This window comes from Nomascus leucogenys, chromosome 14 (assembly GCF_006542625.1).
Source record: "Nomascus leucogenys isolate Asia chromosome 14, Asia_NLE_v1, whole genome shotgun sequence".
Lineage (NCBI taxonomy): Eukaryota > Metazoa > Chordata > Mammalia > Primates > Hylobatidae > Nomascus > Nomascus leucogenys.
The window spans coordinates 43,328,302-43,472,480 of NC_044394.1; the positions used below are offsets into that span (position 1 = coordinate 43,328,302).

General features: G+C 47.1%; 1 protein-coding gene, 1 long non-coding RNA gene and 1 pseudogene across 3 annotated transcripts; 2 read left to right on the forward strand and 1 right to left on the reverse strand.

The window, feature by feature from the left end:
* Window positions 1-18,199: 18,199 nt before the first annotated feature.
* Window positions 18,200-48,103, forward strand: LOC115838287. Its single transcript, XR_004033287.1, has 3 exons — window positions 18,200-18,276; window positions 19,870-19,970; window positions 47,453-48,103. It is a non-coding gene; the product is annotated as an uncharacterized LOC115838287 (long non-coding RNA).
* LOC100580932 lies at window positions 35,301-36,366 on the forward strand (annotated as a pseudogene). The gene has a single exon (XR_123457.4). The product of XR_123457.4 is annotated as a translocon-associated protein subunit beta pseudogene (transcript).
* Window positions 48,104-56,343: 8,240 nt separating the features above from the next.
* On the reverse strand, window positions 56,344-98,883 carry USP22 (ubiquitin specific peptidase 22). Its single transcript, XM_030827417.1, has 13 exons — window positions 98,448-98,883; window positions 84,719-84,851; window positions 78,395-78,508; window positions 76,406-76,507; window positions 75,262-75,431; window positions 73,093-73,240; window positions 69,972-70,077; window positions 68,246-68,404; window positions 64,926-65,052; window positions 63,959-64,050; window positions 61,998-62,060; window positions 61,295-61,444; window positions 56,344-59,895 (listed from the first exon to the last, which is right to left on the reverse strand). The coding sequence occupies exons 1-13, from the start codon at window positions 98,616-98,618 to the stop codon at window positions 59,853-59,855; spliced, it is 1,578 nt and encodes a 525-aa protein (XP_030683277.1). The 5' UTR covers window positions 98,619-98,883; the 3' UTR covers window positions 56,344-59,852.
* Between the last annotated feature and the right edge of the window lie 45,296 nt (window positions 98,884-144,179).

Consider the following 144,179-nt stretch of genomic DNA (forward strand, 5'->3'; position numbering starts at 1 on the left):
AAGGCAGAGTCCGGCCTTCCTGCTGCTGGCACTGTCACCTCCCTGGGGTCCTGCCTTCTGGGTCTGGCACTGGAAATAAGCTAGCGAAGCAAAATTTCGTGAATATTGGCCTTTGCATCTTTTTCTTCATTTTCAATGCTGGTTTTTCTGTTGGGTCATTTATGTTCTTACATTGATTTGGATAATTTTAAAATGTATTTTATAAATTAATTCTTCATGGACTCATTTCTAGTGTAGATAGTTGTTTCCTAGTCTGGTCATTGTTCCTTAATTTTATTTTGCATTTCTTTCTTGCTGATACATAGGAATCTAATTGATTTTATGTATTCATCTTGCATCCTGTAGCCTGGCTTAATTCACATATTCATAGGCATTATTTTTGGATTGTGGTGTATTTTTCATGTACATAATAGTGTCAGCCACATACAATAACAGCTGTATTGCTTAAATGTTGGTTCTTATGCCTTTATTTTTGTTTTATTGTCGCAGTTACACCTCCAGCACTGTGTGAAATAGAGGGGATGTGTCCAGGAAGTCTTGCTTGGTTCTGATTACAGTGGAAAAGCTTCAGTGGTCCTGTATTGTAATTTCATTTTAGACAAGCTTAGTCAGATTAAGGAAGCTGCCTTCCTTTACATTTGCTAAGAGTTATGACTAATTGTTGAATTTGAATAAATGCTTTTTTTACATATATTGTGAATAATAATGTTTTTCTCCTATTTTTCTGCAAATAGGATATTTTACATGATCTATTTTTTAATGTTAACCAATCCTGCATTTTTTTAGTATATCCCACTTGGTATCCATGTGTTATGTTTTCATATGTGGTTTAATTCATATGATACAATTTTTCTTAGAATATTTGTATCTCTGGCCAGATGCGGTGGCTCACGCCTGTAATCCCAGCACTTTGGGAGGCCGAGGCGGGTGGATCACCTGAGGTCAGGAGTTCGAGACCAGCCTGACCAACATGGCAAAACCCTGTTCCTACTAAAAATACAAAAATTAGCTGGATGTGGTGGCGGGCGCCTGTAATCCCAGGTACTTGGGAGGCTGAAGTAGGAGACTTGCTTGAACCCAGGAGGCAGAGGTTGCATTGAGCTGAGATTGTGTCACTGCACTCTAGCCTGGGAGACAGAGCGAGACTGCATCTCAAAAAAAGAATATTTGTGTTTCTGTTAATGAAAGAGTGGGTCTATAATTTTCTTTTTTTCTAATGTCCTGTTCAGATTGTGGTATCAACGTGATGCTAGCCTCACAAAACAAAATTGAAAAATAGTCCCTATATTTCTTCTCTTTGGAAGGGTCTGAGAAATTTAGGTGTTTACTTCCTTAAATATTTGGAATATTTCTTTAGTCTGGGCATGGAATTTTACTTGTGGAACATTATTTGTTAGCTGTTGTTTTTTTTTTTTTAACAATTCAAATCCTTCAGTATATATGGTAGTTTTCTTGTTTTACGTTATTTCTGTGTCCAGTTTTGTAAGTTTATTTTTCAATGTGATGTAATTTCATCTCTGTTGTCAAGCTTGCGGTCCTAAGTATTTCTCAAAATTTTCGTAGTATCTTGATACACTGCTCTGTAGAGCAGGCCTCTGTTTTCATTCCTGATATTGGTCTTTTGCGTCTTTTCTCTTTGCCTTAATCAGTTTCGCTAGTGGTGTATTTAGTATATTAATGTTTATAAACCAATTTTTTTTTTTTTTTTTTTGAGACGGAGCCTTCCTCTGTCACCCAGGCTGGAGTGTAGTGGTGTGATCTGAGCTCACTGCAAGTTCCGCCTCCTGGGTTCATGCCATTCTCTGGCCTCAGCCTCCCGAGTACCTGGTACTACAGGCACCCGCCACCACGCCTGGCTGTATAAACCAATTTTTATCCTTGATTTGTCTCCATTACATTTTTTTTTCCTATTTCATTGATGTCTGCTCTTTATTATTACTTTCATTCTGCATTCTTTCATTCTAATCTTTTTTAGTTCTTGAAAGGTTTATGTGATTGATTTTCAATATTTTTTCTATTCTAGCACATTCCCTTAATGTGTGTCCTGTTTCTATCTAAGTGGGGATTTATCAGGCAGCCCACATTTTCCCATAGGTGTTTCCAGACCCTGTGTCTGCAGCCGCGTTGGCCTCCCAGTGTCTCCACCCTGTATGCTTGCAGCCATGTCAGGCTTTGTGTGTCTCCATCCTTGTGCCTGAAGCCTGTATCTTCTCCAGTATCACCATCCCATAATGACTGAAGCCTATGTCTGCCCTTGTGTATTGTCACCTGGTCTGTCCTCTGCCTGCAGTTTATGCCAGCTGTCAAATCTCCATTTCTTGCACTTGCAGCCCATGCCAGGCGTGTGAGTCTCCATTCTGTGTGCTTCCAACACATTACTTGCTTTGAGTGTTGCCATCTCCTTAGCCTTCAGGCAGTAGCAGTCCTCCAGTGTCTCAATCCCTGTGCTTGCAGCCCATTCCGATATTTTCGTCTGTCTGTCCCCTGAGCTTCTGCCCATGCCAGTCCGTGTTTGCTGCATTCTCTGTCGCTCTAATCCATGTCCACAGTCAGTGTTTTCATTCATGCTTTTCAGTCGTGTCTCCACTCGTGTGTCTCCTTCTGTGCCTTTAGCCCATTTTTGTCCTTTTTCTGGATCATTTCTCCCAGGAGACTATGCCCAAAACTCCTATCCCCAGTGTTTGTACCTGCAGCCAGTCTCTTTCGTTGGGTATCTCTGTCTGTTGTTACTGCAGCAGAGGCCTGTCATTGAGTGTGCCTGCTTTCCAGCCCTGTCTTCCTGTGTCTCCAGCCTTTGTCCATGCAGCCCACGGCAGGACTCTTGTGACTCCACCCTTCAGCCTACAGCCACATCTACCTTCAGGTGTCTTTATCTCTGTGCTTCCTGCCCATGCCAGCCTTCACCTACTCCTCTGTCCTGCCTCTGTACCGATGTCTGTCCGTGCTGTGCCTCTCTGCCATGCATCTGCAGTCAGTGAGCTCCCTTTGTATCTGGATGCCTTATGACTCTAGCCCAGGTCTTCCCTCCTGTGCCTGCAACTCATGTCTGCCCTTGAATGTCCCCATCCTCTGTGCTTGTTGCCCATCAGCAGGGCCTAGCGTGTTTCCACTCTCAGTGCCTGCACCAATGTCTGCCTCTAGGGTCTCCGCTCATGGTGCCACAGTTTGATTTCCCATCTCTACTCTCCTGGGGTGGATTCTGGCATTGTGACTGAGGAGAGAGAGGTGACCCATAAAAGGGAAGGCTGGAATGATGTAATGGGCAAGGAGCTGCCATTGGCGGGGGGACGCACAGTGTTGGAGAAGATATGAGTAGTCAGAATCCTCCCTGCATTGGGGCGCTCACATGGGACTGTGCCTGGTGTGGGGAGTAAGGGGAAGCTGGAGCAGGAGGTCTGGAGCCACCTGGCCCTCTTGGGCCTGACACCCTCTCCACTGCAGGGGCTCCATCACCTCCCCCGGTGGTCCTGCCTCCTGGGATTCTGCCCTGCAGTGTTTCTGCAGGGATCTTCTCACCTGGAACTTGCTGTGGCCGGTTTCATGTGAGGTAGAGTTTAGCAAATGTTGATTGGCCTCTGTGCCTTACTTATCTTCATATGCTTTGCTCATTCTGTGCATGTTTCTGTAGGGTTCTTTTTTGGTTCCTATATTGATTTGAAGGATTTATCTTAAATCTGTAAATTAATCCTTGATTGCCTCATTTTTGTCATAGATACTTGTTCTCTAGTTTGATCATTATTTAGTTACTTTCTGTTGATTTCATTCTAGTATACAGTAATCTGGTTGATAACAATCATGTATCCGGGATGTTTTTGTAACAGTTTTGGGGTTATGGATTGTCTAAGCATGTAATAGTGTCACACACACATAATGGCAATTTTTTTTGTTAAAAAATTAATCCTAATGCCTTTTGTTTCTTTGTTCTTGCTGTATTGTTTCTCCAGTACAATGCTGATTAGAGAGTGATAGCAGGCATCCTCGTCTTGTCCTGCACTGGGGGAAAAAGCTTCCCATAATTCTCCATTAATTATATTGTTTGTTACAGGCTCATATTAGACAAACCATCAAATTAAAGAAGTTGCCATCTTTTGTATTTTACTCAGACTTGTTTTTATGGTTCAGTTTTAAGTGTTATTGAATGTTTTTTTAAAAACTTAACCTAAATGATCTTATTATTTTTGCCTGTATTTTTCTGCTAATGGGATGACTTACATGATTTATTTTGAATGTTAAGGACCCTTGCATTTTGGGGTATATTCCAGTTGGTATTGATCTGTGTTTTTTTGTTTGTTTGTTTGTTTGTTTTTTGTTTTGTTTTTTTGGGTTTTTTTTTTTTTTTTGAGACAGAGTCTCGCTCTGTCGCCCAGGCTGGAGTGCAGTGGTGCAATCTCAGCTCACTGCAAGCTCCACCTCCTGGGTTCACGCCATTCTCCTGCCTCGGCCTCCCGAGTAGCTGGGACTACAGGCACCCGCCACCATGCCCAGCTAATTTTTTGTATTTTTTAGTAGAGACAGGGTTTCACCATGTTAGCCAGGATGGTCTCGATCTCCTGACCTTGTGATCCGCCAACCTCAGCCTCCCAAAGTGCTGGGATTACAGGCGTGAGCCACCACACCCGGCCTAATCTGTGTTTTCATAGGTGGTTTCATTCATGTAATATTTTGCTTAGAATATTTGTAGCTTTGTTTATGAAAGAGGAGATACATACTGTTTATGAAAGAGGTGACCTAATTTTCTTCTTTTTTGTTCCATAGTGCGTCCTGGTCCGATTGTGTTCTCAATCTAATACTGGCTCCACACAAAACTTTAAAAATACTATCTTTATTTCCCAGCAGTTTGGGAAATTTTGGTGTTTTTCTGCCTTGAATGTATGGAGTATCCTATAATTATGAGCTTGGAGTTTTACTTGTGAAACATTTTTGTTTGTTGGGTTTTTTTTTCAAGAATTTATTCAATTTGTTTAGTAGGCAGGAGTTTTTCTATTTCATGTTATGTTTGGATTAGTTTGGGTAAGGTGGTTTTTAAAATGTGGTGCATTTTGTTCTCTGTTGAATTTTTAGACCTACATACTTCTTCAAATCCTCTTAGTTCTTATTAAGGTCTACAGGCTCTGTAAAGAATGTGTCTGTGTTGATTGCTGTCTTGTGTTTGTGTTAACCTCTCTTTTCTCTCTTTATCCTGAGCTGCCTGGAGTTGGGGGAGGGATGATGCAAGCACCCCTCTGGCTACCACCAATGGGACTGCGCTGGGTCAGACGTGATGCCACCGTAATACTGAATCTTGCTAGAGGCCCGTGGCTAGTACTCATGGCTACCACTGATGTTTATTCAAGATCCAAGCAAGGGCTCTTTCATCAGCAAGTAATGAACCCTGCCAGGACTGGGTCCTTCCTCCCTTCAGGGAAGTGGGCTCCCTGCTGGTCCAGGGTGTGTCTTGAAATGTCATCTGAGAGCTAGGCCCTGAATGGCCGCTTCAGGACTCTACTTGGTGCTCTGTTTTACTGTGGCTGAGCTGGTATCCAAGTTGCAAGGCAAAGTGCTTTTTACTCTTCCCTCTCCTCCTGGAGCTGTGAGCTGGGCTGCATTCAGCTGGAGGAAGTGTGATGCTAACACTCCCTTGGCTACACCAGCAGGTGTCTCACTGGGTCACCTGCATCCCAAGTTCACTGGCTCTGAGCCCAGTACAGCACCAGCCCTTGCCCAGCAAATGGCAATCTTTGTGGCCTAGACTGGCTTTCACGTTTGTCTAAGACCCCAAAGCATTTTGGCCTGCAGTGGTGATGGTGGGGTTAACGGAACTCGGATTTGATTACTGTGGTGGAAGATTCCCCTCTGGCTAGGGCTGGTCTAAATGCTGCCTCCATGGGTGCTGGCTGAATTCTGCCTTGTGTTGCTCTCCACTGTGACAGGGCAGCGCTGAGCTCCAAGGTAAAGTCCCACAATCACTGAGCTCTCCCGGACCTGGGTGCACAGATTCTGTCTCTGCACCACGTGTGGCTGCTGCCAGGGGATGAGGGAAAGGTGGTGTAGGAGATTTGAGACTGTCTTTCCCCCTTTCTCCAGTTCCTCTTTCCTTAATACGATGTGAAAACCAGGCGCTGTGAACGCTCACCCGATTTTTGGTTCTCATGAAGATGCTTTTTTGTGTGGATAGTTGTTCCATTTGGTGTTACTTCAGGGAGGAATAGAATAGCTGGAGAATTCTATTTGGCCATCTTGCTCTGTCTCCAGGTCTCCCCTCCCTGTCTTATTCTTTATCACAACTTCCCAATGAATGACCCTGCAGTGCTGCCTTCCAGTGTTCATTCATTCATTCATCAGATATTCATTAAGTGCCTCCTGTATGTCTGACGCTATGTAGACACTGGGGATGCAGTGGTGAATAAAGCAGAGAAGGTCCCTGTCCCCTTAGAGCTTACAGTCAGGTTTTGCATGTGAAATGTAACTTTAAAATATTTTCTTATATGAAGACACCCTCTGCCCCAATCTAGAAAGAAATCTGTTAGGCATCAAGCTTAGATTACCTGGTAAATATACAGCTATTTAGTAATGTTAATTAATGGATTATAGAAAAGGGACAATGATATTTATTACAGTGTTTTGTTTTTTCTTTTATTTATTTGTTTAACTTTTATTTTAGGTTCAGGGGTACATGTGCAAGTTTGTTACATGGATAAATTGCATGTCATGGGGGTTTGGTGTACAGATAATTTCGTCACCCAGGTAATAAGCATGGTACCCGCTAGGTAGCCTTTTGATCCTCACCCTCCTCCCACTCTCCACCCTCAAGTAGGCCCCGGTGACTGTTGTTCCCTTCATTGCATCCATGTGTACTTGATGTTTAGCTCCCACTTACAAGTGAGACTATGTGGTATTTGGTTTTCTGTTTCTGTGTTAGTTTGCTAACTATAATGGCCTTATAGCTCCATCCAAGTTTCTACAAAGGACACGATCTCTTTCTTTTTCATGTCTGTGTACGTAGTAGTCCATGGTGTATATATACTACATTTTCTTTTTTCAGTCTACCTTTGATGGACCTTTAGGTTGATTCCCTGTCTTTCCCACTGTGAATAGTGCCGTGATGAACATATGAATGCATGTGTCTTTATGGTAAAATGTTTTATATTCCTTTTGTGTATACCCAATAATGTAATTCCTGGGTCAAATGGTAGTTTTAAGTTCTTTCAGAAATCGCCAACCTGCTTTCCACAGTGGCTAAACTCATCTGCATTCCCACCAGCAGTGTGTAAGTGTTCCCTTTTCTCTGCAAACTCACAAGCATCTGTTATTTTTTGGCTTTTTAGTAATAGCCTTTCTGACTGGTGCGAAATGGTATCTCACGGTGGTTTTGATTTATTTCCATTTCTCTAATGTTTAGTGATGTTCAGCATTTTTTCATATGCCTGTTGGCCAGGTGTATGTCCTCTTTCGAAAAGTGTCTTTTCACGTCCTTTGGCCACTTTTTAATGGCATTGTTTTGTTTTTGCTAATGAATTTATTTAAGTTCCTTATGGATTTCTGGGTATTATTACACCTGTATTGGATGCATAGTTTGCAAATATTTTCTCTCATTCTGTAGGTTATCTGTTTACTCTATTGATAGTTTCTTTTGCAGACAGTGGAATACTATGCAGCAACTAAAGTAACCACCTAGCATGATGTGTATCATTATGGATACATTGCAAAAACAAAGCTAAAAACAAGCTACCAAGCATATTAAGCACAGGATGGTAGAGGACAAACTATACTACAAGGCTATAGTAACCAAAACGTGATATACAAAAAACAGGCACATAGACCAATGGATTAGAGTAGAGAACTGAGAAGTCCGCACATCTACAACTATCTGATCTTCGACAAACCTGACAAAAAGAAGCAACGGGGAAAGGATTCCCTGTATAATAAGTGCCTCTGGGAGAGCTGGCTAGCCAAATGCAGAAAATTGAAACTGGGCCCCTTCCTTACACCTTATACAAAAATTAAGATGGAGTGAAGCCTTAAATGTAAAACTCAAAACTATAAAACCCTAGAAGAAAATCTAGGCAATACCATTCAGGACATAGACATGAGCAAAGATTGTATGATGAAATCACCAAAAGAAACTGCAACAAAAGCAAAAATTGACAAGTGGGATCTAATTAAAGAGCTTCTGCACAGCAAAAGAAACTATCATCAGAGCGAACAGACAACCTACAGAATGGGAGAAACCTTTTGCAATCTATCCATCTGACAAAGGTCTAATATCCACAGTCTACAAGGAACTTAAGCAAATTTACAAGAAAAAACATTAAAAAGTGGACAAAGTTCATGAACAGACACTTCTCAAAAGAAGACATCCATGTAGCCAACAAACATATGATGAAAAGCTCAACATCACTGATCATCAGAGAAATGCAAATCAAAATCACAATGACATACCATCTCACGCCAGTCAGAATGGCGATTTTTTTTTTTTTTTTTTTGAGACAGAGTTTCTCTCTTGTTGCCCAGGCTGGAGTGCAATGGCACAATCTCAGCTCACTGCAACCTCTGCCTCCCAGGTTCAAGCAATTCTCCTGCCTCAGCCTCCCGAGTAGCTGGGATTACAGGCATGCACCACCACGCCCGGCTAATTTTGTATTTTTTAGTAGAGACGGGGTTTCTCCATGTTGGTCAGGCTGGTCTCGAACTCCTGACCTCAGGTGATCTGCCCACCTCTCAGATTCCCAGAGTGCTGGGATTACAGGCATGAGCCACCGGGCCCTGCCTAGAACCATGATTATTAAAAAGTCAAGAAATAGTTCCTGGCAAGGTTGTGGAGAAACAGGAACACTTTTACACTATTGGAGGGAATGTAAATTAGTTCAACCATTGTGGAACACAGTGTGGCAATTCCTCAAAGATTTAGAACTGGGAATACCATTTGACCCAGCAATCCCATTACTGGGTATATACCCAAAGGAATATAAACCATTCTATTATAAAGATACATGCACATGTACGTTCATTGCAGCACTATTCACAATAGCAAAGACATGGAATCAACCCAGTTGCCCGTCAGCGATAGACTGGATAAAGGAAATATGGTACATATATGCCATGGAATACTATGCAGACATGCAAAGGAACAAGATCATGTCTTTTGCAGGGACATAGATGAAGCTGGAAGCCATTATCCTCAGCAAACTAACACAGGAACAGAAAACCAAATAACACATGTTCTCACTTACAAGTGGGAGCTGAACAGTGAGAATACATGGACACAGGGAGGGGAACAACACACACTGGGGCCTCTTAGCACAGGGTGAGGAGTGCGGGGAGAGCCTCAGGAGAAATAGCTAATGCAAGCCAGGCTTAATACCTAGGTGATGGGTTGATAGGTGCGGCAAACCACCATAACACACGTTTACCTGCATGACCTGCACATTCTGCACATGTATCCTGGAACTTATAAAATAAAATTTAAAAATGTTTAAAAATAAAACCATCAAAATCAAGATCATTATTTTATCTAGCCATTTATTTTTAGAGATAGGGTGGCCTCACTATGTTGCCCAGGCTGGACTCAAGCTACTGAACCCAAGTGATCCTCCTGCCTCAGCCTCCTGAGTAGCTGGGCCTACACATGTACCCAGCAAGATCATTATAATCACACCTGTACCCTCTGGTCACCAAAGGATGTGAATTTTAAGTGGAGGTAGAGGGAGAATAGGAAAACTAGATTTCACAGTGTTCCCTACTGAAACAGTAGTGAGGCCATTCTGGGTGGCCTCTGTGTCTACTTTTGTTTGTTTGCCTCTGTCTTGATTCCCTGTTGTCTGTTATTGGAAGAAAATCCAAGTCAGGACTTGTGTTGCTTCACATGGACATTATTTTAATGATAAATGGTAAAATACAAGTCCTGAGTTTCCATGGTGGCCCTGAATAGGTTCTTGTATGAGATGCCACGTTTCTTAAGTATATTCTGAGACTCCCCACCCTGTGCTAAGAGGCCCCAGTGTGTGTTGTTCCCCTCCCTGTGTCCATGTATTCTCACTGTTCAGCTCCCACTTGTGAGAAATCCTACCTTGACATGGTTTATTTCATCTACATTCAGGGACCTGCCCTAGATACGCCCCTATTTCTTTTTCTTTTGAGCTCTGCTTTAAAATGTCTCAAGGGTTATTAGATTGCTTATATTATTTTTAATTATCTTTTTATTTTAAATTGTCATTCTCCATTTATGTTTCCTTATTTTATTTATTTATTTATCTATTTATTTCCTTTTTTTGAGACATACTGTCTCTCTCTGTCACCCAGGCTGGAGTGAAGCGGCGTGACCTTGGCTCAGCGCAATCTCCACCCACAGGTTCTTGTATGAGATGCCGTGTTTCTTAGGTATATTCTGAGACACAGGCCAGACCATGCAGCATGAACCTGATATTGTAGGAAATCTCTGCATGTGTCCTGGCGGTTTAGGACTCCCTACGCTACATCCTGCATCTTCAATCTTAATGTCACCTTTTTTTTTTTTTTAACACAGAATGTTTCTTTTTTGATATTACAGTGATTTACAAACCTACCTTCTCAATCTAGCAGTTTAATCCCTTACCACAAAACATTTCAAAATTTTAGAACTAACACCGGTGAGAACATGTCATGGTACTGAAATTAGGCTTTGGAACATTTTTGTCTGTCATTACATTTGGCAGGAAGTCAGACAAGTGCTGGTGATGCCGTTTTCTTGTCTGATTTTTGCACTTCTCTGGCAAGCTGCCCCCTCTGAAGAGTTACTCACTGATGGTTCAGCCACTTCCAGAACCTACCCCAAGAGCAAGACTTGAAACCAACTCACACCCTCAAAGCTCCGGAAGCCATTCAGTGTTTCCATCTTGGCTGAGTGAGTTCTTCGTTGAAACCCAATTTGACTTTGACAGTCATCTAATGAGAACTCAAAAGTCATTCTTGGTTCAGCCACAGTCAAAGAACTTGCAGAGCATTCTCTGACGAGGTCCTCAAGGACAGCTGAGAGAAGGTAAGATCCAAAAAGCACCTGGATCCTGACACAGGATTGCCTGGTTCTTAAGTTCTGTTTGCGTCCATGGGCATTCACGGGGTTGATTGCAGCCAGGCCGATGGGCAGGAGATGAAGTGCCCAAGCCAGAATGCAAGTCAGCATTTATTAGAGGAACTCAGTAACTACACAGGTGGAATAGGTCTAACTCATCGATGATCTTCGGTCCTGTTACACTTTCACAGATACTTTATTTCAGAGTCAGAATAACTGATGTTACGGTACATGGAGAAGGAAGGCAGTAGCCTCATCTTTGTAGCCAACCAGCAATATCTCATTCCCAGCCCTGCCTCCTGCCTCTGTTAAAAGAGATGGGAAGAGTTGGTAGTTTTCAAGGTTCCTTAAGCTCTGCGGTTCTCTGGACTAGCCGGCTGACCTTTCCTTGGTGGGAGAGTCAGAAACTCCAGTGTCAGCTTTAACACTTGAATTTTCTCTTCTAGAATTGGTAGTTTAGCACTTTTGCCTATATTTTCACTGAGCTGATTGTTTTTTTCTCATCAGTGTGTAAGTCAGTATTTTATTAAGGGATGTGGGTTTTTTTTTTCTCATCGTTTTATAAGTCAGTATTTTATTAGGGATGTGAATTCTTTTGTTATGTGGAGGATGGTTTTTGTTTTTTTTTCTGAAACGGTGTCTCACCCTGTCACCCAGGCTGGAGTGCAATGTTGCGATCACGGCTTACTGCAGCCTCAACCTCCCAAGCTCAAGCAATCCTCCCAGCTCAGCCTCCCAAGTAATTGGGACTACAGGCATGCACAATCATGTCTGGCTAATCCTTTCTAATTTTTGTAGAGATGGGGCGTCACTTTATTGCCCAGTCTGGTCTTCAGCTCCTGAGCTCAAGTGATCCTCTCGCCTTGTCTCCCAAATCACTAGGATTACAATTGTGAGCCACCATGCCTAGCCAAGGATGTGTTTTTGTCCTCAGTATGTTATGGGCCTTTTGGCCTTAACATCTTTGTCATAGACAATTTTATGTCGTTATATAAACTGCCAGTGTCATCTTGTTTCTGGTTTTTTAAAGATTTACCCTCCCCAATCTTATGCAAATATGCTATTAAATGTGTTCATCTATTTTATGTACACACATGCAGGTGTTTGATCCGCCTCTCTTTATTTAATCTGATGTGAAGTGTGGGTCGTTCTCTCCCAGGTAGATAACCGATCATGCCAGCACTATTTATTACCAGAACCGTTCTTTGCCCACTGAATTGAAATCCTACCTTGACATGGTTTATTTCATCTACATTCAGGGACCTGCCCTAGATACGCCCCTATTTCTTTTTCTTTTGAGCTCTGCTTTAAAATGTCTCAAGGGTTATTAGATTGCTTATATTATTTTTAATTATCTTTTTATTTTAAATTGTCATTCTCCATTTATGTTTCCTTATTTTATTTATTTATCTATTTATTTCCTTTTTTTGAGACATACTGTCTCTCTCTGTCACCCAGGCTGGAGTGAAGCGGCGTGACCTTGGCTCAGCGCAATCTCCACCCACTGGGTTCAAGCAATTCTCCTGCCTCAGCCTTCCAAATAGCTGGGACTACAAGAGTGCACCACCACGCCTGGCTAATTTTTTGTAGAGATGGGGTTTCACCATGTTGGCCAGGCTGGTCTTGAACTCCTGACCTTAGATGATCCGCCTACCTCAGCCTCCCAAAGTGCTGGGATTACAGCATGAGCCACTGCAACCTGCCTTCTTATTTTATTGAATTTTAAGCTAGATGCTGTCAGTGTCAAACTCTGTTTCCAGTCATGAATTTACAAATGTTGGTTCTCTTGGGTGCAGTTTCCCCTTCGCTTTGTATTATAAAATACTTGCATCGAGCAGGGCATGATTTTGCCTGTCACCTTCTCTTGCTGAAGCAGATCCAGGTGTGGCAGGGCCTGACGTTTGCCCAAGGTCAGTGTCTGGATTCTGCTCAGATCCACTGCTTTTGCCTGACAATGCTTCAGATCTTCTCATGACTTAAATGCGATGGAAGGCTCTTGAAGGTGCATTTATATTACATATTGGGAGGTATAGAAGCTCAGGTAGAGTAGAGAAGGGCGAGTACCTAGTGGGAAATTCACCTGTGCCCAGTTTCTTCTCTGCTTGGTGAGCTGGAACGCAGAGCCAGCTCTCTGAGTCTATGTTTGTGTGCCCCTCCTGCCTTTTAGATGCACACTTGTGGCTCTTCCTGCCCTCCCCCGTGTCATTACTGTCCTTTGTGCCTGGGGCCCATGGCCTCCTCTGATGTCAAATCTTCTTGTTCCTGATCCTTTGCCAGAACGCCCTTGATCTTCTCGTGCTCCTCTGCAGCCCTGGCCCTCTAGGGTGGGGGTCGTTAGTGGAGGATTTCCCATATCTCCATTTTCTCTGGAAGGGAATTGCAGGAAAGTCCTGCATTTTCTTTCCATTTTCTCTCACTCTCTCAGTAGAAATTCTTCAAAGTCTAAGCTTGTAGCTGATACCCAACTACAAGATTTTTACTGTGTCTTTGATTATTTTTGTTGGGATTTGTAGATTAAGATGCTGGTGGTCAAACTGCTGGCTTATCCTGTTTGATTTTATTGTTACATATGCTTATATAGAAATTTGAAAGTGAAATTCAGAAGATAATTTTTTGACACCTGAGAGACAGAGTACTTCATAATTTATGTCTCATGATAGAGTGACAGATTTCTCTTAGATTTGTTTTGTCTAAAACAGTAAGTATTTAGAGAAAATTGCATTCCAGGCAAGGGCATGGAATGAGCAAAGGCACAGAGGCAGGACATAAAAAAATAAATAAATAAAAATAAAAAAAGTCAGGTGGCTGGGTGAATAGTCCAAAAACTAGACAGGCAGAAGGGAGTCTTGGGAGATCAACCAAAAGGCCTGGGCTGGGCTTCATCCGGGTGTTCAGGAAAGAGCCCAGCAGGCATGAGCGTGTGGTTGACATGACCCCCCCATTTCACAAATATTAATCTGCCTGTTGTGAAGGTAGCAGTGGTGCCATGCAATGCTTCCCAGAGTTAACTGTGAATACTTTAAAAATCATCATATACCAGCAGCTCACCTGTGCCTGGATCAGAATAAATGACAACATAAAGTGGTGTCTTGAGGAAGGATAGGTTGGTGCAAAATTAATTTTTGCCATTACTTTTGCAGCAACAGCCTATATTTACAATAAATGCTGCAGACAGTCACAGACATTTGAAGACTCTATTCTCTAACATAACAAGGAAAGCAACAAATTAGAGATGTTAAATAAAAGTTTTAAAGGAAAACAATTACAGACATATACAGACATATATGTGTATGTGCTTAAATGAGAAGACACAGAAGGCAGACTGGCGTTCAGTGAGGAGGGCCGTGCACCTTGCTGTGCTCCCTGGAGACACTGCCTACCTGTGGGGTGTATATCACCTGCAGTGTGTGACAGCATTGGGTGGTCTAGCCTCCAACTGTCATTCTCAGGCATGGGTTGCCAGCTCATAAGAGCAGATTACTGTATAAAAATAACACTGGAATATCGGGAGTATTTTTTCTTAAATACGCTTAAAATAATTTTTTTTTTTTGAGACAGAATCTCGCTCTGTCACCCAGGCTGGAGTGCAGTGGCATGATCTTGGCTCACTGCAAGCTCCGCCTCCGGGGTTCATGCCATTCTCCTGCCTCAGCCTCCCGAGTAGCTGGGATCACAGGTGCCCGCCACCACACCTGGCTAAGTTTTTTGTATTTTTAGTAGAGACGGGGTTTCACCATGTTAGCCAGGATGGTCTTGACCTCGTGATCCGCCTGCCTCGGCCTCCCAAAGTGCTAGGATTACAGGCGTGAGCCACTGCACCCGGCTAAAATAAATTTTAAGAAGAAATACTGTCAGTATTATTTTTAGAACCTTGTATACTTCTCACAGAACACTTGCACACTACAGAAAATTTGAGAAAGCATAGCCAAATAGAGCTGGATTTGCATCCCAGATTCACCATTTATGAACCACATGACTCTTGTCAAATTTTCATCTAAAATAAAGGCTAATATGTGGGAGTTTTTTGGAAAAATTAGATAGCTTTAGACACATGGTACCATGCCTGGCATATACAGTGGAGTCATATCAGACACATATTTATTTGTTTCAGTAAAATTATCTATTATTATTATAATTTTATATGGTGGGAGCAGGTAGAACACATGCTTCATTTTTGTTTTAAATGCAGCCCCTAAACACAAAGGAGCTATTTCATCTGGGATGTAACTAAAGAAGGAGCCAGGCCAGGTGTGGTGGCTCACGCCTGTAATCCCAGCATTTGGGGAGGCCGAGGCGGGCGGATCACAAGGTCAGGAGATCGAGACCATCCTGGCTAACATGGTGAAACCCTGTCTCTACTAAAAATACAAAAAATTAGCTGGGTGTGGTGGCGGGCACCTGTAGTCCCAGCTACTCAGGGGGCTGAGGCAGGAGAATGGCGTGAACCCGGGAGGCAGAACTTGCAGTGAGCTGTGGTTCCGAGGTTGTGCCACTGCACTCCAGCCTGGGCGACAGAGCAAGACTCCGTCTAAAAAAACAGAAGGAGCCAACTCTGAAATGCTGGAGGGAAAGTGAATGTGTGAGACTTACTGAGAGATAATGGGTTTATAAACAGTCGTGTTTATAAAAGCACATATTTCTGAGTGACTGGAGGGATTTTCAAGGCTTATTTGACCACATGTGTGATTGTTACTTTATAGGTTGAGTTTAGAACCTAACCTCAGCCTTACAGGCAGTAGCTAGCCTTGAACAAATGTTTAGCCAGTAGTGGTATCTTGCAGTTTTTCCTTTATTTAATGAATTTGCTAAGATATATCTGGCTATATGCTTAAAGATTTTGCAAAATATTTTTTTAATTATTTTGAAATTCTTTAAAAAGATTTATTAATATTCTTTATAGAATACAGAGTTTTCTTCATTAGAAGAGAGGAAATGTAATAACTTCATTTATTGCTAGGGCTGTTATTGATTCTAAACAATTTTATGATAGGCTTCTACAAGGAATTTCAATCTTATTTATGATTAAAGTACATACTAATGAACCCAATAGCATTATTAATAACCGTTTTCTTTGTTTATTCAATTCAGGCTTTGTTTTGTGAATCCACCTACACACACACACACACACACACACACACACACATCGCTGTTGTATAAGACGGTGGGTATGTAGTGGGCATTTCTCTAATGTGCTTAAATAAGACAGGGTTTTCTCATACTGACTCTTACTGTTCTAGCCAAGGAGACTGTGTTTGAAATGTCATCTTTGGATGCAAGAAGGCAGGGGTACTGGAAATTGATTTCTTGTGTCCTTGCTTTTTCTTATGAAGAGTCTAAATTAGTCTATTTATCATTTAATATTTTGAATTCCAGAGAAACTTAGATAACTGAAGGGAATACCTCAGCAGAGTGTAGGCTTCTCTATTTTGTTCTTATTAAATTGTCAAAGAAGGAAATGAAAAATGAATTGTTTAAAATAATCATCCTTGGAGGTCTTGGGTACTGAGTCATTTAAATGGACTGGTAAGGAGGTGGCCCATTTTGTTTGTTGATTACCTTCCTGAGAGTGGCTGGCACAGACAGAGGAGATATTTTTCTGCTCAGACCTAACCCTATTTCATTATCTTTCTGCATTCACCACCTGATTTTATTCTGTAAAGTATGAACACCGGTCTGACTTCTCTATGTCTTACCTTGTCATTTAAGCATATGAATTTTATTATGTAACATAAAGGGGAAAATATGAAAACCGGTTCCTCTCAGTAAACCTTTTAAAACATTATTTAAAAGCCCAGACTCCTACAATTTCCAAAGTTCCTGGTAATTTTTTCCAGTGGAGTTTTCAGTTTACTGATTTTTTTTTTTCACTCAGAAGGGGCTGTGAAGTCAACAATGTTAAGGCAGTGTGGTTTAAGTGTTTTAAGTTCTGTTTCTGTTAAATGTATTCTATTCATGTTTACAAAGCAACAGAAGAAAGCTTAGAGAATTAAGTACACATAAATTTAATCACACAAGCTTGAGTATCTAGATTAACTTCAAAACGATCAGTAAATAATATTTTAAACTTCCACTGACCTTATTAAAATACACTTCCAGAAACATTCTGTTTGAACTATTCTTGTAAATTGGTCATCTTGCAAAACAGCTGTGGCAATACGATATAATGAAGAGAGCAGTGATTTAGCAATGAGAAGGCTGGGAGTCCTTGTCTTGGCTCATTCACGGGGAGATCACATGACATGCCAAAGTCCCCTAGATGAGGAAGCCATGCATGAGAGGATTCAGGATTGGGTCAATGATCTATCATAGAATACTTTCTATGAGTCTGTGCTTAAACTCAGAAACCTCACAAAGAACACACCAGGGAATTTGGTGAGAGCAGGAGCTTCACCTCATGCAGAATTGCAGTGTGATTTTAGAGTGCTGTTACCATTCTTATGCTTAGAAGGCAGAGTGTCTTCAGTTAGGATTCTGTCGTGTTTAATGGATCCCACTCTTGTTGGCTTAGACAGAAAGGTGTTAAATGGTTTGCAGAATTGTTGGGAAGGCTAAGCTTCCAGGAGCAGCTCCCAAAGTCTCCACACACAACTGGACCACCAGGGAACCTGCTGTCTCCACCAGGACAGGACTTGGAAACCTGCCACCACAATTACCAACACCAGAAGGATCTTGTCTCTGCTAAGTCTCTGTCCACATAGTGAATGCCCTGAGCCCTGCCTCTCTCTCCCTGACTCAGGTCCCACTCCAGGTCTTGCCCAAGTCTTTCTGATTGGTGGAACTTAAATCACACCCAAAATCCCAGCTGCAGGAGAGCTCTGAGATTTCATCTTTCCAACCTCTGTGTGCCACATAGGGGTTGGAGCACTTGCTGACAAGCCTTGCAACCACCACTGACAGTGAGATATTTATGATCAATAACATTTGCATTTTTCACAATTTACAGCATAGCTGTACATTTTATTTAAAGCTATTATCAAGTCACTCTACAGATAACAACATTATTTCTGATCATTTTGGAAGAAAACAGCTTTTTTAAAATTGAGAGCAATACCTACATTATTTCCTAAAGAGCCAAAGCTGATAGAGAAAACAGGATGTTGAATTTTGAATTTTCCTTTCAGCTTTATCTTCTCCATGTCAGTTCTGTTTTCCTCTGTGTCTTTTTATCCCATGGGGATGTCCTCCACCTTTTCAATCTGATTTGCTCTTTGCCATGCAGACCTGTGGATGAAGAGCCAGAGTCCTCCAAGGTAAATGCTCCTGGCCAGTGGCCTGGTGTCTGTGTTAACTGAACATCTCCAATGCCCTCAGTCTGCAACCACCATTAAGTCACTTGCCAAGTCATTTGACTTGGGACGCCCAGGTGTTTGATCACTTTTTTTCTATAAGCAAAGCTCCAAATTCAAACTTTGGCCCGACATTTGATATGTCAACTGTCTCTACTCCACCCTGGCTCCACTTTGGCTGTTACAATCACAAGGGTGCTTTCCAGGTCCTACTAGGTGCAGCCACTGCCTGCAGGAGCCTGGCTGAGGCTCCAGGGAGGCACTGATGGAGAGCCTGGTGCATGAATAACACAAATGCAGCCTCTTCCTCTCTACCTCTTCCTTCCATCCGGTTCCTGCCTTGTCACCTTTCTTTTCTGCCTCTCATAGCCATTAAATTCAGATCACTACTATTTGCCTTTTTGTCATCTCATGAGAATTACAAGGGTCATCTGGAGACTTCATCTCCTAGGAAACAAGGCATCAAGTCTGTGCACCTGGCCCTCTTGTAGGCGCCCCTGGCCATCCTCATCTTGCAACCTGCTAGATGTTGTTCTACCTGGTCTTGTACCTGAGCACCTGTGCTAATCTGTCACTCCTGATCTTGGTACATTCTCAGCTTTTCCTGGAATTGTCTGATGGACTCACAATTCCACTGTAGTCATGCTTATCTTTATATATGAGAAAGATATGTAGCTATACTTCATACATCTACTGTACACATAAACATAGCAAATAGAAGAAACAGAATGTGCATCTCTCTACGGTAACAATATATTTCTTCCCTGGACTTCAACAAATATGCCACTGTATTGGAAGACTGTTGTAAAAGTTAATCTTAGGACGTACCTGGTTGTCTCTGCTAAAATAGTTTGCAGCTAAATTAGATGATTAGACTATGCATATTGAAAGACATGGAAGGGCTGGGTGCGGTGGCTCATGCCTGTAATCCCAGCACTTGGGGAGGTCGAGGCTGGTGGATCACCTGAGGTCAAGACCAGCCTGGTCAACATGGTAAAACCCTGTCTCTACTAAAAATACAAAAAAAATTACGTGGGTGTGGTGGTGCACACCTGTAATCCCAGCTACTCAGGAGGCTGAGACAGGAGAATTGCTGGAACCCCAGAGGTGGAGGTTGCAATGAGCCGAGATTGTGCCATTGCACTCCAGCCTGGGCAACAAGAGTGAGACTCCATCTCAAAAAAGGAAAAAAGGAAAGATATGAAAGCCGAAAGCCCAGTGACTGAGTCTGTGAAGGTGGGAAATGAATTAACAGTAACAGTTTGTGCAAGAACTTTCCTGTTCCTTCCTCCCCGAGGCACCTCATTATTTAAACATTTTCATTTTACTGAGTTACCCTACATCTAAGACTGACCTCCACTCAGCTAACTCCTCCTTCCCTCTCATTTCTCCAATTCAGCTTTAGTCCAGAGGAGAAAAGGAAAATAGAGTAAATGTTACACTAAACATCATGGGATACTTCTTAAGTCACCAAAAAAGTGATAACAAATTAATAAGTATTATTCGCTGTTTTGAACTGGATCAACATATAAATGTTCCCATCTCTTTTCTTGGCAGGTGAAGCTGGACTGAATATTTCTGTCCATAAGACTATTAGAATCCCCCAAAGTGGTATACTGGTGAGGACCTCACCAGCAGCTGCTGTCTCTCCAATGCAGGTAGATGAGCCTCAGAAATAACCACTGCTTGTGGTTTGCTGTGTATTCCTCTAGATGTTTTTCTTTACACATATTAGTGAGTGTGGAGAGAGAGAGTGTGTGTTTTGTAAATTCGATTACACTGTGCACTTATTCCGAAATCCATTTCACTTTATCGTTGGAATGTAAGCTCTGTGAGGGCAGAGATTTTTGTTTATTGCACTTGCTGTTATAGCTCTTGTCTGTAACAGTGGCTGGCACATGGTCACATCACAGTAGAAGCTCAATAAATATTTGTTGAATGAATGAAAAAATACGTCCAAGACATCTTCAGATTTCAATATTTGGAGAAATGATTCATTTTTTAAAGAAGGTTACGTAATATATGGTGATTTATTTAGCCACTATTCTACTAATAGACATTTAGGTTGTTTTGGGTTTAACTTATTACAGAAACAATACAGGGAAGATCCTTGTACAAATTTTTGACCATTAAAGGGGCTATTTCTGTATAAGGGTATGTATCAGGACTCATTTGCAAATATCAGAGATCACTATAATTAAGCAGAAAGGAATTTAACCCAGGGCATTTGGTACTAGAAGGGCTGGAGAAGGCAGTAGGCTCCACTGAGCTTCCAGGAAGGGTTCCCAGAGCATCTCAATGCTGACCCATTAAAAGACCTTCTGTTTCTGCCAGAATCAGGAAGTCTTTCTGTAGGTGCTTGCTCAGGACCACCACTGCTGCCAAGATGTAGGATAAGCCTCGGGATCACACAGCCACAGGTGCAGTCCGTACCAGCAAAACAGGCTCTGTGCCTGCCTCACACTGCCTGGATGATGATGAAACAGATCCCAGAACCTCTGCTCCCCTGCCACAGAACAGCAAATGCCTTTCCAGCCATGCTTGCCAGGAGAAGCTGCAGGCAGGCAGCCTTACACTCCCTTGGACCTTCCAGATCCTCTAAGAGGGCGCCTCTTCGACAGAAACTAGGCCACTTGATGAGCCAAGCTTTTAAGACTTTGGCAAATACACCCTTCAGGCAAATATGTCCTAGTTTCTTATGATTCAGTAAGTCACCCTACAAAGAGATGAGGATGGAGTTGAGTGAGCCTGTGCTGAGATCTTCCACACATTGATTCCTAGAAAAGGAAAATGGAGTCCTAGAAAAGGAAGTAGATTGACCTGTCCCGGCATGTTGAAAAACTTGATAGACACATTGCCCTTCAGTTTGCCCTGCTACTCACAGCATGCAAGGTACTGTTTTCTCAGAATTTGCACACTCTATAAATAATTTTAAAGATTAAGTAAATGAACAATGATAACTTGCTTTGCTTTGTTCATCAGTAAGGTTGAGCACTTCATACATTTAGAGGCCATTTATCTTTTGTATGTGTCTGTGGAAACTCATGTACTTGGCTTGTATTTCTTTTGAGGTGTTAGTCTTTTTCCTGGGTTTTTTTAAATTATTTTATTTTTTTGAGACGGAGTCTCGCTCTGTCCCCCAGGCTGGAGTGCTGTGGCTCGATTTCGGCTCACTTCAAGCTCTGCCTCCCAGATTCATGCCATTCTCCTGCCTCAGCCTCCTGAGCAGCTGGGACTACAGGCGCCCGCCACCATGCCCGGCTAATTTTTTGTATTTTTAGTAGAGACGGGGTTTCACCGTGTTAGCCAGGATGGTCGGGATCTCCTGACCTCATGATCTGCCCACCTCGGCTTCCCAAAGTGCTGGGATTACAGGCGTGAGCCACCGCGCCCGGCCATCTTTTTTGTGTTTATAAGAAATCTTGATGTATTATGTTTTTTAACTTTTTTTCATATGTAGTGCTATTATTTCTTAGTCATCTTTTAACTTTGTTTATAGTTATATTTTACTGAAGAGAAATGTTGCCTTTTTGTGTTTTCTTTGATTTTAAGTGTTTTGTTTCCTTCCTTAAAATGTCTTTCTAGCTATTAGTTTATTAAAATATTCTTCCTTAGCATCTTTAAAAAGCCTTTTATTTGTTCAGTCTTAAAACCCATGGAAACATGGGCTTTGGATTTTGATGATCTTCTCCTATCTTGACTGTGTTCTGGAATCAGAAATTAATTCTCTGGAGGAATATTACATCATCTAGAACTTCAAATTATAGCCATGTTTTATTTTATTTTTATTACTATACACAAAATAGAATGAGTTTCTGTATTCATCTTCTTTCTTCCCTTTTTAAAAACTTTTCAGTTCAGGGGTACGTGTGCAGGTTTGTCATATAGGTACATTCGTGTCATGGAGGTTTGTTGTACAGATTATTTCATCACCCTGGTATTAAGCCTAGTACCGATTAGTTATTTTTCCTGGTTCTCTCCCTCCTCCCACCCTCCACCCTCAGGTAGGCCCCAGTGTCTGTTATTCCCCTCTATGTGTCCATGTGTTCTTATCATTTAGCTCCAAGTAAGAACATGCGTAGGGACTTTTTTATTAGGCAAAATGCAGGAATTGATACCAAGGTAGGGAATGTGGGCTGGGCTGTTTAGAGCACGTAGAGGGTTGGGGGGACTGTGGGTCACCATATCTGCTGGCAATGGCTGTCTTGTGTCATGGGCCACCTGGTGCTCTGACCAGTGGCAACAAGGCTGTATGAACCCGTTGTTCAGTTTTCCTTCCTGAAGTGGGACACTCACAACCTTGGTTGGATATTTTGGCTCACCTAAAGCCATTTCCTGGAATTCTTTAAGTAAAAGGCAAGGTTAAACATTATGAGAGCACCGAAGAGCAAGTTTTTTTTTTTTTTTTCTATAAAGGTCAGATAAGGAATCGATACCTGATACGTAAGCCTTTTTGTGAAATACCACACACAAAGATAAAAGCAAACAAAATGTAAATGATAGTTTCTTGAATGATTAGAATGTGAAAAGTCATGCAGTCACCACTCCCATCCAGAAGAGGAGCAGCGCCAGCTCCCAAGACCTCTCCTATGATTTTCCCATCATAACCCTCGCTACTCCCAAAGATAACCGTTATCCTCACAATTCTTCTCCTTAACAGATCTTTACAAAACTATGCAGCCCTAAACATTATGTTACTTTTCCTTACATCTGAGTTTTATTACAAATGGAATTTTAAAACTCTGTAATATTTACATCTAGCTTTTTTTACACATTAAGTTAGTGAGATGTATCCATGTTTTTCTGTAATTTGTAACAGAAATTGTTCATTTCTGTTCAGATTCCGTTCATGTAACCGTAATTTGTTCATTTTCTTCACCTAAAAGCCATTGTATGAGTATACCTTTATTTATCCATTCTGTCATTAATGGACAGTTGAGTCGTGTACAGTTTGGGGCTATTATGAATACAGCTGTTATGTCCTCATGGATGTCTCTTGAAACACGTATGTGCTCGTTCCTGTTGGTTACATACTTAGGAATGGAATTCCTGGGCCTTAGGGTATGCATACGTTCTAGGATAGTGCCAAACAGATGACTGAAGTATTTGTGTAACTCATGTCTTTTCAGCAATTTATGAGAGGTCTGTTTCTCTGCGTTCTCATCAATACTTGGTAGTGTGTTAGTCTTTTTACTGGAGGTCATGTGGGTAATGCGTAGTAGTGTCTCACTGTGGTTTTGATTTGCGTTTTTCTTTTGGCTGAGGAGGCTGAACACCTTTTCTTTTTTTCTTTTTTCTTTTTTTTTTTTTGAGACGGAGTGTCACTCTGTTGCCTGGGCTGGAGTGCAGAGGTGCAATCTCAGCTCACTGCAACTTCTGCCTCCTGGGCTCAAGCGATTCTTCTGCCTCAGCCTCCTGAGTAGCTGGGATTACAGGCGCCCGCCACTATGCCCCACTGATTTATTGTATTTTTAGTAGAGATGGGGGTTTTACCATGTTGGCCAGGCTGGTCTTGAACTCCCTGACCTCGTGATTTGCCCGCCTCGAACTCCCAAAGTGCTGGGATTATAGGTGTGAGCCACCATCCCCCACCGGATGAACACCTTTTCATATGCAAATTGACATGTGGATAGTGCCTTTTGGGATGCACCTGTTCAGGTTTTTTGCCCGTTTTGTTTGTTTGGCGAGTGGGATTTATTGGCTCTGTAAGCAGGATATGAACTTTTGCCCATTTATAAAATCAGATTCTTGTTGTTTTCCTCGTTGCTTTAAAGAGTTCTTTATGTAGTCTCCATATAAGTCCCTTGTCAAATAGATATGTGGCAAATACCTTCTCCCAGTGTGCCTTAAATTATCTTCTTTTGATGAAAAAAGTTCTTACTTTAATTAAGTCTAATTCATCAATCTTTTCTCTAATGATTAGTGCTTTTTGTATTCTGTGTAAGACATTGTTTATTCCAAGATCATGAAGATATTGTCCTATGTTTTCCTGTAAAAGCTTTATTGTTGTGTCTTTCACACTAAATAGATACGCTCTTTAAAATTGCCAACTCCTACTGCATTCTTACATTTTGCTAAAACTTCTGACGATTCCAGCACCACAACACTCCCTTCCCAGGCTGAAGCTTTTTGGGAGGTGGGGATGGAAAATGAAAGAAGCTGGCGAGAAAAACCCAGGCTTGGCTGGGCTCAGTGGCGCACACCTGTAATCCCAGCACTTTGGGAAGCTGAGGTGGGCAGATCATGAGGTCAAGAGATTGAGACCATCCTGGCTAGCATGGTGAAACCCCGTCTCTACTGAAAATGCAAAAGTTAGCTGGATGTGGTGGTGCATGCCTGTGATCCCAACCATTCAGGAGGCTGAGGCAGGAGAATCGCTTGAACGCAAGAGGTGGAGGTTGCAATGAGCCGAGACCGTGCCACTGCACTCCACACTGGGTGGCTGAGCGAGACTCCATCTCAGAGAAAAAAAAAAAAAAGGAAAGAGAAGAAAAGTAAAGTAAAGGAAAGAAAAAAGAAAAACCCCGCCTCAGACAGGACCCAGCCCAGAGAGTAAATTAGCAGGACTGGGAGTCTCTGCCATATCAGCAGTCAGATGTCTTAAAAGTAGAATCTACCCAGAGTATATGTATCTTGTATCTTTGCCATAACTTTCTTTTCACTTTATGTTAAAGAAGAAAAAGAATCCCAGCACTTTGGGAGGCTGAGGCGGGAGGATTGCTTGAGCCCAGGAGTTTGAGGCTGCAGTGAGCTGTGATAGCACCACTGCACTCTGGTCTGGGTGATAGAGGGAGACCCTGTCTCCAAAAAAATTAAAAAAAAAAACAAAACCTTTCATGCTACTGACCAACAATAGAGGCTTTCAAGGTATAAACTCACCTCAGATCCCTGTTTGTTCTTCCTGCTACCCTGTCCACTCTGCCTCCACCCTGTTTCAAAGCTGGACCATGCCATGAAGGAAGGCTCCTCGGTTACAGCCTCTCCCACCCCATCAACCACGCTGCTGAGGACATAGGAAAGAGTAGGGAGCGAGAGGGAGGCGGCTGCCTGCAGGAGGTTTAGCATAAAGGAAATAGGAATGGTAATGGGAAATTGAAGAAAACATTTAAAAAGAGCTGTCATTCGAGTATGACACCCCTGATGCCGCCTGTGCTGTCCCCCACCTGACAGAAATGGACCGAGGCGGCTGCCAGAGTGGATATGAAAAAGCAATTAACATTTTCAGAAGGACTGGCCTTCTATGATGCAACCTTGATGTACTGAGATTGCAGGGAAGAGACACAAAGTTTCCAGTCATGATCACAAGAACAGTATTTCCTGCTGGAGTGATTTTTTGGTTTGTTTTTATGACCATCCTGGATTAGTTTGCAAAACATTTTACGTTTGAGGAAACCCAAAACTCATTTTGCCTGAAGAGATATATTCTTTCATCGTTAAATCTGTAAAATTACAAATATAAGTATGTGTCTGCTGTATTTTATGTGTCTAGATCTGATTGTCATAGGCTTGTTCTCTCAGAATTAGAAAGCCAAAAGGAAAAAAAGAAGAAAAAAACTGGTGAAAGTCAGATGGTTGTCTTTTTGAAAACCAGTAGCCATGTGCATTTTACTTAAAATAACTTTATTTCTACCTCACCAAAATACACCATGGTAGGTTATGTCTTTCCCTCTCTGTCTCTCTCCTCCCTGTACACACCACACACACACACACACACACACACACACACATAACTTTTAGATTCAAGGGGTACATGTGCAGGTTTATTACGGTGGTATATTTTGTGATGCTGAGGTTTGGGATACAGTTGATCCCATTACCCAGGTAGTGAGCATAGTACCCAATGGTTAGCTTTTCAGGCCCTGCCCTCCACCCTTCCTCACCCCTTTTGGAGTCCCCAGTGTCTGTTGTTCCTATCTTTGTGTCTCTGTGTACTCAATATTAAGCTCCCATTTATAAGTGAGAAAGTGTGGTAAGGTTTTCTGTTCCTGCATTGGTCACTTAGAATAATGGCCTCCAGCAGTGTCCATCCTGCTGCAGAGGACATGGTTTCCCTTTTTATGGGTGCATAGCATTCCATGGTGTATATGTACCATATTTTCTTTATCCATTCCACCATCGATGGGCATCTAGGCTGATTCTATGTTTTTGCTATTGTGAATAATGTGATGAATATACAAGTACACGTGTTTTTTGGTAGAATTTTCCTTTGAGTACATACCCAGTAATAAGATGGCTAGGTTGAATGGTAACTCTGAGGTTCTTTGAGAAATCTCAAAACCGCTTTCCACAGTGGCTGAAAGAATTTACACTCCCAGTAGTGTATAAGTGTTCCCTTTTCTCCACAGCCTCACCAGCAGCTGTTATTTTTTGACTTTTTAATAGTAGCCATTCTGACTGGTGTGAGATGGTATGGTATCTCAACGAAGTTTTTATTTGCATTTCTCTGATGATTAGTGATGATCAGAATTGTTTGTATGTTTGTTGGCCACTTGTATGTCCTCTTTTGAGAAGTGTCTGTACATGTCCTTTGCCAATTTGTTAATGGGGTTGTTTTTTGCTTGTTGATTTTCTTTATCAATTCTGGATATTAGATACATAGTTTGCAAATACTTTCTCCCATTCTGAAAGTTGTCTGTTTACTCCATTGATAGTTTCTTTTGCTGTGCAGAAGCTCTTTAGTTTAATAAGATCCCACTTGTCAATTTTTGGTTTCGTTGCAGTTGCTTTTAGGGACTTAGCCAAAAATTATTCGCCAAGGTCAATGTCAATGGTATTTCCTGGGTTTTCTTCTAGGATTTTTATATTTTGAGGTATTCCATTTAAATCTTCAGTTAATTTTTGTATGTGGTAAAAGGTAGGCCTCTAGTTTCATTCTACTGTATATGGCTAGCTAGGTATCTCAGCATCATTTACAGAACAGGGAGTTCTTTCCCCATTGTTTGTTTTTGTTGAAGATCAGATAATAGTAGGTATGCAGCTTTATCTTCTCTTCCATTGATCTGTGTGTTTGCTTTTATTTCAGTACCATGCTGTTTTCATTACTGTAGAGTTGTAGCATAATTTGAATGCCAGTAATGTGATGCCTTCAGCTTTGTTCTTCTTGCTTAGGACTGCTTTGGCTATTCAGGGTCTTTGCTAATTCTATATGAATTTCAGAATAGTTTCTTCTAAATCTTTGAAAAGTGCGGTTGGTAGTTTGATGGGAATAACATTGAATCTGTAAATTGCATTGGGCAGTATGGCCATTTTAATGATACTGATGCTTCCAATCCATGACCATAAAATGTTTTTTCATTTATTTGTGTCATCTCTGGTTTCTTTCAGCCTCCTTCCATATGTTAACTCAGTAATGAGCTTGTTTTCAGGGACCTGTTCAGCTCCAGGTAATATTGTAGGTGCTGGGGATTCCATGGTGAATGAAACAGGCAATAGTCCCTGCTCTCATGGAACTTACATCCTCATGGGGTCTGGCAGTTAACTGAAATAAAAGGTAACATACGTACCGTATTTGAAGGTTGTATTGCTGTGGAGAGAAATAAAGCAGGGAAGGAGGATTGGGAATGTTGGGTGAGTGGTACAGTTTATACACAGTGGTCAGAGAGGTGACATTCGAGCACTTGCTCCCCTCCCCTGAAGGGCTTTGGTGTCTGTGTGTAGGTTTATTTCCCACCAAGGACTATGTGTGGAGGGTCAAAATAAGGAGGTCATCACTGCCGTGACGGTGCCGATAGGACCTAAAGTGACACACCGTGGGCACCCCAGGTCAGCAGCACTGGGAAGTGAGCACCACAGCCAGACCCACCTGCCGAGCCCCAGGCCAGCTGCGTGACGTCTTGAGTGGCCCAGGATTGAGACCCAGTGAAAGGATGTGAGTCTGCCCTTTCGATGAAGTGAGGCCCTCACTGAGCTCAAAATGGCGCTCCTAGGAGACCCTTCCACACATTCTGCTCAACTCAGCCATTTTCCAAGCCAAGTGGGCAGCCCTGACCCAGGGAACTCATACATCTCCTTTTCTTTCACCTAAAAGTCTACTCTGGGCTCCTAGTTCTGTGTTCTGATGGGGAAGTTTCCATCTCTAATGTAATTTCCAGTAAGAATTCTGAAGGGGCAGAAAGCTGAGATGGGAATATGTCAGGAAGAATTCTAAAGATAACCCCCATGATGCTCCCTGGTAGAATGTCCTCCCCTTTATATGACACAGGGAGATGGTCTGGATGTGCCTCACTTAATCACAGAGCCCTGTAGAAGCCAAGTGATGTCTCTGGCTTGTGGCAGAAGTCGGAGAAATTCAAAGCATGAGAAGGACTCTGATTGTTCTTGGTGGCTTGAAGAGGGAGGGGCAAGTGAGAAGGAGCCGAGAGGGGCCCCTGGCTGACAGCCAGCAGGAAACAGGGACTTTCTGTCTCTAAAACATTAGTGCTGAGGTCCTAGCAATGCCCAGAAATTGCCATGTCAGTGCTCTGGAGTTTTGAGGTTGACAACTCCAAGTGTGGTGCCACCGGGTCCTTTGTCTCCTCCTCTGTCCTGATGCCCTCATACCTCAGCCAAGCCAAGGATGCTCAGTTTGCTTTGCCTTCTGCTTTCCCTCAGCTGGGGGATCTTGGGCTGGAAGTCACTCTGATGAATTTGTGGAATTCACCTCTAAGTCTGTCCTAAGTCCTCTGTCACCTCCCAAGAAGCATGATGAGGCACAGCCACCCTACACCTCCATGGGTGGCACTTTGGCTGCATTCCTTGGTCCCTGCCATACCACTGGACCCTTGGACACTGGTGAATCAGGCAAGGGCATGGATTGAGTCCCTACATCTCACCTGCATCTCCAAAGCTGGAGTCCGTAACCCTTAGCAAGTTGTAATGGGATGTTTAAGAGTTTTAAAGGCTGCTGGTTTCCTGAGTGGAATTAGAATATTAGAGCACTACTGTAGCATTAGAGCCAGCTACTCCGTGAGGTGGTGAGAGTTCTGACCCTGGGGGTGTGAAAACAGGAGGTAAGGAGGGACACAATGAGGGCATCCCGTAGTGACTTTAGGCTTGCTCGTTTCCGCAGACAGAAAATTCCTAGCAGTGGGATCTCTTTATTATATCGCTCTTAGAAACCCACCTGCCAGATCCCAGCTGTGGTTTTGTTACTATTCATTGACATGAGTAATAAAATTTAAATGTTACAAATACAGCTAAATGCTTTTTGATGCAGTCCTTGTTCCCTCTTGCCTCACTTGGTGAGAGCTGGTGACGTCATGCAAGTTCTTGCAGGCTTCTTATGCTTCACGCTCGTGTGTGTTCACAGACAACACAGCACTGTACTGTGTGTGTGTGTGTGATCTGTTTGGTTTTGTCTTGTTTTACTAAAAGCGATCATACTATAAGGCTCATGCTATAAACTACTTTTATTCACTTAGCATCTGTCCTAAGAGCTTCCAGATCTGTCTCGTTAACTGTGGCATAGACTCCTGACTCTGGCCTGGGCACCCTGCTGATTCAGGCGTCCTCTATTGCATGGACATTTACATTGCTTCCAGTTTCTGGCTGTCATTAGGGGGCTCACTGAGGAGGAGAATTTCTTGGCGGGTGGGTTAGGTCTGTGGTCTACATTTAACTGACCCTGGCCAGTTGCCCTCCAGAATGCTGCTGCCAGCTCCCTCCCTCCAGCGGGGTGTGAGTTTATGTTTCTGTAGATCACCCCCCTGCCCCTGATGTTACCAAACGTTAAAACTTTGCAACCTGATGGGTGAAAGTTACTTTTTCATTGTTTAGTTGTGTTTTTCTGATCTGGGGAAGATGGCATTTTCTGTGTTTGCTGACCATCTGCATCTCCTCTCCTGCTCTGTGCACCATCACCCTGCTCCAGCTGCTTCCTGGAGCCTCCCTCCTTCCTCTCCACCTGCCCACGTCCTCTTCATCCTTCAGTTTCTTTGTAAGGGCCCATGGGCTTTCTTTGGCTTTTACGTTCCTCTCACTCCACCTTTGGCTGTTGCTGGGCTTCCCATCCCCTGGGTGGTTTCAGAGGATGGGGAAGACACAGGAGTGCAGTCGCCATGCAGTGCAATACGGGTCGTAGTGTTCATCCTCCACGGCCTTTATTGAGGACTTACTGTGTGCCAAGAACCTGCTCTAAGAACTTAACTGTGCTCCTTCCCTTCATGCTCATAACCATCCATGAGACAGGCAATGTTCTCATCCCCTTTTACACAGAGAACATGGAGGCACAAAGGAGTTTAATAAATTGCCACCAAGGCCGTCCACTGGTGTGCGGCAGAGTCAAGATTCAAACCCAGGCTGTCTGGCTCTGAGGTTCCTCTGTTAGGTGTCAGATAGGGCCAAGGAGACACAGAGAAGGAGCACCACCTGACTTGGGCTGGAGCAGTCAGGGATGGCTTCCTGGAGGAGGTGACACCTCAGTGGGGCCTTCAAGGAGGAGCTGACCAGGCATTGAATGTCCAGGAACAGTGAAATGCCTGAGTGATGCTGGGAGGCTGGAGAGCTGGCCTGGCTTGTGGTGTGTGCCAGGGGGCAGGAGATCAGGACTAAGGGGTGGCCAGGGTCAGATCTAGAAGACTTGGGCCATCCCATAGTCAATACCTCATCGCAAGGCCAGGCAGGCCTTCCACTGCTCTGTGTGTACCCCATGGGACACCAGGAGCCTGGGCCGCAACCACCCACCTGGGCCCCTGAGACCCAGTGCACAGGCATGGGGGTGGGAGTGGGTGTGGCTGATTTACATCCAACAGGTTGAGGGGAAAACCCAGAAACTGCAGCCCGGGCACTAATCAAATCTAAGACTAATAATAAGCATCCTGAGTAGTGAGTGGCCTGGGCTGGAGTGGACAAGCTGGCCAGAGTGGATGGACCAGGAGGAGCCGTGTGAGTAGCCAGGCAGGAGGGCAGGTGGGAGGTGTGAGGAAGGTTGGGCCTGAGTGTCAGTGGAGGTTGGCAGGGTCCAGTAGGTGCAAGGCCCACCGCAGATCCACACACTGGGGCAGTCCCAGCCTCCCCAAGCCCCTGCACATGGAGAGCCCCAGGTCTGGATGCCTCTGGGGTGTGGGGCTTGCCTTTCGGGAGAGAAGCCACTGAGGCTACAGGGTTGGCCACACCATCAGGAATTCCCTTTGTCACCACGGCCCCCACACAGCCCCCATTTTCCCCCTTACATGCCCGCTGGACCATTTTAATGCTAATCTCAAATACCAGATTGTTTGAGTTGCTGAGACTGCAGGATTTATTCCTTAAGAACACAAATTAAAACAAAAAACTAAGCATCATACGATTCCTGCCAAAACAATTCCTGAACATCATCACATAGCCTACCAGGGTTCAAACTGCTCCCACTATCTCTTCAATGTCTTTCTCAGTTGATTCGTTCAAATCAGGATCCCAGCATAGCCCACATTAGACATTTGGCGATGTTTTTAATCTATAACAGTTTCCAGTCGTTTTTTTCTTGGTTGGTTGTTAAAGATACTGGACTATTTATACTACAACATTTTTATCAGGGTGGGTTTCTAAGGCTTTATGAAAGGGCTCCAGATCCTTCACTGTGCAGACAGAACCCAAGGCCGGATGGACCCAGGGCACAGCCTGGATTCACAGCCTCTCCCTGCTGCTCTGTCCCCACACTCCAGGCAGAGAACAAATCTGTTCTCTCATCCTCTTTTGTGTCCTGTGACCACGTCCCCAGAATCTACCCAGCCAGGGGCTCAAATACATAATGTTTCTCTTTCTGAAAAAGTTGGACAAGGCAGTGACCAGAGGCTGCTTTGACACAGGATGAAATTGCCCAGAGCCGTGGGGCCGGGAGTCAAGACCCAGCTAGAACTGTGACCTGGCACCAGCAGAGGCCACCTGGTGCTGCAGAATCAGCCCTGGCCAGTTGTTCAGTGACCCACTCTGGGACCTTGGCTGAGCCACTTCCCCTCAGTGTAAAATGAAGAAGACTGTCTTTCCTACCAGATAGCCCTCAAAAAACACAAAAGTGCTTTGAACCTGTCAGATCCCCTATTAAAGAGTCACAAGGAAAGGCTCTGAGAAGACCTGCAGTTAGAAAAATCCTTTGGCTCTCTTTAACCCAGAGATTTTTCTTTTTTTTTTTAATTAATTTTTTTTGCACACAAAACAATAAACATTTTCTAAAAATACATACAAACAAAAAGATGCGTATCAAACATATTAGGAAGGTTGCACATGGGAAGACGGGGAATAGAAATGGGGAGTGGGAATTAAAGAAAATGAATGAGAGAGGGACTTTGTATGGATCAATGATAATAACTCAATCCTCTATTTGACAAAGAAGAAGGAGAAGGAAGAGGAAGAAAAAGAAAGTGGGGTAAAGGATCAGAAAGGGAGGAAAATAGAAAAAATTAGAGTATGACTCCAGGGTAGACCTGTTTTGTTGTCGCTGGGTTGGTTGGTTGGTTTGTCTGTTGTATTTTTCATATGTTTCGCCATGTTGGCCAGGCTGGTCTCGAACTCCTAGCCTGAAGTGATCAACCCGCCTCAGCCTCCCAGAGCGCCGGGACTACAGGCGTGAGCCACCACATCCAGCCCTCACATTGCTTCTGGCCTCCGTGGTAGACCTCCCAGATGGGGCGGTCAGGCAGAGGCGCTCCCCACATCCCAGACGGGGCAGCCGGGCAGAGGCGCTCCTCACTTCCCAGACGGGGTGGCCGGGCAGAGGCGCTCCTCACTTCCCAGACGATGTAACCCGGAGATTTTTCAAGCTAATTTGACCACAGAGAACTTTCTTGGTGCAGCAACTGTTAACTAGCCAAACGTGTGGAGGCACAAGCAGAGGTCTCAGAGAATCACCCTCCTTGGCTGCTCTCTGGTCTTGGGGTACAGGGGAGAGTCTCTGTCCTGCATCCGAGTCTGCAGCAGCCTGGAGTGTGAGCCCAGCCCGCAGAGCTAGTGTCCAAGAGGAGTTCCCTTTCTTCCCTTTCCGTCAATGGAGCTTCTCTCTCAAGCTTTTATTCCGCCTGGCTGGTGTCAGTCTTGGGGTTTTCCTGCCCTCCTTTGACGATGGTCGTTCTGGGATTTTGATGGTGGTAGAGGAGGGGGAAGGGTCAGGCCCTCTGGTCAGCTTGGCATCTGCCATCTGGTCAGTCAGGCACTGTCTCTCCATAGGTCCAGTGGCGTTGGTGGCTTCTAGGCCATGAATGGGTCTTGGCACCTCTCTAAGGCTGCCCTTGTCACATAGAACCTGCTGCCCACCTTCCACTCAACCACCCCTTCATGGTGATAATGTGGTGGGTGGTGGCTTTCTCCCTCTTTGCTCCCCCCACCCAAAAGGGGGAAGAATCAGGGGTCTTAATTTTGTTCGATCCTTTGATTTTACATTTGCCTTTGAATATATAGTATAGTCAGATGGTTTGAAACACAGAAAGTATTAAAAGATATGTAATGGAAAGTCTCTTTCCCACCTTGTCCTCCAACTGCCCAGTTCCCACCTCCCCTAGAATAAGCAGCTTTATTGAGGTATAATTTACATGCCATGAAAACCTGTATAAAGTGTACAAGTCAGTGTTTTAGAGTTGTGCAGCCATCACCATAAGCTAATTTTAGAACATTTTGATGACCCCAAAAAGAAACTTTGTCAGTCTTCATTCCTCCCCAACCCCAGGCTACCACTACTCTGTCTCTGTAGATTTGCCTGTTTTGGACATTTTCCCATAAATGGAATCATATGTGGTGTATTGTGACTAGCTGCTTCCACTGGGCATAATGTTTTTAAGGGCCATCCATGTTGTAGCAGGTGTCAGTACTTCCTTCAGTTTTGTGGCTAAATAACATTCCATTTTATGGATATATTATGTGTGGTTTATCCAGTCACCAGTGGAAGGACATTTGGGTTGTTTTTACCTTTTGGCCACTTTGATTATTAACAATGCTTCCATGAACTTTTGTGTTCAGGTTTTGGGTGGACATGTTTTCATTTCTTTTGAGTAGATGGATACCTAGAAGTGGAATTGCTGGGTCATATGATAATTCCACATTTAGCATTTTAAGGACCTGCCAAACTGCTTTCCAAAGTGGCTGCGCTATTTTATTTTTTTATTTTTATTTTATTTATTTAGTTATTTAGTTATTTATTGAGACAGAATCTCGCTGTGTCGCCCAGGCTGGAGTGCAGTGGAGCGATCTTGGCTCACTGCAAGCTCCACCTCCCAGGTTCATGCCATTCTCCTGCCTCAGCCTCCTGAGTAGCTGGGACTATAGGCACCCGCCACCACACCCGGCTAATTTTTTGTATTTTTAGTAGAGATGGGGTTTCACCATGTTAGCCAGGATGGTTTCAATCTCCTGACCTTGTGGTCCGCCCACCTCGGCCTCCCAAAGTGCTGGGATTATAGGCATGAGCCACTGCACCTGGCCTATTTTATTTTTAAAATTTAATTATTTTATTTATTTATTTTAATTTTTGTGTTTTGTTTTTTGTTTTTTGTTTTAGATGGAGTCTCACTCTTGTTGTCCAGGCTGGAGTGCAGTGGCACAATCTGGCTTGCTGCAACCTCCGCTTCCCTGGTTCATAAGATTCTCCTGCCTCAGCCTCCCAAGTAGCTGGGATTACAGATGCCCGCCACCATGCCTGGCTAATTTTGTATTTTTAGTAGAGATGGGGTTTTGCCATGTTGGCCAGGCTGGTCTCAAACTCCTGACTTGAGGTGATCCACCCACCTCGGCCTCCCAAAGTGCTGGGATTACAGGCGTGAGCCACTGTGCCTGGCCGGCTGCACTGTTTTATAACTCATTTCATGCATGAGGGTTCCGATTTCTCCACATCTTCACTGACACTTGTCATTGTCTGTCTTTCTCACTGTAGCCACCCTAGGGGGTGTGAGGTGGTATGTCAGTGTGGTTTGGATTTGCATTTCCCTAATGACAAATGATGTTGAGCATCTTTTCATGTGCTTTTTGGCCACTTGTATGTCTTTTTTTTGGGAAAATGTCTATTGAAATCCGTAGCCCATATAAAAATTGGATTATTTGGCTCTTCCTGTCTTTGTGGCTCCGGAAAGGCGTTTGGGATACCCACGATGAGGCTGCTGTCATTTGTGGTGTTGGCTCTATTTGCTGTCACTTAAGCAGAGGAAGGAGCCAGGCTTTTGGTTTCCAAATCACTGCTGAACAGATACGTCGTGGAGGGACGAGACCTGAACTTGCAGTACAACATCTACAATGTCGGCTCAAGTGCTGCATTAGACGTGGAACTATCTGATGATTCCTTCCCTCCAGAAGACTTTGGCATTGTGTCTGGAATGCTCAATGTCAAATGGGACCGGATTGCCCCTGCTAGCAACGTCTCCCACACCATGGTCCTGCGCCCTCTCAAGGCTGGTTATTTCAACTTCACCTCAGCAGCAATTACTTACCTGGCCCAGGAGGATGGGCCTGTTGTGATTGGCTCTAGCAGTGCACCTGGACAGGGAGGAATCCTGGCTCAGCGGGAGTTTGACAAGCGATTCTTCCCTCATTTTCTGGACTGGGCAGCCTTTGGGGTCATGACCCTTCCCTCCATCGGCACCCCCCTGCTATTGTGGTACTCCAGCAAGAGGAAATATGACACTCCCAAAACGAAGAAGAACTGATTGGGGCTTCCACAGCCCTCCTCTCCCAAGAAATCCAGGTGCTTTCCAGACTCCAAAGGGTATCTTAAATGCAATCTCTTCTCTCTAAGCCCTTGGCCACTTTCTCCTGGATCCTGCCCTGCTCTCAGCCATAGTGAAGGACCAGGCCTAGGAGTCTGTGAGAGCCTCCTTGGTTCCATCATGAAGCCATAAACAGGAATGCCTTTGGCAATAGCCTTGAGCCTAGAGGGCCCTCTGATGCCCCACTGAAGTGCTGTTGGTTTATTGCTGGTAATGTGAATTCTCTCAGGGGTCTAGGAGGGGCATTTTGGAGACTGCCTGACACCACCCCCATCCCCTGCCTCCCCTTCTCAGAAGAGGGTGGAAGATGAAATGAAAGCTATGGGACTCTTGGAGGATACCCAGTGTCTATTCTGGGTTAGAGAAGTGCTTACTAAGGGGTTTTATAATAAAAACAAATGCCACATTGAAAAAAGAAAAAAAATTGGATTGTCTTTTTTCATTATTCTGTTATAAGCATTTTTTATATATTCTGGATACAAACTCCTTATCAGGTACAAGATTTGTAACTATTTCCTCCAAGTTTGTAGATTGTCTTTTTACTTTCTTCATGATGTTCTTTGGAACACGAAAGGTTTTCATTTTGATGAAGTCCAATTTTTATCCATCTTCTCATCTATCATGCACATTTGGTGTCATTGCCTAACCCCAAATCATGAAGATTTACTTCTATGTTTTCTTCTAAGAGTTCTATACTTTTAACTCTTACATGTAAGTCTGTGACCTACTATGAGCTCTTGTTTGTGTGTGGTGTGAGAGAGGGGCCCAAGTTCATTCTTTTGTATGTTAATATACAGTTAACCCAGCAGCATTTGTTGAAAAGACTATCGTTTCTCTCATTGACTTGTCTCGGTACCCTTGTTGAAAATCTATTGATCACAACTGTTACTCTCAATTATATTCTGTTGGTCTATGTCTGTCTTCATGCCAGACCACCCTGCCTTAATTAGTGTTGCCTTGCAATAAGTGTTGAAGTAGGGAAACGAGTCTTCCATGTATTTTTTCTTTCAATTCATGAACATGGGATGTCTTTCCATTTATTTAAATTTTTCATTGCCTGCCTGCCTACCTGCCTGCCTGCCTTCCTTCCTTCCTTCCTTCCTTCCTTCCTTTCTTACTTTCGTTTCGCTCTGTGGCCCAGGCTGCAATCTACTCGGCTCGCTGCTGCCCCTCACCGCGGACTGCCTGGGACTGGCAGCGTGTGCCTCCACCACTGCCTGCTTTTTCTCCTTTGGCTGCAGGCGCGGTTTGGCCATGTTGGCCACGCTGGTCTCCAGCTCCTGACCACGAGTGCTCTGCCCGCCTCAGCCTCCCGAGGTGCTGGGACTGCAGACGGAGTCTCGCTCACTCGGTGCTCGGTGTTGCCCGGGCTGGAGTGCGGTGGCGTGGTCTTGGCTCGCGGCAGCCTCCGCCTCCCAGCCGCCTGCCTTGGCCTACCAGGGTGCTGGGATTGCAGCCCCTGCCCAGCCGCCACCCCGTCTGGGAGGTGGGGAGCGTCTCTGCTCGGCCGCCCCTCTGCCCGGCCTCCCCATCTGGGAAGTGAGGAGCGCCTCTGCCCGGCCACCCATCGTCTGGGAGGTGAGGAGCGCCTCTGCCCGGCCACCCATCGTCTGGGAGGTGAGGAGCGCCTCTGCCCGGCCACCCATCGTCTGGGAGGTGAGGAGCGCCTCTGCCCGGCCACCCATCGTCTGAGAAGTGAGGAGCGCCTCTGCCTGGCCGCCCCGTCTGGGAAGAAGTGAGGAGCGTCTCTGCCCAGCCATCCCGTCTGGGAAGTGAGGAGCGCCTCTGCCCGGCCACCCCGTCTGGGAAGAAGTGAGGAGCACCTCTGCCCGGCCACCCCATCTGGGAAGTGAGGAGCGCCTCGGCCCGGCCACCCATCGTCTGGGAAGTGAGGAGCGCCTCGGCCCGGCCACCCATCGTCTGGGAAGTGAGGAGCGCCTCGGCCCAGCCACCCATCGTCTGGGAAGTGAGGAGCGCCTCGGCCCGGCCACCCATCGTCTGGGAAGTGAGGAGCGCCTCTGCCCGGCCGCCCCGTCTGGAAAGAAGTGAGGAGCGCCTCTGCCTGGCCACCCCGTCTGGGAAGTGAGGAGGGCCTCTGCCCGGCCACCCCGTCTGGGAAGAAGTGAGGAGCGCCTCTGCCCGGCTGCCCCGTCTGGGAAGAAGTGAGGAGCGCCTCTGCCGGGCCACCCTGTCTGGGAAGAAGTGAGGAGCGCCTCTGCCCGGCCGCCTTGTCTGGGAAGTGAGGAGCGCCTCTGCTCGGCCGCCCCGTCTGGGAAGTGAGGAGCGCCTCTGCCCGGCCGCCCCGTCTGGGAAATGAGGAGCGCCTCTGCCCAACCGCCCCGTCCGGGAAGAAGCGAGGAGCGCCTCTGCCCGGCTGCCCCGTCTGGGAAGAAGCGAGGAGCGCCTCTGCCCGGCCGCCCCGTCTGGGAAGAAGCGAGGAGCGCCTCTGCCCGGCCGCCCCGTCTGGGAAGTGAGGAGTGCCTCTGCCCAGCCGCCCCGTCTGGGAAGAGAGGAGAGCCTCTGCCCGGCCGCCCCATCTGGGAAGTGAGGAGCGCCTCTGCCCGGCCGCCCCGTCTGAGAAGTGAGGGCCTCTGCCCGGCCGCCCCGTCTGAGAAGTGAGCGCCTCTGCCCGGCCGCCCCGTCTGAGAAGTGAGGAGCGCCTCTGCCCGGCCGCCCCGTCTGGGAAGAAGTGAGGAGCGCCTCTGCCCGGCCGCCCCATCTGGGAAGAAGTGAGGAGCGCCTCTGCCCGGCCGCCCTGTCTGGGAAGAAGTGAGGAGCGCCTCTGCCCGGCCGCCTTGTCTGGGAAGTGAGGAGCGCCTCTGCCCGGCCGCCCCGTCTGGGAAGTGAGGAGCGCCTCTGCCCGGCCACCCCGTCTGGGAAGTGAGGAGCGCCGCTGCCCGGCCACCCATCATCTGGGAAGTGAGGAGCGCCTCTGCCCGACCGCCCCATCTGGGAAGAAGCGAGGAGTGCCTCTGCCTGGCCACCCCGTCTGGGAAGTGAGGAGGGCCTCTGCCCGGCCACCCCATCTGGGAAGAAGTGAGGAGCGCCTCTGCCCGGCCGCCCTGTCTGGGAAGAAGTGAGGAGCGCCTCTGCCCGGCCGCCCCGTCTGGGAAGTGAGGAGCGCCTCTGCCCGGCCGCCCCGTCTGGGAAGTGAGGAGCGCCTCTGCCCGGCCACCCCGTCTGGGAAGTGAGGAGCGCCTCTGCCCGGCCGCCCGTCTGGGAAGAAGTGAGGAGCGCCTCTGCCTGGCCACCCCGTCTGGGAAGTGAGGAGGGCCTCTGCCCGGCCACCCCGTCTGGGAAGAAGTGAGGAGCGCCTCTGCCCAGCCGCCCCGTCCGGGAAGAAGCGAGGAGTGCCTCTGCCCGGCCGCCCCGTCTGGGAAGAAGCGAGGAGCGCCTCTGCCCGGCCGCCCTGTCTGGGAAGAAGCGAGGAGCGCCTCTGCCCGGCCGCCCCGTCTGGGAAGTGAGGAGTGCCTCTGCCCAGCCGCCCCATCTGGGAAGAGAGGAGAGCCTCTGCCCGGCCGCCCCGTCTGGGAAGTGAGGAGCGCCTCTGCCCGGCCGCCCCGTCTGAGAAGTGAGCGCCTCTGCCCGGCCGCCCCGTCTGAGAAGTGAGGAGCGCCTCTGCCCGGCCGCCCCGTCTGGGAAGAAGTGAGGAGCGCCTCTGCCCGGCTGCCCCATCTGGGAAGAAGTGAGGAGCGCCTCTGCCCGGCCGCCCTGTCTGGGAAGAAGTGAGGAGCGCCTCTGCCCGGCCGCCTTGTCTGGGAAGTGAGGAGCGCCTCTGCCCGGCCGCCCCGTCTGGGAAGTGAGGAGCGCCTCTGCCCGGCCACCCCGTCTGGGAAGTGAGGAGCGCCGCTGCCCGGCCACCCATCATCTGGGAAGTGAGGAGCGCCTCTGCCCGACCGCCCCATCTGGGAAGAAGCGAGGAGTGCCTCTGCCTGGCCACCCCGTCTGGGAAGTGAGGAGCGCCTCTGCCCGGCCGCCTTGTCTGGGAAGTGAGGAGCGCCTCTGCCCAACCGCCCCGTCCGGGAAGAAGCGAGGAGCGCCTCTGCCCGGCCGCCCTGTCTGGGAAGAAGCGAGGAGCGCCTCTGCCCGGCCGCCCTGTCTGGGAAGTGAGGAGTGCCTCTGCCCAGCCGCCCTGTCTGGGAAGAGAGGAGAGCCTCTGCCCGACCGCCCTGTCTGGGAAGTGAGGAGCGCCTCTGCCCGGCCGCCCTGTCTGAGAAGTGAGCGCCTCTGCCCGGCCGCCCCGTCTGAGAAGTGAGGAACGCCTCTGCCCGGCCGCCCCGTCTGGGAAGTGAGGAGCGCCTCTGCCCGGCCACCCCGTCTGGGAAGTGAGGAGCGCCTCTGCCCGGCCGCCCCGTCTGGGAAGTGAGGAGCGCCTCTGCCCGGCCACCCATCGTCTGGGAAGTGAGGAGCGCCTCTGCCCAGCCACCCATCATCTGGGAATTGAGGAGCGCCTCTGCCCGACCGCCCCATCTGGGAAGAAGCGAGGAGCGCCTCTGCCCGGCCGCCCCGTCTGGGAAGAAGCGAGGAGCACCTCTGCCCGGCCGCCCCGTCTAGGAAGAAGCAAGGAGCGCCTCTGCCCGGCCGCCCCGTCTGGGAAGTGAGGAGCGCCTCTGCCCGGCCGCCCCGTCTGGGAAGAGAGGAGCGCCTCTGCCCGGCCGCCCCATCTGGGAAGTGAGGAGCCCTCTGCCCGGCCACCCATCGTCTGGGAGGTGAGGAGCGCCTCTGCCCGGCCACCCATCGTCTGGGAAGTGAGGAGCGCCTCTGCCCGGCCACCCATCGTCTGGGAAGTGAGGAGTGCCTCTGCCCGGCCACCCCGTCTGGGAAGAAGTGAGGAGTGCCTCTGCCCGGCCGCCCCGTCTGGGAAGAATTGAGGAGCGCCTCTGCCCGGCCGCCCCGTCTGGGAAGAAGTGAGGAGCACCTCTGCCCGGCCACCCCATGTGGGAAGAAGTGAGGAGCGTCTCTGCCCGGCCGCCCCATCTGGGATGTGGGGAGCGCCTCTGCGCCACTGTCCCTGCCCGACCGCCCCGTCTGGGAGGTCTACCACGGAGGCCAGAAGCAATGTGAGGGCTGGATGTGGTGGCTCACGCCTGTAGTCCTGGCGCTCTGGGAGGCTGAGGCGGGTTGATCACTTCAGGCTAGGAGTTCGAGACCAGCCTGGCCAACATGGCGAAACATATGAAAAATACAACAGACAAACCAACCAACCAACCCAGCGACAACAAAACAGGTCTACCCTGGAGTCATACTCTAATTTTTTCTATTTTCCTCCCTTTGTGATCCTTTATCTCACTTTCTTTTTCTTCCCCTTCCTTCTCCTTCTTCTTTGTCAAATAGAGGATTGAGTTGTTGTCACTGATCCATATAAAGTCCCTCTCTCATTTAATTCCCACCCCCCATTTCTATTCCCCAACTTCCCATGTGCAACCTTCCTAATATGTTTGATACGCATCTTTTTGTTTGTATGTATTTTTAGAAAATGTTTATTGTTTTTGTGTGCAAAAAAAATTAATAAAAAAAAATTTTTTTAATTTACTTCAGCACTGTTGTATAGTTTTCACACCTTGCACTTGTTTTATTAAATTTCTTCTTAAATGTTTTATTTAAAACGATGTTTTTTGTTTTTTATTTTTCAACAGGATTTCTTTATGCATATATGATCATTTACAAAATACAGATTAGAACTTTCCCCTTTTTGCAAAAACAACCCCCGAAATAAAAACAGAGCCTATGAGCCATGCTGTTATATACCTTTTGTTTTTATTTTTATTTTCTTAGTCAATATGTCTTGCTGTTCTTTTCATAGCAACATATAAAGAGCTTCCTCATTACTTTGATAGCTACATAATAATCTAGTGTATAAATATACTGTAATTTACTCAGTCAATTCCCTGCTGATGGATGTTGGGTTACTTTTAATCTTCTGCTATTACAAATGTTGCTGCAATGAATTTATCATTTCACACTTCAGGATAAATTGCAAAGTTTAATCGCCGGGTCAGTGGGTAAATCCCTCAGTAATTTTGACAAATGTTGCCAAATTACCCCCATGGGGGTTATTTCTATTTACTCTCCTTTCATGAGGAATAAGAATGCCACTCTCCCCATGGCTCTGCCAAAAGAAGGTATTATTAAACTTTTGGAGTTTTAACAATCTCAGGGTGAAGATGGTATCAAGTGTAGTTTGAATTTGCCATCTCTTTTGAATGAGACGAAGCATCCTTATGTTGTATTTCCCTCTATGAACTGTCTATTCATGCCTTTTGCCCATTTTTTTCATGGGTAGCTGGTCTTTATTTTTCTGTTTATTCTTTAGATCTGAGTTGCAAAGGTTTTGTGCCTGTTTTTCATATGTCTTTGGACTTAGGTGTTGTCATGAAGAAGTTTTTTTGTTTGCTTGTTTTGTGGATTCTGTTATGTATCTTTTATGGATTTTGGGTCATAATTAGAAAGGCATTTCATATTCCAGCTATGTAAAGAAATTATGAAATGGTTTCTTCTCTATTAACTTTACATATTTTTATTCTTTTCACATTTAAATATTTTATTGGGTTGGGTCTTGATCTGAGGGAAGTTATTTCCTGTGCTCGTTTCTGGCCCAGTCACTTTGTGCCAAGAATCCTTTCTCTGAAGTGTTGAAAGCAACAGCCAGGACTTTCCTGTTTCCCCACAAGGGCACCTCTCTGGATGGAGTCCTCCCTGGATGGAGGATGAAGGAGATGCAGGCAGGGAGTGAGCTGCTGATGAAACTCTGTATGATCCCTGCCCAGCTGTCTTTCAGCACAGTGCAAGAATGTGGCTTGCTTTTCCTTCCACAAGCCTTTACTGAGGACAGCTATATACAAGGAATCCAGTTACTGATTAGCATTTATCCACCAACTGCTGTGTGCCTGCTATCATGGAAGGCACTGGATTCAGAGACAAATTAGACAGTAGGAGGAGGCAGAATGGCTATATGCTGAAATGTCACCAACAAGAAATGTCACCCAGCAGTGGGTGCTGGGAGTTCAGGTTCTGGGAGTAGTTCAGGTTCTAGGAGTAGTTCCCTCCCACCAGGAACACTAATTTGATGCTACTATTATTAATAATTATCATTGGCTAGGCACGGGGGCTCACACCTGTTGTCTTAGCTACTTGGGAGGCTGAGTGGGGACAATCGCTTGAACCCAGGAGTTCAAGGCTGCAGTGAGCTATGATTACACCCCCGCAGTTTTGTAGAGACAGAGCAAGACCCTGTCTCTACAAAAAATTATCGTTAATATAATTATTTTATATTATTATAAGATTATAACTATTAACCCTTTATAGTTCATACTATTTATATCACAATAACAACTACCAGTAGTAGCAGCCATGTCTTGGGCCAGTTACATGTTTGTCATGTACACACCCTTGAGAAGATCTAGAAAAGGAAGCCTAGAATTTCCATTTTACAGGTCAAGAAAACTGAGGTTTTGCATGGCCCAGGTTCTTCCCAAGATGACTCAGCTGCCCTTTCCCCACCACGGGCACTTCACTCCAGCACACTCTGGGTTACTCATCCATGGTGAATCCATTTTCAACATCAGCTGGCAGGGGGCAAAAATTACGATGAGTAGAAGTGGCTGTCCCCATTTCACAAACAGAAAACTGAGAAGGTGACTTGACCAGTTCACCCAGGACCTAATTAAGTAATTCTTCCTTTAGAACTAGCACGGGGATGGTGGGCTCTCAACCCTGAAAATCTCTGAAGGTTCATTCTGGGTGGAGATAGGAGCAGGCAGGGGTGGGTCTTAGAGCCGTTTTCAGTATTTCAAAATAGCCCTGTGAGAAATCATATACAACTCACAGAAACCAAGAGCATCTTTTCCTCCTCCTCCATCATCCTCTTCCCCCTCATCTCTCCTCCTCTTTTTTCCTTCTTCCCCCCTCGTGTCTTCTCCTCTTCATCCTTCTCCTTCTCCTCCTTTTCCTCCTTCCTCTCCTTCCTGATTAACAGAAGCCAGGTTGTAAGGTCGTCATCTATTCCCATGCACGTCGCCCAGGTCTCAGGCTGCAGCCTCATCCAGGCACACATGCCATGTCGTCACACTGGAATCCTCTTCTGTTCCCACCTCACTGATGAGCTCAGCTCATAGCCCCCAACCCAAGTTTGCACTCAGTGTTTGCCTGAAGGATTGAGTGAGAAATTCCTATCTGCCAAGCTTTACTGTCCTTTTCTAGTCACATCTGCAGGTTTTCTTGGTGAAATTGTAAAGGGCAAGAAGAAGGAGCCGACCTCTCCCCACAGCCCTGCTCCAAACTCTTGCACAGACCCCTCCCCACCAAGGAGGAAAAGATGGAGTTGGCTCATGCCAACAGGAATTGGCCCCTAAATTTTTGTTTCTTCAATCCAGGTGTGGGCCTTGTCCAGCACAGCATTCTGTATCACAGAGAGTGGCAGTATTGATAAGGGCAGCAGCTCAGGAGGTTAAATCTTTACTAACATGCTTAGTACCATGCTAGGCACCTGCCATGCATATGCTGCTCACAATGACCCTGTGCCGTAAGCAACAGCATCCTCATTTTACAGGGGAGGATGCTGGGTCTCCAAGAGGGGAAGTTGTGCCCAGGGTCACACAGAGAGGAGTACCAGCCATGTAATGCACAGTCCAGGGTTCCCAAGCAGGGCTGCCCCATGGCTTTCCCCAGGCTCATCCCCAAAGAGGCTCAGAAACTGGTCCACTCCACCTGCTAATCCTTGACTTGTCCATTTTTGATGCTCTGGATTGATTTCCTACTTTCTAAAGTAAGAACTTAACTTGGACATCACCATCTGCATGCACACAGCCTCCCCTCCCCAGGCCCTCAGTGAAGGAGCGGTGTGTGTTCAGCTGGAGTCAAGACAGACCTGCTGGCTGCCAGCTCTGTCCCAGAAAGTCAACTCCTCTGCAGTTTAGTTCTCTTCCCTCCTTCCTCTCTCCTAGAAAGCCTGTTTTTGCCTTTGTTTATTGACAGTGGCCTAATGGCTCATACAGTGAGTAAACTATTTTACAGAAGAAATAATTCCACAGATAGCTCACTTATTTATGATGATGTAAATACTGCCCACACCTGAGCTGTACTTTTACCATTTTAATCATTATGATGTGTACAGTAAAGTGGCATTAAGTACATGAACAAGTACCATTATCGATACCCAAGACTTTTTTATCGCCCCAGACAGAAATTCTGTACGCATTAATAACTTCTGCCTGTGGTAATCTCTATTCTACTCTCTAACTCTATGAATTTGCTTCTTCTTTCTTCATGTAAATGGAATTGTACAATATTTGTCTCTATATGACTGTCTTCTTTCACTTAGCAAAATATCTTCAAAGTTTATCCATGTCGTAGCATGTGTAAGTATTCCATTCATTTTAACAACTGAATAGTATCCCTCTGTGTACCTGTAACACATTTTGTTTATCCATTCATGTGCTGATAAACGATTGGGCTGTTTCCACCTTTGGCCGTTGTGACTATGTTGTCTGAATGTTGGGGCACAAGTATCTTTTTGCATCCCTGTTGAAGTTCCTTTGGATATTTACTTAGGCGTGGGATTACTGGGTCCATGTGGTAGTTTTATGTTTGTCTTTTTGAGGAACTGCCAGACTTTTCCACAGCTGTTGCTCTGTTATACATTTCTATGAGCAGTGCCTTCACATCCACTTTCTTCACATCGCTAACACTGCTTATTTTCCATTTTTAATAATAGCCATCCTAATGAGTGTGAAATGATATCTCATTGTAGTTTCAATTTGCATTTCCCTAATGACTAATGACGTTGAGCATCTCTTCATGTGCTTATTGACCACTTGAATGTTTTATTTGGAGAAGTGCTGATTCAAGCCTTTTGCCCAGTTTGTTGTTGTTGTTGTTGTTGTTGTTGTTGTTGTTGTTGTTGTTGTTTTTAGATGGAGTCTCGCTTTGTGGCCCAGGCTGGAGTGCAGTGGCGCGATCTCAGCTCACTGCAAGCTCCACCTCCCGGGTTCACGCCATTCTCCTGCCTTAGCCTCCTGAGTAGCTGGTACTACAGGCGCCCGCCACCATGCCCAGCTAATTTTTTTGTGTTTTTAGTAGAGATGGGGTATCACCATGTTAGCCAGGATGGTCTCGATCTCCTCACCTTGTGATCCACCTGCCTTGGCCTCCCAAAGTGCTGGGTTTACAGGCATGAGCCACCGCGCCCGGCCCCTTTTGCACAGTTTTGACTTGTGTTGTTTGGTTTTTTGTTGTTGAGTTTTAGCAGTGTAGTTTTTTTTGTTTTTGTTTTTGTTTTTGCTTTTGTGGTTTTGTTTTGAGATGGAGTCTTGTTCTATCTCCAGGCTGGAGTGCAGTGGCACGATCTCAGCTCACTGCAACCTCTGCCTCCCGAGTTCAACTGATTCTCCTGCCTCAGCCTCCTGAGTAGCTGGGACTACAGGTGCATGCCACCACGCCCAGCTAACTTTTGTATTTTTAAAAGTAGAGACGAGGTTTTGCCTTGTTGGCCAGGATGGTCTCAATCTCTTGACCTCATGATTCTCCCACCTCGGCCTCCCAAAGTGCTGGGATTACGTGCTCCTAAATTGCATGATAATGTATCCTAGTATTTGAGACCGTATTGCACCGATGCTTGATTGACTCTTTCAATATGAAAGCCAATGTCCTTCACATCATTAGTCAACCTTTGGAGTTCCTGAAATTATTCCATAATTTCGTATCTTTTGTCTCCTGTTTTCTGAACAATTATTCAATTACATCTTTCAACTTTTCTACTGATGTTTTTATTCTGGTTATAAAATAATTTCTAACAATTCTCATTTGTTCTACAAATGTCCTTTACAAAGAGTCCACCGTTTTGTTTCATAGATACACAATCCTCTCTTATATTTCTGGGGATCTCAACTGTTGCTGCTCTTGTTTTAAAATGCTGTTCTGTTTCCTGCATGTCTTCGTTGGCGCCAGGTGTTTGTCTTCTATTTGGTTTGAGTTTGCTTTACTGCTAGAGGCGGAGGTGGTGCTCCCATATCAGGTGACCCTTGGCCATTGGTTCACAAGTCAGACTGAGGCACTGACAGCTGCCTGGAAGTTCTGGGTAAGCAGATGGGCTCACTGATGGAGAAGCTTTGCTCCAGTGGGGTCAGGCAGGGACTTGGACAGTTTCCTGAGAGAATCTCCCGCTGTCAGTGCCTCTGGGTCTTTTCCTTTGGGTCTGTTTTCCAGATCAGAGACTTCTGATTTCCTGCCATTTTCAGGGTAGGAAGGAAGGTGTCTTTAAAAACCTGGTTGCTGCACTCCTTAGGTAGGGGCTGGGGTGAGTGAGGAGAGGGGAGACTGACCATCCAAGAGGAAGATTCTCACAGTCTCCCTGTTGCCAGGAAGGGCCACGTTGCTACCCTCAGCTGTGTCCAAGGAGACCCCACTCATGCCCGCGTGGGTGGAGGGACTGGCGCCTGCCTTGGAATGGGGATGTGCTGTGGTCACGCCCTCTTTATGTAAGTTTCCAACGAATCCTCTTTCAGAGCTTCCTGCCTCCTGCCCAGCCCCTGCTGTCAGAGATACTTGGTGCCTCCGGTCCTGGAGACTTCCTTGAGTTCTGTGACTCAAAACAACTTCCTTCCCCCGTGGGTATCAACAGTGAGAGATCTTCAGATGCGATCAGGCACTCCAGTCCTTCCATCTCCCACAATGTTGGAGACCTGTGTTCCCTGCTGTAGAAATCTCTGCCATTCCCTTTATCTCTGAAGACCGATGGACTTGACTGTCAGCTTAGCATGGTTTCAGGAGGGAAGGAAGATGAACCCCTGTGTTTAAGCTGCCGTGTTAAATGGGAGGCACCTGGTCTTTTTTCTTTTTCTTTTTTAAAGACTGGGTCTCGCTCTGTTATCCAAGCTGGAGTGCAGTGATGTGGTCATGGCTCACCTCAGCCTTGAACGCTCAGGCTCAAGCGATCCTCCAGCCTCAGCCTCCTGAATTGCTGGGATTATAGCACCTGGCCAATTTTAAAATCTTTCTGTAGCGACAGGATCTCACTATGTTGCCCAGGCTGGTCTTGAACTCCTGGCCTCAAGGAATTCTCCCACAACCTCCCAAAGTGCTAAGATTACAGGCATGAGCCACGGTGCCCAGCCACCTCTGGTCTTCCCTCAGTTTGCTTTCATTAAAAGACAAACGTAGGCCGGGCGCGGTGGCTCACGCTTGTAATCCCAGCACTTTGGGAGGCCGAGGCGGGTGGATCACGAGGTCAGGAGATCGAGACCACGGTGAAACCCCGTCTCTACTAAAAATACAAAAACTTAGCCGGGCGTAGTGGCGGGCGCCTGTAGTCCCAGCTACTCGGAGAGGCTGAGGCAGGAGAATGGCATGAACCCGGGAGGCGGAGCTTGCGGTGAGCCGAGATCGCGCCACTGCACTCCAGCCTGGGCGACAGAGCAAGACTCCGTCTCAAAAAAGAAAAAAAAAAAGACAAACGTGCCTTGCAAAATGCTTTTAAACATTTTTAAGAAGTTGTTGGGGGAAGCAAATGTCATGAAATCAGAAAAGGATGGAGAAGGTGATGCATGCACACAGTGGAAGACTCACAGTAATACAAAACCAGACACGCAGAGAATGCCCACGTGGATGAGTCTCAGGCACCACATGGAGGGACAAAACCAGACACGGAAGTTCCAGAAGGGGCAATATTAACCTATGGGGGTAACAACGGAACAGTAGCTGCCTCTAGGAGTGGGCATTGGGTGGGAGGGGACCCCAGGGAGTGTTCAGGGGTGAGGATATGTTCTACCTCTCAGTGTGGGCTGTAATGACACAGGTGCATAATACATCAAATGTCACCAAGCTGTATTCTTCAGCTTTTTGTGCACTTTACACACATCATTGCCGTTGTTTCATACTTTAGTAAAAAAGAAAACAAGAAGGAAATTGACATTTCTTGGTTCTTGCTGTGTGCTAGGCACTGACTTGGTCTGCTTTTAAAAAGTCATTCACGTTATGAGCACCTACTATGTCCTAAGCACTATCTAGGTTCTGAGGACTCAGCAATGAACAAAAAAAATTAGGCACAGTCCCTGCCAGATGGTGCTCACAGTTAGTGTAGGAGCCAGCATCAAATAACCACACGCATAGAAGGAAAGTGACCACAGCAACAGGTAAAGGGCAGTGCAAGTGTGTAGAAGAAGGACTGCATCCTAGTCTAGGGGGCGAGTCAGAAAGGCTTCCCTGGGAGATCAGGTTTAGACAGAGGTCTCAGGTTGAGAAGGAATAAGCAACTGAGGGGCAGGGGCTGGGGAGAAGGGCACGTCATGCGAGGGAACAGCATGTGCAAAGATCCTGTGGCAGGGAGAGGCGCAGCACGTTGAGGGCAAGGAGCAGGGCCCAGCAGGGCACTGCTGATGTGAGAGAGCAGAGGGCCTGAAAACAACCATGTGCAGATGGGGAAACTGAGGCTGGAGAGGGGAGGTGGCTGCCCTAGGCCTCCGGCCAGCACAGTGGGAGTTGGAAGCCAGCTTTCTCTGCTCTCTCTGCTCCTGAGACAGCGCTTATGTCTATGGGAAAGTGGACAGCAAAAGGCTGGGCTGCGACCACCTGCCAGCTGCCCTCACGCTTCTGGGTTCTCAGCTCCACAGGGCCTGTGGACAGGGCTGGCTATGAGATCCTGCCCTGAAGAGCAGTACTGGGATGCCCTGCTGGGCACCTGCATGTCCTGCAAAGCCATCTGCAACCATCCATCAGAACCAGCGCACCTGTGCAGCCTCCTGCAGTGAGTTCTGGGACCTGAGCCCAGGGGACAGTGTGATCACCCTGACGCCTGTCCCCAGAGCACCCTCTGGCAGGGGCGCATGCAGATGGTCCTGGCAGGAGACAGGTTTGACAAGTTGCTGAGGTGCCTGATGGGCCAGGCTCTTGTCATGAAATGAGTTTGCATCCTGAGGAAGCCTCTTCTTCACCAGAAACCAGACAGAGATCCAATTTCCCCTTTGCCTGAACCCCGTAGGAGTGCAGCAGACAGGGAGGGGGTCACCCAGGTGGCTGTTCCTGCTCGGCCGCCACTTTCCAGACCATTCCAGGCAGGGAGAGCTGCTGAGCCAACTCCATGGGCTGCCACATGGGGTCTGGACCCAGCCGCCCTCCTGTGCCAGACAGGCAGCCCTTGAGCTGTCGCAGGACCCTTTGTGTGGTGGTCAGCACCCTGCCGCCTGCCCTCGTGGTGGGTGCACTTCACAGGTGCTGCTCTGGGCCAGGCATAGTGGCCTCCCCAGCCTGGCCCAGGGGAGAGGGCATGAAGAATCCCTGACTGTGCCCTTTAGGGCCATGTGAGCTTAGATGTTCGCTGCAGGAGTCCCCCAGGCTCCTTGTCAGCTGAGTCATACGTGACCTGCTCAGTCCTCATGCCCAGTCCAAATCCCCAGGGGCCTGTGGCAGGTGTCCCCAAGGATCTCTGCCATCTCTGGTGATGTGAGTCCTCCCAGGTGGCCTCAGCCCTCCCAGGTGACATCCTGTGGTGACTCCGGCTCTTGCAGCAGGTGGGCTACCACAGGGACCTGAGCCACATCACCGCCATCCTCCTCCTGTATCTGCTAGAGGAAGATGCTTTCTGGGTGCTGGCTCAGCTGCTGGCCAGTGAGGGGCACTCCCTGCAAGGTAGGTCGACAGCTGTCCCCGGGGCCTTACACAGTCACGCCAGGGGATGGCCACTCTGGCCGGTGATCCCAACTTCCAGTCAAGGTGCTTTCCTTGTATCCCAGCTTGTTTGGAGCCTCCAGGATGTCCCTGCTGAGGTCCCACAGCAGCCTGGGTCTGGACATGGACCCTCAAACCTCAAGTCAGACACCTTTCATCCCTAACATCAGAGAGCATTGATACCTTTTCCTGGCCACCCTCTGTTGCCCGAAGCCAGCCCCGACTTTGTGCAGGCACCACTCACCTCCCTGAGTGTCCTCCTGCCTCCCAGCTGGCTGCGCTCCCAGCCATCCTCCCTTCCTATGGATGGGCGACGAAGCCAAGATGGCAATGTCTGCCCATCCCATGTCCCCCAGCCTGATCCCACATCCAGGAGATGGCCACACAGCCCCCAGCTCCCACCCCGGTCTCCCTGCTAGTACCTGCCTGCCTCAGCCCTACCTCATGGTGTCAAAGGCAGACTGCCCTCCTGGCACCTCAACCCAGGATGCCACCGGGCAGTGCCTCCAGCCAGGGCCGCCCTCCCCAGGGCTGAGGCCGTGTGATGGGGTCACCAGATGGGAGGGAGGGAGGCATTGGGGTCCGGGGTCCCCCATCTTCCCAGCTCTTGCAGCTGATGCCTCCACATCTTGGGCGTGGGCTCTGATCGGGTGATGGGTCAGCAGCTTCTCAGTGTTCTACAGCCCAAAGACTGCCCAGCTCCGGAGGCTCCTATCGTACCAGGAGCAGGTGCTGCATAAGTCCTTCCTGAAGATCATGAGACACCTGGTGAGTGAACGACACCCTGGGTCCCATGGGCCAGGGGAGACTCGAGCCCCTCGTGGGGCTGGCAAGAGGCCGAGTCCCAGCCATGGCCTGACCTGGGATGGGGATTCTCCATTGAGTTTGAAGTTGGGTTTCCTTTTCCTGCCCCAGAGGATCCAGAGACTCTGGCTAAGCAGGGCTAAGGGAAGTGTGTCCACCGGACGTCGTGCATGGACGTGTGGGAGACCCCTGGCCACCACCCAGGGTTCTGCCCCTTGAGGAAGGGTCTGCAGAGAGGCCTGAAAAGGAGGATTCCAGGGCAGCTCAGGAGGCCCTGAGTACCTCTGCCCCTCCCTGCAGGGCAAGGAAGGACTGTGCATTGAGGGTTTCATGCTGTGGTGGCTCCTCCGGTGTTTCATTGATGGGGTAAGGAGGCACAGGGAGACCCCAGCCCATGGACACAGTGCCCAGCCCCCCCAGCTCAGGGGTCCAGCTCCACCAGGAGGACTCGGCTCAACCCCAGCCCGTAGGAGGCACAGGCAGGTCCCTGCATGACACACAAAGCAGGCCCTGCTTGAGAGGGGGTATCCCATGGCAGAGGCCAGGGCTTAGGCCCAGCCTTATGAGCAGACTGGACCAGGACCCGACTTGGGAGGCCCCAAGGAAGCCCAAAGTCCTCAGGAAGCCCCTCCTTCGAGAAGCAACAGCGCTGCTGAGGTGGGTCCCCCATGAGGAGCTGCAGGACCTTGTCTGACCCTGCTTTATAGGGGGCTCTCATCCCATGGAAAGGGGTTCCCAGCACTCCAGGAGACTGAAACCCCAGGCGGCCCTGCTCAGGCCTCTGACCCCAGCCCAGAAAGGCAGGTCCTCCCACACTTCCTGTCCCCACAAAATCCTTCAGGCTCACCCTGCAACTGTGGGATGTGCTCATCTTGGAGGGCGAGGGGGTACTGTCGGCCATGGTGCATGCATCATTCAAAATACACAGGGGTAAGTCCTGTGTGCCCGAGGGTGCCTGGGGGAATTTGCAGGACAGACCCTGGCTGGCCTGAGGGAAGTGTCCTTACACTGTCCCTATGACTGTCTGCTCTGTCTTGAAGGGGGGGTGGTGGGCTGGGCAAGGCACGATGACACTGAGCCCACCCCCTACATGACCCAGATGAAAGTCAGGAGTGTGGTGAGCACTTCCCTGCCTGGCCTTCCCCAGCTGTGGCTGCCTGTGCACAGCTGGACCCCAGGGTGGCCAAGAAGGACCAGGCACCACCCAGTGGGAGGTGGGCCTGGTGGAAATGGGGTGCAGGCACAGATCCCCCCCAAGGGAATCCTCCTGGCCTGATACCCGCCCTGTCCCTAGAGCACCTCATGAAGCTTTCCTGGAGCACCATCTGGGAGTTTCAGGAGCGACTCTTTCAGAGCTGGGCCCCCGAGGACAACGTGGTCCTCAGGATCCTTCAAACCTCCATGAAGGAACTCACAAGGAAACACTGGGACCTGCCATCCCCAGGTGGGCTCCAGCACCAAGTCCCCTCCCGAGTCACCCTCTGGAGCAGTCAATGGTGGGGAGTGCCCTGGCCCCATCAGCCCTCCTACCTGGCCTTCCTCCTGCACCTCTTCTTCCTCCTCTAAGGAAGTAAAATGGGTCTGCCAGTCCTCAGGGCAGGCACTGAGCGCATGTGTGATGGACATGAGGTGCAGACAGGCAGGGGCTGTGGGCAGGACCCCCCAACTTCCCTCCCTCTCTTTCCACATTGTCCCCATCGCCCCACCAAAGGGCCCTGAAGGGCACTGGGGCAGTCAGATCCAGGTGTGGAAGCCCCCACCCTTGCCTCCAAGCAGCAGGATCCCTCATTCTTGAGTGCCCCTCCAAGACTGTCAAGACAACAAGCCAGGGGGACAAGAGAGAATTGGTGTCCTTGACCCAGAGAGGATTCGGGCAGAGGGCACAGGGGGAAGCCCTGACCCAGAGCCAGAACCAAGAGTTCAGCCGGGCATGGGATTTGTCCAGCCCTGGCATGGGGTGGACGGCCTGGAGGGCAGAGGGAAACCCGTGCCCATTCACTTCTCACCCACTGTGGAGACAAACCCCATGCGAGGTGGCAAGGGGGCTGGGTGACAGTGAAGGTCCCTTTCACCTGAGTTCTGAGTCAGGGCTGCTGAACAGCCCTGAGGTGAGGGCGTGAGGCAGGAAGCCCTGAGCCAGACTAAAGCCTGGGAGCCATTTCAGGACCGACCTGAGGTTCCCTGAAAGCTGCCCCACCCCAGGCTGCACACAGCCCTCACCCTGGGATCAGCAGCCTGCAGAGGTGTCCTCAGTGTCAGGCCAGGGGAACACACGGGGACCCCAAGGACTCCAGAGGCCCAGGCCTGTGAGACCCAGCCCTGGAGAGGCCCGATGGGCTCGGTGACCATGTCTGTTTTTCCCAGCAGAACTCAAGTGAGGGTCCTTGAGGGCGCCCCCTGGCATTGGGCCCCTATGTGAGGGGGACAGACTGTCCCTCCCCACCCCACCAGCTCAGCTCCAGGGACTCATGCCATCAGTCCCTCTGGGACAAAAGCCTTGTCCTCCCCCACCCTGGCCTGATGGAGCTGTCCCCAAGGCTGAGGCCGAGGCCCAGCAGCACAAGGAGGCTTCACCAGAACCCAGGGCAGCAAGCCGCTCTGTGAGGGGCCCAGAGGCTCAAGATGAGGCCAGCCTGTCGTCCAGTGAGGTCAGGCCTTGCACATGAAAATGCCTGTGCTGGAACTCTATGCCACAGCTCCCAACAGACCTGGATGTTGGGAGCCCATTCCCTAACTACAATTTTGAACAGGGCTACTGGGCCCGTCACTTCAACATCTTACCTGGGCAGCTCTGGAACCACAGGACTGGCCTGGCCCAGCAAGCCCACTGGGACCCTGACACCAGGCCCTATCTGGGCTTATGACAGAGAGGACACAGGTCGAGAGACACCCCAGCAGCAAGGTGGCACCTCCCTGCAACCCCCCTTGGTAGAAGAACTTGGAATGGAAGGAGCCCCCACGGCAAAGGTGGGCCACAGGCCTCCAGGTGACCACGCAGGGGACCAGGGCACTGCAAGCCCCGATGCTGTAAGGATTCACATCAGAGAACCTGGGCAAGCCAGGTCAGAGACACTGAGCACGTGCAGTGATGACCATGTGGAGGGCTGGCTCAAGGGAGTCAACAGCTGTGAACACTGCTGCCTCTTCCTGGCCTCATCGCTGCAGTGCAGACAGTCTGCACCCCAGAGCCTGGCCCAGCAGCACCCCGAGTGCCCTAGTCCACTATGCCAACATGGCACCCAGAGGCTTCGAGGCCCTGCCTGCTGCACCACCCGCCTCCTGGAGGCCTCATCCTGCAGCCTAGCCCCTGCCGCAGCCACAGCAGGCACCACTGCCAAGTGCCTTCCAGCCGGGCTTCCCAGAGGACAGAGGCACCCTGCAGTCATTGCCTCAGCAGCTCAGACTGTGAAGATAGTTTCATCCACATTCCCATATTCCCACCAAAGAGAATCCTTGCAGAGGTTGCTCTTGATTCTGAGGTGGGGCAAACAGCACACTACGTGGAGTCAGCTCCTTTCGCTGGCCACCATGATTGCTGGATGGGCCCACAAACAAAGCAGCCATCAGACAGGCATGGGAGGGAAGAGGCTCAGCATCCTGCTCGTTCCCTGACCAGGCCAACACCACTGCCGAATGCCCCATCTGCTGATGAGAGACTTGGTGTCGATCCCTGGACTGGCACCATTTCCCAGGAGGACCGGCTGGCTACCTGTGGGCAGGCTGCCCACACTGTGGAGAAGGCTGAGATTGGCCTTCACTGCAGGGAGCCCCTACCTGGACATAGACTCGCCAGCCCTGCCTGTTGCCGTCACAGGAGCCCACATGGCATTGCTTGTTACCAGGGTACTCCATTCACAGTGAGGGACATGCAGCGGTGGCCCTTGACTAGGGAACTAACTGTTCTCGCTACGTCACCCACCGCCTGGAAGCAACTGGACTTAACGATCGCTGTTATGCTGAAGTGGTGAGGTTGTCTTATGAGATGAATTTTATGCTCTCTACTGGAAGCCAGTGTATGATGATGACTCTCCCACAACCAGGTGTGGTTCTGAGTGAAGGTGTGAAAGTGGACGATGTTCAGTATTGCACCGAACGTCTCAGTCACAAAGTTTTCCTATGCGTGTCCTGGAGAAATGGGGCTTTGCTGGTTGGAAGGTCTTAGGACCCAGGAAGAGTGGAGCTTCCCCCAGGGGAACACAACAATGGTTCTATTTAATATGAGGAGACAGGACTAAGTCTGAAACCCCGGGGCATTCTCTGGTGTTCTTAAGTGTTTCCATGTAAAGGAAGTCAAGTAACTTGCCACAAAGTTTGCCACAGAAGCATCTGAAAAAGGAGAGGGCAGAACTATTCAGAACTCAGAGGCTTCAGAATCAAAGATGAGGCCGAGCAGAAGACTCCTGACCTGCTGAGGGCAGGGGAAGTATGTGGGGGCGGCTGGGAAAGGACGTTATAGAGGTCCGCCGTGGCCTCGTGACCTGTCACAGAACCGTGCACTTGAATTCCTGTGCACATCTTCTCTCCACTGACTATAGTATTTCTTGCATTTGCTACTCTCCACACAGGGAGCTTGCTACAAAATGCACATAACCACAGCCCAGGTCTTGCAATCCAAGCCTGGCAAGGATTCAGCATGTCAAGGGCTTCCGGTCTGAAGGTCCATGGTTGTCCTGAATCCTGGATGTCACCTTCCTGCCCAGAAAAGGAGGGACAAGGCTCAATCAGCAGCAGGCGACTCACAGAAAGGGACGAAACATTGCGTGGCCTTCCTGACATCCAGACAAGACTCTGGGCACAAAGCCAGGCTGCAGCTCTGGCCACTGACTCAGACCAGGGACGCCCCCATGCAGGCCGATGTGCCCTGGCTGCTCTTCTCCCTCCTGCCACCCTCTCTTCAGCTGCTTGTGTCAATAAAAGGAAAACCGGCCAGTTTTCGGAGAAAATGTAGCTTTATTATGACATAGGAGACTACAAAGCATTGGGGGGAGGGGAGGAGTGACACAGCTCCTCAAAGTGGGAGGGGAAAGGAAAGAGTAAACATCTTGGTAAATAAAGTCTCCAACCACAGCACAGTCATTGGAATTTTTTTTTTCTTAATTTTTATTTTCAAACTTACAGTAAACAAAACAATCACTTAAATTGTCAAAAGAAGAGCAATTTTACACAATGAAAAGCATACAAACCAAGCCAAAATAACAACAGCACTCAGGTCTATATGTTGCAGTGGTGGTGGCGCTGGAGGGAACGCCCAGGGAGGTTGCAGTGCTCACCAGGAAGCCCAGGTCCACGGAGAGAGCCCAGGTCCACGGAGAGAGCCCAGGTCCACAGAGGGCCCCGGGGCCAGAGGGAGGCCGCCCTCACTCCCAGCACATCCCCTGCCTCAAAGCACTCCCTTCAGGCATCTGAAGAGGGAAAGGCCATGTGTCTTCCTGGGAGGCACTGAAAGGCCAGCCAGCATCTCCGAAACGCAGGCCATTTTAACACTGCTGTGAATGTGTTGGGGTCACCGAGGGGGCCCCTTAGTGGTCAGATGCACTTTGTCACAATTTACACCTACATGGGGTGATTACTAGGCAATGGGAGGTTTCCTGAATTTCATAGCCAGATGGGGAGCTGAAAGGAGAGATTCCTGAACCCAACGCGCAAATATTTTGTTCTGACAAAGTAAATTCACAAGAGCACATCAAACACAAGACCTAATGCAAGGGGCAGTACCAGGGCCGCCACCGCCTCCTGTGAGCAGCTCTTCAGCAGCAGGCATTGGGTAACTGCTTAGAACGGCAATGCCACAGTGGAATAAGGGGGACTAACTTGGATACAAAAGTTTAGAATGCTGCCCACCAAGAATGCATGTGACTCCATCTCTCTTCCCAGTTCTAATGTTCTCAGAACAGCAGCCACCCCTGAATGCAAGGGGAGACAGGAAGGGGACTAGGGGTTGGCCGGCGGGAGGGGAGGAAGCGTCTGGCCAAACCTGTGCAGCTGCCAGAAAGGCCCAAGGCTCACACACTGCCTTCTGCTCTCCGCAAGACACCCCAGGAAACCAGGGCGTCCCAAAGTGGCAAGCCTTCAGGGAGGCACTGCCCAGCTCACAATCCTCTGGGCCAACTTGCAACTCTCCTTTCCATTAGATTTGTTCCTGATTAAAAGACCGCTCATAGGCCAGGCGCAGTGGCTCACGCCTATAATCCCAGCACTTTGGGACGCTGAGGTGGGTGGATCGCCTGAGGTCAGGAGTTTGAGACCATCCTGGCCAACATGCTGAAACCCCATCTCTACTAAAAATATAAAAATTAGCCCGGCATGGTGGCGCATGCCTGTAGTGCCAGCTACTTGGGAGGCTACTTGGGAGAACTGCTTGAACCCAGGAGGTGGAGGCTGCAGTGAGCCAAGACTGTGCCACTGCACTCCAGCCTGGGCAGTGAGAGCAAAACTCCATCTCAAAAAAAAAAAACAAAAACAAAGAGTGCTCATCCTCAAAAGAGATCTTCAAAGCACTGTCACCCCACACAGCAGAACTTGGTCACATGGGGCCATTTCTGAAAATCTTGGCCCATCTCTGTTTCTCTGATAATTCATTTTGTAAAACATGCTTCCATGTGAATTCTTTAAATGCAGAAAGACAACAGAAAATGAACTGAGCACGCGGGCAAGAGACCACATCCCTCAGGCTTCTGCCACACATGATGGTTCTGCGGGCTGTGATTGCCAAGTCCTGTGTTCTCATGTTTTCTACACTGAGCAGTGAGTAGCTACTCAGCTGCCATTGTCACTGCCCCCTCCCCAGCCAGCTAAGGAGCTGGGTCTGGTCCCCACCAGCTTCTCCATGGCCTGTGAGCTAAGAATAGGTTTCACGTTTTTAAATAGTTAAAAAAAAAAAAATCTTAAGTTTCTTGACACGGAACAATATATGTAATTCAGATTTCTGTGTCTAAAAGTTGTACTGGACACAGCCACACCTCTGTACTATTTATGGCAGAGACCATATAGCCCACAGAGCCAACAGTGTTTACTCCCTGGCTGTCTATAAAAACATCTGCCCACCGCTGAGACAGATGATCCTGTTCCTGCAGGACTGAAGAAGCCTCAGTTCAGATGCAGCTGGGGCTCCTGTGACAAGCACAGCCCGAGACACAGTTGCTTCATAAACTATATTTCAGTACTTTTCCTCCCCCTTGTCCCTAGTTTATAATTTCTCAGTGGACAAATGGACAAACCACCTGTTTGAATTTGAATACACAGATACATGCAAGATATCTTACAAGGAACAATGCACATCCTTCTACTTTCTCTTTCAGCTCTGCTGACAAGCTCAATCACGATGTCCTTTTACTGCCACCAAGCCCGAAAGTACACCAAACGTAAAGCAGAGGCAGACGAGACAAGATGCAGGCTCCACCAGAGGCCACTCCAGCTTCGCAACCAACACCCTTGGCTGCCAGGCAGCGGTAGCCAGGCAATGGGACAGAAGGCAGACAAAGAAATACGAGGGAGGGAACCCATCAGACACCGGCAGAGGCTGCATTTACTCCAGACTGAGATGACAGAGACACCGTATGAGCTGCAGCACGACTCTCCTCCGCTGCGCCCACTGCCAGCCACCGGCAGACACCAAGGCACCCAGAGGAGCCAGGCACACAGGGCCACAGGGCGGACAGCAACATAAATGGCACCGATTAAAAAGCAAGACTAAAGGAGAAGTTCCCTAAATTTCAGTATAAACTCAGTAATTCATTCACTTTACTACTTTACATTTATGAAATTCACCTTTGTGGAAAAAGGAGCGGGAGAGGGATAAGAAAATGCCTGTTTCTAGAAAACTGCAAAATGCTTCCACGTGCAGCTTGATGCTAAGTTACCTGCGGAACAGACACGCTTGAAAACGCGACGTAGTGTCCTTACTTCCAAAGCTAGGAGGCTGCTTCACAGCCGCTGAGAAAATGGAGGTGAAGAGTTTCATACTCCCCGTATTTTAACACTAAAACACCAACAGAAAGGCATCTGCAAGGCCCGCTGTCCCGCACACTACACCTCTGTGTCTTCAGCTTACTGCTTTAATGGACCCATAATCTTACAGCAGGTAGGGGCCTTTCCACACCGAGTGCTGGGGAATGCCAGGCGGCGGTCACTCTGTGCTGTGAGGCCCCCGTTGCACCCCCATATCATGAGGACACAAGAGAGTTCTGGTGACGGGTGTACGCTGCTCCTCCCACCCAGAGCACACCCCTCATCTCATCCATCTTCAAAGCAGCTCTGGAAGCCTCCCCATCCGTGTGGTCCATCCCGACCCAATGGGTCCCAGGTGCAGAGGGGCCACATCTGCATGGGAGGTGGTGTCACCAGGCCAGGGAGGCGGCGGGAGGCAGGGGGGCAGGGAGGATCACTTTGTGAGGCTTGCCAATGCGTTGCCTTCGTTTTTCTGACCAGCTGCAGATAAGGCTACTCATATTCCAGGAACTGTTTGTGATAGAACAGCAAGTACCTATGGAGGCAGAGAGGGAGGAGAGTCACCTCTAACTCCTAAGACAGGAGCCAGAACAACCCACCATACACGAGAGCCCACGTGCTCTGCGCTCTGCACAGGTCAGCCAGGCCTGAGTTCATGGGTTTGGCTTTTTAGTCCGCAAGGAGGAAAGAGTGCTTTGCTGGCTGGTGGCACTGGCCCTGCCCATCTCCGCAGCCTGACCACCATCCCCACCTGCCACGAGGTCACCCACTGCCTCACCCGACCTCCCACAGCCTCTCCCCCACTTGTGACAGCCCCACCCTTGTGCAGAGCCCACTGTTTTCAAGTGGGTCCAGTCCAGATCCACCTCATCGCCCTGAAGGCTGTCCTTTATCCCAGATTTTTCCAAATAAAACCTCTCAAGAGGGCTTCCGTGTTGCTCAGAATGTAAAGTGCAAAGCCCTCGGGGAGTTCATGGCAGCTGGGGTCCCCTTGACCCCTGGAGGGTCAACAGTTTTTTTTTTTTTGAGACGGAGTCTTGCTCTGTCGCCCAGGCTGGAGTGCAGTGGCGCGATCTCGGCTCACTGCAAGCTCCGCCTCCCGGGTTCACGCCATTCTCCTGCCTCAGCCTGAGTAGCTGGGACTACAGGTGCCCGCCACCACACCCAGCTAATTTTTTGTATTTTTAGTAGAGACGGGGTTTCAACGTGGTCTCGATCTCCTGACCTCGTGATCCACCCGCCTCGGCCTCCCAAAGTGCTGGGATTACAAGCGTGAGCCACCGCGCCCGGCCTGGTCAACAGGTTTCTATGCCATGAAGGAATGAAACTGGAAAGAAGAGAGGAGCTAATAAAGAACTGATGTGGGCCAGGCCCGGTGGCTCGCGCCTGTAATCCCAGCACCTTGGGAGGCCGAGGCAAAAGGATTGCCTGAAGTCAGCCTGGTCAACATGGTGAAAACTCATCTCTACTAAAATACAAAATTAGGCAGGCGTGGTGGCACGTGCCTGTAATCCCAGCTACTTGGGAGGGAGGCTGAGGCAGGAGAATGACTTGAACCCGGGAGGCAGAGGGTGCAGTGAGCTGAGATCATGCCATTGCAGTCCAGCCTGGCCAACAAGAGCGAAACTCCGTCTCAAAAAAAAAAAAAACAAAAAAGAACTGATGTGTTCAGTTCATGCGGTTAAAAAACAACTGCTCTGATGTTCTCTGTGCTAAGGAAATGCCTCCAGAGAGGGCCTTTGCTCAGGCACCTCTTCTCCCACCTGAGCGCCCATCGAGGCTGGCATCCTATCCAGAACAGGCCTCATTACTTCAGCAAATGAAGGTCAACACCTTCGAGTGGTTCTAGGCTCAGACATGGGCTGGTCTCAGCTATACCGGAGAGGAAGCACTGTGGCCACCGCAGGGCCTTCCTCCCGCCTCACAGGACGTACCCTTCGCTGTCCAGGACGTCCTTAATGCTGGCCTTGGTGATGATGGCATCATCACACTTGAACCACTGGTCTTTGTGCTGCCGGATAAAGCTGGTGTAGTGGCCACTCTCCAAGGTCCCTTGATGGTTAACAACAGCAAACAGGGAATACCTAGTGCAGGAGGAAAGGAGAGGGAAGGCGCAGGTGACTTGATGCCGTCACTTGAGGTCATCACCATCAGAAACCAGGCAGCCCAGGCAGGGAGCGGGAGGCCTGTGGGCCTGTCAACCCCCAGGGCCTCAGGCTGATGCACAGGAGGCTGCAGGAACTAAGGGAGCCTGGTCACCCGCCCTTGGCTCTAGCCTGGGTCCAGGCACTTCCTGGAACCACATCTAGTGGGTGGTGACTGCAGTCAGCAGTGGGGATCCTGAAACACCCCGGCCTTTCATACTTTCTACAACCCCAAGGCAAGAAGAATGGACACCGAGCTTTCCAGATGGAACCTCCCTCCTGCCAGAGGCCAGGAGTGGGGCTGGGCTCCTCCAACAGGAGGGAGCATTTCTGGTGCCACGTGGAGCGGCCTTTCCTACTGGAGCTGCGGGCAGCCAAGCAGGAAGCAGGTCAGTGGCGGGGGATCTGCTGGGCGCCCTACAAGGTAGAGAGGAGCCCACCCCCAGCTCTTGGCCAGAGGCCCCGGACACCCACACCGCTGAGCACCACTTACTTGTTGTCATTGTTGAGACTGTCTGTGGGCTGCTGGTACTGTCCGTTCATCCTGCTCTCTTTGCTGTAACAGACAACAGCAGGATTCAGCATCATCAAAATCATCAGGCCCAGAGACACAAGGCTCTCATGAAACCGACACTTATCCACGCTTGACCATGCAGACGCTGCACCGAGGTGCGCTTTATGCTTCAGGCAAAAATCCCCATGTTTCGTGAGGACACTGATGCTCGAGCTGTGGAGGCCCCTGCCTCAGAGCACACCTGGGTCCTGAGGCCACCTGGCGAGGCCCCTGGTTCTACCAAGGTGGGTCCTGAATAGGGCTGGTGATGGGAGCTGGATCTGGAGGAATGTGAGTTTGGTTTGTGACAAAGCAGATGGTGAAGGTGCTCTTCCTCCCACATGTAAAGGGTTAGCTTGAAAGGGTAGGCTGAATCCATTCTACAACCTAGGCAGATGCCTCCTCAAAAGGGACAAAGATTGCTGCTCATTATTTCATGACCAGCACCTCTCCTGGTGAGACGGGGAAGAGGCGGTGCTGGGAACAGGAAGCCATGCGCATTATTTACTGCATTTTCCCATAGCTGTGTTTGGCAGGAAACACCAAGATCTTTGAGACAGTACTGTCACCTCCCTCAGTACATGACCATCGTGGTCAGACTGATGACATGGAGCTCTGACTCTGGTCTTGTTTTATTCAGGAGGTTATCTGTGTGCCAAAGGGGTGGGACAGCCATGAGAAAGGACACCAGGAAAAGGCCGCTAACTACCAAAAGGCAACATGCTTTCCATGGTGCTGGGGCTGGGACTGTGGCCACCAAAAAATAACACCCTGCAAATAACAACATCCACGTCTCAACCCTCAGAACCTGAGACTGGGACCTCATTTGTAAAACCAGTCTTTGCAGAGACTCAAAGTAAAGATGTTGAGATGAGATCCTCCTGGATGATCTGCCTGGGTCCTAAAGCCAATGATCACGGTCATGACAAAGAAGCAGAGGGAATTGGACACAGACTCAGGGGAGCTGGCCATGTGACCTGGAAGCCAGGGGAGTGACACTGACACAGCCACAGAAGGAACACGTGGAACCACCGACAGCTGGAGGCGGTGAGGAATGGAATCCCCCAGACCCTTGTAGGACATGGGGCCCTGCCAACACCTTGATTTCAGATTTCCGACCCTAGAACTGTGAGGAAATTAATTTTAAGTCGCCAGGTTTTTGGTCATTTGTCACAGGGCCACAGGAAACTCCTAAGTGACTCATGCATTAGTAAGCAGCTAATTCCAAGTGCCCCAGAATAGGCAGATTTGAAAAGGAAAATGCAATCTACAACTGCAAAACCAACTATGTCTGTCTGTACTTCAACATCTGTTCCATGAACTAAAGTGCTGCCTTCTCGCTGTGATCCCACCTTGAGGACTTTGCCGGTTTGAAAGTGAATTGAGAATTGTTCAGAGAAACATTCAAAACAAAAACAGGGTATCTGACGAAAAACAACTCATTAATGTGTGCCGTATCTTAAGATCAGGATAAACAGATTTTGGGAAGGTGGGGTTTATATTATTATCAACAGTCTTTTTTTTTTTTAGACGTAGTCTCATTCTGTCACCAGGCTGGAGTGCAGTGGCGTGATCTTGGCTCACTGCAACCTCCACCTCCCGGGTTCAAGCGATTCTCCTGCCTCAGCCTCCCAAATAGCTGGGACTACAGGTGCCTGCCACCACACCCAGCTAATTTTTGTATTTTTAGTAGAGACGGGGTTTCACCATGTTGGCCATGATGGTCTCAATCTCTTGACCTCATGATCTGCCCGCCTCGACCTCCTGAAGTGCTGGGATTACAGGCGGGAGCCACTGCACCCAGCCAACAGTTATCTTATCATAGGAGCTCCAAGCTGGATTCCTGTCCTGATAGGATCACAGCCCCTCTGGACACAGAACGGGCCTACACCCCCACCTACCTGGAGGCCATGAAAGGGGTCATGTCCAGCTCCAGGGGGAAGGACACATACGTGGTGATCTTCCGCCGCAGCTTGGCTGAGTGTTCAAATCGCTGCAGAAATAGGAAGGGGGCAGAGGGAAGGGGAAAGATCAGAAATGTCACTGGAACCTTCAGGGCCTTCTTCCGATGACAGGTGTCTGTGTATCTCTTTGTATTTTATTGAACTGCCTTGTAGCTACATCTAGAATTACAGATTCAAAAACAAAATGGTAATCCACCCAAGTCCTCATTTACAGGGTTCAAGTCTTCAAATGATGGGATTGTTCAGTGGTAAAACCAAGGGTACAAAAAGTAATCTTACAGCAAACCCAGCAAAGCACAGAAAACAAAACAAAGATCTATGGCCCATGGCAGCAAAAATGAACAAATTGTTCCTTTCACCAGACAGAAGACAGTCCTTTGCCTAGATCAGGAGTCACCCAATCCAGCCAGCAAGCTAGGAATGGGCGCTTTCCATGTTTAAAGGGTGGTGAAATGAAACAAAGAACATGTAACAGAGAATCGTATGATCGCGCGCAGCCTGTGGAGCTCGACATCTTCACTATCTGGGCCTTTAGAGAAAGAGCTTGCCAACTCTTGGACCAGATCTGCATGCTGAGGGCCTTTGTCTTAAAATAAAACAGAAAACCTGAGGAGGGGGTAGCTGGAGGAATGGTAGAAGTAATAAAAACTTCACAACCACTCTGCTCCCAAGAAAACTCACATCCTACTTTCACTGTGAAGCCACTGATTTTGTTTACTGCAGCACAGACAAAAGGAAAATTCACAGACGGGAGGACAATTCCCTCACACCCTCGCTTCCTCGGTGTTCTTCCTGCTTGCTGCAATTATAAGAAATGTAACTGCACAGCAAACCAAAAGGCTGAGGGCCGTACTGTGGACTAAAAACAAGTCTGCCATTAGAGGTGGCTTTCTGGAAAACTTACTTTGAGATGAAAACAGGCTACGATGGGCAGTTTCTTCATAGTGAGCTGCTTTGTGGACTCCTGGTAGCTATGGCAACCGCTGCACTTGATCTTGGCGCTGCTGCCCAAGTGCTCTGGTCTGGTGAATCTACAGGCGTTCAAAAGACAGGAGTGGTAAGGGAGATGCAAGAGACAGAAAAACGAGAGGAAAGAGGTATTTTATCTCTTTCGATGGGTTGATTTCCCTACCAAAAACATACACATACAACTAAAAATGAAACAATGAAAAAAAGAGAAAATGTTGTCCACCTTTGCTGCCTGTCTCTTTACAGAATATTTTTCTTAAATATTTTGTTTCCACGAAAGGCCTGGGGAAATGGTAATAATTTTCTAAGTACCATATGACCCAGCAGTTGAATTTGAGCCAGAAAAATGAAAAGTAATGTTCACACAAAAACTGTCCACAAATGTGTACCAGAATGTTATTCATAAGAGTCACAAAACTGGAAACACCCCGTTTCTTCCCATGGCTGAATAATTAAAGAAATTGTGGAACACTGTACCATGGAGTCTGAGACAGCAGCAAAAAAGGAAAGAACTACTGATCCCAAGCTGTACCCTGGATGCGTCCCCAGAGAATTAGGATGCGCAAGAAAAGCCAATCTCAAAGGGTTCCCTGTTACATGATTCAGTTGACATGACATTCTGGAATTGTCAGACATATGGAAATGGAGGAGTCCGGGGTGACTGGGGTTACGGAGTGGGTGGTGAGGGAGGAGGCAATGGAGATGCTGGGTACTTTCTGCATGAATGTCTGAATCCTGGCCAGGGCGTCGCACTACAGTGGTGAGGAGGTCACCATCGGGGGACCGGGGTAAAGGGTACCTAATAGCTTCTTACAACTGCATGTGAATCTACAATGATCTCAACATAAGCAGTTTAATGTAGAGAGGCGAGAGGTTGGCCAGGTGCGGCAGCTCACACCTGTAATCCCAGCACTTTGGGAGGCTGAGGCAGGTGGATCACCTGAGGTTGGGAGTTCAAGACCAGCCTGACCAATATAGAGAAATTCCATCTCTACTAAAAATACAAAATTAGCCGGGAGAGGTGGTGCATGCCTATAATCCCAGCTACTCAGGAGGCTGAGGCAGGAGAACCACTTGAACCTGGGAGGCGGAGGTTGCAGTGAGTCGAGATTGCGCCACTGCACTCCAGCCTGGGCAACAAGAGCAAGACTCCATCTCAAAAAAAAAAAAAAAAAAAGGGCGAGAGCTCTGGGAAAGGTGATTTCCTGACGGTGCAGAGGCAAGAGGTAGGAGGGCTGCATCAGAAGTGTGTCTGGCACAGGTGTCAGCTGCCACTGACAAAACCTGCAGACCAGATGATTCAACAAAGCACACGCCAAATTTTGAAGCTGAAACACCAGCAAAAAATTCTCTCTTTTCACAAGCAGGTATGGAAAGCCCTTGTTTATGCTCTGGAAATTCTGCCATCTTACCTAGGGCAAGACGAGGGGGCCTCTGGGCAAAGCTGCACCTGTTTCGTTGCTAGCTTTGTGATCTGCTCTCCAAAGGACTCGAAAAGGAGCCTTTGCTTGCAATACAAAGTGGGGAAGGGTGCACTCTACCTCTCCTCCACCTTCCCAGGGGTCAGCGCCACATCATGTCTCTCCTAACAACACAGGCTTCCTACACATTGTAGTTTGTGAAGTGTGGTTTCTCCCTCATGGCCTGCTGTTTTGGCAAAGTTTTCATTTTACTGGAATTTATGATTGAATTTAATTTAGCTGCAAAGACTTTCTTTAAAAAGGTTTTGGTTGGCCGGGCGCGCTGGCTCACACCTGTAATCTGAGCACTTTGGGAGGCCAAGGCAGGCAGATCACCTAAGGTCAGGAGTTTGGGATTACCCTGGCCAATGTGGTGAAACCCCGTCTCTACTAAAAATACAAAAGTTAGCTGGATATGGTAGCGGGCACCTATAATCCCAGCTACTCGGGAGGTTCAGGCCGGAGAATCACGTGAACCCGGGAGGTGGAGGTTGCAGTGAGCTGAGATCGCGCTACTGCACTCCAGCCTGCCCTCTAGAAAGAGCGAGACTCCGTCTCAGAAAAAAAAAAAAAAAAAAAAAAAATTTAAAAAAAAAATCACAGAATCAGCTGGGCATGGTGGTACACACCTATAGACCCCACTACTCAGGAGGCCGGGACAGGAGACCAAGGCTGAGCCCTGGACACTGAGGCTGAACCCAGGAGATTGAGGTTGCAGTGAGCTATGATGGCACCACTGCACTCCAGCCTGCATGACAGAGCAAGAGCCTGTCTCAAAAAATAAAATAAACATGCAACTTTGGTCCTGCTGACTATGCAGCCAGACAGAAACCAAAGGCTCGTACCTCTTCTAAGGGATACTTCCACTCAACTAGGACTCTTCTGCATTACCTTTAATTGATGCAAATAAAACAAAGACTATAAAACCACAGACAAATTTTAGGAGGGTTTTCTGCCTATCTTTACAATTGTATGCTACAGCTACTTAAATACATTTGTTTTAAAAAATCACTCACAGGTGTGGTGGCTCATGCCTGTGAGCACTTTGGGAGGCCGAGGTGGGTGAATCACCTGAGATCACAAGTTTGAGACTAGCCTGGCCAACATGGTAAAACCCCCGCTCTACTAAAAATACAAAAATTAGCCAGGCGTGGTGGTGCATGCCTGTAGTCTCAGCTACTCAGGAGAATCACTTGAACCTGAAAGGCAGAGGCTGCAGTGAGCAGAAATCGCACCACTGCATTCCAGCCTGGTCAACAGAGCACACCTCTGTCTCAAAAAAAAAAAAAAAAAAAAAAAAAAAATCACTTTGTAAATATTATTACTTATCCCAAATGAAGCAGAACATGCACAATTTCAAAAACGGCCCTAAGAGTACAGAACATCACAACTAAGTTTTAATCATGTGCAGAGAAGGCCATGGACCATGGGGAGAAGGCCATGGACCATGGGGAGAGGGCCAGGCGCACCTCAGCTCACACTCTGGGGTAGGTGATTAGTACCAGGGCTAAGGGAGCATCCAGTTTGGCTCTGGGTTCATTAACGTGCGGAGGTTGGAGTAGCGGCTGCTGACACCAACACCTGGCACTGTGCGAAGCTGGGGGACAGAAATATTGAGTCATCTGGCCAAAACAAAGGACAAACCAGCACCAGAGACTGCAGCCAATCCAGGCTCATGCTGCATCTTTGCCCAGGCTCTGTCCTGGGCATATGAAAGAGCCCTGCTTTGGTCCTGATGGAGCATAGCCTTCTGGCCAGGAGACACGCCCCCGCCATGTGGGTGCAGGCCTCTCACCGTCGCAGGCAGTCTGTGAGCGTGGTGGTTCCTGACACGTGGCTTTCCCCGTTTACCACGTTGCCCTCGCTCCCTGGGCTCAGGGGCCAGAATGGGGTGGAAGAGCCGGGGAGATCCAAGCTGATGTCCCAGAAAGGGTCGATGGTGGTGGAGACTCCGCTGGAAGCAGAGGGAAAACAATGGCTGTGAGGACTGACACGCACCCAGCTCCAGAGGCAGCCCGGGGTGGAGGCCGTTCCCACATCCCTTCCCCGCTGTGCCCTTTGTCACAGTGACACTCAGGTGGGATGGGGCAGGAGCGAGAGCAGCAGTGCTCACACCCAACGTGTCCTGGCTCCCAAGGTGGCCCTGGGGAGGTGCGTGTGTGAACTCGGAAAGTGAGGGGTGCTCCTCAAGCAAGGACTTCCCAGTCTGGAGACCATCACAGTCACTGAGGGACTTGGGAGGAGGATAAACTCATGGGCCCTGTCAGAGGTTCTGAATCCACACGTCTATCTCAGCTGCATCTAGAACTTGGGGCCTGTGACCCTAGGCGACACTGGAGACCCCTGCACACTTCACAGAGCGTGCCCAGGCCAGGCCCGACAGCCCGCACTGAACATTCAATGCTGCATTTCACAAGCCCAGTTCTTTGTTAGAAATTTATTTAACAATATAAAAAACGAAAACTTGCAGACTGGGAAATTTACTCTGCAAATTTCTGGGAAATTTATACAATTTTATATTGTATAAATATAAAAATATTTATACAGGATTTAAATCTCGAGACAATCTCCTACTAATGGAATTCAGCAGTTAAGGGACAGTGAGGAGGTCCAAATTGCTCAAAGCAAACTCGGTTTCTAATGCTCAGAGACAAGGCCCCTAACGGTCTACGCTCCTTACAGAAAACGGCCCCCGTGACACAGGCAGCACTGGCCTTTCCCGATATTTGCAGGTCTTATGCAGTTTAGAAGTGACAATCCATTTCGGGTTCTGAAATAATTTCGGTGGATCATGTCCAGGGTTTTTAAACTTCAACTGGAGTAAAGAACAGAGCCAGGCACAGTGGCCCACGCCTGTAGTCCCAGCTACTTGGGAGGCTAAGGAGGGAGGATCGCTTGAGCCCATGGGTTCAAGGCCAGCCTGGGCAACATACAGAAGACCTCATGTCTTAAAAAAAAAAAAAAAACCAGTAGCATGCACTGAGGTTGGGTGAGAGCGTCCCTCTGACCTAATAAAAGCAGTGGATTCTCCCTGCACTCAACACTTGAAGCGCTAAGCAGAGACCACACCTGAGAAGAATTAGGGCCACTACATCAGAAAATGGAACCAGAAACCATAAAATAATGAAACACTTTGAAGCACGTATAAAAACAATCCACCATGCATGATCCACGCCTTCTTGAAGAGGGCTCTTTCACTTGGTCCCTGGTCAAGGACTGTAAGATGAGAAATGGTGGGGGAAGCTTCTAAGAACACACTGCTGGCTGTGGACAACAGCCAAGACCTCAACACGAAGGGCTCGCATCCTGAGGGGACACCTGCCCTACGACCTTCCCAAGAGCAAGCACCCCCACCCCACAACCTTTGCTCTCAAAGCGTCTATTAATCATTTCTCTCGTAGCCTCCTTAAAGATCTCTCAGAGCACACACAGCTCTGGAGACTGGGAGCTCTAGAGACTGGGAGGATGTCAGTACGGCCCCAGAGGGTTTGACATTGCCGAGCATGCAGCCTCTCACTTACTGGCAGACTTGGCAGGTGACGTCTGACTGCAGCCCGCCCGTGAAGATCTGGTCTATGATGCAGTTGCAGTGGTTGGGGTTGTTGGCCTTCTTCCCATTGTCATCACCTGGAGACAGACCACGGCTCTGGGATTAGTGTCTCCCAAATATGGGGAGTCTCTAAGGGAAGAGCAGTTCACCCTGCAGAGGCCTGGGGGAGCCAGGGCCAACGCTTTAAAAGGCCATGTGAGGACACTCCTCATTTTAGCAGAGGGTCTCCACATTATTTTAATATGACAAGAAATCACAGCACTTGGATTTTCAATGCTCCTTTTTCTCAATCCCTAACAAAAGCCCCACAGCTTCAGTCTTGCCAAGAAAACCCACCTAATGCCCAGTGACTGAGCAGGATAATCGATTCCCATTATCATATAAAGAATGACTGAATCAATATTGTTCCAGTGAAAGACAGCTGAACATATGGTGAGCCAGGTACACCCGGGGAAGCCCCAGCGACCTCCCTCCCTGAGTAGGTATCATAGTGCCCCGAATTCAGGAAGTGACACCGCAGGACAAAGGCTGTCCTCATCAGCTGGAGCCCCCAGGGGACAGCGTGTCTTCCAGTCAGCTGCATCTGGAAGCGCCACTCCCACCCTCTCTATTCAATACACGCTTCATTCATATCCATGTGTGCAGATCTGTGAAGAAGAAACTTCAGTAGCAGAACTTAATTCGTATGTGGAATACATATTCTACATAACTTCACTGGACAGTGGGGACAGGGCACGAGGCCAGCTGTATATACATCACAGTTCAAAGATGGTGAATCATGACAGAGGAATAGAGAAGGGCCACTGAGTCTTCTGAGAGCAGGTTTAAGATTAGAGAGAAAAATGCTTCCCAGAGGGATCTCAAATTCATGGGACAAAATTCAGAGGACAAGAATATCCATACAGGAAGACGTGAAGAATGATGAACAGAATGCCCAGGCGCGGTGGCTCACACCTGTAATCCCTGCACTTTGGGAGCCAAGGCGGGTGGATCACGAGGTTAGGAGATCGAGATCATCCTGGCTAACACAGTGAAACCCAGTCTCTACTAAAAATACAAAAAATTAGCCAGGCGTGGTGGCAGGTTCCTGTAGTCCCAGCTACTCAGGAGGCTGAGGCAGAAGAATCACTTGAACCCACGAGGCGGAGGATGCAGTGAGCTGAGATCGCACCACTGCACTCCAGCCTGGCGACAGAGCGAGACTCTGACTCAAAAAGAAAACAAAACAAAAAAAAGATGAACAGAAAGATGCTGTGAAGGCCACAAGGACAAACAACTGCACGTAACCAAGGGCACGTGGCCAGGCCACCTCGCTGAACAGTTCTGGCAACCAGGTTTCTAAACAGAAGAACCTTTCATTTCTTTTTTTTTTTTTTTTTTGAGACGGAGTCTCGCTCTTTCACCCAGGCTGGAGTTCAGTGGCGCGATCTCGGCTCACTGCAGGCTCCGCCCCCCGGGGTTCAGGCCATTCTCCTGCCTCAGCCTCCCGCGTAGCTGGGACTACAGGCGCCCGCCACCTCGCCCGGCTAATTTTTTGTATTTTTAGTAGAGACGGGGTTTCAGACATTTCCAAGGGAATTCTGTCAGAAGCACGTCAGAGGTTTTGTCACATTTTTGTCATGTGAACATTTTAACAGCAATGCATTTTTGAATAAGTGATTTTCAGAACATCTTTCTGCTGCTTACAGAAGGCTCTTCGTTATTCTCACTAGGTGCTTGGGATAACAGCGTAGTCGACTTCCACAGTGGCTCTTTCCTCTCTTATAAATCATACTAGGACATGAAATTCTACCTAAGCTAAGTAACTTCCATTTGATTTCTAGGTAAGAATTAAAAGGATCACGCAGTTTTTCAGAGGAAAAAAAGTAAGTACCAAAAGAAAACAGAACCCAAAGTCACATTTCACCAAAACCAGCCATTTTAGCTCAACTGTGGGTTGTTTCTGGGCTGTGATCTCAGAACCCATAGGTTGTGCGTAAGCGCCTAGGGCCCGGGTGCACAGCCTTGAGACAGATGAGAAGCGATGGGAAGGCCAGCCCACCAGGCTGTTCAACTCGGTGAACCGTCAGAACAGGACTCTGTTCTCTAAAAGACTCCACGTTAAAATTAACTGGTAGGATATCGGCTACAACTAGCTGTGCCAGCCCAGAGGCCACAGGAAACTCACAAGCAGCCAGGTGCCCTGTGACCTGTGCCCATGGGTTCTCAGAGCGTGGCATCTGAACCAGCGGCATCAGCATCGGCTGGGAACTGATTAAGAGTGAAGAAGCCCCTGGCCCCCACAGACCTGCTGAATCAGAAATGCCAGCACGGCCTTTAGGAAGACCTGCAAGTGACCAGCCCACACTCATCTGAGAATCACCCTTCAGTGTCTCTGCCTGTATGGATAGACTTCAGCTGCAGGTCCCTCACACTGGGATCTCCACCATGAGGGGTGGGGAGGAGCTGATCTTGGTTTAAGTCATTCATTCCCAGCCTCCCGCCTCCAGTGAGTGCTAAGAGTTGCCCCCGCCAACTACCAACACCACACATCTCTGAGAAATCCTGAGGGTACCATCCTGGGGCCAGGCTGTGGGACTGTGTTGGGGGAGATGGCCCAGGTCCAGTAAGACCCCAAGAGAAGCTTTGCTCATCCTGTGTCCCAGCTATTTCAGAGCAACCATCAGTCAGTCATTTTGGAGAGTCCCCAATGGAAAGGAGACAGTTGGGTGACTAAGTTGTGTTTGGAGGATGTCCAGGAGCCTCAGGCCTGATAACCCACAGGGTCCCAGAAATGCCAAGGCACGCAGGGGCCTCAAAGCACAGGCCCAAGAGAGCTCCAAGAGCTTGCTGTTCACTGTGATCGGTCACTGAGGACCTGCCATACTGCTGGAACTACTTCCTCGCCTCTTAAAAATAAACTAGGAGGAGGCTCTCTGAGGTCATCAGTTATGGTGACCTCAGAAACAAATGACGACAAGGGCTACAAAACAATGGAATGTGTCGCCTGTGCCCCTTTTTAAAAAAAAAAGCGAGTGCACACACTCGCTTTGCTTCCTTCCCCTTCAAGGAAACATCCTGCCGTGGTGGAGGGTGCAGAGCCCAGGGCCCACCTTTGCAGTGTCGGTGGAGCACGTCCAGGGCCGCGATGAGGAACTCGTGGGCGTCCTGCTGCTCATAGCCTGCCAGGTGCCTCGCGTGGGTCCACACCAGGTGCAGCAACTTATACGGGATGTGAGGGGACCGGTGTCCAGAGTAAAACTGCCAGAGGGTGGGGAAGGAAACCTCGTCAGGAATAAATGTGGACTCTGAACACAGAGTACAGACAATCAAAACCTTTATCAGATGCCTACCATTGGCTGTGGCTCATTTGACACAAATGGTTAAATTTTACTTTTCTACTTTTTGCAAAGTCTTATTTTTATCTGGGCTCACTGGACTTTTCGAGTCCTCATGAATTTTTACCTTTCCACCGTCTAGTTTTCCACATATAAGCCTAAAAAATGAATTATGACTTGCTACTATGAGATCACATGCAAATAAAAGTGACTCGATTTGCCCAATACTAGTTTCCTCAAAGCACTAGCCAAACCACTCAGGCCCATGGACACCAGCACCTCTGCAAAGGGAAGCACATCACTGTGATTATGCAGAATTCACCAGCATCAGCCCCAGGACTCTCTGCCTCTGAGGCTAATGGCAATTAGCTGAGGGCTTGCCAGCCAGTCCTCTCCAACAGCTCAACTCTGGACCCAGACCCAGCAGCACACCTTCCATCCCACGGCTTCCTCACCAGGTCAGAACCCACAGAGAGGTCTTGCCTGTACAAACACAGAATTCATGGCAGTTTTATTTCTCATCAAAAAAACCCAAAACCACAGACCACCCAAATGTGTCTGAACTGGGAAACAGACAACTAAACCATAGCCCATCTATATAATGGAACCCAACTCAGACATCGAAAGCACACATCATGGATGCACGCAAGACACAGGTGAATCCACCCAGTATTATGTTAAGTAGGGACAGCCAGATTCAGATAGGCTACTTCCTGCATGCATCCATCCGTATGATGCGCTGGTAAAGGACACTCAAAGGACCGAAGACAGATCGGCAGCTACCAGGGTCTGGGGACTGGGGATTGACTTCGGAGGGGACAGGAGGGAGTTTGGAGAGGTGACGGTTCTTCATCTTGAGTAGCAGCAGTTACCCAACTATGCATTCATCAAAACTCATCTATCTATAGGCTAGAAGGTGGATGAGACTGTAATTTACACCTTAACAAACCTCAGTCTAAAAACAATCTAACACAAGTGAGCTTATCACTAAAGTCAGTGATACGACCACCCACCAACTTCCCAGCTGCACCCTCCTTTCTCCTATTTGGGCCGTGCCCCCAGCAGTTATGGCATATTTCAGGTACTTTGAGGAAATGGGTTAGGCTCGACCAGAGGCTAGCAATCTGTTTTTGAAAGGCCCAGACAGTAAGTAATTTCAGCTTTGCAGGTTGGATAGCCTCTGTCCAACTGCTCAACTCTGCGGCTGTCCCACAAAAGCGACCAATGACCAGACATACATGACTGAGCTGGCGTGGCTGCGTCTCTCGCAGAGGTTACGAACAGGAACAGGCCAGGGCTGTTGGCTGGCTCCTGTGCAAGGCACCTGAAGAACAGGCACCAGCCTGGTTATTAGTTGAGGTAACTGACATGCTTCAGCTCTGAGAAGCATGTCTAGGTCACGGACCCAGTGGGAGTGAGGCGGCAGCCGTGATACGCCTTGCCCTGAACACTGCCATGCTCTGATGCCGGGGACAGACGTGGACAGGAACAGCCAACGTGCAGCGCATAGCTCATGAGGACAGAGGCTCTGACAGGGCATGCTTAGAGAGGCCTGGCAGTGGAGGAGACTCGCATACCAGGAGGACACAGGAGGGTGGCACATGCATGCCTTCCTGGGCCAGGAAGGTAGACCATGGAGGAAGAGGAAGGGGGAGAATCACCCGTCTTTAGAGACAAATGTCACCCACCAGGGAACTCTCTGCCACAAGCCTCTCAAAGGGCTCCTCCTTGTTCTGAGTCAGCAGTGTGTCCCCAAAAATCACGCCAGGTCTTCCCTTTTTGGAAAACTGTGTTTTCCACAATAGACATGTATATTAAACATTTACTACAAAAGGTTCTAAATGTATCTTCCTTTATCATAGTCCACCTTATTTAAATTTTTTTTTTTTGAAGGTGAAAATAAAGTAACAGAAATGCTCTCCTGCAGAAGTCAATGGTGCTCACCTCCTGAAACAGTGAGGACATCTCACAGACCAGACAGGAGCTGGGGCTCTGCATCTCACAGCGGTGCCTGTCAGACAGGAAGAAGTCCCGCAGAAGTGGCGTGTGGGTCAGGGCCTGCACGATGCAGTTCATGAAGCACGTGTTCCCAAGGTTGATCAGCCCGCGCAGACCTGGACACAACAAATCACCAGAGAGCAAGAGTTACCTGTGTGCTGAACCACAAGTGTCGCTGGATCCCAGCAGCTTCCTCTACCTCTGCATACTCAATTTTCTTTTATTCATTCATTCAAGAAGCCAGAAAGCGATGAGATATTGCATTTTGCTAGTTTTTATGCCACTTTTACATGAACGGTATTGAAGAATGTCCATCACCATTGACCCCTCCCACTTCAGCCATTGTATGCTTTGACAGAATTACACAAATATAGTTTCTACGACAACAGGCCAGGTCAGAGTGGAGCCTAATGAACAAACAAAACAGGTTTTTAAAAATGTTCTAGGGCCAGGTGCAGGGGCTCATGCTTGTAATCCCAGCACTCTGTGAAGCCAAGGCATGAGGATCACTGGAGCCCAGGAGTTCGAGACCAGCCTGGGCAACATGGTGAAATGTCTCTACGCAAAACACAAAAATTAACCAAGCATGGTGGTGTACACTTGCAAGCCCAGCTACTTGGGAGGCTGAGGTGGAAGGATCGCTTGGGCCCAGGAGACAGAGGTTGCAGTGAACTGCGCTCCAGCCTGGGCAACAGAGCAAGACTGCCTCAAAAAAGAAAAAAAAAAAAGTTCTAAAGGGTATTCCCTCAATTTGTAGAAAATTCAGCGAACACTTACACACATCATTTCTCTCCCTGAAGATTACTGTGCCCAGCCTCACCCTGGCCAAAATCAACTTGAGTCCCTTTACCCACAGAGACGCTGAAGGCTGCGAGGGCAGGGCTGTTGCTACCCATCACTCTGTGCCCCAAGCCCACTGCAGGTCCCTGCAGAGAACAGGTGCTCAAGAGCTGGTCGCTGAGCACATTGATGAGTGACAGTTATGCAGGGCTTCAACAGAATCATGTGGACTTAAGAAACCCGCAATTCTGTATTTACTTTTAAACCCCGGAAAGAAACCTAGCTGAGAGCGACGACGCGCTCCACCCACCTATGGTGCAGTTTGAGGTGATCTTTCTCCTTTTCGGGTTGTGCTTCAGCAGTTCAAGCTCCCGTTTGGTTGGTTCCCAAGTTGAAAACTTCTCGCCAACACCTAAGCAGATGAAGGACAGTTCCAAGTGCTATTAGCTAGATTTTCACATCAAGTGTGTTTACACATAAAAGCTGTGGCGCTATGCTGTCTGTCAAGGTGCATTTCAGTGAGCAACATCCACAGCACCAGGGCTTCCTCAAACTCTACTGTGCTGAGAGGGGCTACACGCAACACTTAAAGGAGCTTCTCACAGAGGGTATGAGCATGTGAGCTACGTTTCCTCCAAGAAGAAAGGCAGCACCTCCAGTCAAAACTACCCCAATGCCAATGCCAAAACAGTTGTTTTTCAAATGTCTTCAGAGATGGGAGCATCAGCACCAATGGGAACTTACATGAAGGATTCTCCCGCAAACAAGTGAAATTGAAGGAGAGAGCATGCACTTTTCAGCAAACTGAAATAGCATAAACACAGCGTCGAGTTACCAAACTAAAACAGATTCAACAGTTAAAAACGTGTGTGCCACAAAATATTCAGAGTGGTGGTAAATGCTAATTGGCATCATATTCCATTCAACGCACACCCTATGCACTCAGAAGTACTTGTTCCATGCCAACCAACATTTCTGAATACTTCAAAATACTTTAAAAGACACAGCATGTTGGACAGACAGAATTATAAAATGATTCTAGAAGAATTCCATTTTAATCCTGGACATACATTTCTTAGGCCCATGCTTTAAATGCTCTGCACAAAACAATACACCCACACTTAGTCACAATGTTATTAAATTTCTGAGAGGGAAAAGAACAGGGAACACAAGTCGGAGATTGCTCTCCAGAGAAGACTTGTTAAACACAAATAATTCTGCTCACTGAAAGAGCCCCTGTTGCTATTCTTCCCTTCTCAAAACACTGGGGTGTTTTCAATGGAGAGTAATCAAGGCAAGAACGTAAAACAGGTGTCAGGTTCCTATGTTTCCTTTGCAAACAGTGATGGCTTTGCTACTAGAGAGATCAGATGCTCACCTGTCAGCTGGGGCAAACCACAACTGTCACTATGTCACTATCACTGTCAACCACTATAAGCATCTGTCAGAATCAAAAACCAAAAAAAAAAAAAAAAAAAAAACAAAAAACCTCAGGGAAGCCAAGAAGAAATAAATAATAAAGAAAATGACTAAATGACTGCATGTTTGCTCCTCTCACTCTGTGTAGCCAATAACCAGAGTGTGTGGCCACAGGGTGGCAACGGCAAGTGTGAAACCCACACTGGTGCGAGAGCCATGAGGGCTGCTCACAAGACGGCAAGGATCTGACTGTGCAGTGGGGCTGCTGGGAGACTCTCCTAGTTTCCATCTGGTGGGTCTAGTTTCCATCTGGTGGGTGCACGCTGTTGACACGGATTTAACATCACCCAAACAGTCCAGAGTTTTAAAAGAGATTCTACCACAACTTGATCAGAAAATAGTCTGCTCTCCTGGGAGGAAGCAGGTATGTTTACATATAACATTACTGCAAAGAGATCGCCTGCTAGAATTCGGCAGAGCTGAGGGCAAACCACTCAGAGATGTCCAGATATGGAGTCACCTGTCCCCGAGAGGTGTGACCTCGCCACACTCATTCAGCCCCACATCTGCAGGTGCGCCCTGGGAGAGCTTAAGTACTGCTGGGATTGTTCCCTTGACCCAGCTGCGGGCCCATGGGGGACCTGCAAGGGAACACCCTGGAAGTGGTCCCAAGCACACGGGCAGCTATGCATGCCTCGACACTAGCTACCTCCCCTGCCATGCAGAGCTTCAGCTGACTCCACTGTGAGCCTTAGGGGAAGGTGGTGGGGGGCCTCTTCCCACTTCCCACCTAGGTACTTCTCTTTCTCCTACTGGGTCTGTCCTTGACGGACATGAGGGAACTGCAGGATCAAGCAGGTAAACTGAGGCGGAACCAAACCTTGCATTTTCCAAGCCTTTCGCTGCTCCTCCTTGGCAATCATTTCCATGTCTTTGTCATAGATGTAGTCCTGGCACAGAAAACAGTAGATGCCTCCGTACATCAGATCAATGGCTGAGGAGAGAACGGAGGGAGGAGAAACCAAGTTGAATTAACAACCACAAGGGAAGGCTGCAGGGAAGAGTTAAACACAGTGAGGTTCTGTAGATACTGACTATTCACAGCATCTTCCTATACACAAGCAGGGAAGCCAGTCCAGCGGGGTCTCCTATCCTGAGCAGGTGAGGGGCATGCACTGTGTTTGGCAGCTCATGCCTAGGGCTGAGGTGTCTAAAAAACAGAGGCGACCCATACGTCTTTTCAAAGCAGCCAATACTCCAGGATCAGGACCTCTGCCACCTTCTCTGAATGCGTGGTATTTAAAAGTGGTACAACTGCATTGGATATTTTCAGTCCTGGCCACCTGACATGGAGTGACTATGCTTCCCTCCATCTAGAATTCCTGACACCATCACCATAAAGAATGTGACAGCAACTTGCTGTGACTTTTGTGGTTGGTGGCATCTGCTACTCTTACCTTAAGGACTCATACCTCTTCTCATTGGATGACCTTGATTGACATCTTGACCCAGAGCTACCTGAAGGTGGGTCTTCTACCACAATTTCTCAACTGCATCTTCTATAAAATGGGACTAATAGGCCGGGAGCTGTGACTCACGCCTGTTACCCCAGCACTTTGGGAAGCCGACGTGGGCAGATCATTTGAGGCCAGGAGTTCAAGACCAGCCTGGTCAACATGGTGAAACCCCATCTCTACTAAAGTACAAAAAATTAGCCAGGCATGGTGGCACACGCCTGTAACCCCAACTATTCAGGGGGCTGAGGCATGAGAATAGCTGAAACCTGGGAAGGGGGGGTTGCAGTGTGCCAAGATCTTGCCACTGCACTCCAGCCTGGGCAACAGAGACTCTGTCTCAAAAAATAAAAATAAAAATAAAAAAATTATAGGAATACTAGTATATTCTTTTTACAAATAAGAAGAGATACATATGTATGTATAAATTTCAGTTTTCTAAAAACAGTCACATGAAACTGTTCACAGTCGTTTCCTTTGGGGAGAAGTATACATTTTCGTGTCGTTTGATCTTTCTAATTGTGTGCATGTCCAGTTTTTAATTGTCAACATAAACCTTTATTTTATGGAAATAAGATCCACTTTTGCTTTCTTTGTTAAAAATAATAATTTGTAAAAATGTCAAAAACAAATAAAATAAAATAGGACTAATAGCTTGGGCTCTTAATTATTTTATCATAAAAGTAAGTAAGATAAAGTCCTCTGAGTGCCTGAAAAAAGGTACTCTCTCCATTCAACAATTTATAAACAACCGGGGTTGACCAGGTGTGGTGGCTCACGCCTGTAATCCCAGCACTTTGGGAGGCTGAGGCGGGCGGATCACGATGTCAGGAGATTGAGACCATCCTGGTTAACACGGTGAAACCCCGTTTCTACTAAAAGTACAAAAAAATTAGCCGGGCATGGTGGCAGGCACCTGTAGTCCCAGCTACTCAGCAGGTTGAAGCAGGAGAATGGCGTGAACCTGGCAGGTGGGGCTTGCAATGACCTGAGATCCCATCACTGCACTCCAGCCTGGACAACACAGCAAGACTCCGTCTCAAAAAAAAAAAAAAAAAAAAAAAAAAACCCAGGATTACCTACCCAAAAGAAGGTAAATGGCTCTAAAGACACATGCATGCGTGTTGGTTCATCGCAGCATTATTCACAATAGCAAAGACATGAGATCAACCTAAATGCTCACCAATGGTGGACTGGATTAAGAAAATGTACATATATACCATGGGATACCATGTACACATAAAATGAAATGAGATCATGTCGTTTGCAGGAACATGGATGGAGCTGGAGGCCATTATCCTTAGAAAACTAACATAGGAACAGAAAAACCAAATACCACATGTTCTCACTTATAAGTGGGAGCTAAACGATTAGAACACATGGACACATGAGGAGAACAACAGACACTGGGGCCTACTTGAGGGTGGAGAGTGGGAGAAGGGAGAGGATCAGGAAAAACAAACAAAAAAAATTGTCAGGTACTACAGTACATACCCAGGTGAGGGAATAAACTGTATACCAAACCCCTGAATCATAGGTTTATATAACAAACCTGCACATGTACCGTTGAAACTAAAATAAAAGTTAAAATATTTTTTAAAAAACTGGAAGAGAAACCCGGCATGGTGGCTCACACCTGTAATCCCAGCACTTTGGGAAGCTGAGGTGAGTGGATCACTTGAGCTCAGGAGTTCTAGGACCAGCCTAGGCAACATGGTGAACCCCCATCTCTATGAAAATTAGCCGGGTGTGGTGGTGCGTGTCTACGGTCCCAGCTACTCAAGAGGCTTAGGTGGAAGGATGGCTTGAGCCCGGAAGGCAGAGGCTGCAGTCAGCCAAGATTGCACCACTGCACTCCAGCCTGTGCGAGACTGCCAGACTGTCTCAAAAAAAAAAAAAAAAAAAGAATTGGGAGAGTGGGGCTTAAATCCACGCGATGTCAGACACCTGGGAGGCAACGAAGCACAGAGGAAAGAGCATGGATTGAGAGTAACTGGCACCAGCCCTCACTCTGCTACCTGCCAACTGTGCACCTTTCATCAATTACTCCACGCCTCTGAGCCTCAGTTTCCCCTGCAGTAAGATGCTGATAGCAACAGTACTAGCGCTTCCCAGAGCTGTGTGATGATTAGGTTAGTATATAACTTAAGTGTATCCCCGGATAAACAGGGAAGTCTTGGAACATCAGTTTTATTCTATTTCATGTCTTAAGCTACTATGACTTAGATTGTGGTAGATCTTTGAAGTCTTCCAAAGCAGATCTGTTGAAACTCAAAATAGCAGTTTAAGATTCCCAGGGCTACCTTCTGCCCTACTCAAAAAATTCACAAAATGCCAACAACGATGTTAAAATCCTGGTGGGAGCTGTTGCAGAGCTCAGCCATCAACCCTTTGCCACTTCCTGTTCATCAGCAGTACAGCCCCAGCACATGGATGTCACAGAGAAATCCTGACAGAGACAAGTTTCCAATAAGGGTGATGAGAATTTACAGTAAGATGGCCGGGTGCGGTGGCTCACGCCTGTAATCCCAGCACTTTGGGAGGCCGAGGCGGGCGGATCATGAGGTCAGGAGATCGAGACCACAGTGAAACCTCGTCTCTACTAAAAATACAAAAAAATTAGCCGGGCATGGTGGCGGGCGCCTGTAGTCCCAGCTACTCGGGAGGCTGAGGCAGGAGAATGGCGTGAACCCGGGAGGCGGAGCTTGCAGTGAGCTGAGATTGCACCACTGCACTCCAGCCTGGGCGACAGAGCGAAACTCTGTCTCAAAAAAAAAAAGAGAATTTACCGTAAGGCTGAGACATCCCGTGAAAAACAGCCCACACGTGTAGCTGACAACAAAAACTCTAGCCTGGGAAGATGGATCACCATTCCAGTGCCTATGTAAATCCTTCTAGATTTAGGCCTTCTTTAAGACACCTTCACACTGCAACACTCCCACTGCATAAAACCAACTGACATCCACAAGGCATCAGGACCATTTGAAGGGATAGAGTATCTCTTTAACAAATGCTGCTGGGACAACTGAATATTCACCTACAAATCCTTACCTCATACTGTATACAAAAATTAACTCGAATGGATCACAGACCTAAATATGAGAACCAAAAGTATAAAACTTGTAGAAGAAAACATAAGGACAAGTCTTCATGACCTCGAATTTGGTAAGGGATTCTTAGATCTGACACCAAAACCATCAGCAACAAAAGAAAAAATAAAACTAGGCTGGGCGGCAGCGGCTCACACCTGGAATCCCAGCACTGTGGGAGGCAGAGATGGGAGGATCACTTGAGCCCAGAGTTCAAGATAAGCCTTGGAAACATGGTGAAATCCCATCTCTACACAAAATACAAAAAATCAGCCAAGTGTGGTGGCATGTACCTATGGTCCCAGTCACTGAGGAGGCTGAGGTTGGGAGGATCACTTCAGCTTCTGAGGTTGAGGCTGTAGTGAGCTGTGATTATGCCACTGCACTCCAGCGTGGGTGACAGAGGGAGATAGTGTCTTGAAAAGAAAAAAGAAACTAGACTTCATCAGAATTAAAAACATCTGATCCTGTGCTTCAAAGGACACTATCAAGAAACTAAAAAGAACCTACAAAATGGGAGAAAACATTTGCAAATCATACGTCTGCTCAGAGTCCAGTATCCAGAATACACACACCCCCAACACACGCACACACTGTATACTGTGCATGTGTACATATAACGAACAACAAAAACCAAACAACCCAATTTTTAAAAAGCAATGGACGTGAACTGATATTTCTCCAAACATATACAAATGGCCCAACAAGCACATGAACAAATGTTCAGCATCACTGGTCACTAAGAAAATGAAAATCAAAGCCACAATGAGATACCACTTCACACTCACTATGATGGGTATTAAAAAATAAAAGAGGTGTTGGCAAGGATGTGAACAAACTGGAAAGCTTGTCCATCACTGGTGAGAATTAAAATGGTGCAGCCACAAAAAAAAGATGGTGTTTCACATAAGTTAAGCAGACTGACCTGATGACCCTGCCAGCTCACTTCTAGGTATACATCCAAGAGAAATGAAAACATGTCCCCCTAGAATTACACATGATGTCCACAGTGGCACTATTCTTAAGCGCCAAGACGGTGGGAACAACCCAAACGTCCATCAGCAGATGAAAGGATGAAGAATGTGGTCTACATACACAATGGAACATGACTGAGCCATACAAAGGAATGAAAATACTAATCCATGATGCAACTCAGATGAATCACAAATGCCTGCTTGCAGAAAGAAGCCAGACACGAAGGGCCACATGTTGTATGATTCCACACATATGAAATATCCAGGAAAGGAGAACCCACAGAGACAGAAAGTAGATTCGAGTCACCAAGGGACAGGAGAGAGAGCAACAGGCAGTCATCAGTTAACAGCGCATTGCTCTGCGGTGCAAAAAAGTTTTGAACTAGAGAGGTGGAGGACACACAACATTGTAAATGTGCTAAATGTCACCAAGTTGTAGACTTCAAAATGGTTAACAGGGCCGGGTGCGGTGGCTCATGCCTGTAATCCCAGCACTTTGGGAGGCCAAGGCAGGAGGATCATGTGAGGTCATGAGTTTTGAGACCAATATGGCCAACATAGTGAAACCCCATCTCTACTAAAAATACAAAAATTAGCCGGGCGCGGTGGCTCACGCTTCTAATCCCAGCACTTTGGGAGGCCGAGGCGGGCGGATCACGAGGTCAGGAGATCGAGACCACGGTGAAACCCCGTTTCTACTAAAAATACAAAAAAATTAGCCGGGCGTAGTGGCAGGCGCCTGTAGTCCCAGCTACTCGGAGAGGCTGAGGCAGGAGAATGGCGTGAACCCGGGAGGCAGAGCTTGCTGTAAGCCGAGATCGCGCCACTGCACCCCAGCCTGGGTGACAGAGAGAGACTCCGTCTCAAAAAAAAAAAAAAAAAAAAAATACAAAAATTAGCCGGGCGTGGTAGCAGGCACCTGTAATCTGTTACACAGGAGGCTGAGGCAGGAGAATTGCTTGAATCCAGGAGGCAGAGGTTGCAGTGAGCCAAGATCACACCACCGCACTCCACCCTGGGTGACAGCGCGAGACTCCATCTCAAAAAAAAAGAAAAAGCCAAAAGCAAAACTGAGTTTTATGTAACTTCGAGAATGTAGAATGAGTCTGATTTTGTAAGGCTGTGAAAGGTAAATTAATCTTGAGGCCACACACAGTGCTAAGGGAGCCTTTTCAACAACTGTGTGACTGGAAACAATGAAACCCATTGCTGAAGGCCATAAAATCACCTATGCACACCCAACCCCACGCCAACCTCAGTGACCTCATATTGCATGGAGCTCTTTCTTTATAAATGTTTGCCTAAGGCGATTCCTAACTATGTGTTTCAAAGGGTCTGATGTTTCATTAGCAGGGACAGTGTAACTTTTCATAGGAAGTCAGCTGGACATAAGACAGCAGGCCATTCACTCAGAACCGTCCGATGCTAAGGCAAACTGAGGGCGCGATTCAGCTGAGCTCGGCTTGTCCCTTTCACTTCCCTTGCCAAGTGTCACCAGTGAGGGGCACACATTACTTGAAACAAACGACAAAGTGGACTTTTGGAAGAGTGGAACTGCAAATCAAAAAATCAAAGAGTAGCAATTTGGGGGCCACAACTATCCCCCCATCCCAGAAGCTCGCCTCACCCAGGTTGTGCCGCTTCGACTTCGCATGCTCGTGAATATGCTTCTTTGTGAAACAGCCGAAGAAGACACAGTAGAGGCAGGAATGCAGCCTGTTGAGGTGGACACCACAGACATGGCAGATACAGGACTTGGCCTGAAATTCAGAGAAGAGGAGGAGTGAGCGCTGTGTGATAGGACAGGGGTGCTCAGAGGAAACAGTCAAGTAAAGCATCCCCCAAGACAGCTACTGGAGGAAAGGACAGGGAATTCCATCTCCAAGGCTTACCACTCTAGAGAATCAGTTTAATCCTTTCAATTCCCTGAAACAGGACTTCATTCAGTTGAAAACTAGCTCCCCATAGGAAAACTCAGCCCACAACTTCAACTGCCAAAACGCTGTAAGCTACGGGGATGTTCCCCCACCTCCTCCTCCTGATCCTGATGGGCACCCCAAGCCCAGCTCCCATCCCCACTGCAGGCCAGCAACTCACACCTAGTCACCCTGAACCTGGACGTCATTTCAGGTTTGCGAATCCAGGTTCCAGGACCACAGCAAATTTAGAAGCAATAAGAAAAAGGGAGGGAGGCCGGGCGCGGTGGCTCAAGCTTGTAATCCCAGCACTTTGGGAGGCCGAGGCGGGTGGATCACGAGGTCAGGAGATCGAGACCACGGTGAAACCCCGTTTCTACTAAAAATACAAAAAAATTAGCCGGGCGTGGTGGCGGGCGCCTGTAGTCCCAGCTACTCGGAGAGGCTGAGGCAGGAGAATGGCGTGAACCCGGGAGGTGGAGCTTCCAGTGAGCCGAGATCACGCCACTGCACTCCAGCCTGTGCGACAGAGCGAGACTCCGTCTCAAAAAAAAAAAAAAAAAAAGAAAGAAAAAGGGAGGGAGATATGAATCAAAGCAATGTACAGAAGAAAGAAAAAGGAGCAGGGCATTACGAAGAAACAGACCTCACAAACCTGAAATGTTAATCACGGCAATGATGAGCACAGTGCTAAACAACCCTTACACCCCCAACCACCCAGGAGCGCCATTGACTCACAATACTAATGAGACGTGTGAACAGGGACAGCTGCCACTGGCAATATTTGCACAATTCGAGCACAGAAATGAATAAGAGGAATTATTTATACTGAGTTTTAAAAGAATCCCTAAGTCCAGACTGAGAAACATATACACCTACTATGTACCCATCCGATTTTTTAAAAAAGAAATTAATAGTATACAAACACAAAGTCTTCTTTGCAGGAGAATTCCATCTAATAAATATCGTAAAAAGACAAAAATACAAGATCTTCATTTTATGCTTATCATAGTAATAACTGATTCAGGCAAGAATCATCAGTAGATGCTAGAACCACTGGGTAAAAAAATATTGTGTCACTCACAACTGTCAAAATAGTAGAAAATCTCCATATATTCATCAACAGATGAGTGGACGAACAAACTGTAGCATATACACAATGGAATATTAATTACTCCACCACAGAAAGGAGTAAAGCACTGACACATGCTACAATGCAGACTAGCCTTGAAAATATCATGCTAAGTGAAGGAAGCCAGAAACAAAGGATCACGTATCCTATGAGTCTATTTATATGAAATACTCAGGATAGGTACATCCACCAACACAACTCAGATGGGACGTTGCCAGGGGCTGGGGACAGGGAGAACAAGGAACAGATGAAAACATTTTCAAATTTGATAGAGGTAAGGCAGTGACTGCACAGCAGTGTAAACCACGAAAGGTTGCTGAATGATTCCTCTAAAACGGTTGTTATTATGTGAATTTCACCTGGATTAAAAAAATATATTAAATTACATATACAATTGTCCCTCGGTATCTAGGAATTGATTCCAGGATCCCCTCAGGTACCAAACTCCATGGATATTCAAGTCCCTGATACAAAATGTACTTGCAAATAACCTATGCACATCCTCCCATAAACTTTCAATCATCTCTAGATTACTTACAATACCTAATACAAAGTAGATGCTATGCAAACAGTGGTTATAGTATATCGTTTCAGGAATAATGACATGAGAAAAAGTCTGTACATGTTCAGTACTGATGCACCTATCCCTTTTTCCCCCCAATTATCTTTGATTTGTGGTTGGTTGAACCCACACAGGTGGAACTCAGGTCGCTTGTGTATGTATGTATGTATGTATGCATGCACACATGTGTACTTGTGTATTGAGCCAATAGATATTTACAGTTTCAGAGTATCACTCTAGAGACTACTTCAGTCAATTAAACGGGAAAAGATTACCTCTACAACGAGAACTCCGGCCAACGCCACCCTAACCAAACTTATCCCTACCACGGAGCAGGCAAGTGCAGAGGACAACATGGCAGCGCCTGTGGCGTGCGCAGACCAACACGACCCATCTGGAACCTGCTCCTGAGAAGTAGGGAGGTATGTACAAATTGAAGGACTTCTGCAAAATGACTGACCTGAGCTCTTCAAAAACATTAATGTAATGAAAGAAAAATAGGCTAGGAATTTCTAGATGAACCAAATCTAAAGACACATGAAATAAAATGCAATCCATGATCTTGGATTGAATCCTATATGCCAATTTTTAAAGGCATAAAGGATATTATTGGAACAATTCAGGTATTTACAGTTGGACAATATATGTTAGATAGTACTATTTGAAAATTTAAACTCTGAGTGTGATAACTGTATTGTGCTTATGTAGTAGACTGTCTCAGTTCTTAGCAGGTAAACTATCATGTCTACAATCAGCCCTCAGATGATTCAGAAAAAGGTACAGACATAAAACCAGTTAGCAAGAAGCTAACAATTGATTAATCCATATAAATGTATACAATATTCATTTTAGCATTCTTGCTATTTGTTGTAGCTTTCTTATTTTCCAAATAAATGGATAGAAGACAACTATTAAATTGAACATATGTACCCTACAGCCTAACCATTCAATTCATAGGTTTATATGCAACCAAAACACGTACAAGGACTTTTGTAGCATTATTACTTGCAACACCCTAGCGCTGAAAATAAAAATGTTCATGACTAGTAAAAAGAATAAATTATACTACAGTTAATTCAGTGAAGTACACAGCAATGAAAAGGAACTTATGATATACTCAGCAGCGTGGATGAATCTCAGAAACATAATACTGAACAAAACAACTAAACACAACAAGCTCCTGCTGTGCTACACACTCCATTATAGTCTCTCTCTACTACACAACCTAGGACTGTGCTACACACTCCATTATAGTCTCTCTCTACTACACAACCTAGGATGCTCCCCTGCACGGGTTTACCAATCACCAGGGAAGACACATTTTACAGGCCTTATGGAGCCAACACAGCTAAGAGATAGCTTCTCCAACATTATTCAAGCAGCCAACCAACAAGACAACCGGCGCTAAATACAGAAAACAGCTGTCTCTGACATATTGATAAAACCTCAGTCTTATGTCTGGTATAGTCACGCACCACACAGCAATGTTTCAGTGAATGACAGGCTGCATGTACAATGGCGGTCCCGGAAGATTATAGTATCGTATTTTTACTGTAACCTTCTCTATGTTTACCTATAGATACACAAAAGCTTACAATCGTGTTTCAACTGCCTACAGTGTTCAGTACAGTACATGCTGTACAGGTTTCCTGCCTAGGAGCAACAGGCTCCATCACACAGCTTGGGTGTGCAGTAGGCTGTATCATCTAGCTTTGTGTTAAGTCACTCTATGATGCTCGCACAAAGACAAAATCGCCTAACAATGCATTTCTCAGAATGCATCCTGTTGTTAAACAATGCCTGGGCCGGGCGCAGTGGCTCAAGCTTGTAATCCCAGCACTTTGGGAGGCCGAGGTGGGCGGATCACGAGGTCAGGAGATCAAGACCACGGTGAAATCCCGTCTCTACTAAAAATACAAAAAAATTAGCCGGGCGTAGTGGCGGGCGCCTGTAGTCCCAGCTACTCGGAGAGGCTGAGGCAGGAGAATGGCGTGAACCCGGGAGGCGGAGCTTGCAGCGAGCCGAGATCGCGCCACTGCACTCCAACCTGGGCAACAGAGCGAGACTCCATCTCAAAAAAAAAAAAAAAAAAAACAATGCCAACACTGTATTATTATTTTTCCCCAATCTACACTGTAGAACAGCACGTCCACTGATAACACTGTATCAGATTTAAATGTAACAGTGGCAGACACAGGAGTAAGGTAGCACATGTCTTCCAGTGTCTGGAGGAGGCCAGGAATAGCCTCTGGAGTGGCTACCCTGCAAACACTTTATTTTGGACGTCCAGTCTCAGAATTTGAAATGAAATTTCTATTGTTCTAAGTTACCTGGTTTGTGGTGGTTTGTTACAGCAGGCCCAGGTCACTCACATGGGGTTCACATTCATTTTTATTCTATCTCCTTACACAGCACTGTAAAGTAGAAAACACAGCCAGGCATGTTGGCTCACGCCAGGAATGCAGCACTTTGGGAGGCCAAGGTGGGAGGACAGCTTGAGGCCAGGAGTTCAAGACCAGCCTGGGCCAAATGGTGAAACCTCATCTCTACAAAAAATGCAAAAATTAGCTGGGCATGGTGGCACACACCTGTAGTCTCAGTTACTCAGGATGGTTTGAGCCCAGGAGGTGAAGGCTGCAGTGAGCCAAGATCACTGCCCTCTAGCCTGAGCAACAGAACCAGACCCTGTCTCAAAAAAAAAAAAAAAAAAAAACCAAAATGTTGTAAATGCATTCCCCAGGAACCCTTGCAGCTCATGTTCCAAACATATCTTGGGACACATTTGCAGACGATGGGGTTGGTGAGTAAGCTGAGAGGCCCAGTGGGGGCATCCACAGGCTGACATGGACCCTGGAGGGGTGGCACTGTTTAAGCAGCCCAGCACACCACTTCCTGGTGTGGTGGCTCCTGCAGAGGCAGGATTCCCCAGGCTGGAGGGTTTTCCTAGAAATTCAACCTAGAATCTACTACTCCATAGCCCTTGCAATGATTTCTGAATTAAATCCCTTTCTCCTATAAATTAATTCAAGTAGATTCAGTAGACTGCAAGTAAATCCTGAAACATAACTAGGATTTATATGTGACAGGAATTAGAAGAGGGATCAATTATTTAATCGTTGTTGATCTTATGCAGCGCAGAAACACCCTGCCAAATTCATTAAATTCGGTCCCAATATTAAGAATATTCCTCTAAATATCCTGTTCTCTTATCTCCTTACTCACACTACCTCCCACCCCAAGAAGGATGCGGAGGAGCAAGAGGGGCAGAGCCCTTGCAGTCAACCAGACTTACCCTATGGGATGACTCAACAGTACACTGAATTTTGAGTCCAGCTTTTAAAAGTGTGCAAACATGACACCCCACCTTAAGAGCCAGTGCACTTTTCACACATTACCCATGACTTCCTACTGGTCTAAAACCTAAGCATCTTAAGAAGGTAAGTTTAACTCTTGTGCATTCTCTTCGGTGACTTTTTCAAAGACTCAAACACTGACATAAGTGAAGGGACAGGTATAATTTTTTTTTTTTTTTTTGAAATGGAGTCTTGCTCTGTCACCAGGCTGGGGTGCAGTGGCGTAATCTCGGCTAACTGCAACCTCTGCCTCCTGGGTTCAAGTGATTCCCCTGCCCCGGGTTCAAGTGATTCCCCTGCCTCAGCCTCCCGAGTATCAGGGACTACAGGCGCGTGCCACCATGCTCGGCTAATTTTTTCTATTTTAGTAGAGACGAGGTTTCACCATGTTGGCCAGGATGGTCTTCGACTACTGACCTCAAGTGATCCGCCCACCTCAGCCTCCCAAAGTGCTGGGATTACAGGCATGAGCCACCGTGCCCAGCCTAAATATTCTATCCTTTATATGAAAAAAAAATATGGCACTAAAAAGCTAAAGGTTTGCCAAAATTAGATAATCTTCTCAAATTAAGTTCTCCGACCTCAAAAACCTCAGCGTCTAGACTCAGGCCCCTCAATCTCGGAGCCAAAATCAATCTAAGGGTACAGTGACTCCAGACCTTTCAATTTACAGAAGAGGTAATTTCATTCAGCAAAGGCAAGACCTCAGACTGACCTCATTTCAAGGCTGGGACCCAGCAGTTGCCGGTGATGTCCTTGGACAGGTCAGGAGACTTACTTGCCAGGCCTGCCTAAAAAGTGTATCCCAAGTACCAAAACCAGGAGGAAATTATGTATGAAATATAAAATATCACAGCAGTCCTCCCTTACCTACAGTTCCGCTTGCTGTGGTTACAGTTACCCACAGTCAACCTTAGTCTGAAAATAGTAACATGGAAATTTTAATCCTTGAAGACTGAGTTTACTTCCTATCTAAGCTTCCAGCCGCTTGATACTGAGGTGATCAAGTCTGTGTGCTAAATACAGGAAAAGCCTTGATAGGAGACCCTGCTACCAATTTGTAAGAAATAGGACCAAAAAAAAAAAAAAACACTTTGAACTTGCACTGTTGAGTATGCAAACAGCAAAATCCAGGCTATAGGAAGGTCAACAAGTCAAAAGGCCCAAGTTTTTCAACAGATAAAGTAGAAGCAAAAAACTGTAAGAAAGGAATGAAGAGAGAACCTACAGATTAAGAAACTTAAACGACTTACCAGTATAGCCACATGATAAATACCATTAAAAGATAAAAAGGAATGAACTTTCGGCCGGGCGCGGTGGCTCACGCCTGTAATCCCAGCACTTTGGGAGGCTGAGGCAGGCAGATCACAAGGTCAGGAGATTGAGCCCATCCTGGCTAACACAGTGAAACCCACTCTCTACTAAAAATACAAAAAAATTAGCCAGGCGTGGTGGCAGGCTCCTGTAGTCCCAGCTACTCGGGAGGCTGAGGCAAGAGAATGGCATGAACCTGGGAGGTGGAGCTTGCAGTGAGCCGAGATCGCACCACTGCACTCCAGCCTGGGCTACAGAGCAAAACTCCGTCTCAAAAAAAAAAAAAAAACAAAAAAAGGAATGAACTTTCAATCCACTCAATGGATACAATGGATATTGCTAGACAAAAGAAGCCAGTATGAAAAGGCTACAGGCTGTATGAACCCAATGATATGACATTCTGGAAAGGGAAAAACCTCCGAGATGGAGAAGAGATCAGTGGTTGTGGAGTTAGCAGATGAAGCACAGGGATTTCTTGGGGCAGTGCAACTGTTCTGTACAGTACTGTAGTTGTGGATGCCTCTGTCAAAATCCACTGAGCTTTAAAAAGCACAAAGAGCAAACCTTAATGTATGCGATTTTAAAAATAATTGATGAGGCCCTATGGAATGCAGGCTGAGGCAGAAGAAACCGATTGTATTACACATATAGGACACAACTCCGCCAAGAGGGGTGAGGAGGGAAGTACCTAAGTAATCTGGAAATGAGGAGAGAGTGTAAGACTAAAAGCAAAAGGAACTATAACTGAGCACTGTACTCTAAGGGGGTCATGTCATTTCCCAAGGGAGTACAGGACAACAATTCTGAAACCTCTATTCATGTATACCAAAGCAGAACAGGTAAGTAAATAGACTGTCGATAGTGGGAGCCAGCATTTTCTCTGCTGGACAGAGAAGTTACATATAAACAGGAGAGGAAGGCTAGAATAATCCCTATAGAAATGGATTAGAGTTGGAGATCCAAACATGAACTCATGTAGAGCTTAATATGGATGCTGATGGATATATATCAAAATAATTACAGAAGTGTATATGCACACATTTGTATATACACACCTGTTTCCCAGCTCTATCCCTTGAGGGGGCCAAGAAGCCAGGATATCCCAGTAATAATGAGCACACCAGTGCCCAGATCTTGGTTTCTAATTCCATTCTCCCAAAAAAGGAACTAGGGATCCTTGGAAAATGCTGGAGTCTAAGGCTGGGGCAGAAAACACATAAGATGATCCCAGAACATCGTATAGTTCCAGAAAGTAAGGAAGTGCTCAAAAACAACAAACAAAAAATAATGTGGCTATGTGAAAGGGACACCAGAGCCAGCTGAAAGAGCTTCCAGTGGATACAGCCAGATGATGGGAGCAACACAACAAACCACACAGCACTGGATGATAACCCAAAGCATACATTCAATATCCACAAATCCATGTTGATATACACAAGTGAATAAATACACGAGTGAGGATCAGCAAATCTTCCATACATAAACGTTCCAAATAATTTAAGTAGCTACTCCGTCCTCAAGGAGGAGGAACAGAACTCCCCACCCCGGTAGAGTACCTATGCAGAGTGACGCCCTTCCAAAATAAAGGGTACATAAAGGAGGGAAAGAGTCACTCAGCAGTGGAGAAACATGGCAAACATGACCTCAGCCATTCAGTCAAGCCCAGAAACCCAAGACATCTTGACAGCATCATCCTTAATATACGGGAATGAGAAGGGCACTTCATCTCCGTCGTCTTCCTTCCCAAAACTCATAACCACAGCTGAATCATGAGAAGAACATCAGAAAACCAAAACTGAGGGACATTCTACAAACCACATGACCGGGACTCCTCAAAACTCTCAAGGTCACCAAACAGGACAGCCTGAGAAACTGTCACTGTCTAGAAGAGCCCAAGAGGACGTGAAGACTCAAAGTAATGTGGGATTCTGAGATAGAATAAGGACATTAGATAAAAACCAATGAGTTCTGAATAAAGTATGCAGTGTAGTTCATGAACTAAATACACAAACACAGATGAGTAGAAGTAAAAGCGGGGAAATCTGAATGAGATGGTGGATTATATTAAAGACAGACTGTATCAATGTCAATATCCTGGTGGCAATTGTACTCCATTTCTGCAAGAAGTTACCCTTAGGGGACTGAGGAAAGATACACAGGATTACTCTATTTTCTTACACCAGTATGTCAATCTACAATGATCTCAAAATTAAAACCTTAAACAGAAAAATGTTTACATTTTAGACCTTTTACTTAGACCCCACTTAGTATAAATGGTGTAACGTTTTGTTGTGATGATTTGAAAGATCCAGTTCACTATAAAGTAAAAAGTAAATTCCTCAAAGAAACAAAGTTTTAAAGTATACTTTTAAAATAGCACATTAACATCCCAGCACTGTGGGAGGCCAAGATGAATCTCCTAAGGCCAGGAGTTCAAGACCAGCGTGGGCAACATAGGGAGACCCAGTCTTTTTTTTTTTTTTTAATAAATAAATAAATACAATACCACATATCAGGAAAATGAGCTAGACTATTAAAATAAAAACAAGTAATGAGAGCTCTCTACAATGTGCTCACCACCATCCCAGCACCTGGCTGAGCCAGTAAAGACGAACTGAGGCATTGTTGGATGGCTGGGAGAGATGGCTCATGCCTATAATGCCAGCACTTTGGGAGGCCAAGGAGAGAGGATCACTTAGCTCAGAAGTTCAAGACCAGCCTGGGCAACACGGCAAAACTCATCGCTACCAAAAATACAAAAATTAGCCAGGTGTGGTGGCGCATGTCTGTAGTCCCAGCTACTTGGGAGGCTGAGGCAGGAGGATCACTGGAGCCCAGGAACTCGAGGCTGCAGTGAGCCATGATCATACCACTGCACTCCAGCCTGAGTGACAGACCCTGTCTCCAAAAAATAAAAAATAAAAAATAAAAAAATTTTAAAAAGTGTTTTGAGGACACAGTGCCATAAAATTTTAGATTCAAAGAGAGAAATGGTTTTAAAAACATTACCTGTTCTCCTAAGTGTCTATTTCAAAATATAATGTAGAATGTTAAATCATAATCACTTCCTGCCAGTTCCTATCTTTACAGACAAACCCTGAAATGGTAAGAAATTTGTTATATTTAACACACACCAAAAACACAAAGGAGACGCCACTGTGGTCGTGCCAGGCCTAAATCATGGAAATGGTTTTTTTCTTTTTTTTTTTTTTTTGAGACAGTCTCGCTCTGTCGCCCAGGCTGGAGTGCAGTGGTGCGATCTCGGCTCACTGCAACCTCCGCCTCCCTGGTTCAAGCAATTCTCCTGCCCCGGCCTCGCGAAAGCAGCTTGAATTGCAGTAAAACTGTTTTTTGAGATGGAGTTTTTGCTCTTTTTGCCCAGACTGGAGGGCAATGGTGCGATCTCGGCTCACCGCAGCCTCCCCCTCCAGGGTTTAACTGATTCTCCCAAGTAGCTGGGATTACAGGTGTGTGCCACCATGCCCAGCTAATTTTGTGTATTTTTAGTAAAGACAGGGTTTCACCGTGTTAGCCAGGATGGTCTCGATCTCCTGACCTTGTGATCCGCCCACCTCAGCCTCCCAAAGTGCTGGGATTACGGGCTGAGCCACCACGCCCGGCAGAAATATTTTTATAGTCAGCAATACAAGAGTTTTACTGCAATTCAGGCCAAGCGTGGTGGCTCATGCCTGTAATCCCAGCACTTTGGGAGGCCAAGGTGGGCAGATCACCTGAGGTCGGGAGTTCGAGACCAATCTGACCAACATAGAGAAACCCCATCTCTACGAAAAATACAAAATTAGCCGGGCATGGTGGCGCATGCCTGTAATCCCAGCTACTTGGGAGAATCACTTAAACCCTGGAGGGGGAGGCTGCGGTGAGCCGAGATCACGCCATTGCCCTCCAGCCTGGGCAAAAAGAGTGAAAACTCCATCTCAAAAAACAGAGTTTTACTGCAATTCAAGCTTCTTTTGGACAGAAATTTATCAAGCCTGGTCATGTTTTTGTCATTTTCTGCCTATTAAAAGAAGAATCAAAAGTTTGAGTACAAAATCCATAACCCATCTGTCCTTAGATAACAAAACTTGTAATTCCTATTCATTCAGGGATTCATTTCTGTAGTTAAACTGTACCTGAGATGTCAATCTCAAAAAGTACCTTTGTTTGTTTACAAGGATTATAATTCAAGTTGAAGTTTGTTTTGAGATAGGTTTTGTTGCCCAGGCTGGAGTACAGCGGCACAATCATCAGCTTAAAGCACTTTTACAGTCAAGTTCATACCATTAAAACCAAAAATATGGCTGGGCTCAGTGGCTCTGGCCTGTAATCCCAGCACTCTGGGAGACAGGAGGATGGCTTGAGTCCAGGAGTTCAAGACCAGCCTGTGCAATATAGTGAGACACTGTCTCTACAAATATTAGCCGGTCATGGTGACACACGCCCGTAGTCCCAGGTACTCAGGAGAGGCTGGAGTCCAGGAGTCTGAGGCTGCAGTTATCACTGATCAGACCACTGCACTCCAGCCTGGGTAACAGAGCAAGACTCTGTCTCTACAAAAAATAATTTTTAATAAAGTAAAATTTAAAAAACAAAATGTCCTAAGCTTACAGATCTGATGGGAATCCTATGCAGATTGTCCAACTGTTAATCATCAGGTTTGTTAAACTATTTCTCAAACCAACTCTTCCTTAACTGGGCCACTAGAGAGTGCTAGAAATGCAGGACACCGCACATGAAGTGATACAGGTAAATTAAGTCCCCCCAGTCAGAGGAAAAAGCATGGAGGGCTTAAGGGCTCCTTGCTGGCACACTGCCAAATGGCACTGCAGCAGCCCCCACCTGAATTTTGAAAGAAACATTTTTCACTACCCGACTACAGTTCAACTTCTAACTGGTGAATAACATACATGTGGCTCAACAGTTTTGAAACTAAGCAACTGACATCTGAAATTAAAAGATTAATCAGAGCCATAAGAAGCGCAAAAAAAAAAAAAAGTAATTCTTTCCTTTAGGAAATTAGGCAAAGTTAGTTAATGATGGTTTAAACTTGACTCCTTCAGCTTGGTTAAAAAACACCAGAGGGGGGAAGAAAGGGAGAGGGAGGGATGGAAGGGAAAAAGAAGAGGGAGAGGAAGAGTGGTGCAATCCCCACTTCATCCAAAGTAGAAACGAATCTTGGGCGCGTCACGTCCCAATCTGGACACTACTGACCCAGAGTGTCAACAGCACATTCACCTGTAGAAGACCGGCTTCAACCAGGCCATCTTTTTTTTTTCCAGACGGGGTCTTGCTCTGTCACCCAGGCTGGAGTACAGTGGCTCGATCACTGCTCACTGCAACCTCCGCCTCCCGGGTTGAAGTGATTCTCCTGCCTCAGCCTCTCGAGTAGCTGGGATTACAGGCGCCCGCCATCACACCCGGCTATTTTTCGTCTTTTTAGTAGAGATTAGGTTTCACCGTGTTGGCCAGGCTGGTCTCGAACTCCTGACCTCGTGATCTGCCCGCCTCGGCCTCCCCACGTGCTGGGATTACAGGCATCAGCCACCGCGCCAAGCCAGGCCATCTTTTCTTAAAGACATACAATTCTACTAGCAAGACTCTAACTCCGATCCTGAAACGTTTTATCTCTGATTTTAGTTCATCTAGACATAACGCTGCCCGATACCATTACAGATAAAAAAAATTTTGAGGCCAGGCGCGGTGGCTCATGCCTGTAATCCCAACACTTTGGGAGGCAGAGGCGGGTGGATCACCTGAGATCAGGAGTTCGAGACCATTCTGGCCAACATGGTGAAACCCCGTCCCTACTAAAAATACAAAAATTAGCCGAGCATGGTAGCAGGAGCCTGTAATCTCAGCTACTCGGGAGGCTGAGGCAGGAGAATCGCCTGAACCCGGGAGGCGGAGGTTGTAGTGAGCCGAAAACGCGCCACTGCACTCCAGCCTGGGGTACAAGAGCGAGACTTCGTCTCGAAAAAAAAAAAAAATTTTTTTGAGTTGCTGCTTAACATACCCTACAATCTCAGCGGGCCTGTTGGTATTCCCATAAATTTAAAAATGCCACTCAAGGTGGAAACTGCCCTCACAACTCCCAATCTCGGATTGTAATCTACAAAAGCGCGTGAAACTGTAAAAATAAAGTTTATTCACATAGAAGAATCATGTTACGTTTTGATTTCCAAATCCTTAGCAAGCCTAACTGCGGGACTCAAGACTGGGCTACCGGAGGTCCGGGACTCACTCCTGGTTAGGGCCTCCCACAGCCCACAGCGCGATTCCAAGTCTACTCCTCGGCCGCAACGCAAACCCGGGCTGCGGCTCCGCACCCACAAGCTCGCTCTGGCCCCAGCCCCTGCCGCCCTCGACCTCCAGTTCCTCGCGGGCCCCGAGGCAGCCGCGAGGCTCCCAACCCGCCCCCTGCCCGCCCCAGCTCCCGTCCAAGGTCGCTCCTGGCGGCGGGTGATCGCTGCAGACCAACGCCCAGAACCCGACAGCCCCCCCATCCTTTACTCATTTTTTTGAAATATTTCTTTCTCTACACCCCCATCCAGCCCCGAACCCTCCAGAACCAGGAGAGTTCAGGGACCTCCGGCAGGAACGCCCGGGACCGCCCACCGAAGTCCCAGGCTCCCCTGGCAGCAGGGCCGGAGAACACCGCCCCCCGCCAGGAAGCACTCGCCCCTCCCGGGCCAAGAAGGATAAGGGAAGGGGAGGGCGGAGAGAGAGGAGGGGGAGGGGAGAGGAGGAAGGGGGAGGGAAGAGGGGGAGGGAAGAGGGGGGAGGGAAGAGGGGGAGGGAAGAGGGGGGAGGGAAAGGAAGAATGGGGGAAGCGAGGAGATGGGAAGGATAGGAAGATGAGGATATGGGGGAAGGGAGGGAGTTGAAAGGCGGAAGATGAGGGGGGAAGGAAAGGAGAGGGGAGGGGTAAAGAGAAGAGAGGGTAGAAGGAGAGAGGAAGAGGAAGGACAGGGAAAGGCAAGGGGGGAAGGGAAGGGGGCAGGAAAAGGGCCCCTCCGCCGGCCGGCCTCAGGAGCGGCGGGAGGCCCCGAGCCCGCCCCGGGGTGGGCTGCCGGGCGCACCTTGCGTTTGCGGGCCTCAGCCGTGCCGCTCCACACGAAGCACTGGTAGATGGCCCGCAGGTTCTGCTTCCAGTTGTCCACCTTGAAGCTGCCCAGGTGCGAGCAGCCCGGCGGCGCTACCGCCAGCTCGGCGTCCATGGCCTCGCCCTCGGGCTCTGGCCGGGACACCATGGCGGGCAAGGCCCGGCCGCGCGCGGGGGGCGGAGGCGAGGGAGGCGAGGACGACGCCAGCGCGGCGTGGGGGCTGCTAGAAGGCGGGCCTGGCCGGCCAAGACACTGGCGCCGAGAACAAAGCGCGGAGGTCCGACAAAGATGGGGCTGCGCGATCGCCGAGGGGAGGCTGTGGGGCAGGCACCGCCCCCGAGCTGCAGCTGCTGCGGACCGCCTGCGCTGCGATCTCCCGGTTCGTGGAGGGCGTCGCGGGGCGGGGCGCCGCGGTCGCGGACGGCGATTACGTCACCCCCCCTCCCGGCCAGCACCGCACTGCGCAGTCTCCAGCCCGCGCCAGGCCCTTCCCCCACTCTCGCGCGCCCGTAGGCTCTGGGTAGACCCGCGCCCGAGGAAGCGTGGTCGGGGGGGAAGCTAACGAAGGCCCGCCACTTCCCTTCCTTTATTGGTCGCCGGGCACCCCCCAGCACCTTCGGCCATTGTCATAGGCTCTCAGTACAGTCCGTCTGGTACAGAGCCGCCTCCCAGGACCCTGGCGGCTAGACGTTCCCTGTCTCTTCCAGAGGACTGGGGAGGCGGGGGCGTGCTGCGGTTGGGCGGCGCGAGACGTCCGTCCTAGGACTGAACCGGTTTGCGCCGGCCTGAGCTCTGCCGCAAAGAGGCGGGGCGATGAGCTGGAGCGCCGCAGGTCGGGCCTCCATCCAGGGCCTGCGCTTTCCCACCCAACAGCACCCCCAATCGGGAGCTGTCTGCAGGGCCCCCGCTTGCCGTAACCTGGGTCGGGCCGTGCAGTGCCGTGGCCGGGGGCTAGAACTGCCAACTGCCTGCTAGGCGCTGCTCCCGGCCGCAAGCTGGGGCGCCTCCTGTCGGGAGCCCGCGGATAGTGAGGGCCAACCCAGCGCCATCCAGTTGAAAGAGGCATCTGCGCGCCACACGCCTGACACTTCACATTTGCTAGTGGCTACATTTTTTTAATGAAAAAAGAAAGTTATAGTAATATATCTCAACCCAATAGAGTCAAATTATTTCAGCATGTAGGCAGTATTGCAAAATCGTTACTGGAATGTTTTACAGTTTTTGCAGCAAGTCTTCGAAATCTGGTATTTACACTTAAAGCACATTCAATTCCTACTAGCTGCTACCGCAGTGGGCGGCACAGGTCTAATCCGTACACAAATAACTGACCAAGGCAAACTGAGAAGACCTTTAAAGACAAATGCAAACAAAGTTCTGGGGAAGCCAGGGCGCCAAGGGTCTGGGGGATCTTGGATAAGGTGTCAGGTGTGGTGCTGCTCCCCGGTACTCATCCCACTGCTAACTGCTTTGTTCATTCATCCACAGGTTGCAGAAAACAGCAATTACCATCCAGAGCCATCACAAGTTAAAAAATAAAGATTGTGATCTCACAACACTTAAAGCTACAGGGTTTAATGGACTGACGACTGGAATAAAGCTTTTGTGGCCAAGACAAATTGCCCAGCACAGGTTTTTGCCTCATGGCCTTTGTGCTTGCAGTACTCTCTCCCTAAAATGCTTTCCCCACCCCCTCACCCTCTGCATCCTTATATTCCATGGCTGATGCTCGCTCACCTCCTTCCAGCTTTATCACACACCTCCTTTTCTGTGAAAAGGAAAATTGCCACCATAATGAAAATTGCAAGCCCCCCCAAATTCTCCATTCCCTTACCCTGCTTTGTTTTTCTCCGAAGAATTTATCACTATCTGGCGTAATGAATATTTACTTATTTTTTTTATTGTCTCTTCCTTCAATAGCATGAAAAATTCCAAGAGGGTAATCTTTTTTTTTATTTTTTATTTTTGAGACAGAGTCTTGCTCTGTTGCCCAAGGCTGGAGTACAGTGGTGCAATCTCGGCTCACTGAAATCTCCGCCTCCCAGATTCAAGCGATTCTCCTTCCTCAGCCTCCCCAGTAGCTGATATTACAGGCACCTGCCACCACGCCCGGCTAATTTTTGTATTTTTAGTAGAGAGGGGCTTTCACCATGTTGATCTAGAACTTTTACTAGAAATGGGGTTTCATCAGGCTGCTTTTGAACTTCTGACAGCAAGTGGTCCACCCGCCTCGGCCTCTCAAAGTGCTGGGATTATAGGCGTGAGCCACTGCGCCCGGCCTCCAAGAGGGTAATGATATTGTGTGTTTTATGTACTACTTACAGCGGCAAGTTCCCAGAACTGTATTGGCTACATGCAGGTACTGGGAATTACCTGGTGAAGCCCTATAGTAGTCCCAGCTACTCCAGAGACTACCTCAAAAGGATCGCAGAGCCCAGGAGGTCAAGGCTGCAGTGAGCTGTGATTGTGCCACTACACTCTAGCCTGGGCAACAAAGCAAGACCCCATCTCTAAACAAAACAAAACCCTGCTGAATTAACCCGAAACACATTTACAGAAAAATCTAACAAGACCATTTCCAGAATAAAACACTTGTTAAGGAAAACCATGTGTATGTTAGAGGAAAGAATGTCAGCTTACAAAAAACTAAAATCATAACTAGTAAGTCAGGAATTACAAAAATATGTGATCCATCTCTATAAATATTGATGTAAGGAGTTTTCTCATATTGTTGGGCTTATACAAATATGATTTGGCTTCACAAATGTGCACTTAGCATTCAGGCCCTAATATTTATTATCTTTTTTTATCAATATGATCATCTAAGCACAGAAGAGTATCTGTGCTGTCCACTTGAATCAATTATAATGATTTAAATGTTCCATAATCAGAACAACTTTAGTGATTTAAAAAAATTTAAACTACAGAATATACTCTTGAGAAGCAGCCCCCAAAAGATGTATGGATGAAGTGCTTTTTTTCTAATGGGAAACAAATGGAAACGTTAATGACGATTAATAGGAGAATCATTGAATAAATGATGGACTAGCCATTCTAGGGAATAGTACACAGCTATTAAAAAGAATGAAGTCCAGCTTGGGCAATGTGATGAAACCCTATCTCTACAAAGAAATTAAAAAAAAAAAAAAGCCAGTTGTGGTGGCGCACGCCTATAGTCCCAGCTACCCAGCAGGCTGAGGCGGGAGGATTGTTTGAGCGTAGGAGGTTGAGGCTGCAATGAGCCCTGATCATGCCACTGATTCCAGCCTGGGCAACATAGAAAAAAAAAAAAAAAGAACTAGATCTGTAAGTACTAGTACAAAAAGTCATAAAACATAAATGAATAAAACAAATTGCAGAAAATTACAGAAAATATGCTGACGTTTGTAGAAAAATAATGGAAGGCCTGGAAGAAAGAAACACACCCATCAATAACAGTAACTTCTGGAAAGGAAAAGGTAGATGTGACTTAATCTGCAATGTTTGAATGTTTTCTTACAATGAAAATTAATATATTCCTTAAAAATCACTAAAACGTCAATGACAAAGTGTCATGGTACGAGGGAACACACTGTTCTACAACATGTAGAAAACAGTGGCCCACATGTTCAATATATTCATTTATTCATGTATCCAAGAATCAAGTCAGATTGCTAAATTACACTTGGGCTCTGCCACCTACTATCTGTGTAACCTTGAGCAGATTGCCTAAATTTCTCAGCCTGTTTACTTACCTGTTAAAATTGGGAGAATATCAGCTCTGTGCTTACATTGAAGTGTATGGCAAGGAATAAATGAGATAATCCATACAAAACTCTTAGCAAGTGCCCGTTGTTTATTAAGGGCTCAAGAAACATTAGCAGTTATTGATCTGATAGTTGCTGGGAATTGAGATGATTACAACAATTTCTTGCTTCAAGAATCCCAGGGGGATGGGAGGGGAGAATTTTTTTTTTTTTAATTTAAAAAAAAAAAAGGCCGGGCATGGTGGCTCACGCCTGTAATCCCAGCACTTTGGGAGGCCGAGGCAGGCAGATCACAAGGTCAGGAGATCAAGACCATCCTGGCTAACATGGTGAAACCCTGTCTCTACTAAAAATATAAAAAATTAGCTGGATGTGATGGCACGCATTGTAGTCCCAGCTACTCGGAAAATCGCTTGAACCCAGGAGGCAGAGGTTGCAGTGAGCCGAGATTGCGCCACTGCACTCCAACCTGGGCGACAGAGCGAGACTCTGTCTCAAAACAAAAAAGCCAGGTGGCCCACGCCTGTAATCCCAGCACCTTGGGAGGCCAGGGTGGGTGGATCACTGAAGGCCAGGAGTTCAAGACCAGCCTGGCCAACATGGTGAAACCTCATCTCTATTAAAAATACAAAAATTAGCCAGGCATGGTGGTGCATGCCTGTAATCCTAGCTACTTGGGAGGCTGAGGCAGGCGGATCACTTAAATCTGGGAAGTGGAGGTTGCGGTGAGCCAAGATCGCGCCACTGCACTCCAGCCTTGGTGACACAGTGAGATGGTGTCTCAAAAAAAAAAAAAAAAAGAATCCCACAATGTAGTGTGCTTAGTAGCAATACTGCCAGCAACATTAGCAGGATGTTATAGGAATATAAAACTGCAGCGATAAAGGAAAGTCTAGGTAATATCATAATACTCCAAGACACCTCTTTACCGTAATCCTCCCCAGATAGGTATGGTGGAGGGGATCTGGAAATGTTTTTTGATGCCTTACCTAGGTATGGGAAGACAGTTTTTTTTGCTTTTTTTTTTTTTTTTTTTTTTGAGACGGAGTCTCGCTCTGTTGCCCAGGCTGGAGTGCAGTGGCACAATCTCGGCTCACTGCAAGCCCCGCCTCCCAGGTTCACACCATTCTCCTGCCTTAGCCTCCCGAGTAGCTGGGACTACAGGCGCCTGCCACCACGCCCGGCTAATTTTTGTATATTTAGTAGAGACAGGGTTTCACCTTGTTAGCGAGGATGGTCTCGATCCCCTGACTTCGTGATCCACCTGCCTTGGCCTCCCAAAGTGCTGGGATTACAGGCGTGAGCCACTGCGCCCAGCCAGAAGACAGTTTTTAAAAAGGAGTGTGACCTGGTCAGGTTTTTGCCTGAAAAGGCATTTCCCACCATCCATGAGACTAACACAGCCTAAAATGTTATTTTCTAAATTTTTGTTTTCAAATTTAAAAGAATTTAAAACACCCATGGAATTATGGTTCCTAGATAGTCAAGTAATAATCCTAGACCAATCCTCCCTCATATAACAACTATGAACTGTGGACATAATGCAAGCACAGATATCTAAAGGCTTTGAAGAGTGAACCAAAACAGGCAGACCTAGTTAGGTGCAGACACATGGAAAAAGGGACCTGCCCAATGGGAGTAACCCAATGTTGATGGTTTATAGACTGAGGACAGGCCATACTTGGAATCTAGACAGAAGCTTGAAACTCTGATAGAAAACCCACAGTATTTCTGGACTGAAGAAGCAGAAGACAGAGTACAGTGCAACCAAAGCCACTGAAAAGTGAGAAGAGATTCAGAGATGGGAAGCCCCAGAATCTGTGCATAAACTACATCCAGGGGTCCAGTTGACCACCAAACCACTCTTATGGGGCAAATTCCAAGCAGCCAAACTAGAACAAAAAGAAGTGAGCAGAGATGTAAGCTACTAGTCAAGAAACCACTAAATACCATTAATTGCCTGCTAAAACAAAAATATTTACTGTCTTTGGAGGTATATAACAAAATTCATACTTTCAGCAATGTAACAGTAGTAATGTCCAGGATATGATCCAAAATTATTATTATTATTATTATTATTATTATTATTATTTTGAGATGGAGTTTCGCTCTTGTTGCCCAGGCTGGAGTGCAATGGCGCGATCTTGGCTCACTGCAAACTCCGCCTCCCAGCTTCAAGCAATTCTCCTGCCTCAGCCTTCAGAGTAGCTGGGACTACAGGCATGCACCATCATGCCTGGCTAATTTTGTATTTTTTAGTAGAGACGGGGTTTCTCCATGTTGGTCAGGCTGGTATCACACTCCCAACCTCAGGTGATCCACCCGCCTCAGCTTCCCAAAGTGCTGGGGTTACAGGCATGAGCCACTGCGCCCAGCTCAAAATTATTTGATATATGAAGAAACAGGAAAATGTGCCCCTTTTTAAGAAATAAAACAGCAAAGATGATCAACCATAAGATATGTCAGATATTGAAATTAGTGTATGAGGAATTCAAAGCAGCTATGGTAACTGTGCACAATGAGGTAAAGGAAAGTATGTTTGAAATGAATGAAAAGATGGAAAATAGCAATGAAAGCCAGGTGCAGTGGTTCACACCTGTAATCCCAGCATTTTGGGAAGCTGAGGCAGCAGGATCGCTTGAGGCCAAGAGTTCAAGACCAGCCTAGGCAACATAGTGAGACCCTGTCTCTACAAAAAACAAATTCCAGCCTAGGCAACATGATGAAACTCTGTCTCTACAAAAAAAAAAAAAGAGCTGGGTGTGGTGGTACACACCTGTAATCCCAGCTACTTAGCTACTTGGGTGGCTGAGGTGGGAGGATCACTTGAGCCCAGGAGTTGCAGGCTATAGTGAGCCATGATCACACCACTGCATTCCAGCCTGGGCAACAGAGCCAGACCTTGTCTTTAAAAAAACAAAAAGAAAATGGCAGTGAAATGAAACCTATACAAAAGAACCAAATAGAAATCCTGGAACTGAAATATCAGTATCTGCAATAAAAAGGTCACCAAATGGGCTTAAAGGCAGAATGGAAATGACGTAAGAACAAAGAAAAACTAGTTGTAAGAAAAAAAACAAAGTCTCAGAAACCTGTAGAGCAATATCAAAGGCTGAGAATATGTTTAATTCAAGTCCTGGAGGGAAAGGTGGAAGAATGAGAGAGAAAAAATATCTGAAGGGATACTGGCAGAAATTTTCCCAAGTTTGCTGAAAGATACAAATTTGCACATTCAAAAATGCCATTGAATTCCAAGTAGGATCAATGTGAAGAAAATGCATATAAGCCCATTATAGTTTAACTGCTGAAGACAAATAGTAAAGAGCAAATTTTGACAGAAGCCAGAGGAAGATAAGACATTATTTAAAGGGAACAATGACTTTCTTCTTATCAGGAAAATAAGAGGGCCAGGTGTGGTGGCTCATGCCTGTAATCCCAGCACTTTAGGAGGCTGAGGCGGGTGGATTGCCTGAAGTCAGGAGTTCAAGACCAGCTTGGCCAATATGGTGAAACCCTGTCTCTACTAAAAATACAAAAAAAATTAGCCAGGCATGGTGGTGTGTGCCTGTAATGCCAGCTACTTGGGAGGCTGAGACAGGAGATAGCATGAACCCAGGAGGCGGAGGAGGTTGCAGTGAGCCAAGATCGCGCCACTGCATTCCATCCAGCCTAGGTGACAGAGAGAGACTCCGTCTCAAAAAAAAAAAAAAAAAGAAGAGTTGCACCAAAATCTCAGAAATCACCACTAAAGAACTTACTCATGTAACCAAACACTACCTGTTCCTCAAAAACCTATTGAAATAAAATAGGAAAACAGTGGGTGCCAGACGACAGTGGAACAGTATTTTGAAAGTGTTGAAAGACAAAAATTGTCAACACCTATTTCTATATGTAATGAAAATATTCATCAGTGATAAAGATAAAATAAATACATTTCATATAAAAGAAAGTTAAGAGAATTTTTCTCCAGCAAATCCGTACTACAAGAAATCAGGGCCAGGCGCAGTGGCTCATGGCTGTGATTTGGGAGGCCAAGGTGGGCAGATCACTTGAACTCAGGAGTTTGAGACTAGCCTAAGCAACTTAGCAAAAACCCTACTCAACAAAAAATACAAAACTTAGCTGGGCATGGTGGCTTGCACCTGTAGTCCCAACTACTCAGGAGGCTGAGGTGGGAGGATCACTTGAACCTGGGAGATGGAGGTTGCAATGAACCGAGATCTGTCAGCCTGGGTGACAGAGCAAGACTCCGTCTCAAAAAAAAAAAAGAGAAGGAAGTGGAAGTTCTATGGGCCAACAGGAAAAAGTACCAGATGGAGACTTGGATATTCAAGGCATGAAATGAAGAGCATCAGAATACATATGATTATTTAAAGTGAAAATCATAACATTGTTTCCAGTGGTTTATAATATATGCATAGATATAATGCATATGACAACTGTTACACAAGGGACAGGAATGAGGTGTAAATGGACTTATAAAGTTCTAAGATTTCCATATTTGATGTGAAGAGCTACAATATTAAATTTAAATAGATTATGAAAATACAAAGGTTGATATTATAATCCCAGAATAGCCACTAAAAAATGATGCAAAGAGGTGTAACTGAAATTTTTTTTTTTTTTTTTGAGACAGGGTCTCACTCTGTCACCCAGGCTGGAATGCAGTGGCAGGATCTTGGCTCACTGCAACCTCTGCCTCCCGGGCTCAAGTGATCCTCCCACCTCAGCCTCCTGAGTAGCTGGGAATACAGGCACGTGCCATCACCCCAGCTAATTTTTTGTATTTTTCGTAGAGACAGAGTCTCACCATGTTGCCCAGGCTGGTCTCAAACTCCTGAACTCAGATGATCCACCCACTTTAGCCTCCCAAAGTGCCGGGATTATAGGTGTGAGCTACCATGCCTGGCCAGAAAATAGAATTATAACAATATTCAAATAACCCAAAATAAGGCAGGAAGGGAAGAAAAAGAGGAACAAAATCACAGAGAACAAATAAAAATCAAATAATAAAATAGCAAACGTAACTACAAACATTATCAATAATTCCATTAGATGTTACTAAACTAAATGTCTTCCACTTCCACCTGTGATGGAGTGTCAGGACAGATTTTGCCTCCTGCTTTAAACAACAAGAATGAAAACCGAGACAAAGTATAAGAAACATTGGTTTCCAGGCAGGGCGCGGTGGCTCATGCCTGTAATCCCAGGACTTTGGGAGGCCGAGGCGGGTGGATCACGAGGTCAGGAGATGGAGACCATCCTGGCCAACATGGTGAAACCCCGTCTCTACTAAAAACACAAAAATTAGCTGGGCATGGTTGCACGCGCCTGTAGTCCCAGCTACTCAGGAGGCTGAGGCAGGAGAATCACTTGAGTCCGGGAGGCGGAGCTTGCAGTGAGCCGAGATTGTGCCACTGCACTCCAGCCTGGCGACAGAGCGAGACTCTGTCTCAAAATAAATAAATAAATGAAGAGAGAAACATTGGTTTCCAAACACTGGAAAACAAGAAGTGCAGAACCGTGATTTGAGCCCTGCGGCTCTCCAGCTGCTGCCTGGACAGAGCTTGCAGGCTGCAGTACGAGGCCAGGCAGCCCAGTGCAGGGCACCTGAGATTCCCCAGCTTTGACACCGACAGTCCTGGTCCTGGGAACTCCTCAGTCCTGGTTAAACTGGGAAGGTTGGCCACTCTCCCAGACAGAGACCAACACGTTCCATGAGTTGAGAATGTAGGGAGGTACCAGTTGCTGGGATTCACAGGACAAATGACCAAAGAGAGCTGCACAGAGACTGCATTTCAGAAATCTGCCACTGATCCCCTCAAGGCTTTTTGCTTACAGGCCGGTGTAGGTTGACCTGTCGTGGAGGCTACAAGTTAAGTTTTTACTGAAACTACATGAGGCAGGGGAAATAACTGCCAGAAAAAAGCAGATGGAACAATTCCTGGAGCTGGTAGGGCTAGAAACAGTTCACATTCCCAACAGCCAGAGTAGAGACACCTGGTAATACATAGGTCATCAGGAAGGGGGCTCAGGAGGGTGTTGCCTTAGTAGTGGGGGCAAAGTAGCCCTAGAATAAGGCTGATCTACCTGGTCATTCCTTATAAAGCATAAAAGCTTAAAAGGAACAAACTGCTTCCGGTAACTTACCTGTGATCCAGAACAAAGCCTCTCAAACGTTTAAGGCACACAAAACCAAAATATTTTTTAAAGAGAAAGAAGGGCATGGGAAGGAGAAGCACCAAACAAGGTAAAAATTTCAGTGTCTAGCATCCAATCAAAACTTACCAAGCCTGCAAAGAAACAGAAATATGCAACCTATAAAGAAGAGAAAATTCAATCAACGGAAACAGACCTCAAAGTGAAATGCGGGACACAGATTTAGTAGTCAAGGGCAATAAAATGGCTACTGTAAATACATTCCGTCTGTTCAAAAAGCTAGAGGAGAGATTGAACATGTTCAGTAGAAACATGGTAGATATAAAAAAAAAAACAAAAATGAACAGAGCTGAAGGACAGCTTCAACCTGATTACATGGAATTATGGTCTCTGTAGGAGAGCAAGTAGAGCCAAGTATCCAAGGCATTCCAAACATATAAGTTTTCCAAAACTGAATCAAGAATCAGTTTCTCAATTTCAATTTCAATTAACTAAAATTAAATAAAATTAAACATTCAGTTCCTCAGTCACGCTAGTCAGATTTGAAGTGCTCAGTAGCCGCATGTGGCGAGCAACTACTGTAACAGACATGGCAGATGTGAAAATATTTGCATATCTTTTTTTTGTTTGAGACAGAATTTCACTCTTGTTGCCCAGGCTGGAGTGCAGTGGCGTGATCTCGGTTCACCACAACCTCTGCCTCCCGGGTGCAAGCGAGTTTCCTGCCTCAACCTCCCGAGTAGCAAGGATTACAGGCATGTGCCACCATGCCCAGCTAATTTTGTATTTTTAGTAGAGACAAGGTTTCTCCATGTTGGTCAGGCTGGTCTCAAACTCCCAACCTTAGGTGATCCACCCACCTTGGCCTCCCAATGTGCTGGGATTATAGGCGTGAGCCACCGTGCCCGGCCCCAAACATTTGCATTTTTTTTTTGAGACAGAGTCTCACTCTGTCTCCCAGGCTGGAGTGCAGTGTCCCAATCTCAGCTCACTGCAAGCTCCTCCTCCCAGGTTCATGCCATTCTCCTTCCTCAGCCTCCTGAGTAGCTGGGACTACAGGTGCCCACCACCATGCCTGGCTAATTTTTTTGTATTTTTAGTAGAGATGGGGTTTCACCGTGTAGGCCAGGATGGTCTCGATCTCCTGACCTCGTGATCCGCCCACCTCGGCCTCCCAAAGTACTGGGATTACAGGCGTGAGCCACCTCGCTGGGCCAACATTTGCATATCTTAAGAGCGTGTCAGCTTGGGTGGGTGGACAGAAAGGATAGGTCATATGCCCGACTGATCCAGAGACCCAGGGCATGTGGCCACTCCCCACTTGAAGTTATGGGATCACTGACATAATAACCATAGCTAGTGGTCAGCCCAGTCCCTCTGGTTCTCAAACCAGAACCCAGGCAGAGCTCAGTTCATAGTTGGGATCAACCTCAGCCACACAGACTGCAAACGGCCTGGGTCCTTCCAGTTGTCAGAAGAAGATGTAAAGCAAAGTCACCAACTTTGGCTTTGGATCCCAGGCAGTCCTCTGCAGGGAGGCTGTGGGGCTTTCCATGAAGGTTCTGGGTGATCCTTCAAAACCTCTCTTCTGGCTGGGTGTGTTGGCTCACGCCGGTAATCCCAGCACTTTGGGAAGCCAAGGAGGGCGGATCACTTGAGGTCAAGAGTTCAAGACCAGCCTGGCCAACCTGGTGAAACCCTGTCTCTATAAAAAATTAGCTGGGTGTGGTGGCGGGCACCTGTAGTCCCAAATACTCGGGAGGCTGAGGTGGGAGAATTGCTTGAACTCAGGAGGCAGAGGCTGCAGTGAGCCGAGATCTCATCACTACACTCCAGCCTGGGCGACAGAGCAAGACTCTTAAAACAAAACAAAACCTCTCTTCTAGTCCAATTCCTTTTCACGTTACTAAGGGCCTGCCAGGCCAACCCTGGATCCCACAGCAACACATCCTTTCCAGTTGGAAATCCAGAGGACAGTGACTGCTTTCCACCACATAGGCCAGCTGTGAAACTCCCTGGACCCCCCTTCACCATACAGTGCAACCTCACCGTATGTGGGTTCATGCAGTTCATTATGAGAATCACCCACCCATGGACACCCCATACAACCTCACCAATACTACCATCGCCATGGGAGAGCCTGGCTTGTCTACCAACACAGACACCACTTAAGATTGAGAGCCTTGAAGGGTAAACAGGGTACCCGGAGGCATCCAGACTGAAGGAGTGAGGGCCACACTGTGAAGGGAGGTGTGAGGATGACCCTAGGACCACAGCTTGAACTGGATCCCGAAATGCCCTGGGCACAGTGCCACCTACAGCTTCAGAACCATCTTTATCTTGTCCTATCCACCTGGGAGTCCTGCTTCCCCGTCTCACCGTGACCACCTGCAGGAGTGTCTCTTAGCCACAGTCCTCCTCTGTGATTGTCAACCTACAGAAACTGTAAACTATAGATTTTAGAGAAACTTGTTCTGTAAAATCACGGACTGTCAGAAACTTTGCTGTTTGAAACCATGTTAGTGAGACTGGAACATTCTTTGACACAAAGAAGCAGCCTCAATTTCCAGCCAAAACAGGATTTTTCTCTTTTCTTTTTTTTTTTATTTTTTTTTTATTTTTTATTTTTTTTAAGAAAAGAGCTTTTTAACTTTGGGAGGCTGAAGCGGGCAGATCATGAGGTCAGGAGATCAAGACCATCCTGGCTAACACGGTGAAACCCCTTCTCTACTAAAAATACAAAAAATTAGCCTGGTGTGGTGGTGGGCGCCTATAGTCCCAGCTACTCAGGAGGCTGAGGCAGGAGAATGGTGGGAACCTAGGAGGCGGAGCTGGCAGTGAGCTGAGATGGCACCACTGCACTCCAGCCTGGGCGACAGAGCAAGGCTCCGTCTCAAAACCAAACAAACAAAAAAGAAAGGAGCTTTTTAAGCACAACATCCTACATTTATTTTAACTTTGTAGTTTCTAAGGGAACAGGACCCTGGGTCGGCTTCTGATGTTAACCCCTTTACAGCTTTACACACGTAATCCTGTTTGCTTCATGCCTATCCACAACACTGCTTCATTTATATTGTACCTAACCTCCACCCTCCTCCAGATCCTGTAATAACCCTGCCTCTACGTGGCTGGGCGCGGTGGCTCACACCTGTAATCCCAGCACTTTGGGAGCCCGAGGCAGGCGGATGATGAGGTCATGATGTGTTAAAGAACTTGGGAGGTCAAACAGTCCCAGACTGCCCAGTGAACATTCTCTTTCTTCCTTCTTGCAATGCAGCAACAAAGTCTTGTTTTAAAATTGTATACCTCTGGCTGTCTTTTTCCCACAAGGGGAGCTGCAGACAGAAGCTGAAGGAGCTGTGAGTCATGCAGTCAGGATGGGGCTCTCCAGGCCCCCAGGGAGGGAGGCAAAAGTGAGGAGATGCATGTTCTCTGCAGTTGCCAAGAACCTGGTGGGCCAGGGTACCGAGAGGCAAGCCCTAAGCCACATGCCAGTCAAACACAGCAGAGAGGTGGCCCCCAGACCTCATTTCTACTAAAGCAGACATTGCTTAGACATAATATAATCCTTATTGCCTGACTGTCTTTCCACATAAATTATCTTGAATTTTGTAATGACATGCAGGAGAATGCCATATCAAATAGACTCTTTTTGATTTGTATCAGTCAAAGTTTGCAGTAAGAAATAGTAAGAAATACGCTCTTGAACCAAGCATGGTGGCTCATGTCTGTAATCCCAGCACTTTGGGAGGTCAAGGCAGGTGGATCACCTGAGGTTGGGAGTTCAAGACCAGCCTGGCCAACGTGGTGAAACCTCATCTCTACCAAAAATACAAAAATTAAGCTGGGCACAGTGGCTCACACCTGTAATCCCAGCACTTTGAGAGGTCGAGGCGGGAAGATCACGAGGTCAAGAGATCAAGACCATCCTGGCCAACATGATGAAACCCCATCTCTACTAAAAATACAAAAATTAGCTGAGCATGGTGGCACACACCTGTAGTCCCAGCTACTTGGGAGGCTGAGCCAGGCAAATTGCTTGAACCAGGGAGGTGGAGGTTGCAGTGAGCCGAGATTGTGCCACTGCACTCCAGCCTGGGCCACAGAGCAAGACTCCATCTAAAAAAAAAAAAATTAGCTGGGCATGGTGGTGGGCACCTATTATCCCAGCTACTTGGGAGGCTGAGGCAGCAGAATCACTTGAACCCAGGAGATGGAGGTTTCAGTGAGCCAAGATTGCGCCACTGTACTCTAGCCTGGGTGACAAGAGTGAAACTCCATCTCAAAAAAAAAGAAAGAGAGAAAGAAAGAAAGAGAGAGAGAAAGGAAGGAAGGAAGGAAGGAAGGAAGGAAGGAAGGAAGGAAGGAGGGAAGGAAGGAGGGAAGGAAGGAAGAGAAAAAGAAAAAGAGAGGGAGAAAGAAAGAAAGAAATATGCTTTTGTTTAAGCAGAAAAGGACACCATTGCTGGGTGCAGTGACGCATGCCTATAATCCCAATATTACAGGATCCTTGAGTGTCACTTCAGCAGCCAGAAACCTCTGTGGCCAGTGGCACCTTTGTCCAAGTTTTGCTCTGGCCTGTTTGGGCTCATTCTGCCCACTCAGCCTGGCAGGCTGTGCTCAGCTTGCGCTACTGTCTTAGATCTCATACTTGCCAAGGGTGAGCCAGGTGAGGAGCGGCAAGGGGTGTGTGAGCAAGCATGGGGCCCGGCCACTGTGCACAGCCAGGCACGCCGGTTGTGGCCAGGCAGTTCTAGGCACCTGTACAGTCACCAGCTCCCTGCAAGGCTGGGGCTAGACCAGGCATACCATAAGCAACTTCCACAGCTGACACTGAGGAACACAGTGGTGCCTGGAAGCTTGGAGACACCAGGAACCACAGAGCCATAAAGGGGGTGTCACAACCCTGGCTCAGGGAGCTCCTAGGTCTGGGCTCCCCAAAGGGCCACAGCTCTTCTCTCCTTCTCTCTTTTTTTCTCCTTGTCACCCACAACATGGCAAGCAAGAGGTGCGTTTCAGCCCTGTTTGTGTTACAGCTCTCTTAGCCCTGTGATTGAGCAGGTCCTGAGTTCTTGTCCTGTGTCCAGGAAGAATGAAGTACTCAGCCAAGTGAAGGGTGAGCAAGATGAAGAGGAGCTTTATTGAGCAATGGAACAGCTCAGAGGAGAGCCACAGTGAGTAGCTCCTCTCCGTAGCCAGGGTGTCCCAGTGAGTGTTCAGCCCTTAATAGAGAGGGTAGCTCCTCTCTGCTAGGCAGGTCATCCCGATGAGTATTCAGCTCTCAGCAGAGAGGGTAGCTCCCCTGCAGAGAAGGTTGTCCTGTCATTTCCCTGCTCTCAGCAGAGAGGAGACCTTAGAGTGCGTAGCTCCTCTCCACAGCCGGCAGTCCCGACATCTCTTCTGGTCTGGCTAAGTCCAGGGTTTTTATGGGCCTCAGAAGGGAGGAAGCGCATGCCAATTGGTCCATGGGCAGCCATGGGTGGGCCCAGAAAAAGCACCACAAGTTCCCATTCCAGTCCACAGGACCGGCAGCCCAGCCTCTCGGCTTCAGGCCCTCCCTAGCTTGAAGTTGGGGCTTCACTGGGGACCCGTCGCCTTCCGCCCTGGGGCCTGTATGCCTCCTGCTGCCCTTCATGAAGCCTAGGCTGTTCATGCCAAAGGGTGCCTGCAGACCAGCACCAAGCTGCCCTCAGCCCACTGTCAGCCTCCTTCCCATGCTCATCAGTGCCCAAGTCCAGAGGGGGCTGAGGCGGCAGGGGTTGGTGTGTCAGTGCTGCCCTGAGTGTGTGCACACCTGGCTGGCTGTGACAGTGGCCAGGCTCAGCCCCAACCTTGCTTCAAGATTGTAGTGGGTGCCAGGAGCAGGGAGAGGCCAGATAGTGGGAGCAGATACTCCGAGCATGTTGGAGGAAGGGGGGCCATCCTGGCCCCCAAGAGTGCAGAGATGCCTGGGTCCTCAGCCACGGCTTGGGCAGCTGCAGCTGCCCCCAGGAGGGTAGGGCTCCTGCCTGCTTCCAGCCCCCAAGAGTACAGGGAGGCCAGGGTCCCTAGCTGTGACTTGGGCTACTGCAGCTGTGCTTGGGAGGGTGGGGCTCTTGCCTGCTTCTGGCTCCTGCCAGTACCATGGAGCATGGCACTGCCCCGGGTCCAGCTCCGCCTAGGAGCCCCTTTCTGCCCGTCCCTCCGTGCTTTACCGTGCTGCTCCCCCACTGGCAGGCAACTCAGCCTGGCCCCATCATGGTGGCTCCCAGGGTGGCCGGCTCTGGAGGGCTCCCAGGGGTGGGCTCCAAGGACTACTCACCTCCTCTCTGTTTTCTCTGCAGCGGTGGCAAGTGAGGTGCAGGTGGCAGGGCGGCCCTGGCCAACCCTGCACAAATGAACCTGATGCTCTCAGGGCTGGCCCTGAAAGCCCCAGCTGTGCCTTTGGCTCGGTGCTCACAGGCTCCCGGGATGTCGTGGGGAGCGAGGTTGAAGCCACAGCAGAGGCTCTGGGCCTGGGAGAGGTCCTGCCTGGCTATGTGAGGGTGGGGATGATGCCATTGGCTGCCTCTGAGACGGAGCACAGGGGACCCACCACTGCCACTGCTGCTCCTGCAGCCACTCCTGCCTCCTGCCACCACTGCCTGTACCTCCCTGCTGCAGCTGGCATGATGGCAGTGGCCACTCCGGATGGCCCACCGCTGCCATCAACAATACTTTGGGAGGCTGAGGCAGGAGGATCACTTGAGGTCACAAGTTTGAGACCAGCCTGGGCAACACAACAAGACCTCATCCCTAAAATAAATAAATGAAAAGAAAAAGAAACCACCCAAATTCTAGGAGGCCAGAGAGTGAGAATCCCTCCAGTTACCTCCACCAGAAAATGGGCCTGAGAAGCATGTTTGCACTGTCTCCTGTGGTCCCTCCCAGGCACGCCCGTGTGGTGGATCCTGATCATGTGTTGTACCCTTGAGGAAATGGAGTCTGCAAAAGTGAATTTCTGGCCTTCCCATCCTGAAGATGAGAGACCCTTGATGTGGAACGTTCCCCAAACAGAGGGTGGCTGTTCACTAGATGCTGGGAGGCCGCTGGAGTGTGACAGAGGCCCTGTCGGCAGCCACCAGGAAGCACAACCAGAAACAGAAACTCAGTGAATTTCCCTTAGTGTTGGTGTCAGAGTCTAATTTTCAAAATGTTAAAAACATAATTCTCATAAAAACGAGTAGTGAGCACGGTATGAAAATTGTGTTTAACTCATTAGTGAGGGAACCAGCAGGAAGACATAGACAAGACAAAAGACGATATGGGGAAAAGGAAATTTTATAATCAGTGGTAGGAGACGGAATACTGAGATAATATTTGCTCACCAGCTGGAAAATGTTAATGCTCTACCGCGATCCTTCTCGAACCAGAGCACACAACAGAATAAGCTTGGGGTGCCTGGCTGCACCCCGCGTTTGTGATTTTGTAGGTCCAGAGCAGGGCCTGAGAACCCACATTCCCAGGTGCTGCTGCTGGCCCAGCACCACACTCTGAGAATCATACTCTCCAGGGAAATGCAGCTCTGGAGTGGGCTTTTCTGCTGGTGACAAAGGAAAATCACCGCATCTTATTGGTTGTCTGCTCATTAATCTTTAAGTTTAGAGAGTTGTAAATGTCTGGGTTCTAATCAGGAGTAAATGGTAGGCTAGGCAGAGGCATATCCCTCAAAGCTGTAATGTCTAGCAGGAAATTAAAAATCAGTTTACCTTATTTTCAAGCTTTGGATAAGTTTTCTTAACAGTGGTGCTGATGACACAAATGTCTTCTTTTTTTCTTTTGAGATGGAGTCTTTTCTCTGTCACCCAGGCTGGAGTGCAGTGGTGGAATCTTGGCTCACTGCAACCTCCGCCTCCCGGGTTCAAGCAATTCTCCTGCCTCAGCCTCTTGAGTAGCTGGAATCACAGGTGTGCGCCACCACACCTGGCTAATTTTGGTATTTTTAGTATAGATGAGGTATCACCATGTTGACCAGGATGGTCTCGAACTCCTGACATCGTGATCCGCCCACCTCGGCCTCCCAAAGTGCTGGGATTACAGGCATGAGCCACTGTGCCCAGCCCACAAATGTCTTAATAGATTATTTATTTTGCATTAATTCCTCCAAATTGCCAAAGCAGAGATTGCTATATATCATGTTGGGTAGTATTTTCCACTAAGAAGCAGAAAAAAAGAGTAGAGAAGAAAAATACCATTACCATCCATGTGCATGACTCTTTGTAGGTTTTTTGTTGTTGTTGTTGTTGTTGTTGTTTCTGAGATGGAGTTTCATTCTTGTAGCCCAGGCTGGAGTGGAGTGGCGCAATCTCGGCTCACTGAAACCTCCACCTCCTGGGTTCAGGCGATTCTCCTGCCTCAGCCTTCTGAGTAGTTGGAACTACAGGCATGCGCCACCACGCCCGGCTAATTTTTGTATTTTCAGTAGAGACAGAGTTTCACCATTTTAATCAGGCTAGTCTCAAACTCTTGACCTCAGGTGATCTGCCTGCCTCAGCCTCCCAAAGTGTGTGGATTACAGGCGTGAGCCACAGTGCCCGGCCTCTTTGTAGGTGTTAAAGGGCTTTTCCACATCTGATCTCATGTGACCCTTGCCATAATCCTGTGAGGTGTGTGCTTTCATCCCATTCTTTTTTTTTTTTTTTTCTTTTTTTTGAGACAGAGTCTCGCTGTCGCCCAGGCTGGAGTGCAGTGACGCGATCTCGGCTCACTGCAAGCTCCGCCCCCCAGGGTTCACGCCATTCTCCTGCCTCAGCCTCCCGAGTAGCAGGGACTACAGGCGCCCGCCACCTAGCCCGGCTAATTTTTTGTATTTTTAGTAGAGACGGGGTTTCACTGTGTTAGCCAGGATGGTCTCGATCTCCTGACCTCGTGATCCGCCCGCCTCGGCCTCCCAAAGTGCTGGGATTACAGGCGTGAGCCACCGCGCCCATTCTTATGGATAGGTAAATGGAGCCTCTGGGAACTCAAATCACCTCCCCAAGGTGACAGTGGATACAAGCATCAGAGGGTGTCGTCCCCACAGAATGCAGGAGACCACATCCTGAAGTCAGTGGAATGTGGCCTTTGGCCACAGTCCTTGTCTCAGTCTCATTCATCTTCATCATTTGGTTGTTTTGCTCCTAATTCATCTTTACTTAATGACAGAACCTTGCATATTCACTCGATGAAAGGCCCTAGCACACGAGGGCCTATTGAAATAGTTTGGCTATTAGAATTCTCCTCTGTATAAAAGAAAGCACAGAAGACATAATTTCTAAAATAGCTAGGAATACGGAATACATGCCTCTAAGGGGACAAAGTAAAGCATCCTGTGTCACAATTAAAGTCAGAAAGTGGCTGGACATGGCTTCAGGCCCTGTAGTAATTATTAAAGGCTAATGCCTGTAATCCCAGGACTTTGGGAGGCTGAAGAGGGCGGATCACTTAAGGTCAGGAGTTCGAGACTAGCCTGGCCAACATAGCGAAACCCCATTTCTACTAAAAATACAAAAATTAGCCACGCATGGTGGTACACGTCTGTAATTCTAGCTATTCAGGAGGCTGAGGCATGAGAATAGTTTGAACCCAGGAAGCAGAGGTTGCAGCAAGCCAAGATTGCGCCACTGCACCCCTGCCTGGGCGACAGAGCGAGACTTAGTCTCAAAATTGTGCCACTGCACCCCAGCCTGGGTGACACAGCAAGACTTAGTCAAAAAAAAAAAAAAAAAAAAGAGCCTAGGTCTGGGACCAGACTGCCTAGGTTCCAATTCTGTCTGCAGTGCTTACAGGCATGTGAATTTGAGCAAAATGCTGCCTCAGTTTCCTAATTTGTAACATGGGGTAACGACATTATGGGGCTGTTATAAAGATTAAATGAGTTACAAAGATTAAAGAATTTAGGGCAGGCCGGGTGTGGTGGCTCATGCCTGTAATCCCAGCACTTTGGGAGGCTGAGGCGGGCGGATCACCTGAGGTCCGGACTTCCAGACCAGCCTGATCAACATGGAGAAACCTTGTCTCTACTAAAAATACGAAATTAGCCAGGCATGGTGGCGCATGCCTGTAATCCCAGCTACTCCAGAGGCTGAGACAGGAGAATGGCTTGAACCCAGGAGGGGGAGGTTGCAGTGAGCCAAGATCATGCCATTGCACTCCAGCCTGGGCAACAAGAGCGAAACTCTGTCTAAAAAAAAAAAAAAAAAACCCAAACATCCGTCAACAGATGAATGGATCCGCAAAATGTGGTATATCCATAAAACAGAATATCATTCTGCCATAAAAAGGAATGAAGTACTGATGCCTGCTACGACATGGATGAACCTCGAAAACATGATGCTGAGTAAAAGAAGCCAGACAGAAGGCCACACATTGTACAATTCCACATTGGTCGCGAACTCCTGACCTCAGGTGAACCGCCCACCTCGGCCTCCCAAACTGGGATTACAGGCATGAGCCGTCGTGCCTGGCCAGGAATACATTTTCTTAGCAACATGGTACACACATACATGCACACACGTGCATTTACATGCACATATATACCCACATACACACACGAGTGTGCTGCTGTCCCTTGAAATCCATGGGAAATTGGTTCCAAGATCCCTGCACATGCCTAAATCTGGGAGGCTCAAGTCCCTGATATAAAATGGCATAGTATTTGCATATAACCCACGCATATCCTCCTGTGTAGTTTTGTTTGTTTTGTTTTGTTTTGTTTTGTTTTTGATATGGAGTCTCACTCTGTCCCCCAAGCTGGAGTACAGTGGCACAATCTCGGCTCACTGCAACCTCTGCCTCCTGGGTTCAAGTGATTCTCCTGCCTCAGCCTCCCGAGTAGCTGGGACTACAGGCTGCTCCACCACGCCTGGCTAATTTTTGTATTTTTAGTGGAGATGGGGTTTCGCGATGTTGGCTAGGCTGGTCTCGAACTCCTGACCTAAGGTGATTTGCCCGCCTCGGCTTCCCAAAGTATTGGGATTACAAGTGTGAGCCACCATGGCCAGCTCTCTCGTGTCCTTTAAATCATCTCTAGGTTACCTACAGTACCTCATACAATATAAATGATGTGGAAAGAGTTATTATACTGTATTTTTATTTGTATTATTTTTTATTGTTGAAATTTTATTTTTTATTGTTGTTGTTTTCAAAGGTTTTCCATCTGCCCTTGGTTGAATCCGAGGATGTGGAACTCGTGGATAAAGAGGGCCGACTGCACATAACTGAAATAATGATGTCACCAAGCAACGCTTATGCCTGCTAGGTATAATACTCTCTGGTATCTTCTCCTCTATTTCACTAAAATTTGTCTCTAAATTCATTTCCTGACTCATTACTGAGTCCTGACTTGTGGTTTGAAAACACAAGACCTCAGGACCTGTGAGGCTCTAGGATTGATGCAGGGTGGCAGGGCGACCTGAGATCCAGGCCCGAGGCACCCCTGCTCCCAGCTCCTGTCCCACTCAGCCCAAGAACTGTGTCTAGGCCCACAGCTAAGGCCACTTCGGCAGCTCCTGCGGCCATCCCTTCCATGTGACTTATGCTTGGGCTCCAAGCCCGCCCTGCCTGCCCTGCCCACCTCAGCTGAGCTCCCCCACCCACCACACCCCCTACTCCCTAGGCCATCTGGCCTGGATTTCACACCCCAATTCCAGGTCTCTACATATGTTAGAATATAGCTTTGGCCACGTGTAATAGCAACACAAAACAAGAGAGCTTGAACAAGACAGATGCTTATTTCAGAGCCACCTTGGGTATAAGAAGTCCGGCATCAGGGAGGCAGCGCCAGTGCCCAGAACTCAGGCCGCCTACATCATCCCTGCAGCACAGCCAGGTCTGCACGGTGTCCCTGCACACTGCCACCTCCAGCCACAGCCACCAGGAAGAGAGAAGGGAGAAGGACAGGGAAGGTACCATCCTGCCCCTTAAAGGATACGCACTTAAAAGGAACACAGGATACTTGTGCTCAAATCTTCACTGGTCAGAACTTAGTCACATGGCAGCATCCGGCCACAAGAGACACTGATAATTACCTGGATTTTTTTTTTAGATGAGGTCTTGCTCTGTCACCCAGGCTGGAGTGCAGTGGTACAATCACAGCTCACTGCGGCCTCAATCTCCAAGGCTTCAGTCATCCTTCCACCTCAGCCTCCCACGTAGCTGGGACTGTAAGTGTGCAACACCATGCCCGGCTAACTTTCCAATTCTTTGTAGAGATGGGGTCTTGCTATTTTGCCCAGGCTGGTGTCAAACTTCTGGCCTCAATCAATCATCCTACCTCGGCCTGTCAAAGTGCTGGGATTACAGATGTGAGCCACCGTGCCCGGCCTCATTTTCATCTGTGAGCCACAGTAGTTTGTGGCACCCCAGGACCAGGGTTCTTTAGGACTGAGACCTTTGCCTTGCTTTTTTTTTTTTTTGAGATGGAGTCTCCCTCTGTCGCCCAGGCTGGAGTGCAGTGGCGCGATCTTGGCTCTCGGCTCACCGCAACCTCTGCCTCCCAGGTTGAAGCAATTCTCCTGCCTCAGCCTCCTGAGAGCTGGGATTACAGGTGTGCATCACCACACCTAATTTTTTTTTTTTGTACTATTAGGAGAGACAGGGTTTCACCACATTGGCCAGGCTGGTCCCAAACTCCTGACCTTGTGGTCCACCCGCCTTGGCCTTCCAAAGTGCTGGGATTACAGGCGTGAGCCACCACGCCTGGCCTGCCTTGCTCTTATAAGTTCTTATCTAAGAACTTCCATCTGTGGGGTCTAGCGTGGCTCTTTTAAATACTAATCCACCACGCGACTTCTGACTAACTCTTGAGTCCAGGAATGCCTCCAAAATGTGTGGTTGACATATTGCTCTTTACATAGAAACACCCAGTCACTGTAAGATTCACCTTTCTTCCAAAACAACCCTGGATGTTGTTGCATGCATCATAGGCTGTGATGCCGACAGCCACCTACACACTCCTTCCAGAGCACGATGCTTCTTCCCCAAGACATAAGTCCTGGATCTGGGGGATTGCAATGTGAGGATCTACCTGTCTTACGGCCACCCAAGACCACGCTTCTGTCTGTAAATGCCCCTAATAAATCACCCTATACTGACAACTGAATTTGTCTGCCCCATTCTTTGGTTTCTTGGCTCCTTTGGTATTTGGGGGCCACTTTGCACATACAGCCCTTTTGGGGAACAGCCTCCTGCATGCTGGCCCCTGCTGGAGCCTGGCCTCCCACTGACAACCCTTTCACACTGACCGCTGGAGTAGTTTCCTGTGGCTGCCATAGCAAATTGACACAAAGTTTGTAGCTTAAAACAACAGGACTTCAACAGATCTTTTTGAGGGATATGAATCTACCCACAATAGTCTACCCTCTGGCTCCCATAAATTCATGTTCTTCCCACTTGCAATGTATAGTCACCCTATTCCAACACCCCTAAAAGTCTGAACCCATTCCATTATCAACTCCAATTACAAAATCTCATCTAAATACTGCCAACTCCTGGCCAGGCGTGGTGGCTCACACCTGTAATCCCAGCACTTTGGGAGGCCGAGGCGGGCAGATCATGAGATCAGGAGATGGAGACCATCCTGGCTAACACGGTGAAACCCCGTCTCTACTAAAAGTACAAAAAATTAGCCGGGCGAGGTGGCGGGCGCCTGTAGTCCCAGCTACTCGGGAGACTGAGGCAGGAGAATGGCGTGAATCCCAGGGGGCGGAGCCTGCAGTGAGCCGAGATTGCGCCACTGCACTTCAGCCTGTGCGACAGCAAGACTCTGTCTCAAAAAAAAAAAAAACTGCCAACTCCAAAAGTCCCAAATCTGTCTTTCTTTCTTTCCTCCCTCCCTCCCTGCTTTTCCTTCCTTCCTTCCTCCCTCCCTGCTTTTCCTTCCTTCCTTCCTTCCTTCCTTCCTTCCTTCCTTCCTCCTCCCTCCCTCCCTCCCTCCCTCTCTCTTTCTTTCTGATGAAGTTTCACTCTTGTTGCCCAGGCTGGAGTGCAATGGTGCGATCTTGGCTCACCGCAACCTCTGCTTCCCAGATTCAAGCGATTCTCCTGCCTCAGCCTCCTAAATAGCTGGGATTACAGGCATGCGCCACCACACCCGGCTAATTTTGTATTTTTAGGAGGGATGGGGTTTCACCATTTTCTCCACGTTGGCCAGGCTGGTCTCAAACTTCCAACCTCAGGTGATCCACTTGCCTCGGCCTCCCAAAGTGCTGGGATTACAGGCGTGAGCCACCACACCCGGCCGATGCAGTTCTTATAAACAGCAAAGTCTTGCTTTTGAATTACGAGTCCGTAGCCTCTTTTCTCCGCAACATTGAACCTCTGCCAACCTTGTTAAAACTCAAGGATTCCTTTGTTATAACACTAAGCGTTGAAGGGGAGAATGGATATGGGCTGCAGCTAGCCTTTTCTGCCACAATTCCACTTGTCACAGACATGTCAGCTCCCATTTGAAACCTTTCTGCACCATACAAAATTTCATCCTCAGGTCCATGTGGTTTGTGGGTGGGCCTTGTTCAGCCCCAACAAATGAAAGAAGATTAATTAACAGAAGCAGCTGCAGCTGGGCCTGGAGGCCGTGGCTCTACAGCAGCAGTGAGAGCCGAGCTGTGGAGGGCACATGCTCTTCCCCTGACTCACGGCTGCCAAGTTCCCTCTAGCGAGGCTGCTGGCCTATTTTTCTATTAGGAACAACCAGCAAATGCGATAATGAGGAAAATGTATACTGGCCCTTATAAAGTTTAGTGAAGCCCAAATGAAGCGGAGGAGGCCACGGAGATGCGTGAGGAAGAGCATTCCAGGCAGAGGGAGCAGCAAGGATAAAAGCCCCCAGGCAGGAATGGGTGTGCAAGCCTGAGATCCAACGTGGCGGAGAGCAAGCTGGAAGCGCTGTGCGGGGATCCTAAGGGAGCGCTGAACAGGACAAGCTCAGTTTTGTCTTTCAAACCCCCACAATCAGGTAAGTCAGTCGGCCTCGCATAAGATATATGTTTTCCCCACCAATCTCCATTCTGAGGAGTGGAGTAGAAATTCCCTCCCTCTCATGAAATGTTGAGTATCAGGGAGTAAGTGTGTGCTAAAAAGGGTTACCTCAGTGGAACTGGGTTGCTCAAATCCTTAACATTCCAAAGGAAGGATTGGCCCCTGACCAGCTCTGGGGAGCTAACTTCTGAGTCTTTGGAATATGCCTGAGGAGAGCACCTTTCTGACCTGAGACTTCAGCCCTGCCTACACCTTATGCTCACAGTGTGGTTTATGGGAAAGACCTGTTTTTATTTGCTGGGAGCCCTGGGCCATGCTGTATCTCTTTGACTTCTGGATGGGTGGGGAACCGGGGAATAAATTGCTAAGGCCAGTCATGTAGATGCTCCATGCCTATATGACTGACCTCCAATAAAAATCCTGGCACGAAGACTTGGATAAGCTTTCCTGGTTGACAGTAATTGGTGTGTATTGTCACACGTTGTTGCTGGGAGAATTAAGTGTTGTCCATGTGACTCCGCAGAGAACTCCTGGAAGTTCACCCCTGGTTCCTCCTGAACTCTGCCCTATTGTCCCTTTTTTAATGCTAATTTTAATCTGTATTCTTTTTATCCCCAAGTTCTGGCAAGTCTTTGATGTATTCTTTTCCCATAATAACAGTTTTTCCAACTTCTGTGAGCCCTTCTAGTGAATCATCAAACCTGAGAGTGGCCTGGGGGACCACAAAACAAAGTTGAATTCATCCCATCTATTTTTCCATCATCTTGCTACTCTACCTAGGTGTCAAAGCCCTAGTAGGAAGAGTCTGATTGGCTAATTTGAGTCACCCAGCGCCCATCTTGGCCAGGGGAGGACAGGCACCTTGACAAGCAGGCCCCACACAGCTGCACTAAGTGGGAAGGAGGATGCCCAAAATTACTTGTATCAGGAACAGGGAGTTGGGGCCAGTGTGGTGGCTTACATCTGTAATCCCAGTGCTTTGAGAGGCTGAGGCAAGAGGATTACTTGAGCCCAGGAGGTTGAGGTGGCAGTGAGCTGTGATCACTCTTCTACTCTCCAGCCTGGGTGACAAGACCCTGTCTCAAAAAAAAAAAAAAAAAAAAAACAGGAGAGTTGGGAGCTGGGATTCTGGTCAGGACAAATAGTTAATATATGCACCAGGCAGGGAAATGGGAGTCCACGCTAGCAGGAAAAAGTTGGAGTCTTATGGAGATACTGACCAAAAAGCCATGTGGTATCTGGGTTTGTGTCCATCCCACTGTTGGCATCAAGAAATCACAATAGTCATTGGAGGGTGTCAGCTGCAGGATGGAGCAGAATGTCAAAGATCCAGAGATTTTTGTTGTGGGTTGAATTGTGTCCACCCCCGCCAAAATATGTTAAAGTCCTAACCTCTGGTACTTATTTGAAAATAGAGTCTTTGCAGATGTAATCAGGTTAAGATGAGGTCATACGGGATTAGGATGGGCCCTAAATCCAATGGCTGATTCCTCACAAAGAGAGAGATTTGATGACAAACAGGTACACAGAAAGAAGGCCATGTAAAGACGGAGGCAGAGGTTGGGGTGATTCAACCCAAGGAACACCAAGGATTGCTGACAGCCAGCAGAATCAGGAAGGGGCAACAGCAGATTCTTCATGGAGCTGTCAGAGCATAACCCTGCCAAAACCTTGATTTCAAACTTCTGGCCTCAAGGACCATGAGAGAATCAATTTCTGTTGTTTTAAGCCACCAAGTTTGTGGCAATTTATTATGGAAGTCCTAGGAAATGTTACAGATTTTGCCACTGGAGAGGGAGTGCTGCTTCTAAAAATATGGGTTGAATTGGCCACGCGGACGGCCAGTGCTGTAGAGAAATGATTGAAATGTCCACTCCTGTATCTACCAATCCTTTAAATTTCTTTCCCTGAATAGTTATTTCACAGGTAGGACGTTTATCAGTAATTTGATTTAGCCAATAAGCTGCTTTGCCTTATTTATTTGTGCTTCCAAATGCTCCTGTTCGTTTAATTTCACTTTTCCCCATTTCCATATATGGCACAATCAGGAGCTGTGCTATATGCTCTCCTGGCTCTGCTTTCCAGAGAACAGAAGTAGTTACCACAATTTGAATTTCCCCATTGTAATCTTAATCAATGACTCCTGTATGTACATGCACTCCTTTTAAATTTAAACTAGACCTACCTAGAAGTAATCCTACCATCCCTGCTGACAAGGGTCCACAGACACTTGTTAGCAGTTTTTGTAGGGGTTCCCCAGGCAGAAGGCTCACAGCTTTTGTGCAGCATAAATCTACTGCAGTACTACCGGCTGTGGCAGGGGACAGACATTGTACAGGGGTGAGGGAATGGCCTGAGCTGGAAATGCCCTGGTTTAGAACAGGGCCCGGGACAGGCCCCTCATGGCGTTTCCCGAAATCAGGTTCCCATCTTTATCAAACTTAGAGTGACATTTATTAGCCCAATGTTTTCCTTTTTTACATTTTGGACATATTTCAGGCTCAGCAGTTTTCTTTTTTCCTCCATCTGGCAGCCTGACTCACTGATTCTTTCTACATTCTTTTTTAATATGACCATGCTTCCCATGGTTAAAACAAGCTCCAGGGCCGGGTGCGGTGGCTCACGCCTGTAATCCCAGCACTTTGGGAGGCTGAGGCAGATGGATCACTTAAGGTCAGGAGTTCGAGACCAGCCTGACCAACATGGAGAAACCCTGTCTCTACTAAAAAAAAAAAAAAATACAAAATTAGCCGGGTGTGGTGGTGCATGCCTGTAATCCCAGCTACTCTGGAAGCTGAGGCAGGAGAATCGCTTGAACCCAGGAGGTGGAGGTTGCGGTGAGCCGAGATTGTGCCATTGCACTCAATTGCACTCAGCCTGGGCAACAAGAGCAAAACTCTGTCTCCAAAAAAAAAAAAACAAGCTCCAGGAAACAGAGTATTTCCTTTACCCACTCTCAGTCCTGCCATGGCTTGCGCCAACAAAGTAGCTTTATACAGATTACCTCCCATACTGTCACAGGCCTTAATATAATCAACTAAATGTGCTTTCCCTCTCATAGGTCCCAGAGCGGCTTGGCACTCAGGATTGGCATTGTTGAAAGCTAGTAACCGCCACACTATATCCTGAGCAGCCGAATCTGCAATCACCTTTTTAAAAGACTCCTGTAACCGAACCATAAAATCTGCGTATGGTTCTTTTGGTCCCTATTTTATAGCACTAAAGGAAGGGTATTGTTCTCCTCCTGAAGTGATTTTTTCCCATGCTCTAAGGCACACTCCTCTAAGCTGCTCTATGGCATCATCCTGCATTACCACTTGTGCATCTAAACCAACCCAGCTGCCGACCCCCAAAAGTTGGTCTGCAGTTATATTAATTTGAGGTTGGGCCTGGGCATTGCAAGCAGCCTGAATGGAAGCTTCATCTGCCCACCAAGTTTTAAATTGTAAGAACTGAGCAGGAGTCAGGCAAGCTCGAGTAAGAGCATCCCAGTCAGTAGGAATCATCCCACTGGAGACAGCAACATTCTTTAACTGTCACATCACAAAAGGAGAACCTGGTCCATATTGATTAATAGCTTGTTTAAATTACTTAAGTATTTTAAAAGGAAAAGGCTCCAACGTAGCTATAATATTTACCTGTTGATCAGATGGGTGTATTCTAACAGTGAACTGCTAAGCATTCATATCACCCTCTCATCTAGCTTGCTGGATTCCTGCCTGAATAGAACTGAGAGCAGTCGCTCGAGGTGCTGCTCGAACAGTCACTGGGGCAACTACTTTTCATCCAGTGTCCTCTGGAAAAGAAAGATCCGAGGGTCAGGCCACTCTTTTTCTTCAAAATAATGAGGCGGTGTAGAGGGGTAGGGACAAACCTCTCCCTCCTTTGCCACTTTAGCTGGCAAGTAAACCTGCTCTGTTACCTCTTCTGTTACTTGGTTATACTCTCCTTCTTCCTCTGATTCCTCCTCCTTGTCATCTGTGTGAAAAGGCTCCAAGGTGGAACAAACCAGAGCCCACACTGACCAGACAGTTATAGGAATATCCTCAGCACCATCCTTACATGCCTTTTTCAGTGCACTGCCTACCTTTTCCCGGACCTCTATATTCATAGTTCCCTGGTCCAGAAACCAGGGGCAATATTTCTTTACTGCACTAAAAAGCTGCATAAGTTGGCTAGTGCTAACTTTCACTCCTCCTTTTCTGAGGACCTGCTGAAGCAGACTCATATAAGCCTTGTGCCTGCTGGACCCTTGTCCTATTGTTACCCGGATGCTTCCGAGCTCCCCTTACTCACCACAGGGATTGCTTAAGAATACTCAGGTGTCCTCCAGTGTAGTTCCACATTCTCCAACCGTTGCTCCAGCAACCCTTCGACCCGGGTTTGAGCCCCACATTTGGGCACCACTTACCAAGGCCAGCTCAGTCATGGAGACCTCAATCCAGCAGCACTAGAGGAATGAAGACAAAGACACAGAAATAGAGTGCAAAGTGAAATCAGGGGGCTGACAGCCTTCAGAGCTGACAGCCACGAACAGAGTGTGACCCACATATTTATTGACAGCAAGCCAGTGATAAGCATTATTTCTATAGATTATAGATTAGCTAAAAGCATTCCTTATGGGAAACAAAGGGACAGACTCTGGCTTGTTATCTGCAGCAGGAACATATTCTTAAGGCACAGATCGCTCATGCTATTGTTTGTGGTTTAGGAATGCCTTGAGTAGTTTTCTGCCCTGGGTGAACCAGATGTTCCTTGCCCTCATTCCAGTAAACCAACAACTTCCAGCGTGAGTGTCATAGCCATCACAAGCATATCACAGTGCTACAGAGATTTTGTTTATGGCCAATTTCTCATGGCCTGTTTATGGCCAGATTTGGGGGGCCTGTTCCCAGCAACATTTTTCACAGAAATATAAAAAATGATGGTAAAATTAATATGGAACCAGGTCGGGCACAGTGGCTCTCGCCTGTAATCCCAGCACTTTGGGAGACTGAGGCAGGTGGATCACCTGAGGTCAGGAGTTTGAGACCAGCCAGGTCAACATGGTGAAGCCCTGTCTCTACTAAAAACACAAAAAATTAGTCAGGCATTGTGGCAGGTGCCTGTAGTCCCAGCTACTTGGGAGGTTGAGGCAGGCGAATCTCTTGAACCCAGGAGGCAGAGTGCAACCAATGCAGTGAGCCAAGATTGTGCCATTGAACTCCAGCCTGGGCAACAAGAGTGAAACTCCATCTTGAAAAAAAAAATTCATATGGAAACACAAAAGACACTGCATGGTCAAAACAATCTTGAGCAACAAAACCAAAGCTGGAGGCATCACACTAGTTGGCTTCAAAATATATCACAAAGCTTAGTAATCCAAATAGTATGGTACTGGCATAAAAACAGACACATAGACCAATGGAACGGATTAGAAAGCCTAGAAATAAATTCATGCAGTTATAACCAGCTGATTTTTGGTGAAGGTACCAAGAACACACAATGGAGAAAGGACATCTCTTCAACAAATGGTGTGGGGAAAACTGGATGTCCACATGCAAAAGAATAAAATTAGACCTTTATTTCACTCCACATACAAAAATCAAAATGGATTAAAGACTTAAATAAATCTGAAACTGTATAACTACTAGAAGAAAACAGAGGAGAAAAGCTCCATGAGCTCCACTGGTCTGGGCAATAACTTTTTGGCTATGACCCCAAAAACATAGGCAACAAAAGCAAAAGATGTAGATGAGATTACATGAAAATGAAACACTTCTGCACAGCAAAGGAAACAATCAACAGAGTGAAGTGACAACCTGTAGAATGGAGAAGATATTTTCAAACCATACATCTGATAATGGGTTAATATCCAAAATATATAAAGAACCCAACTCAATAGCAAGGAAACAACCCAATTAAAAAATAGGGGAAGGACAGAATAGACACTTCTCAAAGAAGACATACAAATGGCCAATGGGTAAATGAAAAAAAAATTATCATCACTAATCATGGGGAAAATACAAATTAAAATCACAATGAGATATCACCTCACACCTGTTAGAATGGCTGTTACCAGAAAGACAAGGGGTAACAGGTGTTGACAAGGATGTGGAGAAAAAAATTTTCCCTTTTGTTGGTGGGAATGTGAATTAGTACAGCATTATGGAAGACAGTATGGAGGTTCCTCAAAAAACTAAAAATAAACTAACATATGATCCAGCAATTCCATTACTGGGTATGAGGCAAGGGAATAGGGTCTGGAGGCAGGGAACCTAAGGCCGATTAGCACAGACTTCCTAGAGCTGAATCAAAAGGAAAATCCCACCTTTCCACGCCAAAGTAACAGAAGGATCAGAAGCTACTCCGTTTGCACTACTTTGCAGATGAAAAATGGAAAGTACCTCTGACTGGTCGCCTCCCACAACCAATCGAACTGGTCATGGGCCTAACCTTCATATGCACAGGGGCACCTCAGCCTCTGATTGGTAGCCTTCCCCAGACAATCAGACTGGTCGTGGGCCATTCCTTCATTTACATAGGGTGTAACCAGGTAACCAATGGGAAACCTCTAGAAGGTATTTAAACCCCAGAAAATTCTGTAACCAGTGCTCTTGAGCTGCTTGCTCAAGCCTGTTCCCAACTCTGTGGAGCGTACTTTCATTTCAATAAATCTGTGCCTTCGTTGCTTCATTCTTTCATTGCTTTGTTTGTGCATTTTGACCCAGTCTTGTTCAAAACATCAAGAACCTGGATGACTTGTAGTCAAGACCCTCGACTGGTAATACTAGTCCTTTTTCACACTTTTTTTGCATATTCTGCCCACCCCCATGTGGCTTGCCAAATTATTTTCTTAATAGAGTTTTGATGTGCAGTTTTAATTTAGTAAAGTTTATCAGAACTTACTTTATTATTCTTTTCTGACCTAAGAAACTTTTGTCTACCACCCCCACACCCCACTCCCACCAATCCCTAAAGGCATAATCCTGTTTTCACCCCTTTATGTTTAGGTCTATGGTTCATCTTGACTGAATTTTGAATTTTGTATGAAACTAACTTTCATTTATTACCCCATAATGACATATAGTAATTCCAGAGCCATGTGTTGAAAAGACTTTTTTTTTTGAGACGGCATTTCACTCTTGTTGCTCAGGCTGGAGTGCAATGCTGCAATCTCAGCCCACACAATCTCCACCTTCTGGTTTCAAGTGATTTTCCTGCCTAAGTCTCCCGAGTAGCTGGGATTGCAGGCGCCCACCACCACACTTAGCTAATTTTTGTATTTTTAGTAGAGATGGGGTTTCACCATGATGGCCAGGCTGGTCTCGAACTCCTGACCTCGTGATCCTGGGATTACAGGAGTGAGCCACCGCACCCAGTATTTTTTTTCTTTTTAAAATTGAGATGGGGTTGCCCAGGTTGGAGTGCAGTGGCTTGATCACAGCTTACTGCAGCCTCAATCTCCCAGGCTCAAGCTATCCTCCAACCACAGCAGGGACTACCAGTGAGTCCTTCCTTGTAATTTATTTATTTTTAAAAAACTGGGTGCCTTCGTCCTGTAGGGGTTCCACCTTTGTGTATTTTGCTGTTGCATCCCCATTATGTCATTTTATTTTAAAAATATTTCACCATATTTGCTTCAGGTCTCTCTTTTTAAAGAAATAAAATCTTGGCCGGGTGCGGTGGCTCACACTTGTAATCCCAGCACTTTGGGAGGCCGAGGCGGGCGGATCACGAGGTCAGGAGATCGAGACCACGGTGAAACCCCATCTCTACTAAAAAAAAAAAAACACAAAAAAATTAGCCGGGCGTGGTGGCAGACGCCTGTAGTCCCAGCTACTCGGAGAGGCTGAGGCAGGAGAATGGCGTTAACCCGGGAGGTGGAGCTTGCAGTGAGCCGAGATTGCGCCACTGCGCTCCAGCCTGGGCGACAGAGCGAGACTCTGTCTCAAAAAAAAAAAAAAAAAGAAATAAAATCTTACCAACAGTCCTGTGTTTGTTCCTTTTGTGTGTTTACAGTGAGTGGATGTTCTATAATGTATCTATCAGCCTGCTACTAATTGTTTCTGTCTTTTGTTCTTGTAAACAATAGCAGGTGAAATTGACCTGGAATCTCTTCCTTTGTGCAAACTGTAACTAATTACAAATTGCCCTCCAAGAATGTATGCTAATTTACCCTGGCAGGGTCCTGCCTCCCCAAAGATTTTTGCTATATAATTATTTTTTAAAGTGTGTGTATTCATTTCCAAGGGCTGCCATAACAAATTACCACAAATGGAGTATCTTGAAACAATATAAATCTGGCCAGGTGTGGTGTTGTACATCTGTAATCCCAGCTACTCAGGAGGCTGAGGCATGAGAATCTTGTGAACCTGGGAGGTGGAGGTTGCTGTGAGCTGAGATGGCGCCACTGCACTCCAGCCTAGGTGACAGAGTGAAACTCTGTCTCAAAAAAAAAAACAGAGAGAAAGAGAAAGAAAGAAAAGAAAGACAATATAAATCTCAGTTCTGAAAACTGGAAGCCTGAAATTGAGGTGTCCTACGGTTGGTTTCTCTCCCCAGTTCTGGAGGCTGCCATGCCCCTTGGTGTCCCTGGCTTGTAGGTAGCTCTCACCCTGTCTCTGCCTCCATCCTCGTAGGGCATTCTCCTTTGTCTGTCTCTGTGTCTCTAGGGCTGTTTTCTCCTACAGCAAGGGCTGTTTTCTTATTCTATCAAAGCTGTTTCTGCTGAGATGGTTGGTTGGATCCCAGTGTCGCAGGTCTCATCTCTCCAACAAGGGTTTGGCCACCACATCTTTGGTGTTTTATTTTATTTTTAAAAATTCCTATTTTGGCTGGGTGCAGTGGCTCATGCCTGTAATCCCAGCACTTTGGGAGGCCAAGGCAGGCAGATTGCTTGAGGCCAGGAGTTCAAGACCAGCCTGGGCAACCTGATGAAACCCTGTCTCTACAAAAAACACAAAAACTAGCCAGAATATGGTCGTCTATACCTGTAGTCCCAGCTACCTGGGAGGCTGAGGTGGGAGGATCTCTTGAGTCTGGGGGGTTGGAAGCTGCAGTGAGCCAGGATTGTGCCACTGCACTCCAGTCTGGGTGACAGAGCGAAACCCTGCCTCAAAAAATAAATCTTATTTATTTGTGGGAGGGAATCAATCAGAAGTACTTTCCATTTTTCATCTGCAAGGCAGTGCAAAGGGAGTAAGTAGCCTTTGATCCTTTTGTTACTTTGGTGTGGAGAGGTTTTCCTTTTGATTCAGTTCTGGGAAGTCAGTGCTAATTGCCTTTAGGTTCCTTGCCTCCAGCCCTATTCTCGTGCCTCACTAGTACCCATCGTATACTTTTAAAGTTCCTACAACTCAATAATAAAACCCCAATAACTAAATTTAAAAATGGGTAAAAGATTCCCATGGATGAACCTGGAGGATACGTTATGTGAAAAACGTGAGGTACTGAAAGATAAATACTGCATAGTGTCACTTATGTGTGGAATCTAAAAAAGGTTGAACTTGGCCAGGTGCAGTGGCTTATGCCTGTAATCCTAGCACTTTGGGAGGCTGAGGCAAGGGGATCACCTGAGGCCAGGAGTTAGAAACCAGCCTGGCCAATATGGCAAAACCCCCATCTCTACTAAAAATGCAAAAATTAGCCAGGCGTGGTGGCATGTGCCTGTAGTCCCAGTTGCTCGGGAGGCTGAAGTGGGAGGATTGCTTAAGCCTGGGAGGTTGAGGCTGCAGTGAATGGAGACTATGCCACTACACTCCTGCCTGGGTGACAGGGTGAGACCCTGTCTCCAAAAAAAAAATTGATGGAACTCATAGAAGCAGCGTCAGATATGGTTACCAGGGACTGGAGAGATGGGGTGATGTTTATCAAAGGATACCAAATTTTAGTTAGACAGCAGGAAAAAGTTCAAGAGGCGTATTGTAAAACATGGTGACTACAGTTAATAACAATGTATTGTATTCTTGATAAAAAAATGAGCAAAAGATTAGAACAGACACTTTGTGAAGAAGACACATATGAGTAGCCAATTAACCCATGAAAATGTTCAACATTGTTAGTCATCAGGGAAATGTAAATTAAAACTACATATCACATCCATCACACACCATTTTATACCCCCAAAATTGCTAAAATTAAAATAACCCACAAAGTCAAATATTTGCGAGGATGTGGAACAACCAGAGCTCTCACACATTACTGGCCCAATCACTTTTGGAAAAGGCCTGGGAGTTTGTCCTTTCTTCTTCTTCTTTTTTTTGTTTTTTTGAGATGGAGTCTCACTCTGTCACCCAGGCTGGAGTGGAGTGGCGCGATCTTGATTCACTGCAACCTAGGCCTGGGAGTTTCTTGTAAATCTAAACATGCACCTACTCTCTGACCCAGTGTCCTACCCTTTGGTGTGCACCAAGAGGAATGAAATATATTTTCACCAAAAGACTTGTACTATAATGTACATTTCTGGTTTACTCACAGTAGTCCCAAACAGGAAGCAGCCCTAGCAGCCATCCATAGGAAAATGCTCAACTGTAGTAAATTCATTCATTGGAACACTACTCAGTAATAAAAAGGAATGAGTCACTGCTACCCACAACATAGATGAATCTCAAAAGCATTTTGCTGAGTGACAGAAGCCTTAAAGGAAGCATGCTCTATGGTTCCATTTATACAAAGTTCTAGAAGAGGCTAAATAAATCCATGTTGGAAAAAAATCAGGACAGTGAATTGCTTTGGGAGATTGTCAATGAAGACTGACCAGAAGGGGCATGAGGACACTTTCTGGGGTTATGGTAATGTTCTGCAAGAACTACCTACTCCCCCATGAGCCAGTCTCTGATAGCCTCTAATCTGCTTTCTGTCAAATTCACAGAGACAGAAAATCAGATTAGGATACAAATCTACAAATTTTGTAGAATTCTTGCCATTTATCTATTTGTTTTCTGTATGTCTTATATGGTTTTTGGTTCCTCAATTCCTCCATTACTGCCTTTTTTGTATTTAGTTGATTTTTTGTAATGTTTCATTTTGATTTCTTTCTTCTTTCCTTTTCTGTCTTTTTTTAGTAATCGCCTAAGTGGTTGCCTTGTGAATTACATATAACATCTTAAACTTGTAACAACCTAGTTTGAAAAATACCACCTTAGTTTAAATAGTACATAAACACTCTCGTCCTATACATCTCCAACCCTTCTCCTTTATATTGTTAATCACAGATTACATCTTTATATATTGTGAACCTATTAACATAGATTTGCAATTATTATTTTATGTATTTGTTTTTTAATTATATAGGAAAAAAATAGGAGTTACCAAAAGTACAACAATACTGGCTTTTATATTTCCCTAAGTAGTTACCTTTACCAGTTTCTTTCTTCATATAGTTTTGAGTTACTATCTGGTGTCCTTTCATTTCAGCCTGAAAGGGTTTAGCATTTCTTGTAGGGAAGGTCTATAAATGAAAAATTCCCTTAACTTTTGTATATCTGGGAATGTCTGTATTTCTTTTTTTTTTCTTCCTTCTTTTCTTTTCTTTTTTTTTTTCAGAGCAGGAGTGGAAGTTTATTTAAAAAGGCTTTAAAACAGTAAAGAAAGGAAAGTATGCTGGAAGAGACCCAAGCAGGCATGTGAAGCTCAAGTGCCTTTTTGTTTGAGACAGGGTTTCACTATGTCACCCAGACTGAATACAGTGGCATGGCTCACTGCAACCTTGAACTCCTAAGCTCAAGCAATCTTCCCACCTCAGCCTCCCAAGTAGCTGGGACTACAGGCGTGACACTGCATTTGGCTAATTTTTGGAAATTTTTTGTAGAGACAGGGTCTTGTTATGTTGCCCAGGCTGGTCTCAAAGTCCTAGGCTCAAGTGATCCTCCCACCTCAGCCTCCCAAACTGTTGGGCTTATAGGTGTGTCACCACACCCAGCCCTATTGAATTTTTGAAGAATAATTTTGCCAGATATCAAATTCTTGGTGTACAGTTCTTCAGCACTTTAAATACGTTATCCCCCCTGCCTTCTGGCCCCCATGGGGACTGGTGAGAAATCACCTGTCAGTCTTATTGAAGATCACTTTTACTTGCTTATCCATTCATCTATTGATAGACAGATGATAGACAGAGGATAAGTTGCCTTTCTCTTGCTGCTTTCAAGATTCTGTCTTTGTCATTGTCCTTGACAGTTTGATTTAAATGTTCTCAGTGTATATCCCTTTGAGTTATCCTCTTCAGAGCACGTTGAGCTTCTTGGATGTGTAGATGTACAGATTTACGTCTTTCGTCAAATTTGAGAAGCTTTTCTTCACGGCTTTGCAAACACTTTCCATTTTGTTGTTGTTGTTGTTGTTTAAGTAATAGCCATCCCAGAGAGTGTGAGGTGTCCCTTCCTTCCTACACATAAAACTCACAAAAAGTTTGCTTCTCATTCCTACAGATCATCTGGCTTAGAGGTCTTCATTTCTAATGGAGGAATCCTTCTATCAGGAAACACACCAATTATTCCATTTAGCTGGAAGTTGAGACTGCCTTCTAGCTATTTTGAGGTCTTCCATTGAACCAATGGGCAATTAAGGGAGTTACATACTGGCTTGAGTGGCCCTGATTACCAAGGAGAAATAGTGTTGCTGATGCAAAATGTGGGCAAAGAAGATTAGGCCTGGACCTTAGGGCATTCTCAGGGTGGGGTGGGTCTCTTGGTATTTCTATGTCCAACAGTAAAAGTTAATGGAAGATTATAGCAACCCAATAAAAATGAGATCACTAAGGCCTCAGATCCTTCAGGAATAAAATTTTAGGTCATTCCTTCAGATACAGAACCCTGATCAGCTGAGAGGGTGGCTGAGGGCTAAGGTAGCAATGAAACAGGTAGTGAAAGAAGGAAGTTATAAATATTAATGATGGTCTCTGACTAGTTATAGTAAAGAAGACTGTATTAAATTTGCATACTTTAGTCTCTGCTTGTATTTGTATATATGAATCAATTTCAGTTTTCTTTATTTCTCTTTTCTCCAGCTATTTTACATAAGGAAAGTGGGTGGTGATTAACCTCAGAGTCTCCAGGGACAGACTATCCAGGACTGTGCCTGAAATAGAAGAGGAACGAACATCATACAGAACTGAATACAGTGACTGAGGGGAGTTTGTGTCTCCCCTTTTAGGAAAGAAGATGAGAATATGTATGAAGGAGAGTCATGTACTGTATATTAAGCAAAAGCATGATGCTGTTATTTGAAAAGTTAATTAGAGGTGCCCACTAAAAACTGCTCAGCAATTTTCTTGGAGACCTCAGTGCTCATGTTATTCTTTCCTCTATCTTATGTTTTCCTCTCTCCTGCCCTTTTCAGAGTCTACAGAAGAAGCCATTGACCCTGTTCAAATTACAGAAGAGCCTTTTTTGAATTTATGAAAATCCTGAAATATTAAAATTTTGCCAAATCGTGTTATAGCTTTTATTTTTATTTTTTGAGAGAAGGTCTGGCACTGCATGCAGGCTGGAGTGCAGTGGGATGATCTCAGTTCACTGCAACCCTGACCTTCCAGGCTCAAGTGATTCTCTCGCCTCAGCCCCCAAGTAGCTTGGACTACAGGTACATGCCAACACGCCCGGCTAATTTTTGTACTTTTTGTAGAGACAGGGTCTTGTCACATTGCCCAGGCTGGTCTCAAACTCTTGGGCTCAAGTGATCTACCCGCCTCGGCCTCCCAAAGTGCTGGTATTATGGGCATGAGCCACTGAACCCAGCCCCATGTTATGACTTTCCAACTAGAATTTAGTGTTAACAAAGTAATCACAAATGTAATATATTAGTTTGAAATTAGTAATGCCCACCAGATTCAATCACTAAAAAATGTGATGTCATTAAAAACTATTTTTCTACATGGTAACAAGAGCCAACTTCTATCCCAAGCAGGTTGAATTATCACAATTTCCGGATAAGCAGAGTCCAGCTTCCTAATTCAAACTCTCAAGGTCATTGTTAAATAAGCCCAGAGGAGTTGGACATTTTCCATCACACACATGGGAAGAAAGAAGGCCAATGATGCTCTTCAGATTTAACAGGTAAACCTTAAAAGTATCTGTTAAGAATACAGAGATGCCCACGACAACACTGTCACCAGAGCAACAACTATCAACTAAGGTAACCATGTAGAAATAATGACCTTTTTGTAGGTCTTCTTTTCTTCCTTTTTTCTTTTTCTTTTTTTCCTTTTTTTTTTGGTGCAAGTCATGGCAACAATTTCTAAAGTCTATGTTCACATTATACTTGCAAGAAAAGGCTTATTTTAATCACAGCACAAGTGGGTAACTGTTACAGATATTCACATGACTCTGCACTTCCCATTTCACAGCAGAGGGCAGGATTGTGGTGACTGCTCTCAAGTTACCATTATCACAAATCAGCTTATTTAAAACAGTTTACTATGATTATAAATAATCTATTTTATTTAAAATAGATTATTTAGAATAAATCATTTTAAATACTTTGTGATGTAGAACATTCTCTCTGGCCGAGTGTGGTGGTTCACGCCTATAATCTGAGCACTTTGGGAGGCCAAGATGGGAGGATTGCTTGAGCCCAGGAGTTTGAGACCAGCCTACACAACGTAGCGAGACCCTGTCTCTACTAAAAATACACAAATGAGCTGGGTGTAGTAGCTTGCATCTGTAGCCCGGGAGGATCATTCGAGCCCAGGAGGTTGAAGCTGCAGGGCTGTAATCACACCACTGCATTCCAGCCTGGGTGACAGAATGAGACTGTCTCAAAAAAAAAAAAAAAAAAAAAGGGGGCCAGGCGTAGTGGCTCACACCTGTAATCCCAGCACTTTGGGAGGCCGAGGCAGGTGGATCACTTGAGGTCAGGAGTTCAAGACCAGCCTGGCCAACATGTGAAACCCCGTCTTTACCAAAAAATACAAAAATTAGCTGGGTTTGGTGGCACATGCCTGTGATCCCAGATACTTGGGAGGCTGAGGTGGAAGGATTGCTTAAACCAGAGGCGGAGGTTGCAGTGAGATGAGATCACATCACTGCACTCCAGCCTGGGTGACAGAGTGAGACTGTCTCAAAAATAAAACAAATAAGTAACATTTTTTTCTGACCTTCCCTGTTCTTTCTGAGACCCCCTTGTTAAATTTTAAGACTTGAGGCCTGGTTCTGAAGTGAACTACTCAGCATCACTTGTATAGGACAGACCTGCAAAGTGACGTTTTGCTGGCACAAATGGAGAAGGGGCTGAGTACAGATTTCACATAATAAAAGTGAAATGAAAATGAAGTGCACGTGGAAATGTTCTTCTCTGAAATGAATTAGGCTATCCTCTATTTAGCTGTTTTGGGGAAAACATTCAATATTAATATCTCATGCTTCTTGAAACCAACCCCACCGCCGCCACCTTCTTTTTTTTTTTTTTTAGACAGAGTCTCTCTCTTGTCACCCAGGCTGGGGTACAGTGGCATGATTGTGGCTCACTGCAACCTCCACCCCCCAGGTTCACGTGATTCTCCTGCCTCAGCCTCCCAAGTAGCTGAGATTATAGGCGTGTGCCACCACACCCAGCTAATTTTTTTTTTTTTTTTTTTTTTTGAGACAGAGTCTTGCTCTTGTTGCCCAGGCTGGAGTGCAGTGGCGTGATCTTGGCTCACTGCAACCTCCACCTCCCAGGTTCAAGCTATTCTTCTGCCTCAGCATCCTGAGTAACTGGGATTACAGGTGCCCGCCACCATGCCCGGCTAATTTTTATACTTTTAGTAGAGACGGGGTTTCACCATGTTGGCCAGGCTGGTCTCGAACTCCTGACCCAGGTGATCCGCCTGCCTTGGCCTCCCAAAGTGCTGGGATTATAGGCTTGCGTCACTGCATCCAGCCTTTTTTTTTTTTTTTTTTTGTATTTTTTTAGTAGAGACGGGGTTTCACCATGCTGGCCAAGCTGGTTTCGAACTCCTGACCTCATGTGATCTGCCTGCCTTGGCCTCTCAAAGTGCTGGAAGTACAGGCGTGAGCCACTGCGCCCGGCCACCCCATTTTCATCTATGTTTGTGTGGTCTTTACAACTGCCCCATGAAGCAGGCATCAATTTCCATTTCACCCACAAGCGACTGCGGCTCAGAGGCCCAAATTCACACAGTTTTAGTGCTGGCTGAGGATGTGAAGCTGGCTTTCTGAGGCCTTGATAAGCTTCAGCAATAACAAGGCTGACTGATACTTATTGAGTAGTTACTATGTACCAAGATCTGTTCTATTGCGATACATAGATCCATCCATCCATCTATCCATCCATCCATCCATCCATATACAGTTGACCTTGAACAATGGGTGGAGGGGGTGGTGTTAGGAACACCAACCCCCCACACAGTTGAAAAACTGCATGTAACATTGGATTCCCCCAAAGCTTAACTACCAACAGCTTACTGTTGACGGGAAGCCTTACTGATAACATAAAGTTGATTAACACATTTTTTTAATGTTGTATATATTCTACTCTGTATTCTTAACAATAAAGTAAGCTAGAGAAAAGAAACCATTATTTAGAAAACCAAGCTGGGCATGCTGGTGCACACCTATAGTCCCAGCTACTTGGGAAGCTGAAGCAGGATGATCACTTGAGCCCAGGAGGTTGAGGCTGCAGTAAGCCAAGATCCCGCCACTGCACTCCAACCTGGGTGACAGAGACTGTATCTCAAAAAAAAAAAAAAAAAAAGAAAAGAAAAAAAGGAAAAGAAAAGAAAATCAGGCCAGGTGCAGTGGCTCACACCTGTAATCCCAGCACTTTGGGAGGCCAAGGCAGGAGGATCACTTGATTCCATGAGTTCGAAACCAACCTGGGCAACATAGTGAATTCCTGTCTCTACAAAAAATACAAAAATTAACCAGGAGTAGTGGTGCACACCTGTGGTCCCAGATACTCAGAGGCCGAGGTGGGAGGATGACTTGAGCCTGGAGGTCAAGGCTGCAGTGAGCTGAGATTGTGCCACTGCACTCCAGCATGGGTGACAGAGCAAGACGCTGTCTCAGAAAAAAAGAGAAAATAAAATTATAAGGAAGAAAATACATTTAGTGGATCATCATAAAAGTCTTCATCCTCATCATCTTCATGTTAAGTAGGCTAAGGCAGAAGAGGAGGAGGGGGAGAAAGAGGAGGAGGGAGAGGGGGAGGAGGGGTTGGTCTTGCTGTCTCAGGAGTGGCAAAGAAGTGGTGGAGATGGAAGGGGAGACAGAAGAGGCAGGCACATTTTATTTTTTTAAATCCATTTATAAATAGACTCGTCCAGTTCAAACCTATATTGTTCAAAGGTCAACTGTATGTATAATTTAAACCTCATAACAACCCAATGAGGTAGTTGAGACTGGCTCTGTCTGATGTTGACTCATTAGACTCTTCAACCCAGAACATATTTACACTTCAAAAAGTAAAAAGGAAGGCCAGCTGTGGGGGCTTACACCTGTAATCCCAGTGCTTTGGGAGGCCGAGGTGGGAGGATTGCTTGAGGCTAGGAATTCAACATCAGCCTGGGCAACATAGCAAGACCCTGTCACCACCACCAAAAAAAAAAAAAAAAGAATAGCCAAGCATAGTGGTGCGCACCTGTAGTCCCAGCTACTCGGGAGGCTGTGGCGGGGGGAACCCTTCAACTCAGGAGTTTGAGTCTTCAGTGAGCTATGATCACACCACTGCACCCCAGCACAGGTGACAGAGTGAAAGCCTGTCTCTCAAACTAAAATAAAATAAAAACAAAAAAGCTTTCAATTTCTAAAAACCTTGCATTCTGAGACAGGCCATGAATATAGAAGCTTCCAGGAAGCCTTGAAATACACCAAAAGCTTGGCATCTTATATAAACCATATCTTGTTTTTAATTAATCAAAGACAGAAATTTCTGGTTTTTATCAAAAGAAGACAAGCATCCTCCAATGACAATTGATGACATTTATACAATAATTTGAACAATAAGCACCACCTTCTCTTTTTATTTTTTTGAGACGGAGTCTTGCTCTGTCGCCCAGGCTGGAGTGCAGTGGCACGATCTCAGCTCACTGCAAGCTCCGCCTCCTGGGTTCACGCCATTCTCCTGCCTCAGCCTCCCAAGTAGCTGGTACTACAGGTGCCTGCCACCATGCCCAGCTAATTTTGTTTTTGTATTTTTATTAGAGATGGGGTTTCACCATGTTAGCCACGATGGTCTCGATCTCCTGACCTTGTGATCTGCCCATCTCGGCCTCCCAAAGTGCTGGGATTACAGGCATGAGCCACCGTGCCCGGCCACCACCTTCTCTTTTTATCCATCTGTTGTTAGTTGGTTGTTCTGAGAGCTAGACTTCTTTGTTATGAAACTTGTACATTAGACTTTTCTCTTTGGGAGTACCATTCTCATTCCCATTATTTCAGAAACTGGGACACAGATAAGTTCAGTCACTTGTCTAATGATAGGGATAGAAGAGGTCAGAGAGAATGTTCGAGTCTCACGGTGTTGCCCAGGCTGGAGTGCAGCTGGGTTAGGGAACCAGGCAGCCTGTCCCCCTAAGCCCTGCTCTGACTTGCCCAGCCAGTGCTTGACTTGAAAGCACCAGCTTTGCTGAAGTTGTTCCCTCCATATCCTTTACTAGCCCTTACTGTTTTTTTTTTTTTTTTCTAGCTCTGTCCTAGCTACTGAGAATACAGATTTATTTTAAAAATGCAGTCACTGCTCACAGGAGTTTAAACTTTTAAATGAGGGCATCAGACAAGTAAACAGGCAGTGATAATAGGGCATGGTGGAGCCATGATAGAGGGGTGCAAAAGACTGTGAGAGCCTGGAGGAAGCACCTCACTCAGCCCTAAAGGTCACGGAAGGCCACCTACAGGTGGGACACTGGAGCAGTCTTGAACATCAGACTCTGTCTCAAAAAGAAAGAAAATCAAGTAGGGGGCTGGGCGCAGTGGCTGATGCCTGTAATCTCAGCTCTTTAGGAGGCTAAAGCAGGCAGATTGCCAGAGCTCAGGAGTTCAAGACCAACGTGGGCAACATAGCGACACTCCATCTCTACAAAAATAAAAATACAAAAATTAGCCAGGCGTGGTGGTGTGTGGCTATGGTCCCAGCTACTTGGGAGGCGGAACGGGGAGGATGACTTGAGCCCAGGAGGCAGTGGTTGCAATGAACCGTGACTGTGCCACTGCCACTGCACTCTAGCCTGGGCAACGGTCTCAAAAAAAAAGAAAAAGAAAAGAAAAGAAAGACCAGGTGCAATGGCTCATGCCTGTAATCCCAGCACTTTGGGAGGTTGAGGCAGGAGGATCACTTGAGGCCAGGAGTTTGAGACCAGCCTGGCCAACATGGTAAAATCCTGAATCTACTAAAAATACAAAAATTAGTTGGGCGTGGTGGCGCATGCCTGTAGTCCCAGCTACTCTGGAAGTTGAGGCATGAGAATCACTTGAACCCGGGAGGCAAAGGTTGCAGTGAGCCATAACTGCGCCACTGCACTCCAGCCTGGGTGACAAAGCAAGACTGTCTCAAAAATAAATACATAAAAAAGAAAGAAAAGAAAAGAAAAGAAAAATAGGATAAGTTGGGTGGGGAAGGAGAGGGCCGCATTATAACTGTTAATCACTCCAAAACTTAGTGGCTTAGCACAACGACATTTTGCTTTACTTTTTCATCGTTTTGGAAATTGGTTGGTATAGTTCTCTCAGGATCTCTGATACAGTTGCAGGGAGATAGGGGCTGGTACTTGATTCATCTTAAAGGCTTCACTGAAATATCTACCGGTGGACACTAGTTGTTGGCTGGGCCCTCAGCTGGGGCTGTTGACCAGAACACTCCATGTTGCCTCTTCATGTAGCCCAGACTTCCTGATAGCACAGCAGCTGGGTTCCAACAGCAAGTCTGGGGCTACGCTTCCTGGGAACAAGGAAGAAGCTATCTCATCCGGACTTGGAAATGACATGGCCTCACTTTCACCGTAGTCACAAGCCCTCCCAGATTGAAGTGGAGAGGTTCTACCTCTCAACAGAAGTGTCAAAGTCACATTGCAGGAAAGAGGATGTGGGATGGGAGATATCACTGTGGCCATTTTGGAAAACACCATCTGCCACAAAGACCTGTAAGGGCCTAAGTACTGAGGAGATTACACTCATCCATTTCAAATACAAACAACTCTAGACCATAAAATAGGGGCAATGCAGCCCAATAATGTATGAACTTCCCGTAACTCCTTCCATGCTTTTTTTGCTGGTGGTGGAGGGGACAGGGTGTCAACCATCAAATACTGTAGCGATATATTCTTTTTTTTTCTTTTTTTGAGACGGAGTCTCGCTCTGTCACCCAGGCTGGAGTGCAGTGGCGTGATCTCGGCTCACTGCAAGCTCTGCCTCCTGGGTTCACTCCATTCTCCTGCCTCAGCCTCCCAAGTAGCTGGGACTACAGGAGCCCGCCACCATGCCCGGCTAACTTTTTTGTATTTTTAGTAGAGACAGGGTTTCACCATGTTAGCCAGGATGGTCTCAATCTCCTGACCTCATGATCCGCCGGCCTCAGCCTCCCAAAGTGCTGGGATTACAGGCGTGAGCCACCACGCCCGGCCATCAAATACTGTAGAGATATATTCTTTTTCTTCACTCTCTTTTTTCTTAGGGGGTTACCTCTGCTTTAATGGTGCCCTAAGTGTGTGCTCAAACTATATGGTGGATGCTCCAGCCTGGGGTAAGGGTGTTTTGGGCAGAGGGAGGAGCACATGAAAATAAGTTAAACAGCATGATTAGGTACACTTGGATGGGTAGAAACCAGAGGGAGAATGGTGAGACACGATGCTGGAAGGCTGATAAGAAACAGATCAGGAAAAGCCTGGTGGGCCAATCATAATACTGGGCACCAATAACAA

What these genes read in the sequence shown, in the direction of transcription:
- USP22 (XM_030827417.1), bottom strand. Translation starts at nt 98,618, where the DNA reads ATGGTGTCCCGGCCAGAGCCCGAGGGCGAGGCCATGGACGCCGAGCTG. An exon ending in CTCACAGACTGCCTGCGACG is followed by an intron (nt 65,053 to 68,245) that starts GTGAGAGGCCTG and finishes GAACGCCTGTAG; the next exon opens with ATTCACCAGACCAGAGCACT. An exon ending in AGTCTCAACAATGACAACAA is followed by an intron (nt 61,445 to 61,997) that starts GTAAGTGGTGCT and finishes CTCCTGCACTAG; the next exon opens with GTATTCCCTGTTTGCTGTTG.